Here is a 121,896-nt window from a genome sequence, read left to right on the forward strand (position 1 = left end):
GGCAAGGTTCTTAGCTAGGGCTGAGTTTCCCAGTGTGTGTGTCTTGATAACCTGCCCTCTCACCTCTGAGCTAGGCTGTGGGTTCAGGCTCATTGCTGACACTGCAGCGTGGGTCTCTGGGGGCTGCTGCCAGTGGCTGTTTGGAGGAGGTGATACACAGGAGTCCTGTCTGCCAGCCTCTTGTGGCTGGAGAGGTGGACACTAATGATCCCACTGTGTGGAGGGTAGAGGGTAACCTGGGTGTCTTGGGGTAGCATTCGGAACAAATCGGGTCTAATGACCAAGATTGTGTGGGGGTTCTGCTTCTCTTTAAGTCAGTCACTGCACTGCTGGTAGCTAGCACGCTGCTTTGGAAAGCACATTGGCTTACCTCAGGGATATCAGTCTGCTGTCTGTGTGGACCACGCCATTTACAAAGCACACACCAACCCTCCTGACATTCTTAGGGATCCCCTCCCTCATCTGGTTGCCTTTCTCCCTCCCTCATACCTCATTCTGGAGGAGGCTTTCATTATCTCTGCACAGTTTGGACTGAGATGTGTGGTTTATCCTCACACACAACACGGTGCTGAGCCTATTGTGTCCCTAGTTACCATATGCAGCAAGGCTGCACAGGTCAAGGATAACTAGGAGAGGGCATGGCCTAATGGTTAGCAAGTGACTGGGAGTCAGGATATGTGGGTTCAGTTTCTAGCCCTGCCACTGAATCCGTATGACCTTGGGCAAATCACAATCTCTCTGCCTCAGTTTCCCCATTTTACAAACAGAGGTAATGCTGCCTGTCCCACAGAGGCTTTGAGATCCCCCAAAGGAAGGTACTAAAAAGCACAAAGTATTAATTGTATGTTTCTAGTGATAATGAAATAATGACAGATGGGCCAGGGACAAAGTCTCCAGATTTCTGCCATTGAAAAGCCACGTTCTAAGTAATACAGACTCCTTAATAAAGGGTGAAATCTTGTTACCGTACTCCAGGCACAAAGATATAGCTGGGCGCAGACCTAGCAGGATTGTTCATTCTCCTTCTGCTGCTGTAGACCTGAGTTCAACTTCTGGCTTGAGCCACATGTGAATGAGTTTATTGGTATCTCACTCTAAACTGGGGTTTGCCACAAAAGCTTAGTACAAGTGGCAATCACTCCAGGGGGCTGGAACTAGGGGTGCTCAAGGTGCTGCCGCACCCGCTGGCTTGAAGTGGTTTCCATCATATACAAGGTTTACAGTTTAGTTCAATGGCTCTCAGCACCCCCACTATACAAATTGTTCCAATATCACTGCAATCACTATTTCAGGCCATGTCTGGAATAGCCAGGGGTCCTCTGGCTTGTGACTGAGGGGCATTTGCAAAGCTGTGGGCTAGCCCAGGACTGAAATAAACATGGTTGCATTGGCAAAGTTGCATAGGGAAGATCACAGAGGGCCTGCCTGAGCTTTCCCTGGTTCATGTCCGTGCTGTGAGTGCTGAGTGGACCCATGGATCTTTAGAAATAATAAATAAAGCTCTGACGTGAACCCATTACTCCCTGGAAAGCCAGTACCCTAAGAGAGGCTATCTGCTGCAAAACCTCTGGGATGTTAGGGCAATTAACTCTCCAGCTGCTACTCCAGCTGCTGAAGAAGCAGGACTTGGGGAACTTTTAACCCTTCTGTGGCATTTCGGCTTGATGTCTTTGCCATTGCATAAATTTCCATGAAAAGAACGTGAATTACAATACAAGCAAATTCACTAGGATGGACGCAAGCTTGGGGTCACTCCATCAGTGCCATTTGTACTCCCAGAAGAGACAGGAGAGGGTAAGCATAGTACAGCTTGAATGGCCAACTTGGGTGGGAAGCAGAGCTCCAAATGGACTTAGCTGCTGACCCTACTGGTGACTTGGTACAGCTCAATTTCAGAACAGCAAGGACATTCCTAAGGACTCAATCCTGGGAAGCAGTGATTCTGAAAAAGATTTGGGGATCGCAGTTCATAATCAGCTGAACATGAGCTCTGTGTGTCGCTGTGGCCAAAAGAGCAAATGCAACCCTGCGATGCATCAACGGGAATCTTGAATAGGAGTAGAGAGATTTGACCTCTATATTTGGCATGGTGCAACCACAGTTGCAATAATGTGTACAGTTCTGGTGCCCACAATCAAGAAGGAAGTTGAGAAATTGGAGAGGGGTCAGAAAAGAGTCATGAAATGATTAAAGGATTAGAAAATCTGCCTTATAGTGATAGACTTAGAGAGCTCAATCTGTTAAATTTAACACAAAGAAGGTTAAGGGGTGAGTTAATCACAGTACAAATATCTACAAGGGGAACAAATTTTTAATAATGCTCAGAGAAAGGTCTAACACGATCCACTAGCTAGAAGTTGAAGCTAGACAAATTCAGACTGGAAATAAGGTGTACATTTTTGACAGTGAGTAATTAACCTTGTAACAACTCACCAAGGGTCATGGTGATTTCTCCATCACTGATAATTTTTAAATCAAGCTTTGATGTTTTTCTAAAAGATCTGCTCTGGGAATTATTTTGGGGCAGTTCTCTGGCTTGCATTATACAGGCAGTCTCACTAGATGACCACAGTGACCCCTTCTGACCTTGGAATCTATGGAGAGGGGGAGGAGGAAGGAATCTGTGGGTGGGAAGGAAGGGTTGAGTGATTCTAAATGGCTTTTCTGATCGGGAGGCACTCATATTGTAATCCTTTTGGGGCCTGTGTCTTTTTTTGGGTCTCATACAGCACTGAGCACAGTGTAGATGCTGAACAAGTAATAATGGAAGGATCAATTCAAAAGTAAGAGCAATGTAGAGAAGAAAGTGAAAAGGGGAGGATAAAAGAAGGGCTGGAGAGTGTGAGACAAGAAAAATGAGAGAGAGTGGGAGGCGGGCAGAGATGGCACAATCTGCTTTTAACATCCTGTGAAATATTTACAACCTCGCGGCAAACGTTTAGAGATCCATCTGAAAACACTTAGCCAGGACAGCAAGCGCTGAGCACAGCATATGAGGGTGCAAGCCACATGCTCTCTGCTGAATGCTGCTCTGAGAGCCACGGCTGCCCATCTTGCACGTTCTGCGGAGCCTTTCCCATGTCCTGCCAGGTGCTGAGCAATGTTTGTCAGGCTTTAGGAAGAGATTATGTAAGCAGCAGAATGTTGATGTGGCAACTTTTCCCCTCATGCTACCATTTTTATATTTATTTTCTTATCCCTTCTGTTTTTACCATCTGCACTGGCCCACTCCAACAGCTCCCATGCCAGAGCAGTTTCTCTTGCCAGGATCATTGCTCTAGCAAAATGGAACTGAGGCTGATCAGAAGGGCCTAGCATTCCTAAGCCAGGCCGTGAGAATGGCAGCATGGCGGGAGACGATTAAGCAGTGTTGTCATGGGAGACAGACTCTGCCAGGATGCCAGACCTTGGCTGAGAGCAGCCTAGTGTTCTCTCACAGGGGAGACCAGAGTTTGAACTGTGGTTTTAGTGTGACATGCAAAGATATGGGGGAACGCTCGGGTGCTGGCTTAGAGAGGAGTGATGTTGTAATGTGGCAAAGCGCTTCCCAAGCTCCTGTTCCTGTGCAGAGAGAGAGAGAGTGAAAGGGCCTAGCAGTCCCTGCTGGCTGATTTGGAAGCAGCATTGGATAAGCTCTGAGCACCTTCGTGTCTGCCTCCCTGCTGAAGGCAGGTCCAAACAGCCCTGGCGAGTCAGGATTAGCAAATCGGACACACTGGCCTTCACAAAAGCTTTGGAGGTCACCTCAGCTCTCCTGGCTGCCCAAGCTCTGGGAGCACTGAGTTTTCTCACCCAGCGGGCTCCGCACTGAGGAGAAAACAGAGGTTGGGGGACTTCACCCTTCTGTGATTATTATTTTTGGTGACCCTTAAAGAAATGGAGACATGAAAACCCTACAGTGTGTGCTGGGTGAGCGGTTCCTACAACGACTTCCCTCGGCACAGAGAGCAGAACTTGGACTTTATACCATGTAGCACCATGGCTGCGCCTTTCCCTGCTCCCCCAGGGAACAGCCCCCCATCCCCTTGGCAAATCTCCTTATTCCTCAAGGCAATCGCCATTGAGGAGAATATGGTGGGACTGCAATAGATCCTTTTGCTGCTTATATCGGCAATGAGAGGTGTGTAATGACTGATGTAAAGTTTAGCCTCTACCACCGCCCCCTCCCAGCATCCCCTGCCTTGCCCCCTCTGCACCAATCCCATCCCCTGTCAGTGCAGAGAGGGAGCTGGCTGATGCTGTGGGGCAAATCCGGCACAGGCCTGAGCTCTGCTGCAAGCTCAAACTGCTTTTCAAAGGTATAGGTGCATGAACAGATTACTTTATGGGACCAGAATTATTTAAAATAAAGACAAAACTTCAGCAGATAAAATGTCTCCCCTGGGGATACAGAGTGCAGCTTGGTTATTAAGTCAAAGGAGAAATGGAGTGTACCCCAAGGGAATGGAGACATCTGCCATAATGGCCAACCATGCAGGAAAAAACCTCATGGTGATAGCGTTTTTATGGTCCGTGTTACCCTCCGCTCATGGACTGCAGCTGTGGGAACTTTCTAAGCCACTGTCCCTCCCTACAACAACACGGAGGTGTGGGATATTCCTAGGCTTTTTCTTCCTCACAATCTTGAGGCCTCTTCCAACCTCCACAACAGAGAAATGCCTCTTCTCTTCCATCAAGTCATGGAGCTTCACGAACATCAACAACTGAGAGCTTTGGGATCTACAGAGACCTTTCCTTCCCCTTCCTGGAGCTCTGGGATTTTTGGGGGTCTCTTCTTGGCCCTCTCCCTGAGGTAGCTTTTGTGTCCCACAGAACACACAGCTTGAGGCCTGCTCCCAAGTCATGTGGGGACTCCAGTTTGCAGGACAATCCTCCAGGAGAACTGTAGCTATGAGATCTGCTACTGTCCAGTAAGACCTAAAGATAGGCCCAAACCATAAACCTCAGATCCAGATTTCAAACTTCCAAAGATTCAGACAGTCTGGGTTTATGGGGCCAGAACCTCGGTGTAAATCAATGTAGCCACATCAAAGTCAATAGAAGGATGTTGATTTACACCAGCTGAGGATGATCCGACTAGCATGTCTTCTGGCCCAATTTCCAGGCCTTTTCCTTTGTGCCACGTTAGTGCAGGTGAGGCGGGAGAAAAAAGAGAATCCATTACCCCCACTGTCCCCAATCATGGGTTAGGGTGAGAGTAATGAGAGGGATAAGGGGCGGGGGGGGAAGTTGAAGGGATTTGTGTGTCAGGGCCAAAAGCAGAGAGTGGGGACAACTGTGAGAGACTACAGAAATGAGACCCTACTGAAAATAACCTCATTGAGGTACCTCATTGAATAGTAAAATCAGCCCCACCTCCACCCCTTTGTAACCAAAAGCTGTGGCATCTTCCCAGGTCTCTCCTTCCCCAGCCCTCCCCACAAAACAAAAAGCTATGGGATCTCTTAAGGCCCTTTCCTCCACCACATCCAGAAGCTGTCCTGCCTTCCAAGGGCCCCCATCCATCCCAAATTCACCATGCTACAGTGCATGCACAATGCACTAACAACTCAGTGGGTGTTCTGAGGTGGTATTACAGTGCAACAGGAGGGTATCCAGGGAGACTCTGAGCAGAAGCTGCAGCGTATGGCTGGTGCACAGTCCAAAGAGCTTCCGGGTGCGACCTGGTTATTATTTCATTTAAATTGCCTTTCGGGAATCATAGTAGGAAAAAGTTGTACCCCAAGAGAGAAAACTATGCAGTTTACAGTTGTTTAAAAAATGGGTTAAAACTCTAAATTAGCAGTTTTCCTGATTTATATTATAAAGCACTTTGTATCATGTTCAGCAGATAGGTTGGTGTTGATTATTTTTCTCCCTTGTGGTCATGTCATTGCTCACAAGACAATTTAAATTATTATCTTTTTGGAGCCTCCCACCATGTTCCTAAGGACAGTCAGTCAAGCCCTCCTCCCCAACACCTGGTTAATGGAACTCTCATTGACCAATCATCCCGTCTGTCTATCCGGCTTTGTACAGCATTTGTCACCATAGGATCTAAGCACTGTGCAAGGACTGAGCCACAGGGAGCCGTGTGCCTCGAGCCTCGGATTGCTTTAATCCAATTGTGTGCATCAGGCTCACATTATGGGCCCTGATTATACCTATGTAGGATGGATAACCGACTGCCCCTGTGGCTCAGTCCTCATGAGTGACCCCCCCCACCCCCCAACCATGCTATTAACCCATCCAAGTTGGAGTTGCAGTGGAACGGGGGCCTCTTCTTCCACAGAGGCTGAGGTAGTGGCATGGAATCCCTTCTCCACCTCAGGAGCGGCAGCAGGGGTCTCCTAACCTTCCCCTAGAGAGGCATGAGGTAGCTATTACTTACCCCACCAGCTAGGGTATATCTGTTTGGGTTGGTGACTGGGCCCATTGACCTCTTCTTAGATTCATAGATTCGTAGATATTTAGGTCAGAAGGGACCATTATGATCATCTAGTCTGACCTCCTGCACAACGCAGGCCACAGAATTTCACCCACCACTCCTACAAAAAAAAACCCCTCACACCTACCTCTGTGCTATTGAAGTCCTCAAATCATAGTTTAAAGACTTCAAGGAGCAGAGAATCCTCCAGCAAGTGACCCGTGCCCCATGCTACAGAGGAAGGCGAAAAACCTCCAGGGCCTCTTCCAATCTGCCCTGGAGGAAAATTCCTTCCCGACCCCAAATATGGCGATCAGCTAAACCCTGAGCATATGGGCAAGATTCATCAGCCAGATACTACAGAAAATTCTTTCCTGGGTAACTCGGATCTCACCCCATCTAATAGCCCATCACAGGCCATGAATATTTAATTACCAAAACCATGTTATCCCATCATACCATCTCCTCCATTAACTTATCGAGTTTAATCTTAAAGCCAGATAGATCTTTTGCCCCCACTGCTTCCCTTGGAAGGCTATTCCAAAATTTCACTCCTCTGATGGTTAAAAACCTTTGTCTAATTTCTAGTCTAAATTTCCTAGTGGCCAGTTTATATCCAGTGTTCTTGTGTCCACATTGGTACTGAGCTTAAATAATTCCTCTCCCTCTCCGGTATTTATCCCTCTGATATATTTATAGAGAGCAATCATATCTCCCCTCAACCTTCTTTTAGTTAGGCTAAACAAGCCAAGCTCCCTGAGTCTCCTTTCATAAGACAAGTTTTCCATTCCTTGGATCATCCTAGTAGCCCTTCTCTGTACCTGTTCCAGTTTGAATTCATCCTTCTTAAACATGGGAGACCAGAACTGCACACAGTATTACAGGTGAGGTTTTACCAGTGCCTTGTATAACGGTACTAAAACCTCCTTATCCCTACTAGAAATACCTCTCCTGATGCATCCCAAGACCGCATTAGCTTTTTTCACTGCCACACACACAAGTCTTCTGCTGGGCTGGTGTTGATAGGGCGCCCCAGAGCATGGGGCAGTTCTCCCCCTCAGAGCTATTGTCTCAAGCTCTCTGCAGACTTAGGCAGACATCAGCGCATTGGTTATGCTGGGGGCAGTTCACCCATGCACAGACCAGAGCTGTTGTTTCAAACTGTCTGCAGACTCAGGCAGATTTCACTGCATTGGTTACAGTTGGCTCATCTTTTTTTTAAATGGAAGCTCAGATTCTGTAATCATGTGACTCCAGAATCTGGGCCCTGATGCAAGGGCATATAGTGTCTATGCTTTAATCTGGCCATGCCAAGGTCTGCTCTTGGTCCTGCTGTTAGTTTAACCTCGGTTTGTTACTTTTGAGTTTACCACCTTATTCCCCACCATTCTGGTTCCTTGGGAAATGCTGAGCGGAAGAGGTATCACAGGTCTTAACATAATCATCTTTGGGAGGGAGTTCCAAAATCATGGGCTTGGAGTTGAGCCTTGTGATACCTTGAGAAAATAGCTCTGGGTGATTTTAGAATTTCGTGGAAGGTCTCTGAAGGAGAGAGAGGGACTTTGAGATAACACAGGATCAGCTTCTGTTACTCTGTCTGCTTCAGACTTCTATCCATGAGGGCTATCTCTGCACAGTCCTTCCACTTTCCACATTCAACACTTTTACAACATTTTTCCTGCCCTGCCTGATGAATAACACTAACTTCCTGTAAGAAGCGCATTCTCTTCCTGAAGAACAGGAGGGATTTTATATCCCCAGCTTTAAAGGTAACTTTAAATAATCTGGGTAGATATTTTGTCCCTAATTATTTTTTGTGCTACGTGGTGTTCTGTATTAAAGAGGAGACAAATAAAAAAGCCCAGGTATATTGCAGTGCATTTTACATGATAGCAGCTCCTATGTTTCTCCCACACCTAAGAGCTTTAGAATATGCAGTGGATGTGAGATAAGCTACTGAATGTGCTACTGCTAAAGTAAATGCTATCAGTGGATCTCAAAGCAGCAGAAGAGTGATTTATAGCTTGGTCATTAGGAATATGATCCAGTATCCACAGAAGTCAAGAAAAAGACTTCCATTGATTTCATTAGGATTTGGGCTGGGTATTTAGATTTCATCCATCTATCTGGTGTTGAACATGCTTTCATGGTCTATAAGTCCTCATTCTATTATTTTTCCCAGAAGCAGCTACATGGTCTGTTTTTCTATTGATCTATAATCACTTAATATTTATCCTAGTTTAAGTCCAGTTAATATTCCCTTTGTTCTTTAATTAGAAAAGTTTATTAGAGTTAAAGTTTTGTTTCATTGATTGGATGTGTCCCCCCCCCAGTGCACTGTTTCTTTTTAAAAATATGCAGCTGTAGTTTGTCAGGATGTCTCAAAAACAATCAAGATACCCTTCTGCTGATAACACTTAGCACTGAAGTCATCCCATCTGTATTGCATTGATTCAAATGTTGATGCATGGAGAACTTGAGTCTTGGTGCACGCTCCACCCATGGTCGCTTTAATTCCTTCGAAACACAATGTTGCATTGTGACCTTCAACGTCAAAATGTTGGTGCATGTTAATGCATCAATTTGTCCCGATCTCCTTCAGACAAGGACATGTTAGTCATTATGGCCCAGATCCTCAAAGGTATTTAGGCACCTACGCTGGGCCTGTGTGAGCATAGACAAGAAGGGGTTGGGACAGGTGAAGGCTAGTGTGGTTGATTTTTGTTTTTATGGAAGTTTTCCATTTAAAAAATGCAATTTTGTTGAAATTGAAATGTTCAGTGGGAACATGTAAATGTCTATGAAACTTTCAGATGGGAAAATCAATGTTTCATTTCTACTTTTATAGTAAAATATTTCATGTAATAATATAATTGATATATTTTAAATAAAATACAAAAGTCCAAAATGGTTTCATCTTGATGATCTCAACTAAAGAATCATTGCAATTTTCATTTCACAGGTGTTTTCAAAAATTCAGCTTTTCATTCCAATTCAGAACTTTTTTTTTAAATGTCAAAACTTTTGATGGAAAGGAAATTCTGGATCCTGAGCAACTCTACTATACATTCAAAGTCTCATTTCATGTCTCTGTTCGGATTTCAGATGCCTCATAAACCACTGAGGGGCCACTTGGGAAAGGCAGGATCTCCATTCCCTTCTTGGAGGAATAATCCGAGACTTTCCACCTTAGACCACTACATAAGCATGGGTGTATATGACTGAGTCCCTGCAGCAGCATTTGCCACCCTCCTTTCTTCTCCCTTTGCTCCAGTCAGGCTTTTCAGAAGAAGTTTGAGCAAAAACAGTGGCATAAGTACCTTCTGCATTTTATCAATCCAGCCTCTGGACATTGCTTCTGCAGTTTCAGATCCTCCGGAACCTGTATAGGATTTCTGCCTAGATTTTAATAGTCCAGAGTATGAGGAATTTGGTACATCTGAAACCTCCAGCTAGGAAACCCTGTGTTTTTTTGATGAACACTGCTCTGAGCTTTAAGGTTAAATTGAGTGCAAGTACTTTACTAAAAAGCTTGTTTTCCTAGCAGCAGACCTAGAGAGTTCCCTGATTTTTAGATATACATCTTCAACCTATACCATCTGGCATCTCTGGGCTGTAGCGACAGATCCAGCCTATCCTTCAGTTTATAAGAACAAGGGAATTTGAAGTCCTCCCTTGAAGTCCCTTCCTAAGGTGGTGCCAGAGTTCAGCCTTCTGCTGTGTAATTGTTTGCTCAGTATCTTGCCTTCAGGCTGTTCCTGCAGCAGAAGTTGGATCTAAAGAGGGCCTTTAAGTTCCATCTGGAGTGGAAAAGCACCTTCAAAAGCTCTCCCAGCCTTTCATTCCATTGCACATGGACATACTAAGGCATCCTGTGTCCATAATCATTGGCACTTGGTTGTCCTATCACATATCTCCTTGATCTAGGATTGAAACTTGAGGGGCAAGTCAAGGTTCATTCCGCTCTATAGCAGCACCGGAGTCTTGTGCCTAGGCTACCCAGATGAGACTAGAAAAGCAGTGGCACAGAGTCCTGAGGCTTACAAACATTGCTTTCTCACTGTAGTGTCATGGAGGCATTCAGCGTGTGTCTGTGTTATAACATTATCCCCATCTTCCCCTATCTGTGCTGGGCATGGGGATTTCTCTCCCCTTCCACCTTGTGTTTTGTGCTACAAGTTCCCATGTGTAAGGACAGCCTGTTAGCACAGACCGTATTATTTCTACAGCTTTACCCCTCCATCTTTTACCCCTCCATTGATGCCTGGGATTGGTTACTCCACGGAGGAATTTGACCCTCCATTTTAAGAAAATGCATATCGTGTCTTTGACTCCAGTAGAAAATATTTCCATCTCCTTGAGACCCCTTTATGAAATTATAATTGTCTTACCAGCACTCTCTTGTATTTACCTTTCAGACCAATAGGGACCCTGCTTTATATTTCAGGAATAATCTATATGAATCTATGAATACAGGCTGCATTTGTGGATGAAGGATGTACCAAATCTATTGAATCTATTCGCTTGTCTGGCCCCCGTCATCATAAACAGTATCTGAACATTGCCTTCAAGTATTTAAAAATAGATGCAGCAATAACAATTTCTACCTTCCCGGCCTGTAGGAGCACTAGCTGGATTAATAGTTTATAGAGTTTGTGGGTGAGCGTGCATGTTGTGTGTGTATGAAGAATTTACTGAGGGTAGAGGAAATCCAAGAGAAGAGGGTTTTTTAAGATTTATTTTAAATGTGGTGAGGCCTTTCATTTCATCTTTCTTGTGGCTGTGAGTTCTATACTCTAGATCTATTTCCTGGCAAAGTTTGGTGTCATGCAACCACAGTCTATAAGTGTCTACATGAGGAGAAGGTTTCTGATAGTATATTGCTCCTTTGTCTTTGCAGACAAAGACATAACAAGATCCAAGCGCTAGAAGACCAATCCAGGCTAGAAATAAAGCACACATCTGTAACAGTGACAGTACTTAACTAGTGGAACAACTTACCAAGGACCATGACAGAGTTTCCATCCTATGGGGTCTTTAAATCAGGGGTGGGTGTCTTTCTAAAAAAATATGCTCTAATACAGTCACAAAGATATGGGCTTGATGCTGGAATTCCTGGGTGAGGTTCTTTGGCCTGTGCTATACAGGAGATCAGACTAGAGGATCATAGTGGTCCCTTCTGGCCTTTGAATCTATGACCAGTAGTAGAAAAAGCTGGCTTACCCATGAGTAGCTTTCTCTGAAGGTAGCATTACCAACGGAGATACACAGACCTTGCCACTACCTCTTTTGCAGCTGTTCACCATTGTGCTTTTGTTTAGAGCCCATGTCATATGGAAAGTGACAGTTTGGCATGATGAGGTCTGGTCTCTCTACAACTCCCAAGGCATGTGAGAAAGGCTATGCCTAAGGCCAAATCTTAAATAAGTTCTAAATTTGCTTAGAGCAACAAAGTTAGATCAAAGTTGCAGAGAGAACACACATATGCCAAAAGTATTAGAAATCCATTGTGAAATCAGGCTAATAACTTTCAGTGTGAAACAGGGCTTGGGCTATATCCCCTGCAATTTCCAAGGGAGCATACACACCTTGGATAAACCTTACAATTCTCACTCCTACAACAGAGCTGCTCATGGCACTGTACAATAGAAAATGGAACAAATGCCGAGTGTCCCTGCCCCAAACAGCTTTCACTCTGAAAGCAGTTTGTTCCCTAAATACATCACATTCAAATAGGAAACTAAGCCTGGGTTATGTACCCCTGGGATTTCCACAGGGACTACCTGCCACGGCAATTACCTAACCAGCCACCAGAGCTGCAGGAATGGGCAAACATGTACATGTAACCTAGAGAGAAGTCCATCCCAGATTCCTAATCCAATGCCCATTTAAATCATGCAAGCTTTCCTGGGACTTCATTGGGTGATGGGTTCAGGAAACATATTCTTAAAGTATAACAGAGACATGGGAAGTGAGGTAATGTCTTTTACTGGACCAACTGCTGTACAAGCTTTCAGGCTACAAAGAGCTCTTTTTCAGGTCTGGGGAAGGAAGCAGTGTGCCTGAGCTAAATACAAAGTGTGAAAAAGAAGGGGCAATACGTGGGAGGCGATCACTTCAAATGAAGTGGCAATTGGCTGGTCAGATTGTAATGCACGAAGCAGGGCCGTCTTTAGGATTTATGGGGCCCTACGCAGTATTATTAAAGTGGTGCCCCTATGCTCCACTGAAGGCGGTCGCCAGGCGGCACCGCTGACCCTAGTGTGTTGAGGAGGCACAGCCACCCCCCCTCCCCCCGCAGACCCCCAGAATCCCCCCGGTTGCGTATGAAGCTTGGTGTGTGTCAGCAGCAGATGCTGTGGCAGTAGCTTAAGACAGGCTTCGCGCTGTTACATGGGGGCTGCATCTTGCCAGAGCCCCCGGCCCTCCTGCAGCCCCTCGCCACTCCTGGCTCACCACCAGCATTTTGACAGGAAGTACCAAGCAGTAATAAAAACAACAATACAAAGAAGTGTGTGTGTGTGAGAGAGAGAGAGAGAGCGAGCGCCCCAGTGCGTGTGAGAGAGCCAGAGCGAGAGCCTGTGTGTGTGTGTGACTGTGTGTTGGGGGACGGTGTGACAGAGTGTGTGTGAGACAGTCTGTGCTGGGGCATTGTGCCTCGTGAGAGCCCGTCTGCGTGTGACAGAGACTCCGTCTGCCTGGGTGTGTGCGCGCTCGGGAAGTGTGAGACACAGTGAGACACTGTCACTTTAAGTTCCCCTTCCCCGCTCAGCCCGGCTCTCCCCCCCGCCCCTGACTCATGTGGAAGTTTCGCTCCCCCTGGCCCGGCCCGGCCCCGCCCGGCCGGGCCCCCCCAGAGGCCAAGCAGCGCAGGCTTCATGCAGCGACTCCGCTCCAGGAGGCCGGGCCACTCCGGCCCCCCTGGGGGTGGGGCGGCAGAGCCGGAGGAGCGAGGGGGCGGGGTTGGGGGCGGGGAGAAGCCCGCCGGCCCAGCCCGGGGGCGGGGCCAGAGGAGAGAGGGTTCCAGCCGCGGGCAGCGAGGGGAGCGGCGCCGCGGGCAGCCGCGTGTGCCCAAGGACGGCCCTGGCACGACGGGGTTGAAGCGGGCAATTCAGGCAGCGTGGTGCGTCCCAAATAGTTCTATTCTCAGTCTCTGTCCGGGGTGGCTCGCTCCGCTCACTGCTGGGCGGCGCCGCCTTCTGGCGGTTTTGGGGATTAGCCTGGTCAGGCCGATGCCTCTTCCCGTGGTTACACCCCATCAGTTTCTCCTCTCCAGCCTCACTCTCAGGAAAGTGGGATGGGAGGAGAGTATTTTTTCATGCTTTGTGTGTATATAATAAGATCTTCTACACTTTCCACAGTATGCATCCGATGAAGTGAGCTGTAGCTCACAAAAGCTTATGCTCAAATAAATTGGTTAGTCTCTAAGGTGCCACAAATACTCCTTTTGTTTTTACTCTCAGGAAGGGCAGCTGTCCTCTTCGTGACAGCCCTCTGGCTAGGTCACTGTTGTGATTTCACCTTCTTGGGGGGGGAGGAGGGAGGAGCGCATCCAGGTTCCTGCTCTCCAGCAGTCCCAGGCACTCTTCTGCTTCACAGTGCCACTCCCACAATGGTTGGCTCAGGGACCCTTTACACACCAGGCAAGGTCCATCTCCTGCACCTTACTGCCTTTCCCTGAGCTGCTTCCATACCTCCTGGCCTTCCCCACTCCCCTGGGTTTGGGCCAATCACTTTACTCCCTCTTCCCAGGGAATACCTTAGGCAACTTCAACTCTGTAGCCCCCTCTCCCCTCCCTCCCCAGAGTGATTGTAACCTTTCCCAGCAGCCCCTGTGGGTTCCATTTTTCTGTCTTTTATGGAAGCCCTGCCTGTCTCTCACAGGTGAGCTTATCTCTAATTAGCTGTCTCCAGCCTAAAGCTCCCCCATTTCCTGCCAAATTAGCTGATTTGGCCCACCTGGCTTAAATCAGCTCTTGCAGGGCCAGTGTGGGGTCTCTTTGGGTATGTCTATGCTGGCTGACTTGAGCTTGTAGGGCTCGGGCTACGGGGCTGTAGAATTGTAATGTAAAAGTCTGGGCTCAGGGACCACTGTCCTCTTTATAAGAGCCCTTAACACAATTGAAGATTGTAATTGTCTTCTTTAGGCTTTATAACGTATCCTTAAGATATGAATGAAGCTTCTTCACCAATTGTTGTATTAGGGAATATTGAGTTTGAAATCAAATTTAGTTAGTTCATTGGCGTTCTGGAAAGCTTCTGGACGTAGATCAGATCGAATAATGAAACATTTGCAGTGGCCTTAGGTATTGGTGCACCTCAGTGTCTCTTGTTCTCTGCCAGTGCCACACAATGGGTTAGTCTCCTGGGGGTTGTAATACTGGGGTCCAGCTCTGATTGTTGGGCTTTGAGTAGAGGTGGTTGGATGGTGCTGGTGGCCTGTGATAAACAGGCAGTCAGATGAACTGATCTGGTGATCCCCTCTGGCCTTAAGCCCTGACATTGTGCCTTGCAAATATTTTATCAGTTGAGAGACAGAATTGTGACTAATTACTCTGGCAAATATAAATCAGCCACTTATAGAGCTGGTCAGGTCCTACAGATAATTTATGTGGTGATTGACAAGGGGTAAATGCCTTGGATACATTAATTGTGACTATAATTGAGACCATTTTGTGATTCAGACCCATGTTAAGGCCTGGAACATTGTCTCATTAGCATAAGGGATATTTACATTTAATTACATAAAAAACTTGGCATCTTGGATTTCCTTAGGTTCTGAAAGGATCCCACGGCTTTAGGCCTACAAGGCTCTAAAGTTATATTACACTGGGACTCTTGACCTAGTAACCTAATTATGGGGAAAATCCTGGCCCCATTGATGTCAATGGGCGTTTTGGACCCCATTGTGCTAGGTGCTGTACAAACACAGAACAAAAAGACTGTTCCTTTCCCAGAGTGCTTGCAATCAAGGTATAAGACAAGAGAAAATGAATGGATATGACTGGGGAGTACAAGGAAACACTGAGGCAAAATCGGTGAGCATGACAGGCTTTGGTCTCAGCATGCCAGCAGCCTAACTGCTGCCAAGTTTTTTGTAGGCATCATGGCAAAGAGCTTTAAGGAGAACAACGAAGTGGCTTGACAGATGTTTACAGGGAGCACCTCCCAAGTGTGAGGGGCAGCCCAGAATAAAGCACAAAGGTGCTTGTTTGAAAATGTGGCAAGTGGGCAATGGAGGCTGGCCTCATGGGCTGATTGGAGACAGAATCCAACCTTTTGATAGTGCATGAGAGATGATAGGCAGGGTGAGGACTGACCATAAAGGGTCTTGAAAGCAAAGACTGGTAGCTTGTCTGATACCTAGAGGAGGGATGGTCAGTGAAGGGATGCAAAGAGAGGGGTGACATGGTCAAAGCCACAGGCTAGGAAAATGACCTTTGCAGCAGCATTCTGAATTGGCTGCATTTGTCAAGGGCAGAGAAAAGAATGTTGCCATAATAAAGATGATGATGAGAGTTGTAGCTGTGTGGATGGGTAGGAAAGGCCATATGTTAGAATCTGCAAGATTTAAATATAGCCTAAGTGTGAGGGCCTAGAAAGAGGTCCAAGTCAAAGATGACACCCAGATTACAGCCTTGACTGACAAGCAGAACGGTGATATTATCCACGGTGACTGAGAAAGGAGCAAGTGGAGGGGTGGGGGGAATGGGACATGCCAGGGTGGACAAGAGAGGAGAGATGGTTTGTAATTTATGTGGCAAGGAAAGGACATCCTATTCACTTTATTCTTTGGCAGAAAATAATTTAAACCAGAATAGTGAGCATGTAAACTTGGAAAATGAGTGTAGTTCTATAAACCTGCTGGAAATTCCTATTGATAACAAAAAGAACAGGAGTACTTGTGGCACCTTAGAGACTAACAAATTTATTAGAGCATAAGCTTTCGTGAGCTTCATCGGATGCATAGAATGGAACATATAGTAATATATATATATATATATATATACACACACATACAGATAAGTTGGGAGTTACCATACAAACTGTGAGAGGCTAATTAGTTAAGATGACTATCACCAACCTATCCTGAAAAATGATTCCTCACTCTCACAGATCTTGGGAGACAGGCCAGTCCTCGCTTACAGACAGCCCCCCAACCTGAAGCAAATACTCACCAGCAACCACACACCGCACAACAAAAACACTAACCCTGGAACCTGTCCTTGCAACAAAGCCCTATGCCAAATCTGTGCACATATTTATTCAAGTGACACCATCATAAGACCTAATCACATTAGCGACGCCATCAGGTTCTCGTTCACCTGCACATCTACCAATGTGATATATGCCATCATGTGCCAGCAATGCCCCTCTGCCATGTACGTTGGCCAAACCAGACAGTCTCTATGCAAAAGAATAAATGGACACAAATCTGACATCAGGAATCATAACATTCAAAGACTGGTAGGAGAACACTTCAACCTCTGTGGCCACTTCAACACTCAGTAAAAGATTTAAGGGTAGCAATTTTGCAACAGAAAAGCTTAAAAAACAGACTCCAAGGAGAAACTGCTGAGCTTGAATTAATATGCAAACTAGATACCATTAACCTGGGTTTGAATAGAGACTGGGAGTGGCTGGGTCATTACACCTATTGAATCTATTTCCTTAAGTAGCCTCACACCTTCTTGTCAACTGTCTAAATGGGCCATCTTGATTATCACTGCAAAAGTTTTTTTTCCTGCTGATAATAGTTCATCTTAACTAATTAGCCTCTCACAGTCTGTATGGTAACTTCCAACTTATCTGTATATATATATATATATATATATATGTATTACTGTATGTTCCATTCTATGCATCTGATGAAGTGGGCTGTAGCCCACGAAAGCTTATGCTCTAATAAATTTGTTAGTCACAAGCACTCCTGTTCTTTTTGCGGATACAGATTCACACGGCTGCTACTCCGAAACCTATTGAGAACAAAGTTCAGATTGAATCAGTGGGCAAGATGGTACATAACTTGAGTGAAACAAATTGGGTCTGAAAATTTCAGAGAAAGTATTCCAGCTATGCAAAAGTCATTCCAGATATTTTCAGACTGGATCGCCTGAAATTCTAATAAGAGAAACTTCAGCAGGAGAGGATTTGAGAAAGGAGGATTTTGAGAAAGGACACTGAGAAAGGAGCACCACTCTAGGAAGGAGAAAGATGCCAGTGTCCTCTACAGGAACTACTGAAAGGCAAGAAGGAAGCCACCTTATTTACTCATCTGAGCTTTAGGAAGTTGATAAGGTCCACTAAGAATTACTGAGCACGTGGGCAATAAAAGCTGGACTGCTGAACAGAGTAGTCAGGATCTGGAGGCTGGAGAGAAGGATGTATTGATAGGATTGATGGGATTTCTCTCTTGAACATTTTGGAACAAATTTTTAGAAGTGGATCTAGTTACTGTGTACACAGTACTGTGTGTGCATTTTGTTCATTCACAGTTCTACCCACGCCCGCACATTTGTTCACTTACCAGCACTTAGTATGCAAATCAGGGATTCACACATACATTCCCATTTGCTTGTCCAAAGGCAGGTTTCTGAACGCTATCAGAGATCGCTTTTGCAAATTAAGGCCGCTGTGGTGGTCAGTAATCAGTTCACTATGTGCTCTGTCTGGAAAGCTCAGTCCTTAAGATAAAGGCACAGTCTCCAATATCACAGCCATGATCCTGCAAAAATGTGCACACATATGTTTCATTTCATGCATGTGGTAGTCCCATTGACTACAAAGAGATTGAGTAGATTACACATATGCATAAAGTTATGTGCATAAGTGTTTGCAGGATCAGGGCCTTAATTTTTTTTGGCAGGTGAGGCTGAGAATACTGGAACACCTGCTGTTTCTGAGAGAAGACCATCTCTCCCTTCATGTGGAACAGTTAAAGAAAAAAGTGTAAAAATCTGATTCTCCGTTCCATCCCCCTCCCTCCCTCGCCCTGTACTTACTTTGAATCACTGTGAGAGAGGCTTCCTGATCAGTTCCCATTATGTCATGTAATGTTAATAACATTAAGTCTACTTTGGCAAGGGAAGCTACTTATAATTAACTTGCAGATCAGGAAAGCGGATGTGATTGTCATACAAGAAGGCTTTTAACTACACGAGACATTGCTTTGACATGAACAGACTGCAGATGAGGCCTTCTCATTTCAGGCTATAGAGGAGAGATGAAGGAATTGGCATTTTGTTTAATGGGCATTATTTTTATTATTTATATTCCAATAATGGCTCGAGGCCCCAATCAGGATCAGGCACAATACAGTCGGCTGGCCCTCATCTACTGGGCACAATAGGAAAGTATAACGTGACATGCCTCAAAGTATAAGGTCTGCATGCCTCAAAACACCTAGAATCTACTTTGACAAGATTCAATCGGTACATTTAATGAACAATAGGAGGGAAAACGAGGATAACAGTTACACACTGATCTGCCTAATCTTGTGCAACCTACCTGAACGTTCAAACCATATTATAATATTTTAACCTCCTTCCATCTTTCTCCTTGAAAACTCTAGTTATTATGTTGGTATTTTGATATAGATGCAAAAAACCCACATCGTATCCTGACTGATTTATTCCCAGGAAGAGGTTTAATTTTGTATGTATAATTTAAAGGGGCTAATTATAGATGTATTAATATTTATGGCCCTTCTGTTGAAGCCAATAGAAAAGACCCCGTTCAAGGCAATTAAGCTTTATGTTTTTACATCCAGGATTTTGGAGATGACATTAGTTGTGTGACCTGCATCCAAGAGAGAGTAAACTAAAAGAATGACACCATCTAGTACGGTATCATATGTCTAGCACTGCTTGCAGACAGGCAGGTTTACTGGCTATCTATGAGGAGAATGATCATTGAGATCCAGGTTCCTGTTTTAATAGAAGGAGGAAATGAAGAGTCAGGCTGGGTATGCGCATGTGTGTGAGACAGACTAAAAACCCAGATGAAAGTTTGCAGATTACTAGTAATGAATATGATCGAACCAAACAGCTGTTTGTGTGTGATTTCAGTGGGCTCTAAACGCTGAGCAGTGCCCATGCGTTATACAGGAGCATTGTCCCTGTGGGAGTGGACCTAGAGGTATTGTTCTTGGCCTGGGAAAACTTGCCAGAGTGGCTCCTGGCACCACTGAGAGCATTATCTTCACACAGGCTTTGTGCACAAGGGATGTGATTGTGACTAGCTCGGTGCACCCAGGCAAAAGGGGTGGAAAAGACTATTTGCAGCCTCTCCCCACCCCCTCCCTTTGTGTGCCTCTGCAGGGCTAGTCACAACCTTCATGTCATTAAAACACTGAAAAGCAAACAGGGGGGAGCAAATCCTGCCCAGAGATCTGAGCGCTGTAGGGAGAAAGTGCATGGGAATGAGGCTGAGGCTTTAATGATGAAAACAAGTCAGTTTGTGTTAATGACAAAGACAAAATGATGAGGCACTTGATTTTGAAAGCAGCCTCTTTCAAGGGATGGGTATTGATGAGGATAAAATGACAGGAGTTTTAGCTGGGTTTAAATTGCCCTGCATTGCTGCTTTAGAAGCTGCAGCTCCTCACGGCTCCAGTTAACAATGAAGAAGTTAGGTTTCAGAGTAGCAGCCGTGTTAGTCTGTATTCACAAAAAGAAAGGAGTACTTGTGGCACCTTAGAGAGGAACAAATTTATTTGAACATAAGCTCACTTCACCCCGATGAACATGATACAGTTCTGTGGTGACATAGAATCCTATTTTCGACGTCTCCGACTCAAGGAATATTTCCAACACACCTCTGAACAACATACTAATCCACAGAGACCTTTCTACCGACACTACAAAAAGAAGGATTCTGGATGGACTCTTCCTGAAGGTCGAAACAACAGACTGGACTTCTACATAGAGTGCTTCCGCTGACATGTATGGGCTGAAATTGTGGAAAAGCAGCATCACTTGCCCCATAACCTTAGCCGTGCAGAACACAATGCCATCCACAGCCTCAGAAACAACTCTGACATCATAATCAAAAAGGCTGACAAAGGAGGTGCTGTCATCATCGTGAATAGGTCGGAATATGAACGAGAGGCTGCTCGGCAGCTCTCCAACTTTCTACAAGCCATTACCCTCTGATCCCAGTGAGGGTTACCAAAAGAAACTACAGCATTTGCTCAAGAAACTTCCTGAAAAAGCACAAGAACAAATCCGCACAGACACACCCCGGAACCCCGACCTGGGGTATTCTATCTGCTACCCAAGATCCATAAACCTGGAAATTCTGGACGCCCCATCATCTCAGGCATTGGCACCCTGACAGCAGGATTGTCTGGCTATGTAGACTCCCTCCTCAGGCCCTACGCTACCAGCACTCCCAGCTATCTTCGAGACACCACTGACTTCCTGAGGAAACTACAATCCATCGGTGATCTTCCTGACAACACCATCCTGGCCACTATGGATGTAGAAGCCCTCTACACCAACATTCCACACAAAGATGGACTACAAGCCATCAGGAACAATCTCCCCGATAATGTCACGGCAAACCTGGTGGCTGAACTTTGTGACTTTGTCCTCACCCATAACTATTTCACATTTGGGGACAATGTATACCTTCAAATCAGCGGCACTGATCCCTACCCTCCAGCGTATCTACCTCTCCTCCCAGTTTAGTGTCATCTGCAAACTTGTTGAGGTTGCAATCCAAACCATCTTCCAGATCATTTATGACGATATTGAACAAAACCGGCCTGAGGACCGACCCTTGGGTCACTCCACTTGATACCAGCTACCAACTAGACATGGAGCCATTGATCACTACCCGTTGAGCCTGACAATCTAGCCAACTTTCTATCCACCTTATAGTCCATTCATCCCGCCCATACTTCTTTAACTTGCTGGCAAGAATACTGTGGGAGACTGTGTTAAAACAGAGGAATTATTTAAACTCAGTACCAATGTGGACACAAGAACAAATGGATATAAACTGGCCACTAGGAAATTTAGATTAGAAATTAGACGAAGGTTTCTAACCATCACAGGAGTGAAGTTTTGGAATAGCCTTCCGAGGGAAGTAGTGGGGGCAAAAGATCTATCTTGCTTTAAGATTAAACTCGATAAGTTTATGGAGGAGATGGTATGATGGGATAACATGGTTTTGGTAATTAAATATTCATGGTAAATAGGCCCAATGGCCTGTGATGGGTTTTAGATGGGGTAAGATCCAAGTTACCTGGGAAAGAATTTTCTGTAGTATCTGGCTGATGAATCTTGCCCATATGCTCAGGGTTTAGCTGATCGCCATATTTGGGGTCGGGAAGGAATTTTCCTCCAGGGCAGATTGGAAGAGGCCCTGGAGGTTTTTCGCCTTCCTCCGTAGCATGGGGCACGGGTCACTTGCTGGAGGATTCTCTGCTCCTTGAGGTCTTTAAACTACAATTTGAGGACTTCAATAGCACAGATATAGGTGTGAGGTTTTTTTTGTAGGAGTGGTGGGTGAAATTCTGTGGCCTGCGTTGTGCAGGAGGTCAGACTAGATGATCATAATGGTCCCTTCTGACCTAAATATCTATGAATCTATGAAAAAAAAAAACCTTTGTTAAAGTCAAGGAACAACACATCCACCGCTTTCCCCTCATCCGCAGAGCCGGTTAACTCGTCATAGAAGGCAATTAGATTAGTCAGGCATGACTTGCCCTTGGTGAATCCATGCTGACTGTTCCTGATCTCTTTCCTCTCCTCTAAATTCTTCAGAATTGATTCCTTGAGGACCTGCTCCATGATTTTTCCAGGGACTGAGGTGAGGCTGACTGGCCTGTAGTTCCCAGGATCCTCCTCCTTCCCTTTTTAAAAGATGGGCACTACATTAGCCTTTTTCCAGTTGTCCGGGACTTCCCCCGATCGCCATGAGTTTTCAAAGATAATGGCCAATGGCTCTGCAATCACATCCGCCAACTCCTTTAGCACTCTCGGATGCAGCGCATCCAGCTCCATGGACTTGTGCTCATCCAGCTTTTCTAAATAGTCCTGAACCACTTCTTTCTCCACAGTGGGCTGGTCACCTCCTCCCCATGCTGTGCTGCCCAGTGCAGTAGTCTGGGAGCTGACCTTGTTCGCGAAGACAGAGGGAAAAAAAGCATTGAGTACATTAGCTTTTTCCACATCCTCTGTCACTAGGTTGCCTCCCTGATTCAGTAAGGGGCCCACACTTTCCTTGATTTTCTTCTTGTTGCTAACATACCTGAAGAAACCCTTCTTGTTACTCTTAACATCTCTCGTTAGCTGCAACTCCAGGTGTGATTTGGCCTTCCTGATTTCACTCCTGCATGCCTGAGCAATATTTTTGTATTCCTCCTTATTCATTTGTCCAATCTTCCACTACTTGTAAGCTTGTTTTTTCTGTTTAAGGTCAGCAAGGATTTCACTGTTAAGCCAAGCTGGTCGCCTGCCATATTTACTATTCTTTCTACACATCGGGATGGTTTGTCCCTGTAACCTCAATAAGGATTCTTTAAAATACAGCCAGCTCTCCTGGACTCCTTTTCCCCTCATGTTATTCTCCCAGGGGATCCTGTCCATCAGTTCCCTGAGGGAGTCAAAGTCTGCTTTTTTAAAGTCCAGGGTCCATATTTTGCTGCTCTCCTTTCTTCCCTGTGTCAGGATCCTGAACTCGACCATCCCATGGTCACTGCCTCCCAGGTTCCCATCCACTTTCGCTTCCCCTACTAATTCTTCCCGGTTTGTGAGCAGCAGGTCAAGAAGAGCTCTGCCCCTAGTTGGTTCCTCCAGCACTTGCACCAGGAAATTGTCCCCTGCACTTTCCAAAAACTTCCTGGATTGCCTGTGCACCGCTGTATTGCTCTCCCAGCAGATATCAGGGTGATTGAAGTCTCCCATGAGAACCAGGGCCTGCGATCTAGTAACTTCTGTGTGTTGCCGGAAGAAAGCCTTATTCACCTCATCCTCCTGGTCCAGTGGTCTATAGCAGACTCCCACCACGACATTACCCTTGTTGCTCACACTTCTAAACTTAATCCAGAGACACTCAGGTTTTTCTGCAGTTTCATACCTGAGCTCTGAGCAGTCATACTGCTCTCTTACATACAGTGCAACTCCCCCACCTTTTCTGCCCTGCCTGTCCTTCCTGAACAGTTTATATCCATCCATGACAGTGCTCCAGTCATGTGAGTTATCCCACCAAGTCTCTGTTATTCCAATCACATCATAATTCCTTGACTGTGCCAGGACTTCCAGTTCTCCCTGCTTGTTTCCCAGGCTTCTTGCATTTGTGTATAAGCATTTACGTATAGGCACTATGTGGACACTTAGATTTCAATTTAAGACGGGTGTATTTTCAGTTTAAAAGGGGCTCATTTCAGTTTAGCTTAAACTGATTCCTAACTGACTTAAGGTAAACCAAAATAAGTCCCTTTTGAATTGAAATAAGACTTCACACAGCCTTCTATACCAGTTTAGTTAAACTGGTTTAAACTCACACCTTCTGTTTAAGCTGTACCGCTAATGTGGGTAGACAAAGACCAAGTCTCAATCCCTCCAAAGCTGATGCCATAAATATTTATCTCATGTTATGGAAGCACGTGGCCCTCCACATACTTCACTAAATGGCTGAGACTTTTCAGTAAAAATGCCTATGGTTGATGTCTGATTAATGGCTGGTTGGGTGGTACCATTGACATGAAGTCTGGCATCAGTGGTGCCATGCAACTTGAGCACATGTGTCTTGCTGGATCCCAGGTTAAGGAAACATTCTCTGTGGGATGGGGAGGACATGCAACTGTCACTGAATCGATGAGGTATGCTCAGTTTGTATGTTGAATGGTCCATGGTCACTTTTTAAGATAAATATTTTAGTAGCTTTCAGAGGCCTCTGTCCTATTCAGCTCCCGGTTGTTAGACACTGTGCAGACATAGAACCAGACATGGTCCCTCCTTCCAACGAAGTTTGGTGATATGATTCTAGTAGTTCTGTTTCTTTGAGTGGGGTTTTCACTGCTGCAGGGACCTCTTTGTGAGATGTATGGCAATTTCCTGCAATATCCTTGGGAGACCTTGTTGAATTAAATTTGTTTCTTTGAGGTCCATTGTATAAAATTAATGGTTTATGTATTATTGTGCACCGGGGTTGTATGTAACCTCTTGAGGTGGGAGATGTGACAGAGGTGAGATCTGGGGGTTTAAAGGCCTGTATTGAACAAGGGGCCAGAAAAGAATAGTCTCTTGGAACAAAGACTGTGAAGTGATTTACCTGGAGAATATCTAGGCAGAATTGAGTGCAAATTCCTCACCTTCCAAAGTGCAAAACCCAGCCTTTTGAAACTCTGCCCTGAGGACAGGGCCATTGTCTGCTGATCACCTGTTACAGAATCATAGAGTTCAAGACCAGAAGGGATCACCAGCTCATCTAGCCTACTGTCTCTCCTCATAAATGTGCTTGCTTAGAAAGAGCTGAGAGATAATTTGTAAACTATGGGCCATTACTCTATTCATAGTCTTGGGAGAGCAAGCAAAGCACAGATGCTGGCCAGTTTATGCAGTCTGGCTTGCTGGGGATATCACAGCGTAGACAGGGAACTGTGCAACCTGGAAGAACCCTAGTAAGGAGGGAGAGAGACACAGGTAAGTACCCAAGAGGGGTGATGGGTGAGGAAATGGAACCCTAGGGTGGTTGCCCTCAAGGGACCGCAGAAGGGGAGTCCAGGTGCAGTTGCACTGAACTGTGACACCATTTATGGGGCCAAAAGAATGTAAGACCTTGGGCCTGATTGTCTCCCCCTGTTCTGGTCCCTTTGCATTGCCCTCATGGTTCCTGGCCCTTCCTGCCCAGGCTAGAATTCCCCTAGTCAGTGCTCAGCATATAAAACCCAGCTATGCTGGCTTTTTACTTGAACTGTTCCCCTGCTCCCCCTGCAGCAGGGGAATGTCAAGGTGGGGTGGAGGTATAGCAGAGCACAGCTGTACTTTCTGACTCTCTGGTGGCATATGATCTCAAAGGGGCTGTAGACAGCTGGCCTAAGCTAGAGCCGCCTAAGGGTCTGAGGTCGGGGATGTAGTTGATGTAGATAGTGAGTGAGGGCTGTAACTGACTCGCTAACATCCCCCTATGCCAAGTGGATCTCAGGGCAGTCCTCCTTGCAATATTTCAGATTCTGAATGACGGAAACATGGTCAGACCCATAAATAGAAAAGGAGTACTTGTGGCACCTTAGAGACTAACAAATTTATTTGATCGTAAGCTTTCGTGAGCATCCGATGAAGTGAGCTGTAGCTCACGAAAGCTTATGCTCAAATAAATTTGTTAGTCTCTAAGGTGCCACAAGTACTCCTTTTCTTTTTGCGAATACAGACTAACACGGCTGCTACTCTGAGACCTATAAATGACTCTATAAGATAAAGCAAAAGGAAATTGCCTGATAAGCGAACAGAGATCCCAAGGTGTTTTGGTTCCTATGAAATCTGGTCACGCAGCCCCAGCAGGCATTCTCTTCAGCAGCTGGAGGGTCTGTGTGTAAAGGAGTGGCGGTGCACAGCCTCCCTAAGAAAAGTGGGGTACTTAGGACCCTGGCGGGCCCATCAGATGTTGTTACAGGCTCAGGTCTAGAACCACATTTTGCCCTTGTGAAAAGGCACAGATTTGATGGTGTCTGTGCCAATCAGAAACAAACCAGGTGTGGATATCATGCCAACTTGGACAATCACTTCTCACACTACAATTACTTTAAGGTGGGGAGGAGGAGGAGAAGGAACAGAAGGGGAAAGAAAAAAGAGCAGGTGCTGGCTAATATGCATGTGGCAGAAAAAATAAGAGTGCTGGCTGGATAGAGAAACTGAGAAAAGGCAGCTTGGCAGCCAACATATTTCTGGAGACAGCTTTCTCCTTAGCAGGCTGTGACTGAGCAGAGAAACATGGCAATGAAGCAGTATCTGAGAGGTTTTCTCTAAAAGTTCTGACAAGAGATGATCTTATTCTGAAGGGATGTGGTGAAAAATGACATCCCAAATGGAACCAGAGAGTTGCCATGACAACTGGAATGCAACATCTCTAAAACAAGGAAACACTATCCCTAGTGAAGGAAATTAAAAATTACATTTGCAGGCATCTGCTCTCTGACTATGGCTGATTGCAGAGTTATCGTAACTCATGTTTCTTGCTGGCAGATGTAGTGGATACCGCTGAAAATTGAGCATTTACCGCCTCACATAACTGCAGTAAACAAAGAACCGTCCTATACTCAGAATAGGAGATAATGTGGTCCTGAAATTGCTGTAGAGTGAAAGATGCTGAGCTTGATCTGAGCCGCTTGTAAATGGGTTTGGTCTTGTGTGTATGTTTTCATAATTCATAATAGTTTTGAAATTTGGACTACCTGGTTCTGCTTTAACAGGTTCAAATGAACTGGCTGTGTTTGTTATCCAAGGACTTGTCTAGGGGGGTATGGAAATCCATATTGGTGGGTAGGTGATGCGAGGGCTTAGTAGTAATAATTAATGATAAATAATAATTAAATGTCTCTCATTTAGCACCTTTCATCAGTAGATCACAAAGTGCTTTACAGAGAAGGTCAGTATCACTATCCCATTTTACAGATAGAGAAACTGAGGGATGGGGAGGGAAATGACTTGTTTGAGGTTACCCATCAGGCCAGAGGCCAAGCCAGGAATAGAATCCAGGTCTCTTGAGTCCCAGTCTAATGCTCTATCCACCAGGTAATACTGCCTCTATGAATATTTTCACCTTGCCCTTCTGGAGACCTGCTGATGAATAGTCCAAGTGAAAACAAGACAGAAAACAAAAAGTAGGAGTAAAGGTTCAGTTTTCAAATGGCAAAAGGTTAACAGTGGAATACCACAGATATCCAGTGATCAATGATCTAGAAAACAGGGTGAGCTGTGAGGTGGCAACATTTGTAGGTGATACACAATGATTCAAATTAGTCAATGCCAGAGAAGGCTGTGAGGAACTTCAGAGGGACCCAACCAAGGTAAATGAATGGGAAATCTGATGTCAGAGGAAACTCACTGCCGACAAATGCATGTTGGAAAGACTAATTTGTGCTACTCATAAACATTGCTGAGTTCTAAATTAACGGTGACCGCTCATGGGAAACAACCAGCTCAACACTATGTACTGTTCAATAAGAACCTCTGCTCAGCGTGCAGCAGCAGCAGTCCAAAAGGCAAGCAAAATGTTAGGATGCATAAGGAGTAGGATGGAAAATTAATACTGAAAGCATTACAATGCCCCCTGCATAAACCACATATGGACAATGAGAACATACACAGTATCATTAGCTCGGATAAAACCCATGTTAGAAGGAACGTAAAAACCCTTTTAGAAGGGATATAAATCCTCATGTTTCAGGCTATTAGCCAACCACTAATGAAGAGGGGTTAGGAAGAAACTGGGCGGCAAGTTATCACATAGCTGTCTACTGCAGGGTTTCTTGTACCTTCCTCTGAAGTAGCTGGCACTGGCCTCTGTCAGAGATGGAATAGTGGATTAGCTGGCCAAATGGTCAGATTTGTATGGCAATTCCTATATGCACATTGCAGAACTACTGATTAGTTTGGCAAAATTCAGCACAAATGGCAGCAAGTTACCAAGAGAGACCCAGTGATGTGATGTAGCAGGGCTATTGTGAGTTAGGACTAAAGTGTAGATGGGGAAACTGAGGCACGAGTAGTGCTAGGGTTGGGACTCAGGAGCTGCAGGCTCACAGTGCTATGCCCAGCCCACACTGCCCTCTCTGTTGTTATTACTGGCTTCCTCTCCCGCTCTGGTAACATCAAATAAACAAGATGGCATGCTTCGGTGTTTGATATTCACGTGCATTTCCCCATTTGCTTTTTTTGGCTTTACGATCTTTTTCAGTCATTTTCTCTGTATTAATGACTCTCAAATAGTAAATAATTTGTGCTGGGCTCTCATCCTCCAGACAGGGTCAAAAGTTCCTTCCTGGGAGACTGCCTTGGCAGCTCTTCCCAGGGCTAACTTAGTGTAAAATATTACAGTTAAGTTTCTCTTATGATTGTTAAAACAGTGTTAAAGCTAGGTGGAAATTGGCTGCTGTCTCTGACACTGAGATACTAGAGTACTACAACCCAGCCCAAGCTCAGGAATACCGCTTGAAATTTAATTGCTTTTCGACAGTGCAACGTTTCTGCATGGTGATATTTGCTTCTCACCATGTGAACTTTGCCGCAAAGGAAAACTGCACTCATTTTTCTCAACATCCTAGGCTGTAGTTAGTCTAGTATTATTGACAACCACCAAACAGTTGCCTGTGGCATAGGGATAGTTATTTATAGCTCCAAGTGCATGTTCCTGTTGGTCAGCGGGGAGTTTGGTGAACTGACTTGCGTGTGCGCTGAAATACGACAGCTGCCAGGTTGCGCTGGTTCTCTCAGAGCTGAGTAGCAGAGCCAGTCTTTAAGCTATAACTATTTAGTGAAGGTGCCATACAGATTGAGTTCCTAGCTGATAAATAACTATGTTTTCTCTTTAAGTGGGGAGTTACTGGTGATGGGCTGAATCCCACAGTCCTTACTGAGGGCGGTAGCTGATCCTTTGACTACCAGTGCAATAGTTTGGGTGGAAGAACGAACCACATGTTATTGAAAGGGTGATACGGGTGAGCTGACTGCTCCCTAGGTGTATTGCTGTTGTGCATAAGGGGTTCTTCTTAGACGCAGTATAATCGTTCTCTCTCAGATGAACTACCAGAGCACACTGTGTGAAGAGGAGACACTATGAAGTCAGCAGTCCAGTGTCTGATTCGTGCTGACATAGTAGCTCCTGTCTAGGTACATGATGAGCAGCCAGGGTATTCAGGCATGCGTAAGTAGTTCCATGAGGGTGTGCCACCAGATAAACATCAATATCAATGTCTACTCCAAATGCGTCACCAGGATCACAGGTTGCCGGGAGGTCACAGAATCAGACCCAGTCTGTATGAGTTACCTCCTAACCTGCCCATAATAAAGTATTAAGTGTGATCTGATATTTCACCTTCAGACTATGAGTAAAAGGAAAGCTGTCTCTTGCAGCCAGCCGAATGCTTGCAGAATCCTTGGGACAGGTTCTCAGTTGCTGTAGATCAGTGTAGCTCCCTTGTCACCAGTAGAGCTGCTTCTGTTTACACTGGCTAAGCATCTAGCCCTCTGAATTCTCGGATGGTTTAAAGCTTTTCATTGCAATTGGCATGTTTTAGCAATAACACCATTTGAGACAATAGCCACTTGCCCTCAATGGAAGGGGTGTCATAAGCCAGTTCCCATCCTGCCTTTACTCCAGATTAACCATCAGAGGCAGAACTTTAATATTTAGTATGATGAATGGAGGGAATGGAGGTGGTTCATAACTCTGAAATGTTCATAACTCACAAGTTTACACTGAACATTGACTTAATGCAGCTTTGAAACTTTACCATGCAGAAGAAAAATGCTGCTCTTAACCCTTAATTTAAATGAAACAAGCACAGAAGCAGTTTCCTTACCTTGTCAAATCTTTTTTAAAAATTTTCCCTTTATTTCTTTAGTAGTTTACATTTAACACAGTTCTGTGCTGTATTTGCTTTTTTGTTTTGGTTTTTTGGTCTCTGCTGCTGCCTGATTGCATACTTCCAGTTCCAAATGAGATGTGTGGTTGACCGGTCAGTTTGTAACTCTGGTGTTTGTAACTTTGAGGTTTCACGGTATGTTATTTTATACTCAAGCACTTTCTGGTTGTCTTTATAATAAATATCCTAGGTCTATATAGCACATTCCATCCCATTACTGAAGGATCTCAAATCCCTGTAAAAGCTTAAAAAATATACACACACCCACACACATACCCTGTCCCCCTAATCCCTACAATATCTCAGGGTCTCCTAAGCATTCTAAATAGAAACTACAGTAGCTTTTTTCTTTCTTCCTTTCCAGCCTGTAGCAGAAATAACTTGACTAGTTTGTAGGGTTTGTTTCATGTTTGCCGGTGTGTATTTGTCTGTGGGTCTGACCGACTGAGGGTGCGTGTGATATGTCTGTTGTGAACTATGCATATCTTGTTATATTTATTTATTAGCCTGTCTCCCCACTCCACACCAGCTCACTTGCTTGTCTTAGCCACCAGTTACATCTTGTCTTTTAGACTGAATGCTCTTTTGGAACAAGGATTGTCATTCATAATTTTTTTTTGTACAACACCTAGTGCAATGGGGCCAACTTGATCGTGGGATTTAGATGCTACTGCATTATAAATGTTTAATAATAAAAGTGTGTGTGTGTGTGTGTGTGTGTATGTGTAAGTAACAAGGAGGGAAACTAAGTCAAATAACTGAGATTAATGTTTAGTTAGACTCATAGACTTTAAGGCAGTGATTCTCAAACTTTGGTACTGATGACCCCTTTCACATAGCAAACCTCTGAGTGCGACCCCCCCCTTATAAATTAAAAACACTTTTTTATATATTTAACACCATTATAAATGCTGGAGGCGAAGCAGGATTTGGGGTGAAGGCTGGCAGCTTGCAACCCCCCATGTAATAACCTTGCTACCCCCTCAGGGTCCCGACCCCCAGTTTGAGAACCCCTGCTTTAAGGTCAGAAGAGGCCACCATGATCATCCAGCCTGACCTCCTGCACATTGCAGGCCACAGAACCTTGCTCATCCACTCCTGCAATAGACTCCGAACCTCTGGCTGAGTTACTGAAGTCCTCAAACCATGATTTAAAGACTTCAAGTTTCAGAGAATCCACCATTTACACTAGTTTAAACCTGCAAGTGACCCATGCCCCGTGCTACAGAGGAAGGCAAAAAAACCCAGGGTCTCTGCCGATCCTACCTGGGGGAAAATTCCTTCCCAACCCAAAATAGGGCAGTTAGTTAGATCCTGAGCATGTAGGCAAGACTCACCAGGCAGACACCTAGGAAAGAATTCTCTGTAGTAACTCAGAGCCCTCCCCTTCTAGTGTCCCAGCACTGGCTGTTGGAGATGTTTGCTGCTAGCAGTTGCAGGACAGCTACATGCCATTGTAGGCAGTCCCATCATACTATCTCCTCCATAAACTTATCAAGCTCAGTCTTGAAGCCAGTTAGGTTTTTTTGCCCCACTGCTCCCCTGGAAAGGTTGTTCCACAATTGCACTCCTCTGATGGTTAGAACCTTCGTCTAATTTCAAGCGTAATCTTGTTGATGGCCAATTTATATCCATTTCTTCTTGTGTCCACATTGGCACTTAAATAACTCCTCTCCCTCCCTGGTATTTATCCCTCTGGTGTATTTATAGAGAGAAATCGTATCTCCCCTCCGCCTTCACTTGGCTAGGCTAAAGAAGACAAGCTTTTTGAGACTCCTCTCAAAAGGTTGGTTTTCCATTCCTTGGATCGTTTCAGTAGCTCTTCTCTGCACCTTTTCCAGTTTGAATTCATCTTTCTTAACCATGGGAGACCAGAACTGCTCACAGCATTCCAAATGAGGTCTCACCAATGCTTTGTAAAATGGCAATAACACTTCCCTGTCTCTGCTGGAAATACCTTGCCTGATGCATTCTAGGACTGCATTAGCCATTTTCCCGGCCGCATCACATTGGCAGCTCATAATCATCCTGTGATCAACCAATACACCACGTCTTTCTCCTCCTCTGTCTTTTCCAACTGATAAATCCCCAGTTTATACCAAAAATTCTTCTTGTTAGTCCCTAAGTACATGACCCTGCATCCCATTTCTATTACTCCGGTTTTCAAGGTCACCCAGATCATCTTGTCTGATATTCGGATCCTCCTCCATATTGGCAACATCTCCCAGCTGTGCGTCATCTGTTCTGGTGAGGACAGTAGTCAATATTGTCTCTGCCAGGAATGAGTTGTATAGGCTAGATCCAGCTCTTCCTCCCATTCCATTCTCATCCAGATAAAATGGGAACACACCACACCACCATGGGTTTGATGCATGAAATCCTGGCCTCATTTAAATCAATGAGAGCAACATTTCACCCTATATATTTATAATCCCTGGCTCAAGTGGAACCCAAAAGCAGTGTAATTGTGCACCGCTTTAATACACAGTGGTTTTGGACAAGAAGTCAAGGCTATCCTATGCAATTGAAACTGCTAGGAAGGGAGTAGCATGGTTAGCGAGGTTGAATGTAATTATGAATAGTGCTATGGAACCACTAATGGCCACGGTTTTACTTCTCATCCAAAGTACGGCACGTCCAGGAGCATAATACCTGTTAGCACCAAACTGGTACACTGGTGCAATATTAATTCAGAACCTAAATCAAACGTACTGCATTGTCTGTTCTACTTCCTACAGTCGATGAGCCCCAGTCAAAACATTACATCCAATATGCCCCAAATCTGGGGGAAATTCAAATCAGCATCTGATCCTTGAGACTTGGGCCTATCTGCACATCATGCAGCACCTGGGGGTTTCTTTAGTTGCTTCTCATCCAAGCACTGACCCTACATAGCATGTAATATCTGGTGAGATCCCAGTCCTGGTGATTATACATATTGGGAATCTATACTTCCTTGCAACGCCCAGCCAAACACATACTCTGACCCTTGGCTTGCAAGCTGACACGGTCACTTTTCATCAGTGAGATCAGTTCTAGCAAAAGGCACTGGAATACCAGCCGTAATTAAATGTATGTAAATTTCATGATCTGTGTACAGTGAGAAAGGGCTTCCCATTCTATAACCTTTGCTACACTGAGTGAAATGAACACAGCAGCAGACTGTCCCTTGGAGGGATTTGACAGATATTGCTTTACTTTATCTGGGCTGAAAAATTAAAGACATATAATTGTAGAACATGCTGAACTCTCTCATTCAGTGTAACCAACATCATTGTCGGGCGTCTCTCGAGATGCTCCCTCGAAGTCTTTTTAACTCCTGCTTCTTTTATGCTGAGGCTTCCAGGTTGGAGTAAAGAACAAGGCAGGAAATGGTGCCACATGTATATCTGGGTTTACAGTCCTGATGGCTCTCTTCCAGTATGGCTGGAGGACACCTGATTCTAGACAGTGACATACCATTGCACCAGGGAGAAGGAAGTGATTAATTATCTCAGCCAGTCCATCATGCAACTTGCTGGAACTGGCAGTACAGTACAGTTATAATGCTGGCAGCGTGAAGGAATTTTCTCTGCAATTGATAGATAATAAACTGGCCTCTAGCGAGAGACATTGGGCCTCTCGGTGTTTGGATGGAATGATCTGATTTTTGGGGAGACCGACAGCCACCCTTTTATATGTGGGTTTCTGGTCACAAGTCTTTGGAAGTAACTGGAACCATAACTAGGATGGAGTCAGATCCCTGATCCGGAACGAGGAGAATGAAATCTGCAGCCTTAGAAAACAGACAAGGATACTATTTCAGGAAGCTATTGACTAGCCAAAACAATACTGCATTAGACAAATGGTTAAAGACAAATCTTTCAATGCAATTAGAGGGCAATCTGATGCAAGGTTCTCCTTGATAATACCCTAAGGCTTTCACTAGCCCCAACCTTGCTAAAGCATGATATTTATTTCATTCATTATATTGTTTCCTTTATCACTGTGTGTTTTAATATACTCTAGAGTACTTAAGAGGACAGATTGCCCAAACCCAGTGCAATAAGTGCATTTGTAACCCCCCACACTTACAGTCCCCAACACACTATCTATCAAAGGTACTTTTATGGCCCCTCTTGCTGCAGTATCTGAGCACTTCACAATTTTTAATGCATTGTTAATGTGAGGCTAGGCAGTGCTATTGTCCCCAGTTTACAAATGAGGAAGTAAAGCACAGAGAGGCTAAGTGATTTGCCCAAGGGTCCACAAGAAGTTTTTTGTGTGCAAGGAACTGAACCTGGGTGTCTCCAAACCCCAGTCTAGCACCCTAACTATTGAATCATCCTTCTGCTCTTCATAGCATTGTAGGACTGGAAGGGACCTCGAGAGGTCAACTAGTCCAGTCCCCAGCTCTCAAGTCAGACCTAAGTATTATCTGGACAGGTGATTGTCTAACCTGCTCTTAAAGACCTCCAATGGTGGGGATTCCACAACCTCTCTCTTAAATTGCATTCTCCTCTTATGATTAATCCACTTAGAGGTTAACAGTCTACTATTGCCACCAGCTAATAGGGTTACTCTTTTAGCCCAGGTGACAGTGTTCAGTGCTGAAGGTCATGGGATCAAACCCTGCTGATAGCTCATGGCTGGAGGTTACAACTGAAAGCTTGGGCTAAGTGTACTCATACTACCTGCAGAAGCAAAAGCTGATGTGTGAAGGCTATCCTTTTGGGCAGTCTAGGTGCACACACTCCTACGTGCAAATACAGGAACACACACACACAGGCTTTACTAATAAAGCCAATGTACACAACACTACAGTTGTCCTTGCCCCTTCCTGAAAGTCAATGGGAGTTGGGCACCTAACTTCCTTAAATGGATTTGTATTTTTTGTATACAATGTCATGAACCACTCATGGATCCTGATAGGAGATGGGGTAGTGGGGGATAATACACCTTGACAGGAACAAGTGTCATTTCCCTCCAGTGTGCTGCAGCAGCATCAAGTGCAGGAGATTATGCCTGGGCTCAGAGGAAGCATTATACCCCATCATACCAGTGGCCCATCTAGTCATATATACCATCTCTGGCAGGGGCCAGCACCAGCTGTTTCAAAGGAACATGCAAGAAACCTTGTAGTGTAATAACCTGCTCATAGAAAAAATTTCTTCCTAACTGCAGTGAGTTAGTGGTTGGCTTATACCATGAAACAAGGAGGCTTCTATCCTTTAATTTTGATCCTATCTAATGTTACTGTGGATTATTCTCATTGTCCACATAAACATCCATCTGTTTCTTGGCCTCATGTTATCTTGTGGCATGGAGTTTCACAGGTTAACTATATATTGTGTTTGTTTCCTTTGTATTAATTTTAAATGTATTCCTTTCAATTGTATGGAATGTCCCTTTATTCTTAAATATTATGAGAAAAAGTAAATACAAGTGCCCCAATCTACCATCTCCTTACTGTTCATTATTTCAAAGACCTCTGCCATCATCTCTAAATGAAGAAGCTCCAGTCCTTTCACTCTCACCTTGTGTTGAAGTTTTTCTGTGCCCCAATCATTTTGGTGTCTCTTTCTGGACCTCTTCTATTTCTGAAACATTTTTGTGGGGATGGGCGACCAGAACTGAACACGGTATTCAAGATGAGGGTGCTCTCATGATTTATTTCATGGCAGAATTATTCACGTATTATTTATACATTCATATTTATTGTGCATCCATTTACAATGGGCTATAATATAAAATATGTTGAGCATTATATCAGATTTCCCTTTTTTGTAAAGTGGCATATTGTATATTTGAAAACCATGACAGGAGCTGGCTCCTACAGCTTGAAGAGAAAAGAGCCCGTAGGAAGCAAGCAGCTCCCAACCAAGATACATATATTTACAATAACTGCCAAAGATCATGCAAATCTCACATTGGACTATTCAGTCACATGAGACATTGCAAACCATCTACATCATAGGCTGCAATTCCCACCATCTCTTGTAGGATGCCAATAACAATACCCACATTTTATAATGTTCAAACTATATTTAAGATATTATCTCTCATGTGCTCACACACTATAGTATGCTTTTGGCAAATAAATATAAGCCAAAATTTTCAAACTTGTGTGCCTGACCTTTGAGACTAACCTCCATAGTCTAGGGTCTTAAATAAGTAACTTGACATTCAAAGAGAAGACTTTCTGTGTGAGATTGGGCCAGTTGCTTTGGGCCAAATTCTAAATATACCATATCCTGTAAGTGGCCTACTGCGGTTAGTGAGGCCACTTGTGGAGCAAGTCAGAATCTGCTGATGTTGAGCCACTGAAATGCCCACTGACTTCTGAAAACCGGGCCACTTATTTAACCCATTGACTGTAGAAACGCAAGTATGAACGTTTTGGCTGTGCCTGCTCTGTGCCTCAGTTTCCCCTCTGTGAAATGGGGATAGTGAATTTGCCCTCTCTTGCTAAGTGCTTTGAGATCTTGAGATGAAACGGGCTATTTAAGAGTTAGTTATTAATTTTATTTAGTTTATTGATTTTAATTAGTTTAGTTTAGTGGCAGAGGCCTGTGTTTCTGGAGGGAAAGGTGGTGAGTACTGCTCCTGAAGCTGCATACATGTGGTCACTGGCTAACCAGCAATGGTGGGGTCTGTGTGTACGTATGTGGCCAAAAGACCTTTACGAGTGCTTGTCTGAAATGATTTCTGTTGACATTGTGTCTTCAAGGGGAGAAAATGTCCTGTGACGTGGAATCACTTCTAGAATAATGTGCCTTTTCCTCTGCTGCCCTGCATGGGTTTTCAGAAACTCTTTAATTGTACGGTGTTTGTTGAAGGGGTAGGGCCAGCTGGTGAATGCTGAAGTTTCAATGGACCTAAGCTAGTGTATCCCAGCTGAGGATCTGGCCCCCATCTCCGAAATGATCATAGAATCATAGAATATCAGGGTTGGAAGGAACCTCAGGGGATCATCTAGTCCAGCCCCCCTGCTCAAAGCAGGACCAATCCCCAACTAAATCATCCCAGGCAGGGCTTTATCAAGCCTGACCTTAAAAACCTCAAAGGAAGGAGATTCCACCACCTCCCTAGATAACCCATTTCAGTGCTTCACCACCCTCCTAGTGAAAAAGTGTTTCCTAATATCCAACCTAAACCTCCCCCGCTGCTACTTGAGACCATTACTCCTCGTTCTGTCATCTGGTACCACTGAGAACAATCTAGATCTATCCTCTTTGGAACCCCCTTTCAGGTAGTTGAAAGCAGCTATCAAATCCCCCCTCATTCTTCTCTTCCGCAGACTAAACAATCCCAGTTTCCTCATCCTCTCCTTATAAGTCGTGTGTTCCAGTCCCCTAATCATTTTTGTTGCCCTCCGCTGGATGCTTTCCAATTTTTTCACATCCTTCTTGTAGTGTGGGGCCCAAAACCGGACACAGTACTCCGGATGAGGCCTCACCAATGTCGAATAGAGGGAAACGATCACGTCCCTCGATCTGCTGGCAATGCCCCTACTTATACATCCCAAAATGCCATTGGCCTTCTTGACAACAACGGCATACTGTTGACTCGTATCCAGCTTCTCAGCCACTGTAACCCCTAGGTCCTTTTCTGCAGAACTACTGCCTAGCCGTTCAATCCCTAGTCTGTAGCAGTGCATGGAATTCTTCTGTCCTAAGTGCAGGACTCTGCACTTGCCTTTGTTGAACCTCATCAGATTTCTTTTGGCCCAATCCTCTAATTTGTCTAGGGCCCTCTGTATCCTATCCCTGCCCTCCAGTGTATCTATCACTCCTCCCAGTTTAGTGTCATCTGCAAACTTGCTGAGGGTACAATCCACACCATCCTCCAGATGATTAATGAAGATATTGAACAAAACCAGCCCCAGGACCAACCCTTGGGTCACTCCACTTGATACCGGCTGCCAACTAGACATGGAGCCATTGATCACTACTTGTTGAGCCCAACGATCTAGCCAGCTTTCTATCCACCTTATAATCCATTCATCCCACCCATACTTCTTTAACTTGCTGGCTAGAATACTGTGGGAGACCGTATCAAAAGCTTTGCTAAAGTCGAGGAATAACACGTCCACCGCTTTCCCCTCCTCCACAGAGCCAGTTATCTCGTCATAGAAGGCAATTAGATTAGTCAGGCATGACTTGCCCTTGGTGAATCCATGCTGACTGTTCCTGATCACTTTCCTCTCCTCTGAGTGCTTCAGAATTGATTCCTTGAGGACCTGCTCCATGATTTTTCCAGGGATTGAGGTGAGGCTGTCTGGCCTGTAGTTCCTGGGATCCTCCTTCTTCCCTTTTTAAAAGATGGGCACTACATTTGCTTTTTCCAGTCGTCTGGGACCTCCCCCGATCGCCGGGAGTTTTCAAAGATAATGGCCAATGGTTCTGCAATCACATCCGCCAACTCCTTTAGCACTCTCGGATGCAGCGCATCTGGTCCCATGGACTTGTGCTCATCCAGATTTTCTAAATGGTCCCAAACTACTTCTTTCTCCACAGTGGGCTGGTCACCTCCTCCCCATGCTGTGCTGCCCAGTGCAGTAGTCTGGGAGCTGACCTTGTTCGCGAAGACAGAGGCAAAAAACCATTGAGTACATTAGCTTTTTCCACGTCCTCTGTCATTAGGTTGCCTCCCTCATCCAGTAAGGGGCCCACACTTTCCTTGACTTTCTTCTTGTTGCTAACATACCTGAAGAAACCCTTCTTGTTACTCTTAACATCTCTCGCTAGCTGCAACTCCAGGTGTGATTTGGCCTTCCTGATTTCACTCCTGCATGCCTGAGCAATAGTTTTATACTCCTCCTTAGTCATTTGTCCAATCTTCCACTACTTGTAAGCTTGTTTTTTCTGTTTAAGGTCAGCAAGGATTTCACTGTTAAGCCAAGCTGGTCGCCTGCCATATTTACTGTTCTTTCTACACATCAGGATGGTTTGTCCCTGTAACTTCAATAAGGATTCTTTAAAATACAGCCAACTCTCCTGGACTCCTTTCCCCCTTGTGTTATTCTCCCAGGGGATCCTGCCCATCAGTTCCCTCAAAGTCTGCTTTTCTGAAGTCAGGGAGTCAAAGTCTGCTTTTCTGAAGTCCAGGGTCCGTATTCTGCTGCTCTCCTTTCTTCCCTGTGTCAGGATCCTGAACTCGACCATCTCATGGTCACTGCCTCCCAGGTTCCCATCCACTTTCACTTTCCCTACTAATTCTTCCCGGTTTGTGAGCAGCAGGTCAAGAAGAGCTCTGCCCCTAGTTGGTTCCTCCAGCATTTGCACCAGGAAATTGTCCCCTACACTTTCCAAAAACTTCCTGGATTTTCTGTGCACTGCTGTATTGCTCTCCCAGCAGATATCAGGATGATTGAAGTCTCCCATGAGAACCAGGGCCTGCGATCCAGTAACTTCCGTTAGTTGCCGGAAGAAAGCCTTGTTCACCTCATCCTCCTGGTCCAGTGTTCTATAGCAGACTCCCACCACGACATTACCCCTGTTGCTCACACTTCTAAACTTAATCCGGAGACACTCAGGTTTTTCTGCAGTTTCATACTTGAGCTCCGAGCAGTCATACTGCTCTCTCACACACAATGCAACTCCCCTACCTTTTCTACCCTGCCTGTCCTTCCTGAACAGTTTATATCCATCCATGACAGTACTCCAGTCATGTGAGTTATCCCACCAAGTCTCTGTTTTTCCAATCACATCATAATTCCTTGACTGTGCCAGGACTTCCAGTTCTCCCTGCTTGTTTCTCAGGCTTTTTGCATTTGTGTATAGGCACATAAGATAACTCACTGATCGTCCTGCTTTCTTAGTATGAGGCGGGAGCCCTCCCCTCTTGTGCTCTCCTGCTCGTGCTTCCTCCCTGTATCCCACGTCCCACTCACCTCAGGGCTTTGGTCTCCTTCCCCCGGGGAACCTAGTTTAAAGCCCTCCTCACTAGGTTAGCCAGCCTGCTTGTGAAGATGCTCTTCCCTGTCTTTGTTAGGCAGAGCCTGTCTCTGCCTAGCATTCCTCCTTCTTGGAACACCATCCCATGGTCAAAGAATCCAAAGCCTTCTCTCTGACACCACCTGTGTAGCCATTCGTTGGCTTCCACGATTCAACGGTCTCGACCCAGGCCTTTTCCTTCCACAGGGAGGATGGACGAGAACACCACTTGCGCCTCAAACTCCTTTATCCTTCTTTGCAGAGCCACGTAGTCTGCAGTGATCTGCTCAAAGTCATTCTTGGCAGTATCATTGGTGCCCACGTGGAGAAGCGGGAAGGGGTAGCAATCTGAGGGCTTGATGAGTCTCAGCAGTGTCTCCGTTACATCGTGAATCCTAGCTCCTGGCAAGCAGCAGACTTTCTGGCTTTCCCGGTCGGGGCAGCAGATAGATGACTCAGTCCCCCTGAGGAGGGAGTCATGGACCACCACCACCAGCCTCCTTCTCTTGGGAGCGATGGTCATGGAACTCCTTTCCCTAAAACAGTGCATCTCATGCCTTCCAATCGGCGGAGTCTCCTTCTGCTCCCTTCCCTCAGATGTATCATCTAGTCCACTCTCTGCATTAGTACCTGTGGAGAGAACATGAAAACGGTTGCTTATCTGTATCTGCATTGCTGGTACATGGACGTTCCCTTTTCTTCTTCTGGAGGTCACATGCTGCCAAATTTCTTCACCATCTTTCTGTCCCCGCTGTGCAGCCTGCTCTGAATCTTCAGAACATTGTGTCCATAGAAGCATATCCTGACGTCTGTCCAGGAAATCTTCAGTTTCTCTTATGCAACGCAGGGTCGATACTTGTTTCTCCAGACCTTGAACCTTCTCTTCTAATATGGAGACCAGCTTGCACTTTGTACAGACAAGGTCGCTTCTGTCCTGTGGAAGAAAGACAAACATGGCACATTCTGTGCAGGTAACAACAGCTGAACACTCACCATCCATATTACCTTCCTTCTAAGAGCTTCCTCAAGTGCTGTAGTAACTATTCAGAGAAACCTGCAAGATGAAAGCCTCAGTGGGCTCTCCCCAGGCAAACTCCCAGGCAAACTCCCTCTGTTAGCCTCTCTGCTGGTTCTCAGCCGACTGCCTTTTTATAACAGTCAAGCCCACAAAAGGCTCAACTGGAACAAAGCAGTCCTAATTCACACTTTTCAAACAGTCAAGCACACGGTCAAACTGACAAACTGTCCCCGCAACGGACACTCAGATGCTCACCAACACAGCCCTGCTCATGCAGCACTTAGCGTACCTCCTCTTGGACGGATCCCAGGCAAACTCCCTCTGTTAGCCTGATTCCCAATCCCCTTTCTTTTCAGGTCCTTATTGTTAATGGAGTGTCTTTCCCTGCTCCCAGTGGCTCATTCTTAACAAAAGTCCTTCCTCCCAGGGCATGAATGAAATGGAGAGAGGAAAAGCTCTCTTCTTCCCCTCCATCCCCAGGACTGTGCTCTCTCTCGCTAGTCACTATGAAAACACATTGGGGCTCTCACAGGTGGACATGCAATGAAGGAAAACAAGAAACATCCCCAAGTCAAAACCAGTAGAGAGGAGAAAAGTGGCTTTCATAGAATCATAGAATCATAGAATCTCAGGGTTGGAAGGGACCTCAGGAGGTCATCTAGGCCAACCCCCTGCTCAAAAGCAGGACCCATCCTCAATTAAATCATCCCAGCCAGGGCTTTGTCAAGCCTGACCTTAAAAACTTCTAAGGAAGGAGATTCCACCACCTCCCTAGGCAACGCATTCCAGTGTTTCACCACCCTCCTAGTGAAAAAGTTTTTCCTAATATCCAACCTAAACCTCCCCCACTGCAACTTGAGAGCTGTTAAGATTGAGGGCTTTGCTGAGAGCTGTTAAGATGTGCCTGAGCTCCTGGCTCTTGTCTCTCTCACTCTCTCAGATGCAGTTTTGATGCTGGAGGAGGCACCAGCAGCTTTCCTCTCTTCACCCCCGCCTGCCCCCAGCCCCTGTGCCTTGGACTGTGCTGGCAGGGCAATGCTGGGGAGGCTATTCTGGTTTCTCTTTTTCCCACCAGCAAAAGCACATGGGCTTGGATGTCTGGAGTTGATGGGCCAGTGTGGCAAGGCCAGTCTTGGGGAGCCTTGTTCTACCAGATGATTTCTTCTGCGTTGCTGCTCCCAAGCAAGAGCCACAGCCTCTGCAATGTCCCGCAGCACAGAGCAGTAGTCAGGGAGACAGCAAGGGTTTGTTGTTCCTAGCAGAGACCTGGGAGGTGAGGCATTCCTGTTTCTGTCATTCTGGCTTGGTGTATTCTTTAGTGACACTAGATTATTGGGTCACCTTTGTGTTATTCTTTCATCGCCTCCTTTGCTCCTGTTTCCTCTTCCTCTATTAATACTGTAGTGCCAGGCCTCAGGGCGGCCCTGTGGGATTGCATTAGTGAACCAGGGAGTCCACAGGGTCTGGCTGTGTCCAGTAGCCTCAATAGAGAATTCCCTTTGTATTCATTCCAGACCAGTCCTGTCTCTTCTCTACTGTGACACAGACCAATCCTCCTCCATTCACAGGGTTCTCTCACCCATCCTTTTCTTTCCTCCCTCATTGCTAGTAAAAGCTGTACCCTTCTAACTTGGGAGGGGCGCATTCTTGCCGGCGGTCCTGATTCCAGAACCACAGGAAACCCCAGGGATTCCACTCCTAGGTTGCCTTCTGAAACCCAGGTCAGGCTGGCAGGAACGGAAAGTCATGGCCATCTGCTGGCTTATGTGAGGGCCACTGCTGGTCTCCATCCATTCCTTATGGGCAAGTGTTTGCACCAGCAAATTGGCCCCAAATGGCCTGCACTATTGAGACCCCAATGGGCACCCTCTGGCCTGGAGTGGTTCCTTCCTGTTCATTGCTGAGGCTCAGGGTGTCGGGGAGAGTTTACATGTAGTTGTTCAATGGGTGATCTGTGCACTTTGGTCACCTGGGCTGTTAATGAAGCTCTAACTCCAATGAAAGAAAAGAACAGGATGGGTCTCCGCTAACTCCAGGGACTCCGAGGGAGCTGTGCCAGGAATAAATCTGGCCCAGTATATCTTGGACAGCAATGTGGTTCATTTGGCTGGAGACAACAGAGTTTGCAGGGATTGTGTTGTCCTATTTTTGGATTTAGGGTGTGCGGCGTTATTCCCAGCCTACACCCGGCATTTGGCTTGTTCTCTACATGACAGAGGTGGGGCTGAGCCAGTAGTGGTGCCAGGGGAGGAGGACCAGGGCAGTGTGTAGCGGGAGAGAATTACTTGTTGAAAAAAGGGGTTTGGTTGGTTGAGTAACTAGGGATGTGATAGCAGCACAGAGAGCTTGCTCACACTGAGCTCAGGGGCAGATTATGGCGTGTATGTGCTCAAGACAGGAAGGAATAAGCAGGAGCGGAAGTGCAGAAGAACCAGGGAACGCTGGAGTAATTCCAGCTAGGGGAGTGCTGGCTTAGCCCCTCATTAGTATGATGAGAATTACTCCTGGGGGAATTCTGTGCCACTGCGCATCTTCAGAGTTTATGACCCCCGCAGATTTCTTTGCTTCCCTAAGGAAAAATGACTTTCTGATGAGGAAACAAAAGGAAGCCACAAGAGCAGTGACCCTCCCCAGCAGTATGTTTCGGGTGCCCAGGTCTGCTGGCACAGAGGTAAATCACTGTGGGGCAGGGGGCAGGACTGGGGAAGACCCAGCTGATGGCTCTGCTGGGCTGGGGAGGATGGGACTTCCTCTTCCCCTGCATGGCATCTCACTCCCAGGTTTCTTCCCTGGCTGTAGAAAGCTCTGCAAACTCTCCCCTGTGCGCTTCCTGCACCCATCGCTCCTCAGCTGCAGGGGGAGGGATCACTGCACATGGAGCTGCTCCCCCATCCACCCAACCCCGTGCATCCAGACCCCCTCATACCCAGACCCCCCCACTCAGCCTCACCTCCTCCCCCGCACCCAGAAGCCCCCGACGAACCCCACTCCCTCTGCACCAACCCAGTGAGCCACCCGCACCCAGATCCCCAGCATACCAAGCCCCAACCAGCTGCACCTGGATCTCCACACCACTGAGCCCCACTCCCCTAGCATCTGGACCCCACCACTGAGCCCTCCACATCCAGACCCCCCTGCCCAGCTCTATTCCCCCCACACCCAGACACCCCTTCTGCTGAGCCCCAACTACCTGCACCTGGACCCCCCCTGCAGAGTCCTGTTGCACCAAGAGCCACTCAACAAGCCCCTGTGCATCCAGATCACGCCCCCGACCAGGATCTCCCACTGAGACACCCACACCCAGATTGCCCCACACAGAACGCTCTCAACCCACACCTGGATCCCCTCTCCACCACTAAGTCCCTACACACTTGGATCCTGCCTTGCTGAGCCTGCCTGCCCACACCTGGTGAACCTTGCACAGAGGGCCAGGGCCCTGGGGTGTTTCTGGGGCAGGCCCGGTCCTTGCTCTGTGTCAGGGTTGCTTGCAGCCTCACCGCTGACTACGTGTCCTGAAGGGGGAGCTGCACAGTGATCTCCCACCTCTGTGCAGCCATTGGCCTGTGCTCCCCAATGCCATGCTGGAGCTTCCACATTTATATGACAAATAAAATTTTCAGAATTTTGCAGAATTTTAAAATATTGTGTGCAGAATTTTTATTTTTTTGGCACAGAATTTTTTAATGTTTTGGAGCAGAATGCCCTCAGGAGTAGAGAATCAAGCTCCGGTTCCCTGCTCCACACCATACAAGGACCTGCTCAGGACCAAAGGGGGCTGGAGAGTGGAGACCCCTGCTTGCAGTGGATAGGCTCAGTCACTATTGTGTGGTATTAAAGATGTAGTGGGATTTCAAGTCTGCTTGGTGAAGTCCATTGCTCTGCTGAAACTGACGGGACCCCCTGCTACCCAGAGAAAAGGTCTGCCAGAGACTAAAACTGGTGCTGCACTGGATCTTAGCCAGATGGTCCCTGTGATAAAGGGGGGTTGGAGAGCAAATGGGGGAGGTGGGGTGAGTCCAAAGGCCCGGTGTTCAATGGGATTTAATCTCTGGAATGAGAAAGGAGGAACCTGAGGGTGGAGCTTCTTGATGAGGGGACTACAGTGCTCCTCCCACTTCAGGAGAGTGCTGCCGTGTTTCTGGTACTCTTTGTTGCACAGTCCCAGCTCTGTTAAGCCTCAGACACATTAATCAAAGGCAGTTCTCCTGGGGCAGCAGCAAAGGTCGTAGAAGGAAAAGACATTTCTATTCCTCTTTTATTCTTAGGGCTAAAATTGGAAAGAAATTAAATCCCCAAAATGAGAAGCTGAGAAAATGAAGAATGAGAGAGCCATAAAGCCTCTGTGCGCAGCTGCAGAAATTACCTTCTAGTATTTAGGTGTTTCATCCATCTGAAGATAGCAAGGACTTGGGAGGTGACAAGAATTTAAAGTTTTCAGCCGAGACTCTGCTCAGTGTGTTTCTTCTCCATAGGGATGTTGTGTTTAAATTAATTGCAAAAAGAAGAGCAAAGTAGACACAACTCTCAGGGAGAAAGAAGCCTCTGCTATATCACAGCACAGCATCTGAGAATCTGCTGCTGTGAGACACTACGGTGTCCCCTTGCTATATCATCACGGCAGGGCACCCAGGAACTCCTAGCACTAGCCTCCCACTACATCCCCTCTGCTAGATCACAGCACAGCCTCTGAGAACCTACCGCACTGAGACTCAACTGCATTCCCTCTGCTAGATCATAATACAGCCCCCAGGAACCCCCTGCACTGGGACTGAACTGCATTCCCTCTGCTAGATCATAATACAGCCCCCAGGAACCCCCAGCACTGGGACAGAACCGCATTCCCTCTGCTATATCACAGCACAGCATCTGAGAGCTCCAGCACTAAGACACGAGCGCATCAGAGTGAATAATGGATTATTTTGGTTCTGCAGCAGAACAGAAAAATCCGGGGGGTGGGAGTGGGGGGGAGAATCCACTTTGAACTGAAACCATTTTTTAAAAAAAACTTATCGTCAAATCAAAAAACTAAAAAAAATGCATTGAATGAACCCAAATATCTTTTGTGTCAACATGAAACAATTTTTGTGTGTGTTCTTGTTTAAATTCAGCAGCTTTCAGGTGTTTTTCACCTTATTTAATTTTTTTAATTGGCCAAATTGGAAAACAAAGTGTCATGTTGAAACTCATTTTTTCCCAGGTTTTTATGACTCACTATTTGTCAGATTTGACCTGAATTCACAAATAATTCCAGAGCCCTGAAAATGCTTTTTACTGAGACATTTCTGTCAGAGACAAAATATGTTGCTGAGCTCTAGACATGACTGTAGCCAGGACCCACCGGTACTGCATCTCTCTCATCTAACAGTTCACAGCACATAGCTACTTCCAGGACTGTGATAAAACTGCATCCATCTCAGTTGGCACTTGTATACACCGATCTCTGTTGACCCTGCCCACCTCATAAACATCAGTGCAGCTAACCTCACAAAACCCCTTGGAGATAGGGTGGTATTGTTGTCTCATTTTAAAACTGAGGCATAGGGAGCCTAAGTGACTTGTGTATCCAAAATTATGCACAAAGGCTGGAGTCAATAATTGAATTCAGTCCCTGGCTGGTGCTTTAAACTACAAGCCCATCTTTTCTCTGACATTGCTGGCTTGCAGCAAGCACCTACAACCCAGAAGCTCCTGGCATTTAGGTATGACACTTTTACCTCTGCCATAATACAGCAAAGAATCCAGGAACCTCTAGTATTAAGACATGACTGCCTAACCTCCAATATAGCTCAGCCTTCCAAAAGGAGCAGTGGGGGCAAAAAAACCAAAACTGAGCTTGATAAGTGTATGGAGGGGATGGTATGATTGGACACCCTAGAGTGGCATGTGGCCCATTGGTGACTGCTAGAAGCAAAAATCCACAACAGCTGGAGATGGGACACTAGCTAGGGAGGGCTCTGAGTTACTACAGAGAATTCTTTCCCAAGTGTCTGCCTGGCGGGTCTTGCCCACGTGCTCAGAGTGTAAGTGATTGCCATATTTGGGATGAGGAAGGAATTTTCTCCCAGGTCAGATTGGCAGAAACCTTGAGGATTTTTCGCCTTCCTCTGCAACATGGAGCATGTGTCCCTTGCAGGTTTAAACTAGTGTGAATGGTAAATTCTCTGTAACTTGAAGTCTTTAAATCATGATTTGAGGACTTCAGTAATTCAGCCAGAGGTTAGAGGTCTGTTTCAGGTGTAGGTGAGGTTCTGTGGCCTGTGAGGTGCAGGAGGTCAGGCTAGATGATCATGATGGTCCCTTCTGGCCTTAGAGTCTATGAGCACGGCACCTGGGACTCCCTCAGCACTTTGCAGTTGTGCATTACCACTGCAGTATAACCGCACAGCATCTGAAACACCCCAGCACAGAAGCAAGACTGTGTAACCTCCACTATATTGGCACAATACTCGGAAAGCTCCTGCACTAAGCCTGGACTGCCTCACTCCCCATTTTATTACAGTATACCATTGGGAACACCCCACACTGGGACACGACTGCATCATCTCTGCTAGAATGCAGCCCAGCCTCTGGGATCCCCCAGCACTGCATTACTCCTGCTACGGCACATCACAGTGCAGCATCCACAAACTGACACACAAACATACCAGCAGATTATATTAGGGCTGAGATTCTTAAATAAATAACAGTTGGTGATTACAGCTGAATTTTTAATAACAGCCTTCTTACTTCCCTCCCTCCCCTAATCACTTGTAGAGGCAGTCCCACAGTAGACAGCCAGAGAAGGGAGAGGAATTGAGACAGGGTAATTTGTATTCCAACTCAGCTGCAGCTAGTGCTTCTGAGAAGCAAATAAAAATAGCACTCAGTCATTTTGTAAATAATATCCACCCCCTCGCTTGCCCAGGGAGTCGTGAGCACTTAAATGGGAGATTTCAGGAATGAGTGGGTGGTGAGGGGGTGGCAGGCTGGCTCTGTCTGCAGCACAAAGGATGGGAGCCAGCAAGGAAAAGATGCAGGGACTGGATCATTCAAAGTCTAAGTGATGCACAGGAGCAACAGCCTGGGGTGGGGAGAAAATGGGCCTTTGGCCCCTTATATGAGGCATGTCCCACAAATGCTGTGGCATGGAAGCCCTGCAGTGCCCTGGATAATGCTACTGTAAATGTTCTGCTTGTTGGAATCAGTGGGAGCCGAATCCAGTCATTGGTGCCGAGTGAATACAGCCATTTATTGTCTTTGCAAGCAGGGTAGATCTGGCTTGAGAATTTCTTGGAAAGAGGGAGGGTAGCTTCTGAAGAGGAGCAGGTATTGGGAATACCAGGGTAATGCTTGGGGAAGGGATGTTCTGGCCTCTGTTTTACATTTTCATTGATGATCTGCCCCAGCTCTGGGGGATTTCTGCAACCCGAACCAAGCAGCATTGCCAGGCGAGGAGGGGCGAGTTAATGAATACTTTTCTGCCCTAGGGTGTGTGTGTTGTGGGGGGGGACCTCTACTCAGCCTGCAGTGCATTGCTTCTGCCTGCAAGATTTCTCCAGATGGCATTAGAAACACAAGTACACCCAGACCAGGGAGTACACTCTTTGGCAAAGAAGGATGGTGCAGTGATTAGGGAACTAGCCAGAATCTTGGAAGACCTTGCGTTCAATTCTTTGTTCTGCCACAGACCCTGAGCTATGCTGAGTGCTTATGACATTCAGTGCAGGAGTCCTGGGCAGTGTGAATCCAAGATCTGTGCTCACTACCATGGGAAGTGGAAAGTGTGGGGGAAGAGAAGCTTATGCTCAGTGACAGCTCCTCGGGGGTAGGGGTGGACATTACCTAATCTATGCCATGATCTTTCCTGACGGCTGCAAATGGCCACTGAGGGCACCTTCATATGTCCATTTTGGACATCACGACTGGCCCCTCTGTGCACCGCCAGCCGCTGGTTAACTAACACTGCAGTAGCTGTGTAGGATGAGTCTGGCTCCCTCCCACTCACCACGAACAAATGAGAACACCCCCCGCTGGAATCCCAAGCCCTGAAGGATCTGTTTAGCTTGTCTACAGAATTCCCTGCCTTTCCACCAGGGTGCAAAGGGTGATAAATATCAGTGGATTGTTCAAGAGCCCAGCTTCAGTGGTATATTCCCTGTATTAAACAGTTTATAATACAGCAGTACCTAACTTGGTTATGGCCTTGGTCCCATTGTGCTGGGTGCTGTACAAACATGTCAATGACAGTCCTTGCCTCAAAGGGCTTAAAACAGATTGGTATTCAGTGTCAATAAGCTACCATGCAAATGGGTGTATTGATTAATATTATTATTTCTTATTTGTATGACAGTAGCATGTAGAGGCGCCAATCTGGGAACAGGTACTTCATTGTGCCGGGTGCTGTCTGAACATAGCAGAAGTTTTCTGCTCCAGAAGGCTCATGACAAGACAGAGGGAAAGCAACTACTCAAGGTCATGCAGCAGAGGCAAGAGTAGAAGGCAGCTCACCAGACTCCAGGCTAGTGCCCTAGTCGCTTGAGAACCCTGCCTCCCCTGGCAGGTTAATGACTCTGTCCTAGATACACAGACCTGGAATCAGCATAGGCCCGGCATGCAAAGTGTGTTTTTCTCAGATGCTTATTGTAATTGCCTCATCCTCCCCTTTCTGCCATCCCTCCTCATTTGTTTATTACACGCCACCTGTTACATCTAGTCATGAGCTTCTTTAGGAAAGGGACTGTGTCTTTATTTTGTGTCTGTACAGCGCCTAGCAGGGTAGATCTGGCTTGAGAATTTCAAAGCCCAGATCCCTGATTGGAGTCTCTAGGTGCTACTGCAATATCAATACTAGAGATAATGAATAAATTGCACTGGCGGCTGGGAAGGTAGCCCACTGGTGGATTAGAGAATGTTAACATTTAACAAATACAATAGCCACTTGCAAACACAATAGGGAAATCAGGGATGTGACATCACAACATGCGCCGTGTTCATTTTATTATTATTTATTATTTGTAGCCCTGTAGCCCTGAAGTCAAGGCCCAGGAGCCCTTGTGATAGGTATAGTACAGACATAAGATGGACCCTGCCCCAAGAGGCTTACAAACTACACATAAGACAAGAGACAACAGCAAGCGGTATTTAGTTTTGATTATTTCTGGCAGTGCATCACAGTGCGCCGTACGTCATACACTGGAGAAAGGTGGGCTAAGGACTTGGCTCTCATGAGTTGTATTCCCTGGTCAACTGCCAGCTTCCTAAGTGACCTTGTACAAGTCTGTTTTTCTCTGTTTCCCTTCTGTAAAATGGGGATCATAACACTAACCTGCCTCCAAGAGGACTGCAAGGCTTCATTCATGAATGTGTGCAACCAGCTTTGAGAGGCTTGGCGGGAAGATGTTAGAGGAGGACCAAGTGTTATTTAATGTTCTGCAGCAGATTTGGTAAAAGTGCTGAAGTGTCCGTGATCCAGCACTCAGCTATTAAATATTTGCTGGGATGTGTGGCGAGATGGCCAGATTTCCATGGGCGAATGATCAGGTTTGCAGATTAGGAAGGGGAGAATTAGCGAGGCTGCTCTGCGTTGTATTTTGGACTGTAGTAGAAAAGGCTGCTCTTTGCTTTCTGCCCAGGTAAAAACAGGTGCAATGTGGTCCTGATATTTGCTTTTCCAACCTAAATATCTGTAAGATTCTGCTAGGGAGAGAATGTATCATTACCACAGAGCCAGTGAACTCATACAGTGCTAAAAGCAATGCATTGCAGAAGTCCTTGGGTTGCATAATATTGCTAGGATCATGAATGACCTTAATCCCAAAGACTGTAGTTTGCTGTGATCTGCTTGTGCTTTTGTTAGTTCCAACTTTCACAGCTCAACTGGAATTTGTAGGTGGGCGGCAGCTATTTTTTGGTGGAAATCCCTCTAATTCAAAGGCGAGTCCGATTCTGCCTCTCCTATATGGCCAGGGATGTCCCTCAGGCACAGCTTAACTGGAGTGGTTCTGCTGCACATGGGTTCATGGGGGCAGTGTTTGTGGAAGCCAGCGTGCCTGTAAGCCCAGCTGCATGGGGTCTCTCTGGGGGCTGCCACACAGAGGAGGGTTGGAGGGTGAACGGCCCAGGGGAGGAGCAACAGTGAGGCTGGCAATTCTATGACTCTGGAATCCACTGACTGAAGTCCCCTTATCCCCTATAGAGCACTGTTTGCGGGACTGCAAGGGTCATCAAGTCCAACCCCTTGCTGAGATGCAAGATGTGTTGGTGCGGTGTGACTCCTTTGAATTCAGTGGTGTTTACATCAAGCAGAGTGGAATTTGTGCCCAAATCTGTTGGAGTAGAGGGGTGTGTCTGGCTTTTCTAGAAAGGGGTGGGGGAGTCGGGGCTCTCAGGGCCATGTCATGAGGGTGAATGGCCAAGATACAGAGTGGTTACTTAGTCTAGATGTAGAGGATCTACAGGATAAATTGGTTTCTCTCACTCAGGGGGCACAGTGGATGAAACAAGGTGCTGCCCCTGAGCTCTATGTGGGTGGTAAGATGTGACCTATTGTGATCTTTGGACCAAGGTGGAAGCATGGATAGTGGAAGGTGCAGTCACGTGCTCTGTGTTGAAGGTAATGCAAAGCTGGCCTGTAACAGACAAAAAGACTGGAAGAGGATTTAGCCAGGATGTGCAGGGTGCATTCCTGAGAGAGAGGTTGAATGGCTATGGTGTCCCTCTGACCTGATGATCCTAGTTGCTACCATATACCCTTGGGGCTACAGGCAACTAGGTCTAGTTTAGAGGTAGCCTGGTTAACTGATCTGGTCCCCGTTCAGTCCCAGGAACAGGGGGACACAAAGGTGGTGATATTTACAGCCATCTTTGTCCCCTCCCCTCCTCAACTGCACCAAGCAAGTCTTGGCTACAGCTTGAGGCCATGGCCCAATGCTTTTCCTGAGGCCATTTGACCTGCGGTTTCCAGAACATCCCTGTGACTATAACTGTTTTAATTAAATGGTCTCTTTGATGGATGGTGACGGCTGGACATCCTGATGGCTGACACTGGCTTTCTCGATTATTATTCACTGTGCAGTCTTTGGCATAATTTAGTAACTGACTGTCCAATACATTGTAACACTGTGATTGCAGCTATCTATATATTATATTAAGAAGTATCATTTATGCAAGGAGACGGGAAGGAATAAGTACATACTAGACCAGGGAAAGCCCATTGCCCTTGGGAGCTGATATTACCAAATGGTTCCATCCACTTGGATCCAACAGCCTCTGTCCCAGTACATCATGTGCATGGCTTTGTTTTGCACTGCACCATGAGGTCCTGTCGTGTGACAGTCCTTACTTGTGCTCTCTCTATCAGAGAGTGTGAATGAGTCAGCAGCAGGGTAGGGAGGTGAGCTGTTCTGTCTGTCCTTCTCTTAGTAATCTGACAAGTTTGTTACTGGATGTGCACTTTCATCCTAGGTTTGCACAGGGTGACCAGATAGCGACTGTGAAAAAAACGGGACAGCGGGTGGGGGGTAATAGGCGCCTATATAAGAAAAAGTCCCCCAAAAATGGGACTGTCCCTATAAAAACAGGACATCTGGTCACCCTAGGTATGCAGGTCTCACCGGATAAGCACATGCCAATGTCCAGATGAGGAAAATCCTGGGCCATATCCTGCAGGAGCAAAGGGACTGTAAAGTCTAGGGACTGGACAGTTTACAATAGGCTGCATTCACTGGGACCCTGGATCAGGTCAGATCCATCCAGGTTTGTTTTGTTTGTTCGTTTTTTCCCTCACAACTTCCTAGGCCCAGCCACTCTTCTTCAGCTATTTCTGTTACAGAGGCCTCATTGCTAAGCTTGGTATGGAGACAGTGGGAGTTTCAGCTATGCTGAAACTAACTTTACTAAGAAGGGTCTGCAAAAATTACACCTATTTTTTAATTAAACCCATGTGTGCTGTCATCTTCCTTGGGATTGTGCTTAACGCGAGCTTAGAAATAAAGCCACCAGGATCACTCAAAAGCATGTCCCAAAGTCCTCTCTACCTCCCACAAGCCTGCTAACATCTGCTCATCAATTCCTGTTCCAGTTCTCCAACACTTGAATCCTGCAGGTTGCTTTGTGAAATACAGATCCTCTCGCTGACCCACCATCCCTTGCAACATCTCAACCCCTTTCTGTCTAAGCCTCAAAATATTCCATTCTGCAGACCACAAGGAAGGACCATGGCTGGACCTGGATCTCAGCATGGTGATTAGTGCTGTAAATTATGGATGTCAGGAATGCTGAAAGGGAAGAGGGAGAAAAAGTAATGCATGTTCTCACCTCATTAGAACTTTTTTCTCTGCTATGTGTCTCATTTTGGGTCCTGCTTGGAAGAAGACGGAGAGATACCCTGAGTCTCTAAGAATTACAAAAGTAACTTGCTTTGCTTAGAAAAATGCCTAATTGACTGCTGTGTACTTCAGAAAGTATACTGCACGTATATTTCTCTTTAACCTTTCACAGCATCAAGACAAGATCAAGGGTTACATATATAGCACAACAATATCAGCCACAGGCTGCCTCGGAAGCTCTCCAATCATAATAACAAAAGACATGTATACTATATTTTAGCCATTAAGGAGAAGACCCTGCCAGAATGCATTATCTTACTTTAGTTGCAAAACTTTGAACTGCAGAATGAAGCCTCATGATGTGGCAAAATAAATTGAAACATGACAAAATATCCGTCTGAGAACAGAGGAATTTCCATAACTGAATTGATCAATGGGCCATCTTCTAGTCCAGGATCACATCTATAACAGTGGCCAATGCTAGGTACTTAGATGAAGCCAGGAATCTCTCTTACTGACTTCAAATGGACAATTCCATCAGGAGGTACCATTCTGGACATCTAGTCTCATTCAAAGGAGGTGAGAGCACATAGTCTAGTCCTAAACTGATTAACGTCTGTTAATGGAAGTTTTCCATTCAAAAGGCCAGATTTGGCCGCATTTCTGTGAGATACCTAGTGAGTAGAGCACTGAACTGGGACCCAAGAGGCCTGGCTGTGATACTGACATGCTGGGTGACCTTGGGCAAGTCACATCTTCATTCTGTGCCTCGGTTTCCCCATCTATAAAACAGGAATAATGATACTGACCACCTTTGTAAAGTGCTTGAAGTTCTACTGATGGAAAGTGCTATATAAGAGCTAGCTACTATTATTATTATTCACACTGAGCAGTACTTAACTCTGACCTGGCTTCAAACACTTTAGCACATGCTTAACTTTAAACACATTCTTTATTCCCATTGAAGACAATGGGACTTAAGCAAGTGCTTCAAGATAAGCACGTCCTAAAGCGCTTTCCTGAGTTGGGACCTCCCAATGATTTGGGGCTGTTCCTGGAATAAGACATTACTTGGCATCAATACAGGTAGTAAAGTCTGGCAGCTAGGAGATTATAGCAGACAGGTCAATACTAGCTTTTCGAGAGCTATCATTTTTCATGAAAGAGACAAGTAAGAAAACAGCAAATGCAATGAGAGTAAAAGGCAATCCAAATATTGATTCTTGCACATTCAGAGAAACCCAAAACTTTAACAAAACCAGGGTTTCTTAAAACTGGGGGGAAATTCAATGGCCTACTGATCAGGCTGGCAAATACAAAGGGATTTTGGATTAGAGTTTCACAACGTCAGAGTTTACCTCTATACTTAAGATGGATAGAACCATAGAAAATTGTGCATTGTGTGACTGTGTACATTATGTAAATATGCACTGTCTGAATGTACTAGGATATATCCATCCTTGGTGTAACTCTGTGGAAGTCAATGGAGCTTTCCCAGAGATGAATTTGCCCCATTATGGATTATAAAATTGGCCATTGTTCACAACATGATGGTGATGACAATTCAGCACTACAGCAGGGAGGCATCTGGTATGAAAAAAACAATGAAATGCTAAAATCTTTTCTGTGCAAATGAAAATACTTCTCTAATTACTTTTCTCTCTTGTTTTTCCCAGACAGCGTAACTGAAGTCAAGACAGACATTTATGTGACGAGTTTCGGCCCTGTCTCAGACACAGACATGGTAGGTGCTGTATAGAGGTCTGACTCTGGGACTCTGGGCGTGTGCATTGTTCTTTTTGTACTGGGTTAATTGGACAAAAGTATGAACTATGGAAACAATGTGGCAAGAAATCTATCCAGGTTGCCTGTGAAATTTCTGCTCAAGCATAAAATCTGGGTAGTGTGCATTATTATTTGTCATTTGCAATAGTGGCAGCCAGCAGATATGGAGCTGGAGATATCTTCAAGAGGGCAACAGTCACAGTAATTCAAGAAGCATAAATTCGTACAGCATAAACCACAGAACTAGATGAGGTCTCATTCCTCTGTAACAAATACCAAGAAATCCCATTCAGTTGCTTTTGGTGGGAGCTTAGTGCAGAAAGCAGTTGCAATAGAAGTTCAAAAAAAGACTCTATTTTGGTTTCACATCTTCTTCTCAATTCCATTTTGGTTTTTGGAAATCCACCAAACATAATCATTGGCATTACTCTAAATCCAGGTACAATAATCTGTGAAGGAATTTCTGTCAGTATCCTTTGGACTAGAACTGGATGAAGGTTTTCAATCAAAGCTCTTTTTCGGTGACAAATGCAGATTTGTTAACACCAAAACGTTTTGCAGATTCATGTCAGTTTTGCTGAATTGTTCATGTTGAGAAAAAAGCACCAACAAAAAACATTCTACAAATGTCGAAAGATTTCAACATTTTCAAAATGAATCATTTCAATGTATCAATTCAGAACAACTTTTTGTTCAAAATTTCCAAAATTTAGAAGTATTTTAAAAAATGCTCAAACTGAAACAGAACATTTTGGTTTGGGTCAAACAAAACATTTCATTCGCCCTGAAATGAATTTTTTTCAACTTCTTGGTTCAACAAAAACGCTTGAAAATTTTTCATTTTGTGTAGACCCAAAATTATTTTTTTATTATTATTATTGTTTTTCAGAACTGCTAGCAAAACGAAAAAATCAGTTATTCACACAGCTCTATTTTGCAAGCTAAGGGTACTTCTATACAGGGCTAAAAGAAACTCAGCACAGCCGCAGCTGGCCCAGGTCAGTTGTCTTAGGCTAGTGGGGCTCGTGTTGTAGGGCTAAAAATTATGATGTAGACTTTTGGGCTTGGCTGGAGGCTTTGCCAGCTGATCCTGGCTTGGACAGCTGTGGCCATGCAGCAGGTTTTTTATCCCTGTGTAGACATGGGCCAAAAGGTGAAATACTGGCCCTGTTGAACTTGATGGGTATTTTTCATTGACATCGTGGGGGAGAGGGGGGCAGGATTTCTCCCTATGTTTCATTGCTCAGCGCAGCCATTTGGGACATCCAGGTGCATGGAAGGGAGAGGGGAGGAGAAACATGTTTACTCACCAGAAGGACGTCCATGGAAACCGAAAGCATTTTCTAGTGTGGTTCAATTGAATCTCCAATTGCTGGGACACGTTGTGCCACTTCCCATCAAAAAGAGGCTTAGACCCCTGCTCATTCTTTTGATTTAGAGGAGCACGGATCTTGTCTTTTAATCCTTTTTTTCCTGCCTGATGAAGCTAGGGTGTTTTGTGTGTTTTTTCAGTGAGTGCAAACAAAGGGAAGCAAATTGGGGGGTACCACCAAAAGAGCAAGAGCTTCCTACAGCATGATTCTGCCTCCCTTACTCATCTTGAGTAGCATCTTTCTTCATAACCAGCCCCGCTTTCTTCATTGTGACTACTCATGGAGTAAATTAAGCGGTAAGAGTGTCAGATTCTGACCCTATGTAAGTGGGGCAGACCATCCCCCTTCCTTCACCAAACTGCCCTAAGTGCCTGAGGCAAATATACAGGGTAAGAGAGAGAGAGAGAGAAAACAAGTGAACTGACTGGCATATTCTGACATGTTTAATGAAAATTATTAATGAAAAGGCCTGAGGACTGAATCTAGGTTTGCATTCCCTCAACAGTTTGTCTTCTAATTAAAACAGAACTGTAGAGCATAATTAACAGTGAGCTTTCTCAAAAGCATTTCTTGCAGCTTGTATTGCACAAAAAGAGGATTTGGTAGTTTGTGTTTATTTTTAAATTACATGCTGGCATCATTAGTGGGGACCGACACCTTGGTGTGTGCCTCATCTCTGAGTGTCATTTCATCTTGGATTTCCCCACGCTATTGGATGCTTTTTTGGCTTGAAGGTTCTCCCTAGCAGGGGGACAAGAATTGAATCCAAGCAGGCTTGGGCAGGATCAGTGTCCTAAAACAACCTTCCTCCAAACCTCTAGACCCTAGAGGATTTCATTCTCCATGTTCATTCAGCCACGGACATCTCTTCAACGGGCCCTCACTCAGACTATTAGCACTGGTGATCAGAGGAATTAGATGAGAATTAAATCTCTGAATTTCATTCTGATGCTTCCCCCCATCAGAGGAGTCTGTCTTGCTTTGGAAGGACCACTCCCTGCAGGGTTAAAAGTTAAGTTAATGTCACTCTAGCTGAGAGTATTAATCTCATCTGAGTTCTCTCTATCCATCTTGTTCTCTTTCACACCACAGCAAAGACTAATAATATATTCAGCAATCCCAGCCCTTAGGGAGTATCTGATAATTACTTTCAAGGTGGAGCATATTTGATTAAGGGAGCATGTATAATGAACTGTGAAGAAGAAATATGAGGTATTGAAAAGAGGAAACTATTCTCCACTGTGTGATTTGACAAAATGAATTTAAAATTATAAAGACAGTTAAAGAATAATAAATTTTCTCTCCTCTTGCATGCTTTAGTTCCATAGATTTTGCCCGTGCATAGCAGATGTGCTACTGCGTGCCGTTCTGGTGCTGAGCACACTTTGAAATGGGTGCGCAAGAGAGAACTCCACAGGGAAAGGAGGATGAACTATCTTAGATAGAAAAGTGAGGAAGTCACTCCTTCCACACTGGCATCTGTCTGATGATCCAGCCCCTGCGCGTACCACAGCCATCATTAGCTGCGATTGAAAGGCTGCCTTGTGCATCCAGATTCAGACAGATTATAATGATGATGAGGGGCCTGGGTGGTGAGGCAAATAGTGTTTGCTGTTGAGAGCGGAGAGCAGCTGATTACTAACTACAGAGGAGTGTTGTCTGCTTCTGTCTGACATGGGGTGGGAGGGACTCCAGACTCACGAGCTATTCAACATGAAAAGCATTGGCTGATAAGGTCCACGCTAATGTCAGATATTAGGTGTTCCAGCTGTCCCTCAGCCTGTTAACTAGAACACAGATGAGAATCGGAAAAGTTTCTGTGCCCTGTAGAATGGACTCTGGAGAGGGGCCCTGAAGAGGAGAAGAACCTGAGCCAGGTTTCTGGCATGGATTTTAGTCACAACCCTGGATGGAGAAGAATGTGACCTATAATTTTTGGCTCACCTGGAATGGTGTGTAGGTGCAGGCACTGGGAGGAGGCGAATCTGAACTGGGGGGTCTGCTCTCACATGGGAAGGGCACTGGGGGGCAGAGGAAAGAGACCCTGACCATGGTTTCTCTTCTTCTGAGGATTAGACTCTTAGTACAGAAGGAGAAAAAGAGGAGCTGAGGTTGTGTTCTCTGTGGTATAGTTTGGGAATTGTTCATCAGAGTGAAGGTCCTGAACTAGATTTCTCTTCTCCCTCTGAGAAGGACTCTTTCTCTCCTGACACGGAAAGGAGCAGAGGGCTTTGTTTCACTGTACTTGTTGCTAAGCCTCTTGTCCCCACGCTGCCAAAGAATCATTCAGGGGGCCTTGGAGAGAGATTGCTGCACTCTCTGTTAAAGATGGTTGCTTACAGGCTCCCAAAGGGACCATGGTTAAAACTACAAACTGCAGGTTAAAATATACGGGGGATTTCAGAGAGGAGAAATCATGGGAACAAATGCCCCTGGCCTGGCACACTCTTGTGCTCCTATTTGTTTAGCTAGGATTGCATGCCTCATACAGCAGGGCAGAATCTGATGCTAGACATTTATTTATACCTTGTGGTCAGCAGCATCTGGATGAAGATGTCATGTGTCAGAATTCTGTTTGATTCAGCATAAGAAAAAAATGAAGGCACAGACCCACAGCTGTAGTAGAGCCGCATCATTCCATTGATTGTAATGGAATAATATCCGTTTTAGAGCTGGACAAATAACAGATTTTTCACTTTGTTGGCAATTTCAAAAAGTCAGAAAAAAAAATCATTTCAGGTTGGACCAAAAATTACAGGTGAAGTGAAAAGCTGAAAAATAATTGTTTTTGTGTGAATGAAATGTTTTGCTTCCACCATTTTAAAATGTTTTTGAACTTTATTTTAAAAATTAAAGGATGAAAAGTCATTTTAAACTGAAAAAAATTGGAAAGTTGCGTTTTGAAATGTCAAAATGAAACATTTTGGGTTTTTTTCAGAACATTTTTCCGTAAATGAAACATTTGGCAAAACCAACATGAATTCATGAAACATTTTGGTGTCACCAAATCTGAATTTTTCAGCAAAGAAAGTGTGTGACAAATTTCACTCAGCTGTAGTCAATTTACTTCAGCTGAAGACCTGAGCCAAGCCTCTAAAGGGCCAAATTCAGTCTTAGTATAACCCACTGGTTTCAAAAAGAGTTACACCCAGATTAATTTGACCCCATGTGTCCTGTCCTAATTCTAATTTTATCCGGGTTTAAACATATCTCCTGCATTTCTGGGTTCCTCGTTCTTGGTAAAGTTCATTTCTGTTCTCCCAGTGAATAAAATCGATTTCTATATTATTAATCCGGTGCTAATTGCGTGCCTGCAGGATCCCCGAGTCCTGACCTTTCATATGTGGGAACCATTACAGACATCACTGAAATGCAGCCATCTCTGGCTTGAAAAGTGGTAGCTGTTTGATGGTGCTTGGCAGCACTGCACAACAATTTAGGACTGAAAGTGGCTTAGAGTATAGTCCTGATGTTTTAAACATGGTTGCATAAAGTTAGGCATCTGAATCCATATTTAAGCACAAATCATTAGGATCTACCTGTGGTGGCAGTTGCATCCTCTGCTTCCTGTTATCTTGAAACTGCTGTGCAATGTCGCTGATACAGAATGGCTGAGGAGTGCCACCCTAGGAGTGGCTGCATTTCATTGTTTGGTGTATGATCCCAATGGCATATGTACAGTATATACGGCACTTTGAGATGAAAGATGTAGATGAATACTACAGGGTATTCATGTAAAGTCATTATACCAGAGGTAGCAATTCCAGCTTGCCTTCGGGTCTTATCAACCCTGGAGAATGCTGCCCTGCTAAATACCTCTTGTTCCCACTCCAGTGATTGAAATGCCACTCCGGTCCACAGTCATGAGTGCAGTGCTCCCAAAGCCCCATTGCACTCAACGAAGGGAACCGTTTTCATTCTCTGGAATTTATGGGGTGGCATGCAATGAAGAACTAGATAAAATCAGGTTTGATGTGCTCTCCTCTCTCCCCCTAGGAATACACCATTGATGTCTTTTTCCGGCAGTCCTGGAGAGACGAGCGGCTTAAATTTGATGGCCCCATGAAGGTCCTCCCCCTTAACAACCTGCTGGCCAGTAAGATCTGGACTCCTGACACCTTCTTTCACAATGGCAAGAAATCAGTGGCCCACAACATGACCACACCCAACAAGCTGCTGCGCCTGGTGGACAATGGCACCCTTCTGTACACCATGAGGTAGGTGTGCCTCTCCAGGGCATGGACAGAACCTGAGCCCATGGTTCTGCGAAAGCCTTAGGCCCTGCGGGGAGGCCCTAGGCTGAGGTGATCCTATGGCATACTATGTCCAAGGCTGTGCAAGCTTCCCACTTTTTAAGGTCCAAAATGAGTTTAATCTCTTGACAGTTGAGCTGCAGATTAATCTGCATAGTGTCAACAAGCCATCATTCCTACAACTGACAAACAATGCTTAACATTTCGTTAGCACGCTTCAAACATTCATTAATCCTCACTGTGGTCCTGGGACGTAGGTCTCTCAGGATCAATATGCTCCTGTTTCCAATGAGGAAACTGAGGCACAAAGGCTAAATGACAGGGTGTCCCTGAGTAAAGAGAAGGTGAAAATACTGGGCTTGATGCTCCACTGCCTCACACCACTGTGGACTCATTTAAACCTGTGAAAAGTGGGTATAAAATGCTGCTGCATCAGGATGGAAGAGGCATTTACACTATACTGCACTCATTTAAACCAGGAGTGATTCCATTGTAGTCAGAGGAGTTACACTGGTTTTAAATGAACGCAAGTGAAAGAAGTATCAATCTCATAGACTTGAAGGTCAGAAGGGATCATATCTGTCTGTCTTAGGTATTTATCTGGCCTCCATTACCATAAGTATCTGAGTGCCTCACTATTTTGAATGCATTTGTTTTCTCTACATGTCTGGGAGGCAGGGCAGTATGATCAGACCCCAAAGATAAATCACCACAAAGACAATACCTAAGAGAATGAGTAATAGGACCCCCACAAAATCATATCTGGGTTTTTCTGCATTACTTGAAGGTTAGCTCGCACCCAGCTTGAGGCGGCACGAGACAACATGGAACACAGAGATGAAGGGAATCTGAACATGCTGATAAGGAGTTATAGATGTGTAGAGCATCTACATGGAAGTGGAATGAGATGCAATAAGAATGAAGCCCAAGGGTCATCAGTGTTACACCAGAGCCCATAGAGTGAAAAATAGTTGGCCTCAAATAGTCTATGGCAAGGTTATAAGAGAAGAGAGCGACAAGCCACCACAATGAATGATCCAACAGATCTGGCCCGAAGCAAGGACCCCACATCCTGAGAGATACTGAATCCTTACACCCCCTGCAGTGGTTCACCATCTCTCAGGATTTACTCCCAAGAGACTGCATGGCACTGGATACCAAAAGCAGCCCATAGCCAAAATCAGGGCTTTTCATTATGTAAAATATCAAATGGCACCAGTAGCTCTGCTGCAATCCAAACTTTCCACACCCAGCTGAGTTAGTCACCACAAAGTCATTCCAACTCTTTATGAACGCAGCGTTACGTGAACATCTGGCTTGGAACTTTGGCTGCAGTGGGTCATGCTGAAGTTGGAGGCCTTGTAAGAGATGGCGCTGGACAGTGTAGTCGAAAAATTTAGAAAGAACAGGGTAACAAAGACAGCAGGTTGGAAATTTTCCAACTGACAATGCCATTTCATCGAAATCGAAATGTCAGTTTTGATGAAATTTCGTTTGTAAAAACAAATCAGAACAAAGCACTCTGATAAGGGTGAAAGAGCAACCTCTGCACTTCTTAGGGGCAGTGTCCCTCCTGGAACAAAATGATTTGATTTTTCATTTCAAAATGACGTATTGTTTCCAATTTGTATAATATAACATGATTAATCACAGTTAAAATTGGATTGAAATGTTTTGATTTTGTCAAAACGAGGCATTGCAATCAACTCCCAGCAAACAAAGAAATGGAATTTTGTTTCCAAGGGCATTTTGAGAATATTTTGGGTTCCATTTCATAATTCACAAAAAGGCCGATATCGCAGAATTTCCTGTGAAATAGCAAATCTGTTTCCCGCACAGCTCTAGTAACAAAGAAATGGCCAGTGCTCTGTGTAGGAAAGTGCCCATTTCAAGCCTACCACCTCGGGGTTTGCCCCCTTTCCAGAAATGCAGCATGGCTTTTTGTCCCATATGTATCTAACATAGCTTCTTCCCCATGGCCCCAAAGGAAATACCTTCTGTGGGCCAGACTGGATTTGTAGGGGTGCTCAGAAGCAGGGCCACTCAGAAGCAGGGCCAGTGTAAGGAGCCTCCCCTCACCTCATGCATCCTGCCTCTTAGGGGTGCAGAGACTGCTCTTTCCATGACCCACAGGAGTGTGCAGCTTTGTCTCTAAAAGGAGCAGTGAGGGGGCAGATCCATGCCCTGATCCCCTCCCCGCCCCTTAGAATTGGCCCTGCCCAGGCACACTAGAGGGGGTGGGGCTGCACAGTCCTGATAGCATGGTGGTAACATGCCCAGACCTATGCAGTGATTGTACCTCTCTGAGCTCCCTTGGAAAGGTGTCGCTCTGCACTCCCTCTACTCAGTGTGTTCAGTTTAGCTCTGTGTGGCACTATGCAACTGGACACACGCGATACTGCCTTCTTCCTAAGCTTTCAGCGGGTCCCTCCTAGTCCAGCCCCCTAGAGGCATCAAATGCTAAAATAAGCAATTAGAGACATTTCCACTGCTATTTGTACTGTTAGGCAACCAAACTTCTCTTCTCCAAGAGTTTGCATTCATCTGTAGCTGCTCTGCAGGAACAGCAATTCTGACACATGCATCCCGCATCCTGTGGCAGTATTCATAGCTCCTGGAGCGAGGCCTCTTCATCACTGAACTGTGCAAACCACCTGCAGCTCAGTGTCCAGAGATATCATAGCATCACAAAGCAACCTCCTCACGCAGCATCTCAAAGTAGACATCAGAACACGGTGTCAGGGCCTCGCACCTGGATTGTTTTATGGGCTTCACAAGTGTCTCCTCCCTCTGTTCCCCTCCTCCTGGCTGCTGAGTTATAGTGATCAGTGTTACTGTTCCCTACTTTCCCAGCTGCTTGGAGGATCAGCAGTAGAGCGGGGGCTTTAGTCCTGTTACGCAGTGCTCCCTCTGCGGTCTTGTCTGAAGCCAGCCGCAGTTTGTAGAAGCACGTCTCAGGTGCACGTAGTTCACAAAAGCGACACTCAGCATCCCACAGTCCAAATGTAGCTCTGGACCCCAGGCTGACTAACAAGTGTATGTGGATCTGCACAGGGTGTGAAAATAGCTCAACCAGAAGCAATGGGCTTGATACAGGAACGTCCCGGTGAAATCTGTGGGCTGTTTTATTCCGGTCAGCCTAGATGATCATAATGATTCCACCTCCTGGCCTTAAAATATATGAAAATGTCACATGCCTAATTCTGTGCACAGAGCATGCAACGCTTTGAGAACCTAGCCCTTAAAGAGCCCTTCTGCTCTGCAAAGCAACTCAAAAAAGGCATTGCAGGGTTTACACACATATTGTTTCTATGATTTCCAAATTATATGTGCTCAGGTAAACAGGGGAAAAGATGTTTTCTTTCATTGCTAGCCCTGCAAACTCAACTGGGTACCTGAAAGGCAAGATGGGCTTTTTTGTTTTCAGGCACCATCTTCAAGCAATAAAGGTTCTGTGGACCAAATTATCTCCTGAGTGAAATATGTGCCGTTCCCTTGTCTTCAAAGGGGCTGCATTTGTACATTGACTCAGAACTAGTAAACTGTTGTGACTACCGTTGGTGGTGGAACAGTGAGGAAGTTACAGAGAAAGCTCAGCGTAGACACAGCCTGAGTTCTGCTCTTGCTAAAGGTGTCACAGATTCCATAGTTGTTATTAACAGAGAGGGACCAAAAGCTGGAACATTAAGCCTGAGATCTGAGTCCCAAGAGCCAAATTTGTCTCTACAATTTAGCTTCCATGTTGGATCCAAAAGCAGAAGAGGCTCATTTCCCTTTCAGTTTCTGTGCAGCCGAACTGTTGCAAGGACCAGTCTTAGATGGCAGAAATCTCATAAGACCAGCTGATCCCCATCTTGGGTTGACATTCTGCCATTTGGGGCTGAAATTCCCTGAAAACAAATCATGAGATTTTCAGTGCTGTCAAATCCAAAGTCTGAATCCTAGAAGTGACTCAGCCTTGAACCCAAACCCCAGACTGGAGCCTAAACCCAACCCAGAGCTGAACCCCACCTGTTCAGTCTACCTGTGATTATTGAGGAATAGCCTGGGGCAGCAAAGTGAGTTTTAGAAAAGGACAAAGCCAAAATGATATAACTGGCATAAACAAAGTCTCTGGTGCTGCGCAGGGTACTATACTGCTTTTGTGCCATATACAGACCAAAGGATTATCACATTTAAGTCCAAGAAATTGGAATGAGCCACTAGCACTACATACGTAACAGCATGAGCGATAATGACACATCAAAGGTTTTGATAATCTCATGGTAACCATGAGAACCGAAGCTGAAGTGGTTTGTAGTACCATCAGCCCTGGAGAGGTGTATTTAGCCTGATACACACTTCTTGCCATTGGATTTAGCTGTTTAAAGGAGCTCAACTGATTGTATGAAGGAAAACGTAATTTCTTCCTGTGTGTCTAATTTTTGTCAGGTTGTTTCTGGTGGGGGTGGAACAGGAGAGAAGAAAACTTAGAGCTTGCAGGGTGATTTCAAGACCACTATAAACAAAAATTGTGTTGCAGGTGGGTGGGACGGAGAAGATTACTGATTAGAGGGTAGAAATGGTAGCATTATGAGATCAGCTAGACCTGGGAGAAATGTTTTGGACCAGTAATTTATTTGCTGAAAACTGCAGGTTTGAATTGATTGAAACTGTTGTGAGTTTGGGTCGGATTCAGTGAATAGTTTCAGCCAAGAAAAAAAAAGACGATTTTTTTTCTTTACGTCAAAACATTTCAGTGCAACCTTTTCGAAACAGAACGTTTCAACTCTTTGTTGTGAAATGAGGTTTTGTTGTGAAGTCTAGTTCATTTTATTTAAAACAAAACAAAACAAAGGATTTTTTAAAAAAATGAAATATCCTGTTTTGAGTGAAATTAAACATATTATTTGAGCCTAAACAAAAAAAAAATTCCGTTTTTCATTGTGGTAAAAAAAAATTGAAAACTGTTCATTTCAGGTTGACCCAAAATGAATGTTTTCCCAGGGTTTTCATTTCTGCCACTGAAATGAAAAATCAGTTATTTGCCCAGGGCCAGGTCAGAGGTACCTCAGCCAATCATCACGTGCTGTTTAGGATTCGTAGTGATAGTTCACAGCTAAACTATCTGAGCCCTGAGATGGCACTGCACCTCTGAGATAGGACTGTCTTCTCTGCTAGCTGTAGTGTTGCAGTAAATATGTATAGCTCTGCAACAAGTCTTTTTGAACAAGTGCTGCAGAGGCTCTGGTAATTGCCTGAGAAATGAGACATATTCCTCTTAGTCTGACATTTTGACATTTCATTAGGCAAAGCATATGGTCCTGCAGAGTCCTTGGGCCAGAAACAGGGCTCAGCAGGAGAGGCCATCTGGGGGGAGAGGGGAAAGGGAGGGATGTCTCCTCTCCTGAGCTGTGATTGATTTCAAAGTCCACCTAAATATTTTAGCTAATTGGTGCACAGAAGGATGAGAGAGCGAGCACACTGTGGTATGAGAGAGCGAGAGATGTGTGTGTGTGAGAAAGATCACTTGTGAAAGCCATGGATTGTGAGTACATGGAGGAGCACAGTGTGTGTGTGTTTAAGGGAGTGCATATGAAAGTGCATGTGTGTGAGAGAAAGTATGTGGAAACACGTACAGTTGCATGTGAGAACGTGTGTGTGAGAACGTGTGAGAGTGCATGTGTGTGTGAGAGAGAGCATATGCCTGCCCCCGTGTGCCCCTGCGTGTGTGAGAGAGCGGTCTAAGGCCTATTCCCCTTTTCCCTCCAGTGAGAAAATGCTACCGTTGGTCACGTTATCTGAGGCACTAACTTTTTGGGTGGTTGAAATAGCTGAAAAGTTTCAGGTGAGATTTTGCCTGAATATTTTAGCCATTTCATTTCCTGTGGTTTTTCGAGACCTCAACATTTAGTTTTCTGTATAATTTCAGGGCCCCCATATTCCCCCAGTTTATGGGATGGGGAAAAGCTGTTGTTTTGAGGGGAGGGGGGTGGGCTCCATTTGGTTTGGTATCAGCTAGTAAAATTCTCTTTGAGCTTGAAATTCCACCCTTTCCATACATTTGCAATTTCACATGAAGTGGCAAGGGCAGCCGTCTCTGCCCATTCTGGCTTGTGCAGGGCTACAGCAATTCCCAGAGGCGTGCAAACATCTGTGATACCCACAGACAGATGCAGACAAGGTCAAGCAGATCGGACGTGTCCAGAGACCTACAATCCTGATTCCACCTACAGATGTGGAACACTTTGTGCTGGATCCTTCATACCCAAGTCAAAAAGACTGATTGCTCTGATCTATGGGCAGCCAGATTGAGGAGTACGAGGCTGAGGGCCAGGTGGATACTGTTATTGCTAATGATAATGTGCAGCGGTGGGAGAGACTGCCTTGGTGCTGCTCTAAAGTACACTAGGACCATCGTGGCAGGGACCCCAAAGTCTGGGGTCTGTAACCAGCATCTTTGTACCCTCTGTGACTCAGCCACTCCCAGGGGACACTGATGGCAGCAGAGCATCTAGCGCAGTATAGTTAATTAAAAAGACAGATTTGGCTTATTAGAAAAGCCCACGAGAGTGTGTCCTTTGGGCAGGATGACTGATGAATCAACTCGCTGGGGTGCTTTTGAAATGATAAGGTCATCAGTGAAGCAAGAAGGATCTGACCGAAGAAGAAGGGTAAAAGAAAGGGTAAAACAGGCCATGGGTGGTAAAATGGGTGGTAAAATGGGCGATTTCCACATGGATAAAAAGAGTGAGGAAGTTGAAGTTCATGCACCAAGGTCCCAACTGTAGTTTTATGCCAATAACATTGAAGGATGTTACAAGAAAAAATCCAGTCGAGCCGGAGAAGAGACATTTACAGCCCAGAAAGATGTATGACTCCCTCAAGGACGGAGTGATAAGACCTATGCAGACTTGACAGAAGAGCTAACAAAATGAATGCTAAGTTCCCCAAACAAATTTGTAGCTGAGAGAGAGACGCTTCACTTAAGAAAGCAAAGAGAAGTAGCAAGTGTACCTGATTTTCTGAGTGTTCATCCCAATCATTTTGGGAGCCTGTCTGCCTTTGTGTTTGGGATCAGAAATCGAGAATGAAGGCATAGGAATTGAAGCTGGAATGAGCAGAGCATGCAGTGTTGGTATGTGAACCCAACGAAGGAAATGGACGGCTAATGTCAGACCTGATGCGAAGCCCATGGCAGTATTTCCATTGATATCAGTGAGTTTGGGATCAAGCACTGAAAGGTTCCTCTGCCTGCATGCCCTGTTGTCCAGTCCGCACATGTGGAGGAGTGAAGAGGACATCAGCAAATGGGAGGCAGCGTGTGTGGTTTTGTTGCTTTGGGATGTTACTTCAAACCACTCAATGTTTCTGTACCAGGCCAAAAAGCAGGAGCCTGGCCAGCAGATCACACTCGCTCAGGAGTATGAAGCACCTCACCAGCTGTGGTCTGGATTGGGAGACCCTCGCTCCCAAAGGGGAGCCGTTACATGACTAGTCCCATTGACTTCCATTTAACTTATCCCGACTGGGAATACAGGGTTCAGGCTGGTGCACAGTAAATATGCAGGACCTGTCCCTGATGAGAGAACTGGTGTTTTATAGCCCTGCTCACATCTGTGTGTCGGGCACAAAAACAAGTCTCCCACGCTCCATATAAAATGAATATCAACAATGTAAATAGGATCTTGGAAACAGGCAGAAGTGCCACAGTATCTGTAGCTGCTAAAGAAACATACAAGTGAAAACATGTTCTGTTACGCAAAGAGAAAGGGGCGTAGTACTGGAACACAGGGGTGGAGATGAGAGAGACTTTGGGAAGCTAGCAGGCCAATGTCGGGTACCAGCGGTCCTGTTTGCCTTTCCCATTAACTGTCACAGAAGGAAATTACTCTTCGCTATACTTCAGTCATTTGCATAACAAGTTAAAGGCCCATATTTTCTCCCGCACTGAGATCTACCCTGCCCAGGAGAGTGGGTTCTCTGCACCAGTCCTGGCCCAGCTGGCAGCAGTCCTACAGGGATTGTATGCCCAATGTACCCTGGCCTCTAGCCATAGCCCTTCCCTGCCACTCTGTGTTCTTGCCCCTTCCTCTACATCATGGGGGATGGGAGGTGGAGCAGGAACTGGGAATGGCAGCTCTGCATGGCCTGTTAGGTCCTGTGGATATAATTAAAAGGAAAATATAAATCTGCATTTCATTCAGACATGGGACTGCGAAAGGCATAAAAGCAAAAAGGCATGTTGTTAAAAGTGCCAGGCTTACATTTCTCTTGCCTCTTGGGCCTTGCAAGAACCTATAGAAAGGCAAACAGAAGAATTGCAGAAGTAGGGACCTGTAGAGTTTAGAGAATGCGTTGTTCTTATAGTGTGTGTTTCTCGATGATGGGAGTGTGAGGACTTGTGGGAACTATAAAGTCACCAGGCCCCTCTAACTGGAAGTGATATCCAGTTCCAACACTACAAGATTTATTTGCCAACCCAGCAGGACAAACATGACAACACGTTGCATCAGAGCAATTTTATAGCAAAATGTGTTCAGTGAACGGCCAGCTGACAATAAGCATTTCTGCAAGAGCTCTCCGCTTTTATATTCCGTTGAACAGAACGCAAGAGTGCTATCTGTAGCAGCTCCATCTACTGACTCACAATAATGTTGCACAAACACACACGCCATGCAACCTCAGTGTAGGGTGGCCAGATGGCAAGGGTGAAAAATCAGGGTGGGGGTGATTGGTGCCTATATAAGACAAAGCCTGAATTTTGGGATTGTCCCTATAAAATTGGGACATCTGGTCAGCCTAGCTCAGTGATTTCAGTGGGGATGCCGAGGGAATGTCATACCAGAACTTGATCAGTTGTGTCCACCTTAGTAGATCCAGATACCTGGATCCAGTGGTTCCCAAGCGCATTGTTTCTGGTTTGCTTTACAGCAATGACCTCCTTGAGAAAAGTGTATTTTTGCCCTCCAAAAAATTTCAACATCTTTTTTTTTTTTAATTTTCATCGGAAATTTTCTTTGAATTTTTTGGGGTTTTGTCAAAAACTCCCAAACTAATTTTTTCGCCTTTTGGTATCTGAAAGACAAAAACGTTTCAGGGTTCTTTGTTTTTTTTTGTTTGTTTTTGTTTTTGTTTTGTTTTGTTTTGTTTTACAAAAACCTGAACCTTTTCAATGAACAAGTACATTTTGTTTTGGTGAAAAATTCCAGTTTGTTGAAAGCCATTCTTCATCAAAAAATATTACAATGGAAAATTTTCAGCTAGTCTTTGTGATCTAGGTTCTTGTTAAGACAACTTCAGCCTTGGTCTAGCTCTATTATCTGTAGTGTCCATCAGCCACTCCTTCTAGCGAAGCAATAGGAACCTTTCATGACCATCTGAATTCTCAACAGAATTATTTGGTGTCTGTTTTGGCTCCCTTCTGTGTATATTAAACAGCTGCAGACTTTCACTGACAGTTTCAATAGTTCATCAATGAGCATAAGCTTCTAGACTGAATGAAAACACTTTCTTGAATCCTTTTATTATCAGTCCCCTCTATGTGTGCCCCGAGGACGTCAGTGTCACTGGTGCTGTTATAATGGTTGCTGTGCCGCACCCTTGAATCAGCTGCTTGTTAATGTCGAGGTGATGTGATGATAGGACCACATTATGTCCTGCTGCTCCATGGATTCACGAGGATGTGTGTGTGTTGGGGGGTGCGCTCGAGGAGTCCCTGACACACAATCCCCTCCTCTGCACAGCAGCAAGACACAATCACAGTCCCTGCCCTTCCTAAAGGGCAGGGTCTGTATCTTTGCACCCTCTAAGGGGGCCATAAGGGAGTAGGAAGAAGTGGAACTGCGGCCTAAAGATACCCCTAGTTCATCAGCCAGTCCGTCTGGCCAGCATGCTTAGGGGCGTACGTTGAACCCTGCTGTAGTAGAAGGCAGATTGCCCTGGGTTCCAGGGAGCTCAGGAAGATAATGAAGAGCTGTGCCCCGTTCTTCCCAGGTTTTTAACTCTCTGAAGTGCTTTGATGCTTTGTCTAACCCTAGTAACCATATAGCATGTGGAGACTATGAATGTATAATCCATCAGCTTTGCAATAAGATCCACGATGCAACCCCTAGCATTGCTAGAACTAGGTGTTAATGATCTCTCTGCACATAATGCACAGGCAAACAAATGTACAGGATTTTGATAGATTTTTTAGATGGCAATTAGTGGATAAAGGTGAACTCGGTCGGTCGGACTAAGTTTGCAAAATGGGGAAGGTGTCAAGAATTGAATGCAACCTGTTCTCTCCATACCCGAGGCCCTGCTGCCAAGAGATCTGGTAGGAGTCAGCATTTTGAAACTATGTAGACTTTGGTGGATATGGGACAAGATGCTGCAGCAGCAGCTCCATGCTGAATCCTTAGCAGATGTGCGTTTACAATGACGGCCTATGTTTGTCTTGTAGGTTAACCATTCACGCTGAGTGCCCCATGCACCTGGAGGATTTCCCAATGGATGTGCATGCCTGCCCGCTGAAATTTGGGAGCTGTAAGTGCCTAGTTCAACCTTCTTAAATGGGGGGAGGGCACACAATCTAGTTTTGTGTGCCCATATGCTGGTAGCTTATTTATTTAATGGAACTCTTCTGTCAGGTATTTTAGATAGCATTATTATTAATCATACAGTGCCCACACATTTGCTAGGTGCTCCATATAATAAAATCAAACTGTGCTGTGCGTACAGTTCCCACTGTGGTCCATAGGAGCTGTGTGTGTGCACCTGCCGGTAATTTGCACTCCAGGGATGGGTAAGTGACCCTGGGTCTCGCTGTAAGGTTACCAAGCTAGTACGGGGACAAACAGCTTCACTCACCTCTCTCTGGCTTGGGTAAGCAGTGTTCCCCCCACAGCTCTCTGTCCCACAAAGCTGGAGCTGGTGGCATTGCTCTGATGAAACCTTTGTCCATAGGATTTATTGAACTATTGAACTCCCAAACTGTCAGACTCGCAGCTCTTGGGCAGGGTCCCCAACTCCAGAGTACCCACCAGCTAGGCTGTCCTGGAGCTGGGGCTCTGTTCCCTCATGCGGAGAATTTTGAAATTGGTGGTTTTCATTCCCAATCAGAACAAAACCAAATTCTGAAATATCTAAATCCTCCATGAAACAGAATCACCTTCCTCGGCTCAGCTCTACACAGAGCCACCACTCCTTGGCTAGTGAGCAGAGAGCTGCCCGTCTGGTTCAATCTACTTTAACCCTTTAGGGTTACCTATTCCCAGCTAAACAAAACAGTTTGAGCCCCCTCCCCGACAGCTTGTGCTCTAAGACAATCAAATAAAGCACCCAGCTTACTAAAGCCTGCCTCCCCCCTCAGTAAATGTCCAATCAATGAACCCGTGGCAGCCTGTAATAAAGCTCAAGGGCAAAGTCTATCTGGATATATCTAATCAACTACCAGAAGGGAATGTGGTTATCAGCATGATTGGAAGCTTCTGCTCTCTCTGACTCATAACACAAGAAACCAGGGGACAGCCACTGAAATGGAAAGGCCAAATATAAAACTGATAGGAAAGAAACACTTTTTCACACAATGTGTATTTAGACTGTGGAACTCACTGCCACAGGAAGCTGCTGAGTCCAAGGACTGGGCAAGATGCAAAGAAGGATTGGACATATATATATGGATATCAGGAATATCCAGAGTTTTAACAGGTCAAGATGACAAAGAGGGTATTGGAAGGGACATAAAACCTCATACTTCAGGATTTAGACCAATCTCTAATTATTGGGGATTATGATGAGATGGGGGATGGGCAGATTACCCACCTCTGCCCAACTGAAGGGTTTCTTGAACCTTCATCTGAAGCATCTGGCTCTGGCCACTGTCAGAGGAGTTATACTGGACGAGATGGATGGTGGGTGTGATCAGCTATGGCAACTCCTGTGTAATAATGGTGCTATCAAATACAGCTTTAGGTGACAGCACAACACGCTCGCAGGAGAGCCTTTGATTAATGAGGTCCTGCAGCCTGGGTCTAATCAGATAGGAAAAGTGTGTGCAGCTGACTCAACACGTCACGTCCAGGAAACACTGCCGTGGAGGCACGTGATGGGATGGGTGCCCTGTGGCTGCCTTCGGATCAGGAAGGAGTTGCCACTTTAGTTTGTATCATTGTCCCCTTGACTGTCCACCTATCTTCTTCAGCCCACCAGGGTGTACTTGGCAAAGTTGTTGGCCTGCATTTGACGTGCCTTGAACCTGGGGCAGGTAATTGTACCCTAAGTTTGTCCTTATGCTGACAGTAAGTCCAGTCCTATCTGTGCCCACTCTCTCCACTTCACACTCTGACTGCTAGCAGTTGGTTCCATCAGAGGCTGCCTGCTGAGACAGTGGGTGCAGGGCTGCATTTGTTGTTGGGAACAAGATAGGCAAGCACTGGCTGGCCATGCCCTTTCCCTCACATGCTTGTTTCACCTCATGTGCTGAATCCCCTGCTTCTCCTTGACATCAGTGAGCTCACATTCTCGCGGGAAGCCAAGTTTCCTGGGGGCAGAGGAGGGAGGAACGTCCTGGTAATGTGAGGGAGCTGTCAGTCTAGCAGGGAGAGGGACAATTAGTCTGATTCTCTAGTGGAGTACATAGCCATTTGCTGGCTGGTGTCCTCTCTGGGCCCTCCACTACCACTGGATTTGATGAGGCTTTCATTTCAGTTCATTGACCTCACTTCTTCTTTCGTGTGGCATTTGTAAAGCAGCAGGCTGGGATTGTAACTGAATCTTGAGATTTGAAAGCCATTCTAATGCGTCTGGGGTAGCAAGGTGGATCCCCTGTGTACCACCAGTGTAAGCATGAATCGGACAGTTGTCCATCATGTGTCACATGATTGTACCGCACCCCAGTCACAGTTTGGTGATTCTTTGACTTTCCATTTGTGGAGGAGATATCCACACCTTCCGTGCACTGCTCCAATATCATTGACGACAGGGAAGGCAGAATCCCAGGACTTCTTTCTTTGGCTCTTCATTAAGGTATTTTGGGGGCTGCACCACAAGTGGCCCATGATTCAAGCCAGCAAGTGCTGACATCCTTTCTGTTGGCCTGTAGTGTTGATGCGTGGGTCCAGAAAGATTTCCTGGATTTGAGTCCGGAGAGTGGCAGGGAATTGAGGTCTTTGTGTATTGGCAGATCTGGAGCAGCCAGGATCTTGTGGTACTCCCAGACCACAGCAGCGTTTCACCCCACTAGATGCTTGAAAATGTATGTTTCCCCTTCTGTTATTTCCCCTCTCTTGGTCTGATCTGCCAGGCATGGTCTCAGGATCCACTCAGCCCCTTGCAGGGTCAGGCACTATGGTTCTAATACAGAAGTAGTCAACCTGACCTTCTCTCTCCTGGGTGGAAACATCAGCATTGTTAGTAATGCCAGGGCTGGGAACAGTCGTTTGTTCTTAGCCAGCTGCTTGTAAAGTTATTTGGGAAAAAGTTCATTCTTATAATTGCATACACAAAGTCTTTGTTTTGGAGACAGGCAATGGTGTTATTTACCTATTTTCTTAAGCAGTTATAATGCAATGTCAGTGGCTGCTGATAGGAGGCGCCATAACGCTCTTTGGTAAGACGTTTGGGGTTGGACACTCCAGGAGAAAAGAGACTCAGGAAGAGCAGCTTGCTCTGGGGCAAGGGTATCTAACCCTGCATCTGCTCCTACGCTAGCAAAGCCTGGAATCCACTCTCCATCTCAGATCCCATAGCATTCCTGGAGGGAGAGGGCGGAGGAAGCAGACTCTTGCACACGTTTTTGTCAGGCCCCCGCAGTGGCAGAGTGCCATTTTTGTTTTTTTTTATTATTATTTCAGCATCTGAACGATGGGAGTGTTGAAACAAGAAGCTGAGTGTTTGTAAAACTGGCCATGATTATGATCAATATCCATATGGCACCCATCAGCACAGTGTCTGAGCACATGGCTCATATGTTCAATAGAACGGCATCAAAATCCCATCAATACCCACATGAGGAGTGCAGCCTCAGCAAATCCCCCCACAGACCAGGAAGCTGGTCACCCCAGAATTGTAAGGAGCTTAGGCTTGGTCAGATCTGAGGCTTAAAGGGCTTCTTCAGTGTCCCTTTAACTCACCAGAGATATTCTTTAAAGACTCAGCAGAACTCAGTTCAGGTTTCTGAGGATCCTGGCAAGCTGGATCGATCATTGCTGACCTCCTGTCCCCATGCCGCTTCTTAGCGGTGGCAGCCTTCCCAATGGCTGCAGGGCAGCGCACTCCCTTGAAAGCAGGGAGCCAAGCTTTGCACAGCAGCTTTCACTTTCCACCAACCAACCAACCCCTGTGTTCACATTGTTCCAGGGACTAGAAGTGAAATGAGTTTGAAGGTCTCTCCGTGCTCCCTAGGAGATGTATGTGTACATTGTCATGCCACCCTGCAGTGACTCGAGAGCATGAGTGCCAAGCTCAGGGCAGACTGTTAGGAACCAGGGCACAAACCTCAAACTGGTTGTGAGTTCTACAGCTCTCAGCTGCCACGGGAGGTGGGGGGGACCCTGAAGCTGTCAGCTGCAGTGGTGGCAGGTGCCAGAGTCCCCCCATCCCTCCCACAGCAGGGCTCGAACTCTTATCCGCCCATCAGCCCCATTTTGTCACAGTTATTTTTAGTAAATGTCAGGGATGGGTCATGGGCTTCCGTGAATTTTTGTTTATTGCCTGTGACCTGTCCCTGACTTTTACTAAAAATAACCGTGACAAAATCTTAACCTGCCTCATAGCCAATCCTATAATAAACTGTATAAAGATTTGTTGTATGCAGTGTTGTTGTAGAAACAAGGTGGGTGAGGTGATATCTTTTATTGGACCAACTTCTGTTGGGGAGAGCGACAAGCTTTCAAGTTTACTCAAAGCTCTTCTTCAAGTCTGAGAAACTTACTTACAGGACACTTTACTACAGGAGCAAACTATGGCCCACGGACTGCTTCTGGCCCATCATATATTTTTATCCAGTGTTTGAGCTCCCGCCAGGGAGCGGGGTTGGGAACTTGCCCTGCTCCACCCACCCGGCGCTCCCCAGCCCCCGACTCACAATTCCCTTGATGAGCACCAACTTCCAGCGTGCAGAGCCACCCTGCGCAGGTGCGACTTCACTGCACTGTTTCCAGGATTGGAAGCCCGCCCCGACATGGCAGCCTCCCGCACACGGCAGCGTGCCCAATCCCCTCCCAGTCTCTTACAGCCCCACCCTTGAGAGCCTCAAAACCAGCCAGGGGCCGCACACATCCCAGCTACGGTGCCTCCGCCCGTGGCAAGTGCCTGGTGCAGCTGTCTTAGCGTCACTGCTGGCAGGGCCCCTAGGAGTCCCCGGTAACACCCCTGTAGAGCTCCCCCCACCACCATGCAACACTCCATGAGTCCCCCCTCCCTCCACCTCGGTAACATCCCTTATAGAGCCCCGCCCACCGCTACACCCCATAGAGTCTCCCTCCCCCACCAGGCATTCATGGCCTGCCATACTATTTCCATACCCAGGTACAGCCCTCAGGCCAAAAAGTTTGCCTACCCCTGCTCTACTACACTTTGAGTATGTTTCCCAGACCTAAAGAAGAGCTCTGTGTAAGCTCGAAAGCTTATCACTCTCCCCAACAGAAGTTTGTCCAATGAAAGGTATTACCTCACCCACCTTGTCTCTCAATAGATGAAGATTTATTAAATAGGAAAAGGAAACAAGAGAGTTATTTACAAGGTTAAAGCAGGTAAATATATAAACACAAATGAGTTGCAATCTTAAATTTCAAAATGTAATAGACGCTTCTATAATAAGCAAGCTCTTTGTGACCTTCAGGGCTAACCCAGGCTAAACGTTAGGGATCTCTAGCTTATGCCTAGTAAACCTTGTCCCCAAGAGTTCAAGTTGCAGTGGGGGAGGTTTAGGTTGGATATTAGGAAAAACTTTTTCACTAGGAGGGTGGTGAAACACTGGAATGTGTTGCCTAGGGAGGTGGTGGAATCTCCTTCCTTAGAAGTTTTTAAGGTCAGGCTTGACAAAGCCCTGGCTGGGATGATTTAATTGGGGATGGGTCCTGCTTTTGAGCAGGGGGTTGGACTAGATGACCTCCTGAGGTCCCTTCCAACCCTGATATTCTATGATTCTATGATAGCAGAGAGATCCTGTTCCTTCTTGTTAGAGGTTTTTATCCCTCTCCTCATTTGTGCTCTTAGTGACAAATGCAGTTGACAGCAGGAATCCACTTGCATGACTCATCTTTAAGGGGAGGGTGGGGAGGGCAAAACAAACATCTTTGGTCCTCTTTAATGTTCCACAATAGTCTGTCTGGACCACAGACCTTCCCTGTTGAGCAGGACTTAACACCTTCTGTTGGAGACCAGCACTTCACACTGGTTAATGTCTCTCTCCTGCCTGATGATTTACACAGTCAGAGAGGCTTACAACACAACCACTCAAATATTGCCTTATAATATGGGGATACATATGTTATAGATGAGATTAATGCATGCAGCAACTTACAAGCATTCAATAAAATCTAAACACAAAACACATTCTTATAACTCTAACACCTATTTTAACAACATTAGCACACAGGTGAGCCAAGCTGATTTCAGCCATGTATTTGTCAGTGATCCATTGAGACCTGGCATGAGCTGGCACCTGGTCTGCCAGCATCACACACACCAGGAAACTACCATGCAGTCTGGCTCAAAGTAGGACATCTATGCGGGGACGCCTAAGACTAGGGCAGCAGAGGATGCCGCAGGAGTTGTGCCACTTACGATCCTGATTTGGACTGGGCTGCCCCACATTGTGCAAACAAGACATTAAACAGACCAGAAATATCTTCAGGGCTTTAAACGGACCCAAAATATCAGTGCCACTGCTACATGACACAAGGAATGCCTTCGTCCCAGAGGACAACTGTTATAGAGTTGACAACTTCATTTGCGTGCAGGATAACACGGGAGGCGTGGGGGTGGGTGTCTAGCATTGAAATAACAGAAGGACTTTCTAGTCTAACGTTAAGGTGCATTGACTGTGGGGACCCAGGACTGGAATAAAAGGGGGTGTTACAGACCAGGATGCCAGTGCACTGGCAGAGGTGGGAGAAGGGCAGGCTTAGAAAAGTAGAGCACTGCCAGTCAGGTTGAAGATGCATTAGCCGAGCTGCACTGGAAGTGCTTACACAGCACCGTTGTGCACCGAGAAACGTCGCCCATTCATCAAAATCACCTTTTATTCCTTAATGCTTAACAGGTTTGCAAAAAGCGAAAATGCAATCATGACCTTTTCTTTTTTAATTAGACAAATCAGTGAAGTTTCAACCCACAATGTCCCACAAAGCTTCACAGGCTGGAATTTGACCCATCGTCAGTCCTGCAGAAAAATATCCTGGTCTCACTTTGGGTCTTGTAGGGGAAACCTAGGGAAAGGGGAAGAGTTAAAAATCTCTTGTCGGTGTCCTTTCCCAGCATCTGTTTAGCAGGCTTCTGCAGTAGACGTGATCACTGCAGGGAGCTGCAGTCAGGGGTAGATTAAAGCAGGAATCTTGCCATCTGGCCCTTATGGTACAGCTAATGGCCTCTGGGAAGGTCCTCGGTTCTGAACACCCATGTCAGGGAACTTGCATCACAGACTGTGCCATGGAGCTGTCTGGAGGTATGTGCCTCATTGTCTGCAACCTCCCACCCTCACCCCTACTCTACTTCCAGGAGAACTCAGGCCCTTTAGCTGTTGGGGTTTTTGAGGGGACAGGGATTTGAGATAGACTTGAGCTGCAAGTTCTTACTCTAGTGGGGGGAGAGGAGCAGGTGGCAGTGAAGCACATAGGACTCCACTTCTCTTTAACCTCCAGTGAAATAGCTAGCAGCTCTCCTGCTGAGCCAGAGGTACTTGCTGGCTTACTGGAGGGGGAAAGGAGGTGGGAGGTTAAAAGAGAGCGGCGTTACCAGCATATTGCACGTCTCATGATATTTGGTGTTATTCTTCAAGTGCCAGTTCCTGGAGTCCTGTGATTTTGCAAAAACTTCAGCTATAATTTTTTTACAATAGGACCATTTCTAGTCTACCTAATTGCAGTGAAAATCTTGAAAATGTGACTCTCTAAATACTCCCGCCCCAGAGGGCAAATGCAAAGAATCCAAAATGTATTGTTTTGTGTATAATCTCATGATTTTTAAGACAATTTGTGGTTCTTTGGAGCCTGACTCATGATTTTTGAATGCTGCGGGCTTGGTAATAGTGAGAAAGCAAGATGTGAGTATGTATAAGTGTGAGTGGGGGTGTTTGTGCATACAAGTATAAGGGGGGAGTGCAGGTGGGTGGGGATGGTGTGAACGTGAGTATGTTTGTGAATGGGGTGGGAGGGTTGAAGGTGTGTGTGAGCACATGGGGAGGCTGGCGGAGGGAAGGGGTGCATGGAGACAGTAACCAGGCAGGTAGCTGGAGCACCGCTTTGTTCTGAGCACAGTGCCGCCTCTCTCAGTAATTTAGCCGTCTCCTGCTGGCTGCCTCTTCTGCAACTTGCAGGCAGCCACTTCCAGTTTCCAGCCACTGCAGCTGACTCCTAGGGAGGATGACTGGCAAGCTGGTGGGGGAGCCTGTGATCATGCAGATGAAGAGAATAGGGGGGCAGAATGGGGGAAGGAAAACTTTCTCCAGAGCCAATTTTTCACATAAACTGGAGGGGCTTAATGGCAGCTGTCAAGAGCTGCAGGCTGGTGAGTGTGAGGCGATCTCTGCCTTTTTCTTCTCACCCTGGTAAGAAACGGCCTAACATTCAGCAGAAAGTGTACACACCCCTCCAGTGGCTGGAGCCCGGCACCCTTCAGATCCCCAGCTTATTAGACTAATTATCCCTGGCCAACGTGCTAGTGACTGTGGGTTAGAGAGGGCCCCGATGGAGCAGTGGCATGGAGGCTGAGCGCTGCAGAGGACAGAGTAGAGCTCAGTTGATTGCTCAGCTGCCTGCCTGGGGAGGGAAGGTGGAGGACTGAGGAGAGGGAGGAAGCTCAGAAGCTCTTTGAGGAAAAAGTCCATGCTATTTGTATGGCATGGGCCCAATTTAATGAAGGGGGCAGATTTTCAAAAGCATGGAGGGAGTTAGGAGCAAAGGAGCTTCTGTGTGCAAAATAGCTGTGATTAGCACCCTTTGGTTTGGGAAACCCTTGCTCTGCCAGATCCAGATTCTGTTTCTGATGCAGCCCAACCGATATCTGAGGTAGATGCTAGAGCAAAGAGAAGCAGCTAGCGCTCTATGTTCCAATGTGTTCAGAAATGACAAGTCACTGCCAGGTAGGCCAGAACGTTAAAGGGGAGTGTGCTGCCGCTTAAGGTGTCCTTCGACCCCTCCCTAAACTCTAAACATCCGGCAGGCAGCCCTGACTTTGGTTATATGATTAACTGTTTCTAAAGTCATCTTGGTGGTTAGACATAACTGGCCATATTAGTCGTTGTGGCTTCTCTGAAGATGCACCGGGACTGAATGTGGCCCCAAATCTTTGGTATATTTTAGGCTGGTCAGAAGCATGACCTCCTCCTTCTTCCTCCTCTGCAGATGCCTATACGAAGACGGAGGTGATCTACACCTGGACGCTGGGGAAGGATAAATCAGTGGAAGTGGCCAAAGGTGGATCTCGCCTGAATCAGTATGACCTCCTGGGCCATGTGGTCGGAACAGAGATGGTCCGATCCAGTACAGGTACTGAAGTGAGGTGGGGCTGGAAGTGGACATAAAAGCTGTGTGCACTGGCAGGTGGGGTATTTCCATGTGATTTGAATGTATATTGTTGTCATGGTTGGGTCCAATATGTCTGCAAAGTAAATGGGAGCCATGGGAGGTATCTCAATCAAAGGCCAGAACTTCTAGTGATACCCAGTGACACTTGCAGGCAGTGGATCATATCCAAGGATAGCATGACCAGCATCACAGTAGCCTTAGATCCAAGCTGGGGTGATGGGAGATTCTAGTAGTCCATGCTATGCATGGGCATCACAACACTCCTTAACACCACGCTGTGTTGTTTTGGACGGAGTAGAGGGAGGTTTTGAAGGGTAAGGAGCATGGCACCCCCTAAGAACAAGCTGTTCTGATGGGAGAGGGAACTTTCCTAGGTTATGATGGACGGAATCTCCAGCTGCACAGGGTCATCTGATGTGATATTCAGCTGTTCAAGTGGACACAGCATGTCCGTGCTATGAAGGAGAGCTCCATAACACAATGCTGGTGCTCAGGTACCATGGTGCCGAGTGCCATAAAAATGCCTAGCTAGGAAAACTGGAGAATAGAATATATCCAGGTTTTTCAGGACCCTACCCCAGCATTGCAGAGCTTATCTCCCTATGCTGGGGTGTTTATAGATGGAGCATATCCATGCTATGAGGTACCATAGCATCTGCGGCAGCAGAGCCACCTTCTCATATTCTGTTGGGCGATGGAACAAGAGAGGAAGTGTCAGGGAGGTTTTCGTAGGCACAAATGGCAGTTAGGCACCCAACTGGCAGACAGGTGTCTTTCTGCCCACTCCCATTGCAAACCAATGGGATTCAGACAGCTAACAGCCACGTGTGCCTTTGGAACTCTCCTGCTTGCCCAGCTGCTTCTCATCACCTGGGGGTGCAGCTGAATTGGCTGAAATTTCAGCCTCCCAGAAGAATGTCACGGGTGAAGAGAGGCCATCATGCCAATGTTGCTCACTCTGATTTTCACTGAATTTTCTTGGGCAAATATTACGTCAGTTGTAGAAGAGTGTCCCAAACAAATGTTTTCTGTTTAATGACCAATGTTAATCATCTCTCTCTCTCCCCATCTGCCGCTCCTCCCTTTCCCCTGTGAATTCAGGTCCAGAGAGCTGCAGTTACCCCATGTGTGTCTCTTCTAACTTTCTCCTTCTGTGTGTGTGCGCCAGTTGTTCTAGGATATTTCCTCTCTGTTGCACTTGATGTTAATTGTATCCGTCTTTAACAGCTCAAATCGCCTCCCTTGAGGACATGTGGGGAGTCCAGAGAACTAAATGTCATAATATTCCATCTAGTTCTGCCTTCAAGTTGTAGTAAAAATAATAACAAAGTAATAGGCTGAAATGATATGAAATCTGCAAAAGACACCAATGCATAATGGCTTAACAGAGCTAGAGTCGGAAAAAAAAGGACACCGTATTCCAGCAGTGATGAAGCCAAACTGAAGGCTTCCACCGTTACCCTGAGCACTGGGGCAAAGGGAGGGGAAGGAAAATAGAGATGGCAAATAGACATAATTCACTGGCTCACACCCCAGGCCTTGAACAACCAGCATCCTGTCCCGACCTTCCAGATGAATGATACAGGGAGGAGTTGGGTATTGACAGATCATAACATCTTTTGTCAAAACATAGAGAGTACCAGACTCCTACTGTGACAAGGTAAAGATGATGCAGTCTGTAAAGGGTTATGGGGGCCTTCCTGTCACATGGCTGCATGGGAAGGGGGGGGAGTATAAAAGGGAGTAGAAGCTGGTTCAGAAGAGAAGCAGGTGGGAGGGAGGGAGGAAGGAAGGAAGGGAGGGGTGCGTCTTCTCCCCTCCCGGCTGAGTGAAGCAGGGAAAGCCACTGGAGATTGTTGCTCAATGGTTTTCAGTTGGTTTGCTTTCATTTTGTTAAGTCCTGAGGAAAGGGGCTCTAATGCTTGGAGCTTCATATCACTTCTCTGGCTGGTGACAGTTCTCACCAACGTCCACCTACCCACATGCAAAGCAATCTCTGTTTGTACAAAGCAATCTCTATGTTTGTATACAAGAGTGACATAGACCCCAATTTTGTATTGCAACAAACATATACCAGTTTCATGCCATTATGGTATGATCTACTTTATCATGAGGTATCATAATACGTCAGATGGTAACTTAGACACATGCTGCAATATCAGGTGATATAGCCCTACAGGACCGGGACGTTCACACAAATCACGCCCTCGGGGGATAAAAATGCTACTGTGAGATCTGGACTCAGGTTTTATTGGTTCAGGCCTGGCAAGTAACAATTGTTCTGCTGCTTTCTGCTCTAACCTGCTGTCCCTCCAGGGGAATATGTCGTCATGACCACGCACTTTCACCTCAAGCGGAAGATTGGGTACTTTGTGATCCAGACGTACCTGCCCTGCATTATGACAGTCATCCTATCACAGGTTTCCTTCTGGCTTAACAGGGAGTCTGTTCCCGCCCGGACTGTATTCGGTGAGTTTCTGACATGCAGTATGCTGATGGGTGAGGGATTTCAGTGGAAGAGCAACCATGGCTGCTTAGGTAACCAGAGCACTGAAGGGAATGGCACCACACCTGTTTGTCTGTCTGCCAGTGTCTTCTAATCTGTCTGGTGCTCCTCCCTGTGCTACCTGGAGGTCTCATTTGTGAACCTTATATTTCTTTTGTGGACACAACATATCTCCAAAGTATCCCTAGCCCTCTGCTTGGGGGTCAGTTTCGTGGGCAGGGCTGCTGAACCGTGCCGGGGATCGGTGAAATCTGTTCTCTCTCACCTATTGATAGGTACGTTGGATTCACATGAACTGTTGCACTCTGCTGAAGCATGCCAGCCCCAGGAGCGTAGGCAGGCATATGCGGTATCTGTTGCTACCTTTCATTTTAACTTCTAAAGAGTAATGTTCGTGATGGCAGGTTTTATCCTTCCTCAGACCTCTTATTAATGCCTATCTGGTGGGCAAGTTGCAAGGTTGAAGTAGCCAGAATCCGAATCTCCGAAGCGCTGCCGCCCTGGATTCTAATCAGCCTAACCGCTTATGTCTATGCACCACATGGAACACAAGGGGGAAAGAGGCACCTTGAGAACACGAGAGGCAAGGAGGGAGGCAACTCAGAACAGGATGAGGATGGCTGAGAGGCAAGAAGGAAGTCAGGATGAGTAAGGAGCAGGTGTCAGAGCCTTTCTTCTGTAGCAAGCCAGTCATTACCTGAAATCCGTGAGCCTAGGAGATAGCACTTGGGTTAAAATCTGCCCTCCGTGGGCAAGGTCATTGAGAAGATTCACAATCCTAGCAGAATCTACCTTCAGCCTTGTGTTCCCTCTAGTCAGGATTGAGGCCGAGGTGCAACGTGGTGACACCATTGCTGCTGGTTTTCTCTGGGCAGTGGGCCAAGTTCAGGTGCCCTGGATAACACTGTTAGCTCTCTGACTGATCATGGATGTTGTTGACCTGTTCGCAGAACCCAGCAGAAATTAATGTAATTTGCTTGTCCAGTGGCCCCTCATGTAAACGGAACATTCTGTTGTCTCTGCTATTTAGTAGATTTTACTGTACTTGGTGGGGATTGTTTTTTACTGGAAATATGACTGATTGTGAGCTCCATGCCTTCCCCTGTGTTTCCCACAGCACCCTACATTAGTGTTCTTCAGAATAGCCCATCGTGCAGCCATTGGAATCAGTGAGAAAACCCCAAGTGATGCCAAATCAGTGCTGAGTCATAGAGCGGGGCAGCAAACTGTTTTCTCCTCCCATGAAGATTTTCAAGATGTCAAAAAGTTTTCCTGTCCCAATGGGGATGAAAACTCAGAATACTGATAATTTTCATGAATCAAAAATGTTCTAAAAAATCAATTTGGATCAGTCAGAATGTTTTGTTTCGATAATTTCAAGATGTTTTGTTTCAGTTCTGACCTTTTCCCTCTTTTAAAAATGAAAAAAAATTCAACACAAAAAACTGAAATTTTCCATTTGGTCAATATTGACACTTTTTCCCCCAAAATTTTCAAGTCAGTGCATTCATTGAAACTGACCCTGTTTCACGGAAACAGTTTGGGTTTCAAAGACTCAGTATTCTTCAGCAAAAACCTGTTTGTTGACAAATTCCTGATCAGCTGTCCTGAATAATAACAAGAATCTAGATATTGATAAGCCAGTTACACAGAACTGGCTGCGTCTGCTTTGTTCGAGGTTCTATTGACATGGTGGCTGTGGGATGTAACAGGTGTATATGGGAAAGAGGGCAATGGGTCTGCATACACAGCTTGTACTTGCTGATTACACTCCTGGTCCGACCTGTGCATGTGCTGATCCCTGGGCTGAGTCAATAGGACTGTGCCTTAAACTGATTGTAATTATTTTCATTTCTTTACACAATATCTTTTCACTTTGCTATCAGAGGCGGAAGGTCGGGCCAGAGTTACAAATATATTAACAAACTATTTTAAAATGAATTCCTCCTTCAGTTACTTGCCAAGGCCTGAGACCAGGGTCTCCTCATTCCCTCTACAACAGTTGCTGGTATCAGAGAGGGCTCCATTTAAGCATGGCAGGTATAGGTGGCAGTCTGCTAGAGCTAGAGGGGGCTCAGTCCCCCAAAATCTATCTACCTCACCATCTCCCTGGCTGCCCCCATGCACATGCCCATCTCTGCAATCACAGTGCCGATGCATGCCATGTGATGCTGCAGGGGGCACCTTGAGCCTTCCCCTAGTGGCGAGAGCCAACTGGCTGGAGCTGGAGCCTGGCCCAGGCCAGCACCAAAGGTCAGAAGGGAGCCGCTGCTACCCAGGCTCGTTCTCCAATCCTGGGGCCCAGACTGTGGGATAGGATGGAGCCGGAGTGAATGCAGGGTAGGAGGGCTCACTCTCCATCCCCTGGGTCCAGCCCCATGGGACAGGAGTGGAGACATCTCTGCTGGGGTGAGTTCGAGGCAGGCCTGCTCTCCAGCATCCCACTTCCCACTCCCAGATCTCCCTGGTGCACTGGGCTGAGATATTTCTTGGTCCAGCCCCCCCGCCTCCCCAATGATATTTTAATCTTCCACCTCTGATGGCAGGTGATAGTGACCTTAGAGTGTGCAAGATGTGGGGAAGACAGAAACTATTGTCGCAATCAGTGATAGCAGAAACCCTTTCAACCAAGGTTTTGACCTTGTTCGTTTGCCTCCCACCAGGTTTCTAATAGATGAAGATTTCAATAACATTCTTGATAAAAACATCAAATAGTGAATGTCTGGCAATTAAAAGAAAAAAAAAGAAAAGTGGGTCCATTTATAAGAGTCCAAAGTAAAGAAGACTTTGAAATTTAGAAATTTCCTGCCCAGATGGGTGATATCAGAAAAGTGAAGTAGCGAAAACTGCTTAATTTCCTGGCAATGCACATGTATGGGAAGCTGGAGGCTCTGAGAATGGATAATGGGATACGGAGTCTTTCACTTTCAGGTTGCTGGTTCAGATCTCCATGTGTACTGGCCTGTGTGAAATGAATTGGTTGATCTCAGTCCAGTTGCCCAGGGACAGGTGTCCCATTACTGCCAGAACTGGCACCCATATTTGCAGGCTAAGCAGGGAGGCCAAAACTGAACAGACCATGGAGACTCATTCCTTCAGAGGTTCCTCTTTGCAGATCATGCTTGAGGCAGATTGGAAGGGAGCTGTGAGGGAGCCTTGTATTAGAGCTGGATGGGAAATGGTTTTTCCTGTCCCATAAAAAGTTTCAAGATCTAAAAATAAAAATAAAAAAAACCCATCCTGAATCAGGACAAAGTCAACATCTAGCAAATTTTTGCAAACTGAAAATGCAAAACCCTTCCGGTTCACGTTTCAATAATTTTGAAACATTTCATTTCAATTTTGCCATTTTTTAAAAACTATAAATGGCTTACATTTCAAAATAAAATCTTGTTTTGAACCAGAAAACCAGAGCTTTTCATTTCAAAAACATAAAAATGAAATCTTCTGACAATTTCAAAACAAATTTTTGAGTCAAAAAATTTGTTGGAACACAGCCTTTCTGAGGAACAGTGTCAGTTTCAATGAATCGGTGTTTTCTGATGGGAAAAAAAAAGTTTCATTGACAAATTCCCAACCATGTTTAACTTGCACGCTGCAGAAAGGAGCCCACTCTCCAGGCCTGTCACTAAACTCCACCGTACCTTACCAGATAAATACAAACTTATTTGTAATGTTGAAGTGGTATGGTATGCTAGGGATACTTCTGAGATATTCTGTGTCTACAAAAGAAATACAGGGTGCTGTATTAAACTTGAAAAAGACACAAGTTGTTACATGAATTGAAAAGCTTTGACAATGTTAACAATTTTTCATGAAGAACATCATTAGTTTAAAAGGCCATTTTGCAATGAATAATTGCAAAAATTCTTGATAGCATGGTCCAGTGGTGAGTGCTCCATCCTGTAAGTCCAGATACCTAGACTCTATTCCCAGCTCTGCGAAAGACTTTTTGTGTGATCTTGGGCAAGCCACTTCCTCTCTCCATGCCTCGTTTCCCTATCTGTAAAATGGAGTTAATTGTGTTCACCCACCTTTGTAAGGTTCTTTGAGGTCAACAGATGGAAAAGATTGTATAAGTCTTAAGTGTTAGTTATTTTCTTATGGGAGGAAGTAAGGAGGGGAGCACAGACAGATATGTAGTAAATACTCCACAAAACACAATTTTAAATGTCCTAATAGCATCTCCTTCACAAATGTCCAGTTAGATCTGCCTGGCTGGCTGCACCTTACCACTACCACTGTTTGCTATTTTATATGGTAGCAACCAGAAGCACCAGTGTACTAGACTCTGTACAAACACATGGTGAGATCAGCCCTGCCTCGTAAAGTTTGCCATCCTAAGTAGACAAGAGGTGTAAGGGAAACTGAGGCACAGAGAGGTGAAGTGACATGCCCAAGGTCACCCAGAAGGCCAGTAGCAGAGCCAGGAATGGAACTCTGGCCTCCTGAATCCCGCATCTGGCCAAACTCATTGCTGAGGTAAGTGGGCCTAAATCAATGGGGCTGGCCCTACCTGCACCTTTGGTGCATTTGGTCCATGGGCGTGCTGGCATCTCTACCTGGAAGGACAAAGAGAGAGTGGGAAGAGATAGCTCATTGACCAGGCACACAAACATGGTTGCATGCTTTGACAGCACCGTCCTCTCCTGCTTTGTTCCCGCAGGTGTTACCACCGTTCTCACCATGACCACACTGAGCATCAGCGCCAGAAACTCCTTACCGAAAGTGGCGTACGCGACGGCCATGGATTGGTTCATAGCCGTCTGTTACGCCTTCGTGTTTTCTGCGCTGATCGAGTTTGCCACTGTCAACTACTTCACCAAGCGGAGCTGGGCCTGGGATGGCAAGAAGGTGCTGGAGGCCCAGGAGATGAAGGTGAGTCCTGTAGGCAAGGCCAGGGAGCACGGGAGGGCAAAGAAACGCCCCACGAGAGAGCTGCATTGGGACCAGGAGTGGGTAACATGCAGCCCGGCACATTCCAGTAGGCTGGATGCTATTCACTGGGGTCATCAATTCAGGTCTTGACTGGAGCGGTTCTTGGGGGTGGAAGGAGAAAGGGCTGGTGTAATGTATTGTCTTTATCATTCGCTGGGAAAAAATTCCTACAACACTCATGTCTCCATCTGTCCCTCCCTCTGTGCGCGTGTGCGTGAGTGTATGTGTGTCTGTCTCTCTCTGGTTGCATCTGTGCACGTCTCTGTGTGGTTCAATTTCTCTCTTCCTTTGCTCACTACCTGCTGCACTTTGCGCCATGTTGCTGCCCTGATGCGCCAGCATAAAGCCCCAAAGCCAGGTGCTTGATGTGATGCTAGCCCCATTAAAGTAGAGAAGCTGCCAGCCTCACGGACCTTGCTCCCTCACCACCTGTCACGGTGGATGCCCCATGCTTTCCCCGCAGTGCAGAGCAAGCATATCAGAGGGAGGGTGATTTTAACAGGGGTTACCCTCAGCCATTAGCAGATGGCTACACTGGGAGGTAGAGAGCAATCTGAAGCAGCAACTGGCAGAAAATAAGTGGGTATCACCCAGGTTTTCTCTTCTGGCTTCGGATCAGCATCTCTGACAGCTTCCTTTGTACAGCCATCGCTGGCCTTCATTGGCACCCTCCTCCCTCCACGCTGATCTAATTGGAGCTGCTCAGAGGAATCACTTGTTGTGGCACATTGCTCTCTTGTTTATATTTATTGAATCAATTTCAAAATCAGCTTGTCCTTGTTCTTGATTCTGGAGCACTTTTTTTTTTTTTTTTTTTTTGCATGATAATGTGCTGCTCGGAACTGTTGAGGGACCGTGTGCAAATATCTTGCATCACTGAAAGAAGATCTGGGGAGAGGGAATTCGGTAGTTCAGTCCTTTGATTTTGACTGAGCCGCAGCTCAAAGAGGTCAAAGAGGGAGGCAACGTGCGATTGGGGGGCAGATTAAAAAACTAGAGCCAATATCAGCCCTGCCATAGCAAGCCCAGCCCTCGTTACCTCTAAACTTGATTCCCTGCCTCTTCTGCGTCCTTGGATCTTCTTTTCACCAGTGTGATGCTACAGATTGGTCTACACTTCAAAAGAGATGGCCTAGCAGAGTGGTTCTGTAAGGCCAGTTGAGACCTGATGGAAGCAGGTGCAACGCCATTGATATCAACCTCACATGATAGGGCTGAATTTGGCCCATAGAGATTAAAGACCCAGTGAAGTCAATGGAATGACTCCAGTCGACATCAGTGGCTGTCAGATCAGGAATGGGCAGAACAGAGTAGATAAAATAAGGGTGGATGTGGCCCTTCACCCATCACTTAAACCAAACCCAGCTCAAATGATTCCAGAAGTTAAAAACAAAAAACCTTCAGTTCACTTTTTTAAAAAATGCCTTTATTCCTGAGTTGCTGTCTTTGAATCAGAGGTGCTAAAATAGCACGAAGATACCATGAGAAATGTTGTCCTTGCAGTAACGTAATGCGGATATGTGAAGTACCCAAAATCTTACAAGGGGAGCCTTTTCTGTGAGATTTGCAGCCTAAGACTCAAGAGAGTCAGATAAACATCTAAGTTTGTGGGTGCTAATCTACCTAGTGTTTATCCATCCTTATGAGCTTCACCCACTTCTGGTCATGTTACAGATCAGGAAAGCTGACCAGATTCCTTCCATTTTGGATGTATTTTCTATTCTCTTTCTCACCACGTCTAACACCAACTATTAAAGGAGCACTCCAGGAAGAGTGGTGGGCTCATGTGACTTGGGAATTAGCTACATCCCCATGTTTGTTCTGCTTTTCTATGCTGCTGATATGTTTCTAGTCAGAGTGTTGTGATGATTCCGCGATGGCTCAGTTTCAGCTTTCCATGAACTGATCTTGAAACAAATAACAAGTTAGGTGGGTTGAATCTGGAAAAAAACACCCACAAAAAACAAAAACACCCCACTGGCTTAAGACTGGATGTTGGCAATGTTAGAAATATTTGTACCAGCAGTAAAGCTAACAGTGATATGCCCAAATTGAGCTCTGGTCTTTGGAAAGCTGTCCCTGAAGCCAGAGGGCTTGTTATTCACCCTTGTGACTATTACTACCGCACTTAATTTGTAGCCTTAAAAGCCCAGTTGTATAGCTCAGTGGTGCACCCACAGTGCTGTATGGTGCAGAAGCCTGGGCAGTAAAGAGGCAGCAGGTTCAATGCCTATAGGTGTTTACCAGGAGATGCCTTTGCACAATAAAAGAGACAGGCTGTGAAACGAAAGCTTTAGGGTGGAAGTCAGAGTCCTTGATGTAGCTGACAAAATCCAGGAAGCCTGACTTTGCTAGTTTGGTCTCATACAGAAGATGAATGAAGAGGACCTGGTGCAGGCAGCATGGCAGGAGGGGGGTAGGAAAGAGACCTCAAGGAAAGCTGAGGAAGTAGTGGGTGGATTGTGTCAAAGAAGATGGTAAGCAAGTGAACCCTGGAGCTGCCTCAGCCCAGTGAAGACAATGGATGCTTGCCCAGTGCCCCAGCCCATGATGAGGGGGAAGAAGAAGAAGAAGAAGAAAAAGAAGATTTAATTGTTAGCACTGGTGAAAGGGACCAGATTAACAGCCCTTGAGGCTAAAATCCTCTCTTTATCTATGGCACGGACAGCAGCAACTTCTCCCACACAACCCATCAATTAGGGTGACTGGGTGTCTTGACTTTGTGGAGTTATCCTGCGTTTTCAGACTTCGGTAGAATCTGCTAACTTGCTGACCTCCCCCACCTAGACATCTGCCCTATCACTACAGCCACCAGAGGCCTAGAGGACCAGGCACATTGTGGTACATTCTGCTGGTGTGATATTTCCCCTTTCTCTCAACCTTCATCTGTCCAGTAATTTACAGCCCAGCTTACAGTGTATCTGTGTTGGGCCCTAGCTGGGAAATGCCGAAATACCACAAGAAATGCTGTATTATTTGCAATTCTCATCCAAGCAAAATCAGGAAGCACCACAGATCCCATGAGAAAGTTACCCAGCCCACATTCTGATATGGTTCGACTAATGCTTCTTGGAACCGAAGCTCCTATAAGCCTTTTGTGTCTCGCCGTCGCTTGTTGCTTTCTATGAGGAAGGGGTGTTTGCTGCGCCCTGTTGGATCAAAGAATTTCTTGCAATAGTTCTATTTCACAAGGTTAGAGCTGCTGCCGCAGACCTGGGGCTATAGATCAAATTGGAGAATGGTCTCTGGTGCCCACTGGAATGATTTTCTTTGAGGGCAGGGGATCAGTTTTGAAGAGCAATCTCCAGTGGTGTGCTGGATCGCAGCAATAAATCAGAGAGGAGAAAAGGCCGAGGTGCCCATGAAAGATGAATGGTTTCAGGACAATCCACCTCACCGCAGGAGTCCCCAGAATGGTCCCACTAAGGAGATCCCCCCGAATGGAACCTGGAGGGACTGCCTCTATGGCGAGAGAGCCTCATCGCTGGAAAGGAGATGGCTTGCCTCTAAGGGGAGTCTTGCTACTGGACTCTGATGATGCACCCTCTGAAGGGAGGTGCCACATCTGAGGGGATTCCACACCACTCATGGGTAGATTGGCTGCCTTAGAGAGGATTCTGACCACACTGTAATCCCAAGGGACCAACTGCAGTGGGATTGTCACCACTGGAATCTATGCAGGCCACCTTTATGGTGATCTTTTCAACTGGCATCCAGAGAGATCACTTCTAACGGGTCTTTGTCACCGGACTCTGGAAAGGCCGCCAAACTTGTGAGAATGAAAATTGCCAATGATTGTCCCACCCAGAAACAATGTCCCTCCTCTGGGCCTGCCTACCTGCTACTTCCCTGTAGTGACATCATTGTCTGTACAAGCATCACCGCTTAGTTCTGTCTCCTTGCCTGCTCTGCACTCACCTGAACGTCTGGGAGCAAAACAGCTCCCAGTTGGAGTAGCTGCAACCGGACACCTGGAAACACAGCAGTGTAAAGTCCCCATGTCAGGCGGTGAGAGGATATCGCTCCTTTCTCGTCTGGTCCTCAGGCCATGGTTCTAATCACTTGTGAGCTTGAGCTCAGGCAGCTTCTTCTCCTTCTTGTCTTCTCTGGGTGAATGTCACCAAAGAACATTCCCCAAAAATAAGCAAAACTCTTTCACTCGTCTCTGATCTTGGTTCCCTCCCTTGTCTTTGGGAGACCAACGGTATGGACAGTGTGTGAGTGAGTGAGTGAACAACATGGGATTTGTGTGCCTCATCTGCTCACCAGTGAACATCACATAAAGCAAGTCTGCAAACTCAGATATTGAAACCAGTTTATATGGGAATGGCTTCTTCTTTCCCCTTTGTTACTGTACATGGTGCATTTGTTTTGTTCTCACCCTCACCAGAGGAGATGGACTGGTACCAAATCCCCAATCGGATCACTGCCAAACCTTGGGAAAGTTATGCTCCAGATCCAAACTTAATGACTCGGGCCCACCTTTACTAGGTGCTTTCCCTCATCCCCCATGAGAGCAAACAAGAGCTTGCTGAGTTCTCTCACCCTTACCTACTTGCTGTCCACAGGCCCAAGTCTCCATTATCTTGTACCTTGGGAGTCATTGTTGCCCATTGGCTCCTTTTAGCCCTAAAATTGGCTTCACTTCAAAGGCCCATTGATATAGCCCACTTGCCGTTCCTTGGCCATGCCTCCTCCCTCTCCCTTCTCCATCTGGATGGTTAGCTGCATCCTTCTCTCAGCCCTGCTGCTTTTGGGCCTTGATCCCGCAAAGGTTTTGCGCTCCATCCAGCACAAACAAAAGGAGAGGCTACACATGGGCACGAGTGAGGTTAAGTCTTCTGCCTTGAGCAAAAGCAAGCTGGAGGCCCCTGGCTTATCTGCTCCCCTGCAGGTATGCAGGGTGAAGAAAGAGTGGGATGGATGATGATGAAGAATAAGCTTGTCAGAGGCCACATTGGGCATAAATATGATCCTCATCATACTAATGAGGTGCTTAGCTACACGCTGCCCTCTTTGGCCTCATTATTGCTAATAGGCAGGAGTCCCTTGGTGGCCATGCATCATTCTCATTAATGCAAGGTTGCATTTCTCTGTTCTCCCTGTTCTGTTCAGCGCTTGCTACCTGGTCCCCTGTCTGTGCTACATTCGGTACCCACATTGTGTGGGATCCAGTCTCCAATGTGTGCGAGCCCTATCATTTCAAACACACCAGCCACTGTTCCAGAAATCACTTTCCCTTCTGCTCCACTCCTCATGCCAACTCTGTAGCCCCTCCTCCAACCCTCTTCCCACTGCATAGCTGAAGCAGTAGAGTCCACTGTGCCCTTCCAAACCTAAGACTGAAAATTTCCTGAACTGAAAATGTTTCAGGGCGCAATCAAACCGCATTCTACGACACACAAATACCCTATCTATAACTAATGGCAGAGGACAGATCCTTTGCATTTCTTTAACACAGCCCAAGATCGTGCTTTACAAATGGCACGTGCTTTACAAATGGCAATGAACTAATCCTCCCAGCCCCCTATGAGGTAGGTAGGTATCACTATCCGACTGGGAAACTGGAACACAGAGAAGGTAAGTGAAAGTCAATGGCGGAGTGGGGGATGGAACCCACCTCTCCTGGGTTGTAGCTTTAGTCTCTCAAAGGAGAAGGCTCAGCTATATATAGACAGAATCAGATTCAGCAAAAATCTCATTGCCAACCAGTGTGTGTGTGTGTGTACGGCGGGGGGAGGAGGGAAGCTTGTCTCAGGAACATGATGTGATAAGAGGTCTATAATGCATAAGAAATGTATGTCTTGTCACGCTAGCTTTCCCTGCATTTCCTCCATTAGGAATGCAGTGTGTAAAGTCAGCTTTGTGATGAATGATGGAGGGTGACCACACATTCTCTCCCAACGGTGAGACCTGTACTGGTTTTAAAGGAGCTGGGTTGTTTTTCTGCTCTTTTTGATTTTCCAATTTTCCTTTCTGTTTCGCTAGCAAAGGGAATCCCACACAAATAAACACGCCGGGAGGTCAGAGGACTGGTTTGTATCTGATTGTAATAAACATGTTTTTCCTTGTTGAAATCTTTGGTGAGTCATCAACTATATAAAACACAACCCAGGGAACCTAAGGACAGACCATGTGTGCCAATCGCTCAAGTGTCTGATTTCTTGAGCTTCTGAGCCTCTGTTACCAGGGTACCCTCGGAAACTCTTTAGAATGCGTGCGCTGCCTTACCGTCTAGGCGTCATCACACACCACACTCCCAAGCAGTTGAAAGTCAAAGGCTATTAGGCTTTAAGCATTCCTGCACTTCCTGCCTTCCTTAGGGCTGAAGGGCCTGACCCAAAGCCCACTGAAACCAATGGGAAGGCACTCACTTCAGTGAGTGAGTTCACGAGATACAATGTCTTTGTTATAGCAAGTACCAGTAGTAAAAGCTGCCAAGAAGTTTTTCACATGCTTACACCAGGCTGGCAAGGTCACCTCTTGGAGGGAAACACTGTCCAGGCTGAGAAATGTCATGTCAGTTGCAGTCTCTCATTCATCTCCAGTTAGTAACGTATCTGATTAACAATAAAATAAACCGCAGTGCACCTTCAGTAGAATTCTGCAAGCAGTAATTGATCATTCTTTCAATCCATTATTACGTATTAATAATCTTACCACACCGTGAAGCGAGGGTAAGAAATAATCATAGTATATGTAGTGTTTAAATGGTAAAACATTTTCAAACCTTTATGTATCTCTTGATGGCTAGCAACATGCTCACACAACTCACCTTCTTTGAGGATATACAATTAATTGTGGCTCCTCTGATCCAATTAATTTGATCATTAATCAGTTGCTCAGTTAACCACTGAAGACAATAGCAATCCTTACCACCTTCTCAATAAAATACTACAATCGTGGCCTGATCATTAGTCTAATCAGTCTTTGCACTTTGCCACTTGCAGTTTTATTTGTGCAATTGCAGGAGTTATTACTGGACCTGCCATCACTTAATGTGTTGATTGGATATGGGTTTCAAGAATGATCAGCTGTTGCCTGTAGCATCCCACTGAACATGCATTGTGGACTGTCAAATTTTCCTGATGTAACTGACATGGGGTGAAATTCACCTGTGATGTGCTTCAGCAGCACTGTGAGGCTGCAGAAAGAGTAGACAGGTGGGGGAGTCTCTATGCCCAAGGTACTGCAAGAGGGTGCCTGCAACTAAGTTTGCATGCAGAGGAATTTGCATGTAGGGGATGGGATATGGACCATGCCCTACCACCCTGTCTAGGTGTTGCACAAGAGCAACTGCCGCCACTGCAGTCTACAGGTTGAAGAGCGGCTAGAGAGAGACTGTGTTGCTGTTGTGGGATGGCCTGTCCCAGCCTCTGCTAAGTGACCTTCACAAAACCCAGCCACTGGAGCTTTATTTCACCCTACATAATTACTGGCACATTTTAGCATGGAAGATTGCAAGAACACTGCTGAATCTTCCCTCAGCAGGAGAGGGAGACGCATGGTCAATGGCCATAGCCAGGTACGTATGGGAGTGAAGGGGCTTGATTGGCTGGACCGTGCAGCCTTTGGAGCACAAGCAATTGGGGAAAAAAACCTTTGCAGATATAACCACTGAGTCAGGTTCGCCCTGATGCTTGGGGTCTTAATATTTGTTGTTGACATGTATTCTGAAGGTGGCAGTATGTTCCTGGACATATTCATGCATCCTGAAGGTTTCACACTCTTTAGCAAAGGTTAATATTTGTCTTGAACATTCATAGCAGAAAGTGCAGTGGGTTTGTTGAGGCTCCTTCAGTTTAAAAACTTGCAGTCATCCAGCCTATGAGCAGGAACAATGCCATGTGACTTAGCTTACAAATCATGGACAATGGATGGTGAGCAGTCAAAGGAAGTAGAAGAAACATCCAGGCGATAAGCCGGATTGGCTCAGTGAACAATTTGTGAACTGAAAAAGGAACTAAGTTTGTACTAGTGCTATTCACAATGAACAGGTGGGCCAGCTCTGCTGACAGGCACTTCAAAGGCCAGGTGCTTGGAAAAGGTGGGTGATGCAATGTGATGTTCAAAGCTCTGATGGCATCACATTATTCAGTCAGCACTCTGGTGATTATGTCTACATTTGACAGGAATGTACAGTGAGAGGGCCAGCTGTGTCCCTGGTGGAATTCTAGTGAAGTCAGTGGAGGACACAGGTGATGAATTGGGCTCCCATCGCCTGATAGCTCCCCTTGTTACCTAAAGATAGTGATTGATACGAATTCACCAGGCTGGAGGCTGGAGCTGAATAGAATCCTACAGGCGTCCCACTGGGCACAAAGGCTGGCTTCTCACTGGGCAGGCTGTTTACTCAGCACTGGTGCAGCATAGGGATTGCAATGACGTTTCTGCTTTTATAGACTTTCATGCCAGGTGTGACCGAGTCACAAGCAACTAGAGTGGTTTGATCTGGGATTACACAGTGGCTTAGTACCTCTCTTGTGACTCTTGCCTCCCAGGCTGTTGTCCTAGCAGCTCCAGCTGGTCTGTTCCAGCCATAGCCAGAGAATGTTCAGCAGTGCTGTCTACATGGTATAGCAGGCACATCTGTGAAATGCTTTCCCCCTCGTAAAGCAGTTGCTGCTAGCAACTGTTGTCCACATTGCGACTGCAAACACTCATTGCACTTATGTGTCATTGTCAGCATAAATTCCTAGGATGCCACATCTTGCAGCTCCAGCACCTGGATCTGCTCTGTGGCAACTGCAATGAGCGTAGAGTGGGACGTATGGGCAATCTGTCGGAGTCTCCCTGGGCTTTTCATTACATGAATGAGGTCAGCTTGTGTAATACATACCAGATTTCCTTCGCTGGGTCTGGTCTTATCCTCAGGACAGCCTTGATCCAATCTCCTCTTCTATCCCCTTTCCTAGCCCAAATCCCCCCCACACACATGCTCCATTTCCACCATTGGTAAACTTGAGCCTGCCATCCATCTGCCATCAACGTTGTGCATTTTGCATCTCTGCTTCATGCAGCATGACCAACCCACAGCCAGTTTAGCTTCTTCACATGCTGCAGAAAGTTCCCTTCCCATCAGTTCACTCTGCTAGCAGTTTGGTTGTATATAAGCCCAATGACTGGTAAGAGGGGATATGTGTGGGGAAGGTGCATATATCTCCCAGGATTTGTTTCGCCTAATAGCAGCACTCCCTAGATGGGAGGGTTAGATGGAAACGTCTCTCAGTGCTGGGCCTGCCATGCTCACTATCCCAAAATCCATGGGCCAGCCTGATTGTCAGGGTCTGTCCTTCATCCTGCCAACCTAGCTCATGAGGTACTTTAAAAGGACGTATTGGACGTATTTGGATCCTCATGACATCATATTATGCAGTGCAGCAGTGCAAAGGGTGGCTGACTTGCCCTTGAGGCACAGAGGCAGCGCATGGTGTCATCATGCAGGGTTACAAGTATCCTGACATCAAGACACAAAGGTCGCGATGATATAACCCGTTATCTCAAGGTAATTCACTTTGTCCCACTGGACAAATACAAACATGTGGCAACCCCTAATCCATATCAGTGATGCTCCTCACCACAACAAGAGCCAGGAAGCAGGGCTAGATAGTTCGTTTGAGCTCTTTCCCAGGACTCTGAGCTCATTGGGTCTGATTCTCCTCCCACATACACCATGGTTACTGTGTGACTCCTTACATGTGCCAGAGCAAGATTCAGCCCAGATGAGGTGGAGACAAAAGTGCCTCCCTGTATCATCAGCTGCTGGTTTTACCTACATGGAAGAGGGAGGGATTGGAGCAGGGCCAGCCTGCTGGCTATGTGTCCGTTGTGCCCCTGGAGCAATGCTAAGGGGCTACCAATGGGCTGAGCACCTGACCTTTGGTGGTTATTTGTATCGCGGTAGCATGTAGGAGTCCCATGACCCCGCAGTGCTAGGCACTGCGTGCTGTACTTCCAGGGAATGACTCCCGTTTCCAACTGGTGTAAGCAAGAGGAGAATCCAGCATGCTATCTTCCCCATCTCCAGCAGTCTAAGCAGAGCAGGGATGACAAGGCTTCTGAACACTAGTCTTCTCCCCGCACCATCTTTTCCTTTGGGTCGCAGTATGGCTGCCACCCACACAGCCACCAGCTGAGCGGGGGAACATTCTCCTTGCACTTTTACGTGGTCTGATACAGATTTTTTTCCCCCCTCCCCTAGAAAAAAGAGCCGGTGGTGCTGGCCAAGAAAGCCAACAACACCTACAACATCGTGGGCACAACGTACGCCCTCAACATCGCCAAGGACCCCAGCCTGCCCACCATCTCCAAGAGCGCCACCGCCACCGTGTCCCCCAAGGGCCCCCGCGTGGAGGAGAAGCCCCCAGAAAGCAAGAAGACCTACAACAGCGTCAGCAGGGTGGACAAGATGTCGCGCATTGTCTTCCCTGTCCTCTTCGCCATTTTCAACCTGGTCTACTGGGCCACGTATGTAAACCGGGAGTCAGCCATCAAGGGCATGATCCCCAAACAATAACCCAGCCACACAAACCTTCCATCTATAAATGCCATCCAGGCAGGAACTCTCGGGGGCTTTCATCTTCTTCTTTGTTTGATTTTTTTATTATTATTAATAAGCTTAATTTGACTTATTTTGATTATTATTAGAACATTTTTAATGTAAACAAAACTGTGATATTTATTTAACCCTTTTTTGGTTTATTTTAGTTTATTTTTGCTGTTGATGATAAAAAAGGATCCGAAAAAAAGTGTGCCTCTAACATCGTGGGTCTGATGTTCCCCCCGCCCATGTCTCTCCCTCTCCACTCCCTGTGAAATGAAAGCTGCTTGCATGCTGTTTTCATTCCATGCTAAGCTGGTATGTTTTTCAACCTCACTCCCACCCTGCAATAGACTGCTCTGGTTTTGTGGATCCCTATTGCTTAGAGACTCCTGGCAACATAGGGACTTCAAGGATGCAGTGACCTCTGTGGACATCCTGCCAGTTGGGCTGACTTACTGTGTTATTCTTTGCTTTAGCTTTATTCTTAGAGCAGCGACTGGTTTGTGAGCTGTTCAGGGAGCTGCATAGCCTCCACTGCAAGGCAGCCTCTGTGTTACCATAGTCAGCTGCCATTAGGGGACAGCCATGTAGCGTTCATGTTTGAACACAAAGGGTGAGGCTGTAGCTGTGGTATAACTGGCTGTAGTGTCATGTAGACATCTTCAGGGCTGCCAATTCTCCATCTTCACCCAATCATCTGCCTTCCATCCTCCTTCCCTCTCTCCGGGCAGAACCGAGCACCCCTGTCAGAGTATCCTCTTCCACTGCAGTTCTACCACCCTCTCCTACTGGAGTGAAAACAAGCAGGACGTTGGTTATTTGTGCCTCCAGAGGGCACCTCATATGGTGCTTTCCATTAGACAGAGAGATATGTAAGTGTCCTCAGGGTGAATCAGTGATTGATCTCCTTGAGGAGCACCAGAAGCAGAAGAGAGGTTTCCAAAGCCTTGGAAAGTTATAAGCTGGAAGAGAATGTGTGGGCTGTTGGGTGGCTTTATTTTTTTCCTGTTGTTCCAATCCCCTTGCCTCCATCTCCTCCTCCTCTTGATTAACTTTTTGCCTCCCCACTCCCATTCCTCCAAAATCATCCTTTCTCCTGCCACCAGCTACAAGCTTTTACAGACCTCACCGTTAGCAGCAGCATGGCACCGAGACGTGCAATCCCACTGGAGCCCAGCCCAGGAAGCATCTTTGCTCCTATAGGGTGGAGACCTAGTGCAGTGGCAATGTTGGCCCTTGGCTATGAAAGAATAAGACTGTCTCCTGACAAGGGGGAGAGGAGATCCTGACTTGGGGGCAGGGGTGACAAGGAGTTGTGACCCATGTAAATCAGGAGTGACTCTATTGAAGCCAATGGAGTTTGGCCAGCGAGATCAGAACCAGACCTGAATCCCCAGGCTGCTCCCTTTGAGAGAGGCTTTTACCCCCTCCCACCAGCTGGGGGCATCCATACCTTCCCCAACAGCTGTGCCAATACGCTGGGATCCCAGCTGTCCTTTCCTCCTCCCATCCCCTTCCCCACTAGTCTGGACATACGGACACACTGCCCAACCATCGGGAATTACATGCTGCATCTGGTACACCCTCCTGCCCCCAGCCAGTGCTGATTCTTCAGTGTCACCTTCATCTGCCCCCGTGCAGTCATGTGGCCTCTGCGAGGAAGCTTGGTGGGCAAAGGCTTAATTGATTATTAAGAAGAGTACATGCCCTCCTGCAATATTCATGGGGACTGCAGGACCAGAGCAGGGAAGCACAGGGAATATAGGGCTAGACTCAACCATTGCTCATGTGGACGAGCTCTTATTACATAGACATGCTCCCACAGCTTCTTATCCCTCCACTGTCTCAATGGCAGCATTGATACAACAGGGGGAAGGGAAGGACACATGCTACTGAGCTGGCTGTCCTCTCACAGCCACTGCAACAGGAGCCTAGGAATGGCCAGACTAGATCAAATCCATGCTCCATCTGGTGCACTATCCTATCTCTGACTTTCCCCAGCCCCGGAGAAAGGTGCAAGAACCCCACAATAGGTAGATTTGGGATAATCTGACATCCACAGGCTTGCACTCCCCTCTGCTCAAGGGCGAGTGAAGAGCATACAGACCCCGAATGCATCTGACATTTCCTCAGTGCCTGTCATGCCAGAGAGCTGACTCAGCTCCCAGCAAGGGCTTGCCTCACCTGCCGCTGCAGGAAGTGACGCTGGGGTGGGGTACGGCAGCTGTGTCAGTTTACATCAGTGACAGACAACGAAAAGGTGACGACATCTAGGGTACCTCAGGAAGGCTTCAGAGGACCTTCAAGTGTTAGAATTTGCCAGGATTTAGGAGCTAACCCCACAGCTTTTGCCACCTCCTCTACTCTGACACCACTGGGTTCTAACACCATTGCTGTCACAAACATCCTTTCTCTAAATTACCATATCCCACTAAAGCCAGCCGTGTGGCAAACGGGCTACTCTAACCCCCCAGGTGCTAACACTGTTAAGTATTCCAAGCACTGCTATTTTAACACCCCTGGAGCTAACATTATCCCTGCCACAAACTCCACCACTAACACCACAGGGGCTAACTGCTAACGGGCTCTTTCATGGCCACCAGGGGGCAGCCCTTTGCCAAGGGTCAGTTGGGTGTTTTGGAAAGTATTTCCAGGTCATTTTCTTAACTAGCTAAGACAAAGGGAATGTCATAAAACAGACGTGTTGCTATCATAGTCAAGCCTAAGTGAGTGAAATAGAAACCCTATGAAAGCAAACGCAATAAAATGGTAACTAAAGAATATCAGGTGTTGACGAAAGGTCTTCTATTGAATGCAAACTTAAACATGGGCCCTGCAATGTCACAATTACCTCGGTAGTGATAAGCAACATGTTCCAGCTGGATATGCGCATTCATCCCCTTCAGCTGTTCTGCCATGGGAAGCACAGATCCCTTTGTCCAACGTCTCACTAGGCACATTCTTGCTGCTGACAGTCCTGCTTCCTGGAAATGTTCTTTGATGTCTGTTTATTATAACTCTCGCTAAATTATTTACAAAGCAAACATCTAGGTTAAACCAACTGAAAACTGCCAGCAGCTCTTATTAGCCACTACACGGCATCTGAAAAATGCCATGGCCAGCAGTAGAGTGAGCCCTCACCTCCCCTACCCCTAACTGGGACACTGATTCCGAACGGACACACAGGGAAGTGTGCTACCTACTGAGTTATCAGGGCCACAGCCTGGCTGTTCCCTGGAACTCTTCTATCCACAAGGCCTTGGTTGGTGTCTCTCTGAGTGAGTGTCAGGGCATGTTTTCTTAAGGTGACTTTTGGAAACTCTCATTCAACATGGATGTTCTTATCTGTCTCACCCTCAGCCTTCAGAGTGCTTTTCATGCCCTTATCTAGCACGAAGCCTTTCAACCCCTTGTTTTCTGAGTCCCGGATGGTTATTCCTACAGAGATGGCTAGTGATGGTGAGGTGATAATGGGTCACCCCACCATTTTACTCTTAGATTTTAGATGTCTGCCTGATAAATTGCTCACTTTCCAAGTGTGTGTTAACACTGAGCAAAAGCCAAGTGTGTTCCCACCAAAACCTGGCACTGATGCGTGCTGCAGAATGCCAGCTGGAGGCAGAGAGACTGGCATCCTTTGGTTAAAAAAACAACAAAACAAACAGGATTTGTAGTTTTTCTTCCAAGGGAGGAAGCATTTTGGAAAGATAGTTATAAATAAATAAATAAATAGTTATAAATAAATGGTTTAACACTCCCTGCCAGCTGACATCAGGAAACAGAGAATGTTCTTTTCTTTTGGAGGCTGAGATTAGGACATGTCCTTCCAGTTAACACTAGATTGTTCATCAACTTACCTTTCTAAAGGAACCCCAGATAAGGCCTGTGCTTAACACTAGCTTGTAGATTATTAGCAGTCATGTTTATTATGGTAGTGCTTAAGGAACAACCAAGATTGGGTCACCATTGTGCTAGGCACTGAGCAAGCACAGAGGAGTAGAGACTTGCTTTGAAGAGCTTACGCTCTAAACCAACAAGGCAGATACAGGAACTGCTAGAGCTGGGCAGAGAAGGGAAATGTTATCTCATGGAGGGATTTGATATTGGGTCATTTGGTTTTGTTCTGTTTAGGAATGAAACCCCAACATTTCAAAATTCTCCATGAAAGAAATTTTAAAACCCACCATCTTGTTTCAGGTACATCTCAATGTTTTGTGTTGACTTTGGCCTCTTTTAGTTTATATTGTATTATAATATATATAAGCCACAGTTTTAAAAAATCAAAAGGAAAGGAAAAATCTAAATATTTTATTTGGAAAATGTCAAAACAGACCATTTTGACATTGGTAGAATGTTTCCCCCCTCATTTTCTGCTAAATGAAATTTTGGCAAAGTTGACAATTTCATGAAGTGCTTCACTTTCAACAGAACTGCACCCTCTGATGGAAAATGGTTCTGTCAAAGCGTTTCTGACCATCTCGAAATATAACATGCAAGCAGAGTGATCAATGTGATGGTGGCAAACACTATGCCAGTGCTATGATTTTTTGGGGGGTGGGAGTTTAGTTAGGGAGGGATTAGCCAACAGAAAGACAAGGGAAGGGAGAAGCGGGAGGGGGACAGAGCTAGTGAGAAGAGGGCAGGGAAGAAGGTCTGAGGTGGAGTGAGTCTGCAGTGAAAAGATAGTGTGATGGGGTGGGAGGGGACTGAAGCAAACAAGGGCAGTCCAGTCAAACTGTATGAATTATCATGAGTGTCCAGCAGTCCCTGCTTTGGCTGCTTCTGCAGCTGTTGTGCAGGCATCAGTCTCTGGCTGGCTCCCCCCTGCAGTTTCCCAGACCACACAGCTGAGGATAGGGGAGACAATAGTAATGGATCCTTGATAATGCTCCTCTTCTAAAGGAATGAATAGGCAATCAGGGAATGATGTCACAGTGCAGAGGGTCAGTGGTATATTCCTATGGGCAGACACGGCCATGTATGTCTTGTGCAGACCAGGAGGGGTTTCTTGGTCCAAGCCAGTTAGACTGGTGAGAGATCCAGCACCTTTATGAACCTCATTTGAGATCTCCAGTGTCCCAAGTGGAGCTAGTGGCACCTTAGAGACTAACAAATTTATTTGAGCATATAAGCTTTCGTGAGCTACAGCTCACTTGCATGCATCCAATGAAGTGTAGCTCACGAAAGCTCATGCTCAAATAAATTTGTTAGTCGCTAAGGTGCCACAAGTACTCCTTTTCTTTTTGCGAATACAGACTAACACGGCTGCTACTCTGAAACCAAGTGGAGCTGACACCTTAATCTAACTCGCATGGCATTATCCCACAGAGGGAGCAAGGCCTATAGAGAGAGGGGTCCTGTTAAAGGGACATTACTGAGCAAATGGCTTTACTGGGGATAGACCTGCCAAAAGGATAAACCTATTCAAGGGGCAGAGCTGTGAAAAGCATGAAGCTGCTCTAGAAATTGTCTTTTTACAGAGAGAGACGTGCTTATGGGATAAGATTGTTAAAAGGACGGAGTGGTTTAATATATCATGCTGTTAAATGCAGGGACACTTTAAAAGGATAAACCTGCTTAAGAGACAACAGTGTTAAGGGGACAGGTGTGCTCAAGAGGTAATGCTGTTAAAGAGAAAGAGCTGTTAAAGGAAAATGTTTCTTAAAGGCATATGCCTACCGAAGGGCTAGCACAGTTAGCACTGTTTAAGGAAGCGGCATCTTAAAGTAGTCCATTACTCTGTGTGTTGGCATGAGCTGTTGAATCGGTTTATGCTGTTCTGAATTTGGGTACTTGACAAGTCAAGAATTTCTCATGCTATCCCAGAGCAGATCAATGGATGGTGCAGCCAAAAGCCAGAAGTACCTGGATGTGGTCCTCCCCACTTTGGTCCCATCTCTCATGTGACTCTGAGGTGTCACCTGCCCCTAGATCAAATGCCCTCCCATCTCTCTCTCTCTCTCTCTCTCTCTCTCTCTCTCTCTCTCTCAATCTACAGTTTTCAGGGGTCTTTTGTGGTTTCCAGCAAGGGGGGGGGGAGGGCTGAGCATTCATGAAAACTTAAACACTTTATTAATGCCGAAGTAAAAACAATCCTCTCCTTGTGTCAAGCTAAACTGCTCCTGAAGGCGGTTTGGAAAGAGGCCATGGCTCTGTATGATACTGGTGGCTTCAAGGCAGAAATATTTAGTATTTGACCTTGTTATTGTTCAGTCAGCCAAGTGCTTGGGGGTAGGGGGGGGAGGAGTTGTGGCTCACAAGCTCGGTGTATTTAAAAGTAAAAACACTTCCTCTTTAGAGCAGGGGAAATGTCCATTTTTATTAAATTCTTTCTTTCTCTGCTACATCTGCATAAAAACAGGGCTAAGAAAGATCCGAGTCCCTCTCAGATCCTCCCCAAATTGCCCGAGGACAGCAGAAAGCATGGGGATGAGAGAGAACGAATCCAATCTGTATTCGGGGCGCGGTAATGGATTGTTGGCTGGTACCAAGGACACTGCCAGAAGGGCCTCCAAGCACCTGTCAGGAAAATGTACTGACGCAGGGCACAACTTTTACTGACTCTGCCCATTCATTACTGACAGGGACAGTAGGACGTTGTCAGGAAGGCAGCGTGACTTTCAAATGCCCAGCTCACTGAATGCAGTTATTCCCTCAAAAATGCAGTTAGCCAAATGGTATGCAGAGCTGGACTATCCAGTAATGCCAGCTAGCAGTTCAGAACGTGCTTGGGTGGCCACACAAAGCCACAAACCCTTCTCCTGTTGGCATCTATGCCCAGGGGAGAACAGAAATCTTGTTTAATTGCTTCTCTTCATGGGGGCTGTAACCAGAGTCCGTTCCAGCTAACTACAGCAATCCTGTTCCAATTCTTGTCTTCTGCAGCAGGGGATTGTCCCCAGGCCCTGTTCCAGCGAGACACAGAGATTCACTTGTGTTTCTTTTCTTCCTGCTGTCAGGGTCTGTTGCAGCTGGGCACAGGAAGTCATTTATGTTCTCCTTCCCGTGGCTTTGCACAGCGTCAGTGCCAGGTGGACACAAAAAACACACAAGCAAAAACAAAGTTATCTCCATGAACTAATCAAGCTTTCTTCTGGAGGCTAGGAAGGAACAAAGAGAGAGAGAGATTGTGATTGCTAAATACTTGGGAGTTTTTCAGACCCTGCAGTGGCAGGGGACATACAAACACCTAATACAGCCAGATAGATAGGAGCAATATGTGAAGCGGTAGTTAGAGCAGGCCTCGGAAATATTGCATGTGACCAGAAATAGACACATATATATGCCTTGCTCTATAGCCACATGCACACAGAGAGCAGGGTAACATGATAGCACAGTATGGTGTCAGTGGTGTACAGGTTTTTTCGGACTGACCAGCATGACTCAAGAGTGATGAGCAAGACAGGCAAAGCAGCCCATACCACCAGGTGTTCTCTCTAGAGACCATGAGTGTGCATGTATAATGCTGACAGACCCCAGTCGTAGACGGGCAGGATCGAACCTGGGACCTCCGGAGCTTAGTGCATGAGCCTCTACCGCATGAGCTAAAAGCCAGCTGACTATTGAGCAGACTCATTTTCTCTCTCTCTTTAAGTGGTCTCGGTGCCACTAGATGGGACAGAACACCACACCCAGGAGGTGTGTGGGTTACATACTTCCCCTAGCTGAGGAAGCACATCTGGGGCTGCAGAGACTTCCCAGTTGGAATCCCGGACGAGCCCCCACTTGTAAAGCCGACAGACCCCAGTCATTGGCAGGCGGGATCAAACCTGGGATCTCTGAAGCTTAGTGCATGAGCCTCTACTGCATGAGCTAATAAGCCAACTGGCTGATAGCTAAAGCTGTAGAACAGACTAATTTTCTCTCTCTCTTTAAGTGGTCTCAGTGCCACTAGATGGGACAGACCACCACACCCAGCATGTGACCTCTTTACTGTAGGAGTCAACGCCAGTCTGCAGGCCCAGCTGCTTTCAGTTCTATTATGGTTTTTGAAATCTGCCCTGCTCCATGTTTACCTTATTTTCTGTCCCTTTCTGCCTCTCAAGCTTCCTATTCTCCATCTTCTTGGCTTCTTCTTTTCCTCATTTCCTACTTGTTCCTTCTCTTGCTCTCCACCTCCATTCAGTCCTTCTGCTCCTATCTTCCCACTCATTCATTCATTCTCTTCCTCACCCACAGCCAGTCATCTCCACCCAGCCAGCCACACACCCAGTAGGCCAGTCACCCAGCCTCACATTCAGTCACCCAGGCTTCTCTGTATCTCTGGAGACAAACTGGGCTTGCAGCCTGACTGCTGAGGGAAGCATGGGAGGGGGCCTGGAGGCCTGAGGAGAAGATGCTTCTGGAGCGGGGCGGGACAGAGCGCCCCAAGCTGCTGCAGCAGACAGGGCAAGGAGCAAATCAAGCTTCCGGCACCATCAAAGAGCTGGAGTGGGAGCAGTTCCTGGCTGTGGCCAAAATGGGGTGCTGCTATGCAAAAGTTCAGTACAGCCACCACCCTGTAGCCGGAGGTGAAAGCACACTGGTCCTTTCACCAGACAGCTGCTGGCCAAGTGGGCTGATGCCTATTTGTCTGGTTCTCCAAACTGAACCTGCATACTAATTATAACTGGGGCCATTGCAGGTTAGGCACTTGGGGTCTTGTGGAGAAAGACTATCACACAGTATAAGCCAAAGAGAGGTTGTGTTGATACCCACCTGAACGTATAAGATGGACAACACGTAGCTGTTCCGGTGTGCATTAACAACAGTGGATCCTCTTGCAGTGGTGGCCTGGTTTAACTCCCTTACCTTCTTTTCTCTGGCTTCTCTGTCGGCACCAAGAATGATTACACCCCACGCTTCAGTTGCATCATCAGCTGCCATGGTTTCTCACATTCCATCACAGGACAGCAGGATGTTTTATACTACAACTAGTTATTGCCGGGGGTCACTGTATGATATATCTAGAAAGCCAAGAATACCACCAATCACAAACAAATCAGGTTCAGGTCTGTCTTCAGACACATGTGCAACGTCCCTTGAAGTCAATAGTAATGGTGCATGTCCTGATATAGGAAGTCTAAAGCCTTAATGAATAAGGGCTGGATCCTGCACTGGTGCTGATATTTCGTCACCAGAAATACCATGAAAGCCAATATTGGTGAAGTGGGAATTTCACACAAACCTAAGGGAAGACATGTTTTCCGTCAAACAACTTTTTAAGTACCACTTAGCACTTGTTACCTACCAATGCGGAGAAACGTTTGTACCTGGCTCTAAGGATCCCTTCTACTGAGTACAGTGAGCTAGCACAGCACTCGATCCAATATGTATTGACATCACCAGAAAGACTCCTACTGACTTCAAAGGGTATTGGCTACAGCCTTTACTCAATGCTGTTTAAAGGGACCGTCAACTTGACAACCCCATTTCTGTCTGACTATTGACTTACTTTGTACATTTGGCCCTTTGGCCCAAATCCTCCAAGGTATTTAGACACCAAACTCCCTTTGATTTCAATAGGAGTTAGGTGCCTAAATACTGTAGGATCTGCAACTTTCTGCATTCCCTTCTATAGTCAGCCAGTTTTCCCCATTGCTTTTCATGCAGCAACAAGGAAGGGGGAGGACATTACAAATAATAACAATTTGATTGTAACAACCCAAAACTTGGGAGTAGGATCGCGGAACAGGGATAATTTTCATCACATTTCTTTTAATGGACTAGATTTCAAGTTGAAGGTGTCCCTTTAATTAAACAGATGAGGTAGTATTTTGAAATCACACTATTGTCCTGTCATGTGACAACAAATCATTTAGACTCTCGCTGCCCATTGGCCTTTTGAGCTCCAAAGGCCAATATCTGACTTCAAGATGGCAGCACCAGCCATTTCGTTAGCCGCAGTGTTGGTGTCTGATCACAGATGTTGGTAACGTTTCATGAGCAAAATGCAAGGCAGTCCATCGCAATGAAAAACACTCTGCAACAAAACACCAGAGACAGCCTTGTTCTGCTGCCTCAGGTTGAATCTGCTCCCGTGTTGCCTCTTCTGTTTTGTTTCCCATCTTGTAAGACTGTCTTTACTCCATTATGGGAAAGAACTTAGCGAGCAGCAGTTTAATGCATGACAATCCTCTTATTACTCCTAAGAGCGCAGCTGTAAATAATTAACGACTTGAGAAATAGAGATTTTTTTTTTAAATTGTTGACTTTATTTTCTTTCTTGACTGGCTATTAGCGACCTTCTTAAAGGATTTCTTATGGAAACTGTGATCTCTCTGTCTCTCGGTCTCTGAGGTGTGTGTTTCGAATGCTTTCTGGTGCAATGTTTAATGCTGTTTGTATTTCTGAAGTGTAATTTTCAACCTTTGCTGGAAACCTAATTCGCCTGGTTTTAATTGGTGGGGCTCAGAGTCCTGCGATATTTTGCAGCTTTTAGCTTTTTTGATAAGTTAAAGCAAGGAAGAACGTTAAGCAAATAAATAAAACACAACAAACTTCTGAGGAGAGATTTGAAACAGAAACTGGATGACGGAGACCAATGATCTGAGTGGATGAGGAAGATTCTTCCAACCCAAGTATTAATCTCCTGCTATACTACGCCAGACGGGACTGTACAGTCTCTTCACTGAATTAGATCATCCCGCCATCTGCTGTACATACTCTCTCAAACTCCAACTGAAATAAATAAATAAAAAATTCATATTTTAACAAATTCTGAGCACTTATTTTCTTCAAGCAGAATGTGCTGAATTCCAAAGGGGAGTTGATGTGTTGGGGAATGGTGAGCAGGGAGGTGGTTCTTGGAGCCTGGATGATGCATCTGCTGCATGCAAGAAGTAGTCCCATTGACAGAGCATATTAAATATATTACCCATTTAAAAAGAAACATTCCATTGAAAATAAAATATCTTGAAACCACTGCAGGATTTTTTTAACAGGCACTGTAGTGTTATGATGTAAAAGTCACAGGTATGACTACAGTAAATGCCTTTGTTCAACTACAATCTACATACTCGATACAGAAATCTCCAGGTGCAATTCAATGGGCCACGCTATGCAAAGGTCAGACTAGATATTCATAATGGTCCTTTCTGCCTCAAAAATGTATAAAATCCAACCTATTTCTTGCTAGGCAGTGCCAGAATAGAAGAAAGAAGGGGCAGAATTGTATTGCACCAAACTCAGCACTGCATAGAAGGTTGACTACACTGGAGAATATTAACTGGCACGATAGCTGGGAACATGCTATTGACTGCTTTACAAGCTAAATGTGATGATATCTTTAGTCTGCATAAAACACATTTTTTTTAAAGTGTGGCAACCTATAAACCTTTAATAACAAAGCATTATTTCTACCCGACAAAATTCCTTAGGGCATGAATAAAATTATTATGGTTAAAATATTTAAAAGTCTTTAGCTAGCTAGATTAGGTTAGATGAAATCACCCACCCCAGAGAGTCTGGCCCCCACGACGGGTACTTTTCCCTCAGCATGCAGCTACTGATAAATGGCACAGGGGTTTTCACTAAGAAAATACTGTTTTCAGTAAAAAATACAACATGGAAATGACAATAATGCTGGCAATTGTTCTCAAACAAGTTTTGTTTTAGGGTGGGGGAGGAGCCAATATATTTTAGGAAAAAAATTAGTGTGCAAAATCATTTTAACCAGCTCTACTGTAGAAGCTCTGTAGAGAGAGCAGTGAAACACTCTTCTCCCTCCCTGGATTTCCCTGCATGCCATCTGGATGCTGCACCGGGGGCTTGCTGGCGGGACAATATCTCCAAACATATTGCAACCTTGAACAAAAAGTGATGTGTTGGAATTTGCAGTATTCAGCTCAATCCACCCTCTTGCTCCAAGATTCAGATGACATAGGAGAATAAGGGATGGTCAGGCTCACAGCTGCTGTGGCAGATGGATGGTGACTGTGGGCTTTGGATTTGCGGGCTCGTATGTTTATTCCTGAAGAAAGAAAGAAAGAAAGAAAGAAAGAAAGAAAGAAAGAAAGAAAGAAAGAAAGAAAGAAAGAAAGAAAGAAAGATTAGGCTGCTGGAACTTGAAGTCCTTACTCATTTGTTACTCAGCTTTTACTTAGTCAAAACTCCACAGGGTTGGGCTTAGTATGGAAAGATCTTTCTGATTCTGAAGGCAACAATACACTGGTGAAAAGAGGTTCACTATAGTGCTGCTTATTTATCTGAATTTGAGGAAGAGGGAATAGAGAGGGACAGATGATATTGTCCAAAGTGAAGTACTAATGGAAGTACATAGAGCCAGGAGAATTCAGGAGGAGAAGGCATAGCAGAAGAGAGTGTTTATTGCACTGGTAGAGCAGGTAATTAGATACAGGCTTATTACAAACAACAGATAACATTATTACTTATTTGTATTATAGAAATGCCAAGAGACCCCAGTCAAGATGGAGGCCTGTAATAGGATACATTGATCCTTTAAGGCCAGAGGGGCAAATCAGGAATTCTGGAGCAGATGAGGACCTACTGAATTGCAGGGACAGATGCTGGAGGTTTTTTTCAGGGTAATAGTTAGTGCCTGAGGATAAATCCCAGACTACTGTTTCTTTAAGGGTTCAGGCAGAGGAGCCATGTAGTGAAGAGTGGGACATGGCTCCCATCTCTCCCAGCCAATCAGGACAAGCTCTGGGAAAGAGGGCAGTCTATAAATCTGCCTCTTCCCTTATAGGAGGGAGCAATTAGCAGAAGGACGGCTTGCTTCCTGACTTCCCCTTCCCAAGGACTGAGATGGTTTGACTTGACCATCAAGTGATGGAGGAAGGCTGGAAGACTGTGCCCCGGGCGGGCCAGGGGGAAGGACTTTTGTTATGAAGGTTTTGTTTGGTGTTCTGTTTGTTTCACAAGACTTTGCTGCCAGTCTGGGTGGAACCAGGTGAAGGCAATTTAAAGGGACCTGCTGGGAGAAGCCAGCTGAAGGGCTACAGCCTATGACAAGACCCCATTATATAGTGGGCTGACTTAGCCCCAAAGAGTTTACAGTCCAACTAGACAAGCCAGACAAAGGGTAGGAGAAAGGAACACAGAGGGAGATGTGGGAAGAACCTTAAATTGGGGTGGTGGATATGTTGCAATTTAAATCTTACTTATGTTGGCCTGATTTATTGATTGGAATGGCAGAGGGAGTAGTAGAAAAGGAACTGGGTGTAATGAATGTTATGAGAAGATCCTGAAGTATTGGCGATTTGAGACTAAGTTGTGTTGGCAGAAAAGCTAGCTTGGCACATTTTGAAAGGTGCTGAGCAACTCTCAGGAGGTATAGAGCATTGCCTGCACTATGCTTGATTCCAATCAGTATCAGGCCCTTTGCTATCATAAGTACCAAAAAATGCACTCCGCTCATCACAAATAGTAGCCACAAGAATGCACTGGGCTCTGGGATGTTGTTTGCTGGAATGTAAAAGAAGATTGCATCTGGACTGTTCAGTGCTCCCATCGGGACCAGCATTTCAAATCACAGACTCTATGAATTGTCAATTGTGTTCGAAAATAAGACCCTGATTATAATCAGCATTACTGAGCCTGCTGTGACTGATAGCCATTTTGCAAAAGTGACCCAGTGTGTGTCACTAACTGCAGATAAGTCAACCTCTCTGTTTCCATCTCTGCGTTGAGAGAGAGAGAGAGAGAGACTGCTTTTAAAGGAACGTGGCAGCTGGATTTTTTTGTTTGTTTGTTTTAATTTGCTTAGTGTGTTTCATGAAGCCCACTTAAATTAATTGTTATGGGACTTATTTTTTATTAATTCTTCATAATTTCATGGATGGCAGGTTGTGGTCTTTATTGAAACCCAGTGGGGAATTTCATGCTTTTCAACAAGAAACAAATATGGTTCATTTAAACTGGGGTGTCAGAAAAAACTTATGACCCCCCCCCCCATTTTCACACTTAGCTAAAATTAAGGCGGTAAATACCCCCCCCCCCCCCGTAAATCCTGAGAAGAATAGGAAGCGGGGCAGATTCTCCTCCTACAAAGCTTAGTTTCTCTACACTGCCCCTGGCTCTCAGTGCTTTACATCTCCATGTAGAGAAACGTGTTCTCCTCTCCATTCTCCATGGCAGGATGTTGGGGGAAGAAGAGACAAGTGGTACAACATAGGGGCTCCGGGAATTTAGCAATGTGAGACAGTAGGCTGGCTTCCCAGCTATGATTAGTCCTATTGATATCACTTAGGCAGTGTGATATGGCCTGACTGTAGGCAGAAATGGTTTCCTAAGAAATAATCCTGTGCGGAGAACCTACCTCCTAAGTGTAGAATAGGCAGAAGGACCTACACCCAGGCCCCAGGATAGGGAGTGGATCACAGGTATGCCAAAGATGTGGTTGGATTGCACTGCACTATGGCTATTCTCTGCTTTCCAGGGCTCATAGGAAACTTACACTGGAGCCTGGTTAGATCACTACATGGCCCTACGATACGGGGAATGCAATACCTGGTGTTTCATGGGAAAATGAAGAATTCCTTCTTCTGAGCAGGTCTGCCAACTTTCTAATAACACGAAACTGAACATCCCTGCCTGGCCCCTTCTCTGAGGCCCCACCCCTGCTCACTTCATCACTCACTCTCCTCCACCCTCACTCATTTTCACTGGGCTGGGGCAGGGAGTTGGGGTGTGGGGGGTATGGGCTCTGGGCTCAGGGTACAGGCTCCAGGTGGGGCCAGAAATGAGGGGTCAGGGTGCAGGAGAGGGCTCTGGGATGGGGCAGGAGGTTGGGGTGTAGGAGCAGGGTGAGTGCTCCAATTGGGGGTGTGGGCTCTGGGGTGGAGCTGGAGATGAGGGGTTTGGGGTACTCCAGGGGGCTCCAGGCTGCGGCAGGGGGTGGTGAGGGCTCCGGCTCGGGGTGTGGGCTCTGGGGTGGCGCCAGGGATGAGGAGTTAGGGGTGCAGGACGGGGCTCCAGGCTGGGGCAGGGGGTTGGAGCGTTGGAAGGGGTGTGTGAGCTGCAGGCTCCTGGAGGGAGTTTGGGTGTGGGAGGAGACTCCAGGCTGGGGCAGGGAGTTGGGGTGCAAGAGAGAGTTTGGGATGCGGGATCCTGGTGGCACTTACCACAGCTCTGAGGAAGCAGCCACCAGGTCCCTGCAGCCTCTAGGCCAGAGAGGCTCCACACACTTCCCTCCGCCCACAGGTGCCACCCCCACAGCTCCCATTGGTCTCAGTTCCCAGCCAATGGGAGCTGCAGAGCTGGCACTCAGGGTGGGGGCAATGTGCAGAGCCACCCTGGCTGCCCATGTGCCAAGGGGCCCCAGGGCATGCTGGTCACTTCCAGGAGATGCATGGAGCTAGGGCAGGCAGGGAGCCTGCCTTCGCTGTGGGTCCTCGCTGCGCAACCAACTGGACTTTTAACAGCCCAGTTGGTGGTTCCATCAGGCGTTCTGGTCAAAAACCAGATGCCTGGCGACCCTACTTCTGAGGAATAAGTGGATCCATGAACAAACCCCTTTTATCATGACTAGAATTCTCCCAACCAGATGAAGCTGTTTATTTATTAATGCTTTAGGAATAGGTAGCAAAGAAGCACTATATAGATCATTATATGTGTCATTGTACATCTCTCTAATCACATGTAGCATTATGAATTCACTGCCAGAGGTAGTCACTGCTAAAGGCAGATACTGGCCTTGATGGGCCAATCATCTGAACTGGTATCACAAACCCTCTGTTCCTACCACAGGTCTGATCTGAAAGCTGGTACTGCATTAAGCATATTGCAATTGGCAACAGCCTGGTATCCTTTTGGTTAAGGGGAAGACCATCCTTTTGGTATAGGCTCCTGGTTTTGCAAAAGGTTCCCCAGGGCTCTCCTCTCACAACAGCTTCCCACTATTCTTGTGCAAACCTCAGATAGTTTGGATCAGATCCAAGAGTTTGAAACAAAATTTCACCAGGGAGCTCAAGTTCTAAGGCTTTTAGGCTCAGCTGTTGCTGCCAAGGCTTCCAGGCTTTCAGCTCTATGGCAAGGATCCTGGAAGTCCTGGGGTCCTGGATGCTGGGGCAGTCTGCATGGCTGGGCCGTCCTGGAACTGTGGTCCCTGGAAGACCCTAGAGCCCCGACAATGAGGCAGTCTGCCAGACAGATTGCCAAGGAGCTGGGTGGGTGAACTGGCAGACAAGTTTCAAAATCTGCCCATCTTCCATCAGTTCTAATTTGGCAAATTGCTGCAAAACATTTTCAATGTGATGAATCAGCATTTTCCAGTGTCCAACCAGCTGTGCCATTCATTGAAGATACACCAGAGTTCACTATATGAGGATCTGGCCCATCCTGTATGTTTGATCTGTCTGTGCAGGGACTATGTCATGATGTGGGATGCAATACAGAACATTTGCCCTAATGCTTTTTGATCCAATGCAGAATCCACAAAGAGCAGAGTGAGATTCTGAGACATGCCAAAAAAAGTGCTAACAGATCTTGTTGGGAGTCATGTTTACAAACTTTGGATCCATTAACGTGAGAACAATTGCATGCTTAATTTGCACTCGGATTGTGCACACAAATTGGGTAAGTGGACTACTTTTTGCCTACAATTGTCTTAATTAGGCAAGCCCTAATTTTATCAAAGTCAGACCCATTCTCTTTTTATACACATGAAGAAGTTTACAGTTTGTTTTTTTATTTAATGGCCTTTTATATATTTTTATAGGTTAGCAATCATTGTTTCATGACATTTTACTTTGCTAATTTTAGAGCATAATTGTTGGCCTGCATCACTGGGCTTTTTGTAGTTCTGTTGTCTATGGAGATGGTTTGCGCAATTGGGTTGAAATACAGCTGATAGTGACATCATTTGAAAACAAATAATTAATTCGATCAGTTGGAGAGTGGGCTTTGTTGTCATGGTAACGTTCTTGGTATTGAGGCTCACAGAAAGAGGGCAGGTAAGTGTTTTGAAATTGCCTTCACTTGACATATTTCAGCAAAGAAGTCTAAGGACAATTTCAGCAAATGAAATTTCAAATGTCCCACTGAAATACCTCATACACTAAATTGCTTTCTTGCCTGAAGGAGCTGGAATGAAATTTGGATGGAGAGAGTGCTTTTCGTAGTCAAGGTATCCTAAAACACTTACAAGGAAAAATGAATTAAACACATACACACTGCCTTTTACATTAGAATTGGGTTTCCCAACTGGGGATTTTGGTCATTCCACCAGCATTATCCCCTGTCACACCAAAGAGAATTTCTGTCAGCTTGCTAGAAAATTGACCAAAAAGCCTTCTCGCCCCCCCACCCCCAAAGGTATCAGTTAATGAACCATAAAATAGCAAGGAGAAAAGGCATTTTTAAAAAGACCAGTCAACATTCAGCAAGTTAACTGAAGAGCCTAAGAACTGTACTTGCATGTGAATGTGCATCTTTCTGATCGGCTGCAGCATATCAAGGGTAGTAGGACCTGCTCGTATCACAGTCACCATCTGTGATTCCATCCAAATGCTGCCCCCAAAACACACCAGACCGTGCACAAATTCAGATCTAGAGCCACATTTTTGCACCTTGGGCCCATCCTTATTGCTGTGGACTTTTAAAGTTAGGCACCTAAATCCAAATTTGTGTCATCTGGTCCAGAATGAGAAATATACAGCCCTTCTGGATTGCAGTCCGACTTGGAATCATAAGGACAGGTCCATGCCTTATGGATTCACAGGTGAGCATTCCCCACCCTAAAATGAAAAATTGCTGGGGTGCAGAATTGAGATTCCCAGTTTGGATGCAAAAACCAGATGAAACGCTACAGTTTCAACTACATTTCAGTTTGAATCCAGACCCCAAAATCAAATTCAGACTCAGCCCCAAGAGAAAGTTCCCACAAACTCCTGCAGAATGAAATGCAGATTTCCACACAATCCCAAGAACCGGATGCTGCAGAGACTTTAGTCAATGGGATTAATTAAGTCAATGGGAGGCAGAGTTGCTTTGTGGATAGAGAACTGGACTGGAATGCAGAGCTGGGTGACCTTGGGCAAGTGATTTCAGTTTTCTGTGTCTCGGTTTGGCCATCTGTAAAATGAGGATGATGACACTGAACTCCTTTGTAAAGTGCTTTGAGATCTAAGAACATAACATAAGAACGGCCCTACTCGGTCAGATCAAAGGTCCATCTAGCCCAGTATCCTGTCGTCCAACAGTGGACAATGCCAGGTGCCTCAGAAGGAATGAGCAGAACAGCTAATCATCAAGTGATCCATCCCCTGTCGCTCATTCCCAGCTTCTGGCAAACAGAGGCTAGGGACACCATCCCTGCCCATTCTGGCTAGTAGCCATGGATGGACCTATCCTCCATGAACTTAGCTAGTTCTTTTTTTAACCCTGTTATAGTCTTGGCCTCCACAACATCCTCTGGCAAAGAGTTCCACAGGTTGATCTATGGATATAAAGTGCTATATAAGAGCTAGGTATGATTATTATTCACTGTGCATAAAGTTAAGCATACATTTAAGTCTTTGTAGGAGCAAGATCCTAGCACTCAACCTTTTGGGATGATGCCTTCCCAAAATATCCTGGCTTTTCCTTTAGCCTTAGTTGGGAGACTAGTTTCTGGAAGCACTTACCATAGTAAACGATTTCAAGTGGTAGCCATGTTTTTTCTGATACAGACTAACAACAAGGAGTCCTTGTGGCGCCTTAGAGATCAGCACTTTTATTTGGGCATAGCCCACGAAAGCTTATGCCCAAATAAATTTGTTAGTCTCGAAGATGCCACACGGACTCCTCACAGTCACAGTCAAAGAGGTGCCTATCACTTTCTCATATAAAGGAAACTTTATTTTCTTAAAGGCACTTACAAAAGGAAGCCTATTTCAGCTCAGCTGCAACTGGCATTGGGGTGGGGTGGGGTGGGGAATAACAAAGGGAAACCCAGCTGAGCCAGTAAAAATAAACTGACCAGGTGGTGATTTGTTGAACCCTATAATCAGACAGCACTGGGAAACTGGGGCAACCAGCAGAGAGCAATTAGTGTGGCACCTGAGGAAACATAGCCTTGGGACAGGGAAGAGAAAGACATGGGGAATGAATAGCAATGCAGCCTGCTCACCTCGTGTTTGAAGCAGGACAGAGAGAGATGGAATTCCAGTTGTACACTATTCTATCAGTTCTATTTAGCATCTAAATAGAAGCTTAGAAAAGAGACAACTAAGGTGGGTTATGATAGAGCTCTATAAAATCATGACTTGTGTGGAAAGAGTGATTAAGGAAGTGTTATTTTTCCCTTCACATAACACAAGAACCAGGGGTCACCCAATGAAATTAACAGTCTGCAGGTTTAAAATAAACATAAGGAAGCATTTCTTCACACAACCCACAGTCAACCTGTGGAACTCCTTGCCAGGGGATGTTGTGAAGGCCAAAAGTATAACTGGGTTCAATCCAGAATTAGAGAAGTTCATGGAGGATAGGGCCATCAATGGCTATCAGCCAAGATGGTCAGGGATGCAACCCCTGCTCTGGATGTCCCTAAACTCCCAGCTGCCAAAAGCTGAGACTGGACAACAGGGGATGGATTACTCAATAAATTGCCCTGTTCTGTTTGTTCCCTCTGGGTCACCTGGCATTGGGAACTGTGGGAAGACAGGATACTGGGGTAGATGGACCATTGCTCTGACCCAGTATGGCCATTCTTACGTTCTGAAGCTTTCGGCCAAAATTTATCCCAACTGGGTGCCTAAAGTTTAATTCTTATGTCCATAGTTAGGTGTCTATATCAACTGTTTGATCTTCAAAACTGCTGAGCGTACAGCCACCCCCCAAAGTCAATTGGAGTTGCTGGGTACTCAGCGCCTTTGATAATCGGGCCCCTTGGTAAGATGCCTTTGGGTGGCACTTGCCAAACTGCTTGGCCTTGGCCTAACTGCCATGGCAGTTGGCATGGCTTTCATGGAAGGCAGTGGCAGCAGCCATTTAAGTGGGAGCAGAGTTAGGTCAACACTGGGCATTTTGGAAAATCCCACTTGACAAGTGGGTTTAGGAGTCTAGTTTTAGGCACCAAGGTTTGAAAAGCATTAGCCTCTGCTTTTACCCAGGGGGATATCTTCAGAAACACCCATGGGATTTAGGAGTGCAAATTGCAGTGACTTTCAGTGGGAGTGGTGCACAGAAATCCCTGGAAAGGAGGGAGGAGAGCCTTTCTCGCAAGTCAGGGGTTCTGCTGCAGCTCTTTGTGCTAACACCGCCAGGTTGCTGCTCTATTTCCCTTTTATTTTACAACTTTCTCAGGTAAATTTTCAAGATTATGTAAATAAGAGTCCAGTGGTGAGGACTGGAGGCAGGAAAAGACAGGTGGTGTGCAAGATTCCTCTGTGTAGCTCTGAAAATGAACCTCAGTCCTGACCCACAGCCTCCCTGCTATTCCGGTACTGGCTGCTAATGAACCTGCCTCCAGCTCAGAAAATGAACCCCCATCCACATCAGCAACACCTCAGCTATCCTGATCCTAGCTCCCCCTGCACTGTTTTGGAGGGAGGGGGGAGAACCGAACCAAACCGAACCGAACTGAACCTCACCACACCTCCATCTTGACTTGAAGCTCTTACTGTGCCACTCCTGGTATTCTTCTGACCAGAGACTGCCAAACAAAGTGGTAGTTTTACTGATGAGGTAAGTGTTTCCCCAGAGCACTGAGCTTGTTTTTACCAGTGTTCAAGACAGACCTTCAGGGACAAGACATGAGCGTAGAGGCTCTTGCTGTACCTCAAGCACACTGTTAAAGCTACACGTTGCTCCGTGGATACAGAGCACATGTTTACACACAGCAGAATGACAAAGAACTCCCCAGCAATCTGTCTAATGCAAGGTGCGGATTGTGAAATCGAGGACTTTAAATGTCAGTATATGTTGACACCCCCCACTGGTAACTTATCTCCATGGAGCCTGGCTCATATTGTCTATTTTTGGTTTTCCTTGTAAATGCAATAGCTGGTCAAAAGGTTAAAAAGCAAAAACTCAAACTCATGCATATTTTGCAAATAAAAGCACACAAATCTCAGTGTAACACACAGCATTCTGGGGTGTAAATATGGGAAGGAACCAGGGAAGGCTGTGCAATTCTTGTTGTTATTTTAGGTGGCTCGATGTACTTGCAACCATGCCAGAGCCAAGCAGGAGGACTCCGCTGGATGGTCTAGAGCAGGGGTTGTCGCAACAAGTGCTGGTGGCCGCACTGACCCTTTTTCCAAAAATTATTTCTTTTTGGTAAAGATAATAAAGTAAGATGCACATATATCCATCCGAATCATTGTAATTTATTTATGGAAGGTTTGGGGTGGGTTTTTTTTTTTTTGTGGACTCAATAATAAAAATCGTATACAGTTGTCTCTATTCTTTACTGGACCGAACAGAATAGAAACACAACTAAGGTGCTTTGCATGTTCTTGTCCTCTTTATTATTGTTTCTTTTACTTTTTTGGTAAAAATGGTTGTCTGTATAATGATTCTGAAGTACATTTAAAAATGATTTGACATAATAGAAGTCCAAATAATAATGAAAAACAAACCTGGGTGGCTTGGGTCTGGGGAGGGGAGGGGAAAGGACACACAGCTGCAGCCAGCCCAGGCCTCCTCCCGGCAGGTGTTGGGCGTGGGTCTCGGGGCTTTGGCAATTTAAAGGACCCGGGGCTCCAGCCACCACTACCGCAGTGGAGCTGGGGCCCTTTAAATTGCCACCTGAGCCCTGCTACCACAACCCCAGGGCTCCGGCAGCGGGGCTCGGGAGGTGATTTAAAGGGCCCAGGGCTCCGGCCGCTGCAGGGAGCCCCGGGCCCTTTAAATTGCCAGCCTGGGGAAGCTGGTCCAGTCCAACATGGCGTACTGGCTTACTCTCACCTCTGTTGACCTCCGCACTCCCCCAGCAGGCCCCCCTGCCTGCTGCTCACCTTGCTGCTCTCCTCACCCCTTCCGCACCGCCTCATCTTGCTCCTTAAACGTTGTTTGTCCCACCTGTGTCTCCAGAGAGGCAGCGCATGCAGGAGCAACAGGGACAAAAGGGAGGGACTGATGCTACCCCCTCTCCCCTGCACTGCCCAGAAAACTACTGACTGCATTTGTGAAATGGTGAGCGAGAGTCACCCAGAAACTGGATATGGGGGCCACTAGGCATGCACATTAGCTGCTTGCTGCTACTCCAGTGATTTCCACTGTGGGCAGGCAGTCTGGCAGGATGTACCCAGAGTTACCCACTAAGGGAGGAACCAATGGGAATTCAAGGGAAGGAGTTTATAAAAAGAGGAGTCGGGGACAGAATGGAGAAGGAGGATTCAGGGCTGAGTAGTGAAGCAGCATGGGAACCAGGAGGATTTGCTGTAAAGTTTGTGTTCTAGGGACCTTGCCAGCGTATTACATTTAGACTGCAGGCTCGCTCACCTCACCGGAGGAAAAGACCGCTAGAATTGCCGCAAGCTGCAGGCTGCCATTGCAGAGACTCAACGGGAGTTGGAATGAGGCTGTGGGACTATCACTTGTTTCCCAGACTTTGAGGAGTTGGTGTGCCCTACAGATGGATTGGACACCATTCCACAGTGACTCAGAAGGGTAAATCTCCCAGAGAAGAGCCCAAGGGAAGTGTATTTGTGCATGCATAATTATATTCCTCATTTGAACTATGAGGATAACAAATAGTAAAAACCCCTGAAAGTGATGTCTTCCAAAGAGTCAATTGAAGATATTCACAGTTGTTTCAATGGTTATAAGTAAACTGCTATATTCCTATAGATGTTTTCCTTGTAGGGATTTGTGTCACTCTCCTATTAGAGATTTAATTGTGTATAATATATACACCGTGTCTTGTGATGGAATCTAGGAGCTCAATCTATTTAGCTTAATACAGAGAAGATGAAGGGGTGACTTGATCACAATCTAGAGATGTACCTACATGGAGAATGAATATATGATAATGGGCTCTTCAGTCTAGCAGACATAGATATAACAAGATCCAATAGCTTGAAGTTGAAGCTAGACAAAATCGGACTGGAAGTAAGGAGTAAAGTTTTAAAACTGATGATAATGAACCAATGGAATGTTTTACCAAGGGTTATAATGGATTTTCTAGCACTGGCAATTTTAAAATCAAGATTGGCTCTTTTTCTGAAAGAGCTTCTCATTCAAACACATTGCTATGGCATGTACTAGACAGGTGATCAGATTTCACAATCACATTGTTCCCTTCTGGCTTTGTAATCTATATATCAAAGTCACAAGAAGACTAAACCACAGTAAACTGAGGTACAGAAAAAGGAAAAAGAAAAGGAGTACTTGTGGCACCTTAGAGACTAACCAATTTATTTGAGCATAAGCTTTCGTGAGCTACAGCTCACTTCATCAGATGCATTCAGTGGAAAGTATAGAAGATCTTTTTATACACACAAAGCATGAAAAAATACCTCCCCTCACCCCACTCTCCTGCTGGTAATAGCTTATCTAAAGTGATCACTCTCCTTACAATGTGTATGATAATCAAGTTGGGCCATTTCCAGCACAAATCCAGGTTTTCTCACCACCACCCCCCCCACACAAACCCACTCTCCAGCAAATCCAGGTTTT

At 46.0% G+C, this 121,896-nt stretch overlaps 1 protein-coding gene across 1 annotated transcript; it reads left to right on the forward strand.

Moving 5' to 3' along the window:
• The first annotated feature begins 60,552 nt into the window (after positions 1–60,552).
• Positions 60,553–98,322, forward strand: LOC144269962 (gamma-aminobutyric acid receptor subunit alpha-3-like). The gene is made up of 6 exons (XM_077826084.1): positions 60,553–60,614; positions 71,077–71,159; positions 80,180–80,323; positions 82,679–82,831; positions 87,535–87,746; positions 98,008–98,322. The coding sequence occupies exons 1-6, from the start codon at positions 60,553–60,555 to the stop codon at positions 98,320–98,322; spliced, it is 969 nt and encodes a 322-aa protein (XP_077682210.1).
• The last annotated feature ends 23,574 nt before the right edge of the window (positions 98,323–121,896 follow it).

This window comes from Eretmochelys imbricata, chromosome 9 (genome assembly GCF_965152235.1).
Source record: "Eretmochelys imbricata isolate rEreImb1 chromosome 9, rEreImb1.hap1, whole genome shotgun sequence".
NCBI classification, from domain to species: Eukaryota; Metazoa; Chordata; order Testudines; family Cheloniidae; genus Eretmochelys; species Eretmochelys imbricata.

Coding starts and splice junctions, on each gene's coding strand:
- LOC144269962 (XM_077826084.1), top strand. CDS start 60,553: ATGACCACACCCAACAAGCTGCTGCGCCTGGTGGACAATGGCACCCTT. Junction 71,160..80,179: donor CCCGCTGAAATTTGGGAGCT/GTAAGTGCCTAG, acceptor CCTCCTCTGCAG/ATGCCTATACGAAGACGGAG. Junction 87,747..98,007: donor TGGAGGCCCAGGAGATGAAG/GTGAGTCCTGTA, acceptor CCCCTCCCCTAG/AAAAAAGAGCCGGTGGTGCT.